Source organism: Panthera tigris, chromosome F3, assembly GCF_018350195.1.
Source record: "Panthera tigris isolate Pti1 chromosome F3, P.tigris_Pti1_mat1.1, whole genome shotgun sequence".
Lineage (NCBI taxonomy): Eukaryota > Metazoa > Chordata > Mammalia > Carnivora > Felidae > Panthera > Panthera tigris.
Window position 1 is genome coordinate 31596996 of NC_056678.1, and position 144179 is coordinate 31741174.

Genomic DNA, 144179 nt, shown 5'->3' on the forward strand with positions numbered 1-144179 from the left:
TAAACTCTAGACCTTTATACTCTGGGGAGGTTCAGAAGAGAAGCCGTGAGAGCAACTGGGTTTTATTAGGAAAGGAAAGAGGGCATCCAGCCTCCCAGGAGACAGCTTCCCAGTTTGGGCAGTAATGGGTTGGTCCGACGCGGGAGAGCGCTAACAATGAGAACCGGCCGTGTGGTCTGAAAGGCGGCTCTCGATCGGACCGCGGCACTCCTCGTGTGGTGTAAGGACAGCTGCTCCTTACCAGACCGTTCTCAGCCGCCCTCCTCCTGGGAACGGGGCTCGGCGAGGTCCCGCCGGCCTAGGGACCAGGCAGCCCCAAGGGCCGGGACCCGAGGACCAGCGGGATCGGGGACGCGGGCGGCGGCTGCCGAGCCTTCATTAGAGGGCGCTCTGGGGGCGGCTCTGCCGAAGTCTCGGCTCCCGCCGCTTCCTCCCCGCCGCCCCTCCCCGCCACCCCGGCGAACGCGGCCGGGCCCCGGGGAGCGAGTCTCAGCGCCGCGGGGACCGGGCGCGGGCCGCGCCGCAGCCGGAGCGGGGCCGGGCCCCGCCGCCGCCTCCTTCCGCCGGCCCCGCCGCCGGCCATGCATTCTTCCGGCTCCTCTGGCTCCCGCAGCCCGGGCCGGGGCCCGGCCCGCCCGAGGTAACCTCCGGCTCGGCGGGCGCAGGCCCGGGGCTGCGGCGGCGCCGGGCCCGGAACGGCGCGGAGGGGGCGGGGAAGGGGTGTCGTCGTCGTGCGGTCCGGGGAGGAGGCGGCGGCGGCGGCATGAGGGACGAGGGCGCGGTAGGCCCCGAGGAGGAGGCGGGGGCGCGGGGCATCCGCCCGCCTCCCCGGACCCGCCCCGGTGACAGGTCCGGCCCCTGAGTCCCCGCCGTCCCTCTGTCCGCAGGCAGCCGCGAGGGTTATAGGGTGCCCGCGCGCCCGCTCGCGCCGCGCCTCAGCCGCCGCCGCGTCCATGACCGCGACCCCTCGGCCGGGGACACCCGCCGCCGCCGCCGCCGCCGCCGCGCAGCACCGCGCCCCGGGCCGCCGGCCCCCGGCCCCGCTCGCCCCCGCGCTCCACCGCCTGCCGTCCGCGCCAGCCGAGGTGAGCCCGGCGCGCGAGCCGCCCTCGCCGCCGCGACCCCAACCCCAGCCGCGGAAACCGCTGCGGGCGCCCCCCGCCCCCCCCCACCCCCACCCCCTCCCGAGCGCTGCCGTCCCCTCTTCCTCCGCGCTTCTAACATCATCCCTGGCTTGCCTGCCCTCCGGTCCGGGACTTCATTCTCATCTGTGCCCCCCGTGCCTTCACCTCCTTCTGGCTTTTGCTCCCCTCCCCCTACTCCCGTCCTTCCTCCTTTCGCTGTCTTAGCCCCCACTTTCTTCCTCTCACCTCCCTGCCCTCTTTTCTAGACCCTTCTCCTTTTTTTCACCCCGAGTCAAAGGTTAAACAAAAACCCCTTTGCCGCAAATGAACATTGTTAGCGTAACTCGTTTTGCTAAGGCGAGAGACCGTTCTAAGGCACGATCGATGTGCAGGAATGGTAGTGGTTCGGGTACCCAGGTTCTCCTAGCTGGGAAAGGGGATCGGGTCCCTGCAACAGCCTCCTTTCACTCGTGTCGTCAGTTTGGAAATCCTGAGGGGGGTCTGAAGCAAGTGGGTCTGTTTTTCTTCCCCAAAGTCCAGACAGCAGACTGCAGTGAGGCGCGGTGCGGGGACGGCCACTGATTAGTTAGTGGGGATAATATTATCGTTTGCTAAATATATTATGACATACTCTGTGCCTCCGTGAACAGCTCCCTTGACCTTGTGCGGCTCCTCCTCCCTCGCTCTCTGTCCCCCTCTGGAATTTCCCGGAGAGATCACCGAGGTACTACACCGCGAAAGCTTAGACCCTCGATTTTTCTCGTGTTTTTGTGCTGGAGGCGATTTCTGTGTTAGTGACTATTTGGATGTGTATGATCCATTTTCCTTTTTAAATGAATTTTTCTTTCACCTCAGAAAGACAGGACGGACGCCCATGTGAGAATGGCTGTGACTTTGGAAGAAGCTCCGTGGCTGGGCTGGATCTTGGTGAAAGCCCTGTTGAGGTTTGCCTTCATGGTCGCCAACAACCTGGTTGCTCTTTTATCCTACCTCTGCTATGTAATTGTACTTCAGCCCCTTCGACTGCTGGACAGTAAGCGGTTCTGGTATATTGAAGGATTCATGTATAAATGGCTTTTAGGAATGGTGGCTTCTTGGGGATGGTATGCTGGATATACAGGTAAGAGTGTGAGCACTTTTGTTTAACGCGTATGAAACAATTTATAATGTTATGCCTAAGTCAGGAGCCATGATTAAATATATATTACATTTGGGGTTGAAGACGCCTTGATGCTTTGGCTATTAAAAAAATACATAGAAAACAATTCTATTGAGTTTTTTTTTTTTTTCTTCAGAATCCCAATTTAGGAACGATGATATTTTCAGATGTATAATTTCATAGTTACATCCTGATAAATTCCTTGAATAGTATGTTTTTAATGTGATTGACATTGATTCAAACTGGTCTGCCAAGGCTCACCTAGAGGAATAGGAGTGGGTTATATAGGACTTGAGGGCTTATAAAATGAGATCACATATTTAGCCCATAAACACATTAGGAATTTAGAAAAAGGACTGGGCCATATTTGTGCTAAGATAGTTTAATAAGTTTTTTCATTTAATGTAGTATTGTGTTCACATTTTGAGTCAAGCAAAACATGGCTTTCTTTCTGTGATGTATGTTTCTTTTGTTTACTAGAATCTATATTTTAATCTCATACATGTGTATTAGAATATTAAATATAAGAATTAAGTTTTATCTATGCCAAACTAATTTATGTTCTGAGTGTCTTTAAGTAGATTTATATTTCTGCCGTTAAATTGCATTTTGGGGAGCCAGATTAATGCTGTTCTGAAGTGGACTTTTAAAGAACTAAATGAGAAGTAGTGTTTATTTTTATTTTCTCTTTATAAGCCTTATGTGCTTTGAGAACTTGGGCCTCTGATGTGAAAATTCTTTGTTTATTATGTTCATTTGACTTTTTCCCCCTAAGAATTACGAAGATGAAAAAAAAAGCATTGAGGTTTCTAGCACTTGTCTTAGACATTGAGGCTGTTATCATAGGATTTTATAATTGATAGTTTCCTTAGAGATCATGCTGCAGATGCTGTGGTCAGTGGAGTCTGTAGTTCACAGCTTGGAAAAGTGAGGAGGGTATGAGGGTACTCTCGGGGTCACACAGCATGGCAGTTCCCCGTTTTAAATTCTCTGTCTCCTTCTTTCCTGCCCAGGCTGCATCTGTAGATTTTATCCATATACATAAAAAAAGGACCGACAACACATAGCTTTTATGGAGTCCAACAGACTCTTGCTAGGTCAGAGTGCTCTCAGTTGCCCCAGATGAAGTCTTTTTTCCTTTTGGCAATGCTATTTATTATTCTGCAAGACCCAAAGCTCCTGGGATAGTGTGTGCATTGCTTCCCTGTCACGGGTCTTGCTGAGATCCCGTGCCCTTTGGGTACAGTAGGTGAGCTTCTAGTCCTCTTTTAGGACCTTGTGGTAGCAGTAGTAGTGGTAGAGGGGGAAAAAATGAAGTTCTCAACTATGGTGCTGAATTCTTATCTGAAGTACTGCTGTCTTAGAATTGCTTTGTTCTGTGTAGTTTTAAGCTTCCACAAATATGATATGTGGTACTCGTGACTTTGCTCTTTGTATTGTATACTTGCTGGCCAGTTTTAAGTCAACTCATAGATTAGAGTTCTAGAAGTTCATTCTACTTAAACCCAATGAAATTAGTGAAATGTTTGTGCCCGTGTGTGTGGTTTGTTTGTGTATAAGGGTTAGCATGATGAGAAGCTGAAAAAAAATTGGCGTTGACCTTGAGATTGTAGTGAGTGCAGTGATGCTGCTTGAAGTTAAAGTGAGTTAACCTTTGGCCACAGCATGGCTGCAAGGCATTTCTGAGGATATTTTCTTGTGGTGTCTCTCCCTTGCTGACTGTGGAACTGCGCAGCTTCTTTTGCCACCTGCTTGGAAAGTGGTCCTGGCATGATCTGCATATTTTAGTCTCTCTGAAGCATCTGTTCTCTTCAGGCTACTGCATTCTAACCATTTAAATATAGAATATTTTTGTGTTTATATTTTAAATGGTTTTCCAATAGGTAGAATGCTTTGAGAGGGTTTGATCATAAGGAAACACAATCAAGAGGTCAAACAAATGTAGAAATGACTTTTGTGGAAAGCCACAGCTGGGTCTAAAGCTACATAAGCAGGGGATTGGTGAGCAGATGTACCCATGAAAGAGGTTACATTAGCCTTTGTCTGGATTATGTATTCCATTTCTTCCCTTTGTATCAAGAGGAAGGTGGGATTCAGTTTTTTCCTTTCCCTGTGCTTAAGTTTCACAGACAGAAAATTGAACGCTGCCAAAGGGATTCTGCTCGGCAGATCTAAAATGTTCATATTTCAGAATAGAAATCGCCAAACTTTGTTGAAAAACACTTCTGAGGACAACTTAAATATTAAGTAATGAAATGTTAATTGGGAAGTTGGAGATTGAATATTTGTGTATAATATCATTTTTTCAAATTGTGACATTGAGTCTAAGACAAGTGAGTTCTCTGCTGCTTTTGTTGATTATCTAACCTATGCTACCCCAAAGGTAGGTACTTGGGCGAATGCAGCTATTTAAATTTAAATTAATTAAAATGAAAAAAAAAACTTAAAATACACTTTCCCAGTCACATCAATCACCTTTCAAGTGTTCTATATTAGGTGGGTGGTGGCTACTGTATTGGAGAGCACAGACACAGAACACTTCCATCCCCAGAGAAAGTTCCATTGGATAGATCTGATAAATAGTAAGTATGGCTTTTTCCTTTTTCTTAGGAAAAATGCATTTTGTCTTTATAAAAAGAATATTTTTCTGAACATAGTTCTAACCAGATTTCTTTGGGGATGATAGGGAGGATTTGTTAAAGTCTTATAAAATTGTGTTTTAATTTTTTTTTAATTTATTTTATTTTTTTGAGAGAGAACCTCAAGCAGGCCCAACACCCAGAGTGGAGCCCGATGTGGGGCTTGGGGCTTGATCTCACGATGCTGAGACCATGACCTGAGCCGAAACCAAGATTCAGAGGCTCAATTGACTGAGCCACCCAAGTGCCCTAAAATTGTCTTTTAATTTGAGGCAAATGTCACAAAAATTACTGCTTTAAACTCAGACTTGCTTCTTGGATGGTGAATGGCAAGGCCAGTCAAAGAACTTGAATGAACATTCTTATACTTAGTTTGTGTTTTTAGAGCTGGAGTACTGCCTGTGGACCCAGAACATGGAGAAAGAGATTCTCTGGTCTTTCTGCCTGTTTGTGACTTTCCAGGGGAACACATTTCTTTTTTTTTTTTTTTTTAAGTTTATTTATTTATTTTTGAGAGAGATAGAGAATGGAGGAAGGACAGAGAGAGATGGAGAGAGAGAATCCCAAGCAGGCTCCGCGCTGTCAGTGGGAAGCCTGATGTAGGGCTCGAACTCATGAACTGTGAGATCATGACCTGAGCAGAAATCAAGAGTCAGGTGCTCAACTGACAGCCATCTAGGCACCCCCAGGAGAACACATTTGTTGAAAGAACTCTGAGGACATTGGAGTTTGTTCATCCCTAGCTTGCTACTAGGTAGTGATGTAGTTGTTACCACATTTCCTTTCATGGGAAATGCTGTACAAACATCTCATGTTGAGGAAAAGTTGTATACTGTCTTTGACCTAATATTTTGAGAGCAAACAAGAAGAGGTACTAGCTTAACTAATGATCTTCTGTATATTTTATTCAGATCTGGGATAAATCACTTCCCTCCTCCCAATTTAAGTGAAGCATGGCAAATTTCAGAGAGATTTTTTTTTTACATAAAATGTGTTTAAAATAGTTCAATTTTTGTTCACTTTATTTATTTTAAATGTTTATTTATTTATTTTTGAGAGAGAGAGAGAGTGGGGGAGGGACAGAGAAAGAGAGAGAGAAAGAATCCCAAGCAGGCTCCACACTGTCAGTGCAGAGCCCAAAGGGCTCGATCTCATGAACTATGAGATCATGAACTGAGCCAAGGTCAAGAGCCCACCTGAGCCACACAGGCACTCCCCATTCACTTATTTTAATAAATTTATTGTTCCCCATCCAAACACCTTCAAAGTCTCTTATACAAAATCATTTAAAAAATATTCATTGTAAGTGGAAGCTCCAGAATTTCTAAAATTTTTTTTTAACGTGTATTTATTTTTGAGACAGGGAGAGACAGAGCATGAATGGGGGAGGGGCAGAGAGAGGGAGACACAGAATCTGAAACAGGCTCCAGGCTCTGAGCTGTCAGCACAGAGCCCAACGCAGGGCTCGAACTCACAGACCACGAGATCATGACCTGAGCCAAAGTCGGCCACTTAACCGACTGAGCCACCCAGGTGCCCCCAGAATTTCTATATAGAATAATTGTCTTTGGGCCATAGTCTGGCGGAAGGGAGCTGGGGTGTCAGGAGGCTTGCCACCAGTTTGTTTCTGCCCAGAAAACACTCTTTTCCTCAGATTGGGTATTTGTGGCTTTAGGGAAAGCGGATGGAGATTAGGTTTAGCTTCCCCCCATTCCCCAAGTGACAGCTGGCATGACTCCATTAGTCCTTGTGGGTTATTTGATTATTTGATAGTGTTTTACCTTTTTTGCTGGGATACACATTCATTGTGTGAGAAAAACTATTAGGAATTCTATCTGACATCAAAACTCTAGAGATTAAAAATATATCTCCTAGAGCAGTATTTTTCCACCTTTGAGTCATAAGCCAATTTAGTGTGTCAGGCTGAACATTGAAAAACAGTGAAATAGAATAGAATGAAGATAAAAAGATCAGAAACGTGTATCTGTACTGGGGAGTGCTACAGGATGTATTTTTTACTATAAGCCCACTCAACATTTGAAAGGCACTGTTCTAGTGGAAAGAGCCCTGCAGTTTAGAGTTGGGAGTCACATGGCTTAATCTGGCTTTAACTTCAACATCTCTGCTCACTGGTGGGGGTGAGATCCTTACCTGCTCAGTGCCCACAGCGCTGTGAACTCTTTACAGGTAGAGCTGTGGTCTTTATAACCCTAGAGTAAAGTTTCTTGCCAGAAGTTCACAGAGTTCCCCTTAAGTATTTCTTGAATGATTCCTTTTTTCTTGCACCTCCTTCCCCTAACTTCCTGAAACCTCTGATAGCAAACACATTGCAGTCCACAAAATGTAAACCCTGAGCTGGATCATGTTTTTCACACATGTACATAAATGCATCTATATATCCATCTCTTACACTGTCACATTTGTTAATTTATTATTATTATTATTTTTTCAACGTTTTTTATTTATTTTTGGGACAGAGAGAGACAGAGCATGAACGGGGGAGGGGCAGAGAGAGAGGGAGACACAGAATCGGAAACAGGCTCCAGGCTCCGAGCCAGGATCCAGGCTCCAGGCTCCGAGCCATCAGCCCAGAGCCTGACGCGGGGCTCGAACTCACAGACCGCAAGATCGTGACCTGGCTGAAGTCGGACGCTTAACCGACTGCGCCACCCAGGCGCCCCTCACATTTGTTAATTTAACACACCTTTACTGAGCTTCTATTATATGTGGGAACAGGTGCCCTGGAGATGCTGAGATGCAAAAGACATAGTTGCTGACTTTAAGGAGTTCACAGAAGCCTTGGTGGGGAAGACAGTGCACCAACAAAGAAAACATCCTGGTATAATGCTCTAGTGGAGATTTACCATGGGATTAAAGAGGAAGGGCTCCTGATCTCATGCAGGTGGTAGGTGGTAGCAAAGAGGGAATAGGGAACTTAGGGACGGAGCTGCTTTAAATGCCTTTTTTTTTTTTCCACTAGGGAAGTACTTGTCTGTGGGGTTAACTGGATAATCAGTAATTATATCAGATTTAAAAGACTTGCATAATGTGTCAGTTTGAAATTTGTATCTTTGTGATGATCATATTAGCTAGCTAGCATTTATTGACACATTAAACCAAGCGGTGTCCTGAGCGTCTCGGCCATTTAATGCCTACAACAGTCTTACCAGGTCGGTACTTAGCAGGATGGTGTAATGATAATACCTTCCTTTTGTTATTGTTGTGGAAATTCAAACACAGAGGGTCACAGTTATTTCCCTTTAAGCACTAACTGAGTTGATGTCACTACGAGTAGAGTCATTATTGATCTTTATATAATATTCCTAGAGTCTTTTAATCTTTACTACCTGTATGTCCTTTTGTTTCTGAGGCTTGAAATCTTTTTACTAAACTACAGCTTTTAACACCCGAAAGCAATGTCATTGCTATGGATTTCTGCAGGAGGTTAAAAAAAACCTGTTGCTTCAATAGAAATATTTGTAGTATACTATAAATTTAATGAAATGGCACTTCTTTAAATCTCTACCCTTACAGAGAACGACAGTTCAATTAGGATTTTTGTTTTTGAGTGCTTGACAATAGATTGTCAACAGAGTGAAGGGTTACTGCATGATATTAGGTCCATAACATCATGGGCAGAAATCCAGGCAAGGAATTTTCAGTGCAATGTTTTGATTTTTATATGAAAAAGTAGTATTAAATGCTTTGAACTCAGCAGTCTGGCAGTACTTTAAGTTTGGAATCTAGTCTTATTTCAAAGATCATATACAATTGAGTAATTTATTTAGATAGTTCTCTTTAAAAGTATACTCATTCATGCACACATACCCAGGAACACACGAAGCAGTATTGCAGTTTGTAATGGTTAAGACCACAGATTCTTGAGTCAAAAAGAGATGGATAAAACAATTCCTGCTTTCTTTTTGTTTGTTTGGCTGGTATTTCTTTGCCCATTCTTTGTTTTCAAACTTTTAAAATTACTTTGATTTCGAAGTAGTCTAGTAATCAACATGGAGTTAGGTTTTCACTTTATGAGTAAATTTGTAAATCTCTTTGTTTTAATATGAGTTGAATCTATTTATATTTATTTGTATGTCAGATATGCTTTGTTTGGGCTCTGGCATTTTATTTTATGTTTTCTGTTGGTTTTTCTTTTTTTTTATTTGAGAGAGAGAGAGAGAGAGAGAGAGAGTGTGTGTGTGAGAGAGAGAGAGAGAGAGGAGCAGAGGAAGAGTCTTAAGCAGGCTCAATCCCATGGCCCTGGGGTCATGACCTGAGCTGAAATCAAGAGTTGGATCCTCAACTGACTGAGCCACCCAGGCGCCCCATTTCCTGTTTTATATCAATTTTAGGTCTTTCGCTGTTTGTTGCTCTTTTGTTGTTGTGGTATTTAGGAAGGTTTGTATTTTTCTCTTGTTAGTTGCTTTATATGATGTTCTTAGTTCTCTGTTGATAGTAACTCTTAGTTCTCTTCTAGGAACAAAGGCAAAATTCTGTTTAAATCTTCTCTCTTCCCCTTTCTCTTCTCCATCACCCAATCTTAGTCAATACTCAGTAGCATTTATTCACAATAGTATTTGCATTTATAATATTATGTATACCTCTAGTACTTGATTTTTGAGCTTTAAGACTATCTGTTGACTCCAGCTATTATGTTAAGGTAATCAGTAAGCTTATTATACTTCCTGCTCCCAATTTTTGTTATTTGCATTTATACATTGTCAAGGCCTATAATATTTATGTTAAATTTATCACCCTTATCTCCCTCTGTTTTAGTCTTAATTCTTCAGTTAAATACATATATAATGCTAACCCAAGGACTTTTGCAGAAATTTTTCCCATTCTTTGGTTGGCTGAAGTTCATTCACTACTGGTTTCTCAATAAGGATCATGAGAACAATGTGGGAATTATTCTTGCAACATGTTTAGAACTTCATTTTTTTGTTGCTTTATACTTGAAGGACAGCTTGGCAGGTAATAAAATCCTTGGCTCACCTTTTCCTAGAGTAATATAGTGTTATACAAATGTCTTCTGGCATTCACTGTTGCTGTGGAGGTGTGTGAAGCCAGCTTGTTTTTTTCCATTATTAATGATTTTATCTTTGTTGCCTATCTGCTCAAAGGATTCTTTCTGTCTAATATTTAGTAATTGTTCTAAGATATGCTGGTATAGTATATGCTGGCTCATCTGTGCCCTTTTAATATGTGGCTTTAAGTCTCTTATTTAGGGAAGTTTTCTTTAATTATATCTTTAAATATTTATTTAGTTTGCTTGTTTTGATTTTCTTTTTTGGCGACCTAATTTTATATTTGTTGGCTCTCCCTTTTTAATCTGTCATTTTCTCATTAATTGTTTTAAACACTTTTTAATGTGTGTAAGTTTTTAAAAAAATTTTTTAATGTCTATTTTTTGAGAGAGAGAGAGACAGAGTGTGAGCAGGGGAGGTGCAGAGAGAGAGGGAGACACAGAGTCCGAAGCAGGCTCCAGGCTCTGAGCTGTCAGCACAGAGCCCGATGCAGGGCTCGAACTCACAGACCTTGAGATCATGACCTGAGCCAAAGTTGGATGGTTAAGCGACTGAGCCACCCAGGTGCCCCTCATATGTGTGTTTCTATCTTTAATGTCTCTTACCATGTCTTCTGCACTGTCTCTCTTTGTTCTCATTTCAGTTTCTTCTTCATTTCTGTGACGGTTTTGTGTATTCTTCTGTTTCTTTCTTGAGTTCTATCAGTTCATGCTTTCACTATTCCTGTTGCCTAGACATTTCTTCCTTGAGTTCTTATATTTATGCTTTGTGATTTTCTTCATAGTGGTAGTGACTTCACTGATTTTCTTAAATTCATACAAGAATATTTAGTTATAATTTTTATCTTATATAGTGTAATATTTTTCTAGTGAGCATTCTTTGACATTTGGTACATTGTGCTGCTCATTTCTACCATTTTTCTTACGGTATCTCTAAGTGAATGCTGTGACAGTTACCTTTTTATTCCTTGTACCTTAATGCGTTGGATTCTTCACAGTCAGCTATTTGCAGGAGGTCCGGGTAGGAGGGCCAAGGTAGATTCCAGATTTCTGCCTCAGAGAAAGTCTTTTTTACATATGGCACCTGGGTGTGCTTCTCTATGTTGCCACAGGTCCTCTGCTTTTCTCCAAACCAGACTGAATTTAGGTGGCTTTTTGCCACCAACTCTGGACTTCCCACTCCTTCCTTTGCGGCTGTGAATGGAGGGACACAGCCTGAGTGTGCCAATGTAAACCCTTCTCTTTAGGGAAGTGCGTTTTTGCTGTTGTTTTTGGAGATCTGCCACAATCCTCATCACATGCCATATTCTGTCTCTGTCTCTGTCTCTGCTTTTCACTCCCATCACAGATTCTGTCTGATGTCAGTCTTGTTTGATCTCAGTCCTGATCTCATGATTTTTGGAGTTTTTATATTTCTGTTTTTTTCCTAGGTTTGCTAAAAGAGAAGTTTTGTAAAGTTTTTTTTTCTCTTTTTCCTTGTTGCTATGTGTATTTTTCAGACTCTTGTCTGTAACTCCCCATGTTCGTATCAGAAAATACAACACAAGATTTTTATTCAACTATGTGTAATTCAGATAGCTCTGTCACCATTCTGTTGTACTACTAGTTGATTATTAGAAACTGGAGACAAGTTTTACCACTTAATTTTCTTTTTTTAAAAAACGTTTATTTCTTTTAGTTATCTCTACACCCAAAGTGGGGCTCGAACTTATGACCCTGAGATCAAGAGTCACATGCCCCTCTGACCGAGCTAGCTAGGTGCTCCCCTAATTAATTTTCTTTAAGGTCTGTCTAAAATCAAGAAATAGCTTCCCTAATTTTTCCCCTCCTAGTGGTTCCCAAACTGTTTTGATTCTTGGACTACTTGTCAGTATAGGTAAGACATCCACTCTATTTCTACTTGGCTGCAGTAAAAAAAAGTCACCAAAATGAATGGAAGGAGTGAGTTACCTTTGGTAAGAATTCAGTAAGGAATATGAATGAAATGTAATATTAATACTAGTCTTTAGGGTCTGGTCTGTGGATCACCTGGAAAACTTTAAGGATGGACAAACTTTTGTATTCATGCTCCTCAAACCTCAGTAAGTATATTTAGAATATATTACATGCATTATATATATTGAGCATATGTGTAATATATATTAGTTATGTAAAGTATATTATATATTAAATCTGTTATAGTGTATTTGTAGTTTGTTATAAACTAGTTTCAAGAGTTTCTTTTCAGAGTTTACAAACTCGTGGCCATATTCTATAGCTGATGTTCTTTATTGGCCCTTTGTACTATTTCAACTTTTTTTAAATTAGTTCTCAACATTTTGAAATTAGGGAGATTTCACAGAACATAAAAAATAAAACCAAGACTTCCTTGGGAAATCGGAATTCCAGCTGTGCTGGGTCCTCATTCCTGTCTGGCAGCAGTTTGCTGGAGCTAAGTGATGGCCACCTCCTTTAGATGGGGCCTGGGATCTCTAGTGCACCCGAGATATCCCACTCCGTCCTTGTCTTCCTCTGGGCCTGCTTTGCTCATTTACATTACCTGCCTACATCCCAGAGGCATAGATGATGTTCATTTAAAACAAAACAAAATGGAACCTCAAATAACAATTACTAGTCTCTTTCTGGTAGGCATTTGATAGTTTTGCATGTATATGCCTTACAAGTGCCTATAAACTCATGAGTTCTATCATTGAAAACTGAAAGTTTGTTAGAGACCTCGGCTGTGGATTTCATGTAGCAGAGGCATGTGATGGGAACTAAAAAATGAAGTGCCATTAGTAAGAACTGTGGCCTCAAGGTTTTTCAATTCATGTACTATATTTCTAAGCTAGTGAAGTGTTTCCTACTATTTGTACACTCATTAATTAATAGAACCTTCATTTCGTCTTCTGAATATAATCGTATAAAATCTAGATTATTAAAATTCCTTCCCTTTGCTTTTCATATTTTGAAATATGAAGAACAAGGCAAGCCCAGTTGATTTCTGTATCTCTAAATTATAGTAAGATAGTTAAAAACTAGTATTGTAAAAAGCATGCATAAATTTTAGTTATGAGGTTATACTTTTTCTTAGGGTTTAATAGATCTGATAAAGTTTGCTAGCATAACACCTTTTGTAAACTTTTTTTCTACTCATTAAACTTTAAGAAACCATTGTGAATCATGTACATAAGACATGTTTTGCATATGCTGTTAATTCGAAGCTTGCATTATTTGGCACTTTAAGGGAAAAACATCTGTAAAGTTAAATACATCAAGATGTTTCTGAATCATCAGAGGACTAAACTATGATCAGTATGGATTTAGTGTTAAGAATATATAATATATATATTTAAGTTGAAGTATAATTCACATAGCATAAAATTCACTGTATTAAAATGTACAATTCAGTGCTTTTTAGTATAGTCACAAGATTGTACAACCATCAGCACTGACTAATTCCAGAACATTTCATCACCCCCAAAAGAAACCCAAGCCAGTTAGCAGTCACTCCCCATTTCCTGTTCCCTTCAAGCCCTGGCGACCATTAATCTGTGTTCTATCTTTATGGATTTGACTATTCTGGATGTTTCATATAAATGGAATTGTATAATATGTGGTCTTTTGTGCCTGGCTTCTTTCACTTAGCATAATGTTTTCAAGGTTCATCCATATTGTAACATGTCAGTACTTCATTCCTTTGTATGGCTGAATAATACTCCATTGTATGGATAGACTACATTTGTTTATACATTCATCAGTTGGTGCACATTTTAGCTATTGTGGATAATGCGATGAACATTCATGTACAAGTTTTTGTGTGAACATATGTTTTCAATTCTTTTGGACCTAGAAGTCAAATTGCTGTGTCATATGATAATTCTATGTTTAACTTTTTGAGGAACTGCCAAATTGTTTTCCATAGCAGCTGTCCCCTTGTACGTTTCCACCAGCAATGTAGAAGAGTTCCAATTTCTTCACATTTTCACTAATATTTATCATTTTCTGGGCTTTTGTTGTCCTTTTAATTTGGCCATCCTAGTGTATGTGATTATAATTTAGATTTCCATTTCTCCGATGACTAATGATGTTGAGCATTTTTTCATTTGTTCATTAGCCATTTGTGTATCTTTGGAGAAATGTCTATTCAAATCCCTTGCCCATTTTTATGTTGGGTTATTTATCTCTTACTGTCTTTTTATTGAAACTTATTGTTAAGTTTCTTTCTATATTCTGTATACTACACCATCTGTTTTTTCATTGGTTGATTATACTTTTGGTGTCGTATCTAAGAAACCATTGCCCAATTCAAGGTCATGAAGATTTACACTTAGACTACCTTTTGAGTTTAGCTTTTATATTTAGGTCTTTGATCTATTTTGAGTTAATTTTCCTATATGATGTAAGATAAGGGTCCAAACTTCATTTTTTGTTTGTGGATATCCGGTTGTCCTAGTGTTTGTTGAGTACACTGTTCCTTTCACATTGAACGATCTTGGCACCCTTGTTGAAAATCAACTGGAATTGATTGGAATCAGTATGAATTAGTATTCAGATTTGGGTTATTAAGTGACCCCTTCCTACCTCTTTATTGAGGAGATGCTTCCTAGTTATGTGTTTTACTAGTAGTTGTCTTAGAAATATGGTTATAGGGAATAACTATTTCCAGTTTGCTCTCTCAAGAAAACAGAACTTCAGTTGTATCTTGTGTGATTGATCAATCAAATATTTATTGACTGCCTGCTGCCAGTTAGTAAAGTTATTAATTTGTAAGATACTGTGCTAGAGAGTATGATCTAGATTAATTCCAACCAAAAGGATTTTGGACATAGTTTTTATTTTTTATAGATGCCTTTGGGAATACTTGAGTTTGCTATGAACTGTGTGTCCAAAATGTACCAGGTGCAAAGTTTTCTGAAAAACAGAGATCAGTATGCGCATTTTCCCTTAAGGTGATGGTTCCATTTTTTAAAGTTAAGTTAGTTCCTTGCAGAGAAGAAAATTAACTAGAAGCTAAATTTATTTTGTAGAATAAAGTATGGATTACATAGATAAAGAACAACGGTGTCATTTTCAATAAGAATTGCAGGCTGTTTTTTATGAGTGGAATAAAATTGCTTTTTGTATATGAGAGACTGAGTTGGGCAGTCATTTTATTTTTATTTTACTTTTTTTAATTGAAGTATACTTAATATACAGTGTTGTATTAGTTTCAGGTGTACAATACAATGATTCAACAAATTCTATACATTACTCAATACTCATCATGATAAGTATACTCTTGGTCCACTTTATCTATTTTACCCATCCCCCCAGGGCAGTGATTTTAAAACTGAATCATTTAAAGAAATTTTAAGCCTCAGATACTTTTATACAGATGTATTTTTAACAAATAATAGATATTGCTAAGTAAGTGTGATGTTAGAGATAGCATGATATATTAGAAAAAGTCCTTGACTTTTGAGTTAGTAGGAATTTAGTTCCTGCCACCACCACTTGCTAGTTGTGTAATTTCAAGCTACTTACTTATCTGAGCCTTAGTTTTACCACCTGTAAAAATGGAGATTATATTTATCTCATATGAAGCTTAAGTGTAACGTGAATAGCATGGTATTTGTTATTCTATAAATGATAACAGTAATAATAATATTATTATATTAATGTCTAGGAAAACAGCTGTGTTAATCTCTGGGGAAAAGCATGTCTAAATGAATAAAAGCTAACATGGGATAGTTTGAGAAATACATTTGACAACACTCAAGTGTAGTTAATAGTATAGCTCAATAAAGTTCTCTAATCAAGAAATAAAAATAATTTATCATTAGTAATTTAAGCCATAGTCCAACTGAAATATTAACTAGTGTTGATGTTTATAAGTTATGAAATCTTCAAAGCAATTTATGTTTAACAGTGTTCTGACTGCCTCCTCTGCAGGCACTGTGCTGGTGGTGGGGGAACGGTGGCAAATAAAACAGCACTGCCCCTGTTCTTCTGCAGTTGACTTTTTCTGTGGGAGACAACAGGAGTCACATGGTAACCATGTGATCACAACTGTGAAAAGGGCTGCAGAGAACAAGTGGAGGGGCTGTGGGAGTAAGGAGGGCCAGGTTGGCTGCAGCATGGAGTGAATGAGGCAGAGAGGAGCAGGGTTGGGGAATGAAGGGAAGCTGAGGAAGCCAAGTCCACTGAGGTCGTGTAGCGCGTGTTGTGGATTTTGAAATTTATCCTAAGAGGAAGCTATTCAAGGACTTTAAGTAAGGGAATGACGGAATCAGACTCACATTTGTAATTCTGCACTCTGCCTGCTTTGTGGAAATGGATTAGAGAAAGTGAGGGTGTGCAGGGGATGCCCTTGGGAAGATTCTCACTTTATCCGGGTGAGGTGACAGTAGCCTGGTCTAGGTGATGGCAGTAGAGATGGAAAGAAGTGAACCAATTGGAGAGTTTTATAGGAGGAAGATGGTCAGGAGTTTCTGAGCGATAGGACATAGAGGATGTAGTAGAAGGGCAGGTGACAGGGATGACAGGGTTTCCAGTGTGAGCTGCTGGGTAGATGCGGAATCTCAGAAGAGGCAACGTTGAGAGGAAAGATAAAAATTTGGCATGGGGTAGGATGAGAAGCACCTTAGTGGAGCTCTGCAATGTAAATGGATATACAGTCCAAAACACACAGGAGAAACCTGAGCTAGAAGGAAGAATTGGGAAATTAGCAATAGTATTTAAAGCCAGAGGCTGAAGGAGGTCACCTAGAGAGATTGTAAGTACCTGTAAGTACTGAGTGATGAGAGGCCCAGAACCAGACTGAGGAAATGCTGACATTTTGGAGGTTGGGGAGAGCGGGATGCTTGAGCCTCAAAAGGAAAGGCTAGAGAAGCCAAAGGTGTGCCTGCCCTAGGAATGTGGTGGCAGAAGTCAGCAGCGTTTCAAGGGAAGGGCTGGGTGAATGCTGCTGACAGTCTGTTTTGTAAGATCAGAGCTGATTTATTCTTTTACTGCATTTGGCAGGAGCAGCTTCTTCGAGGTGGTAGGAGTGGAAACTAGATTGTAGTGCATTGGAGGTGATGACGAATGGGAGGAGGTCTAATGGAAACATGAACGTGTGACTTACCAAAAGTCTGGCTGTCAAAGAATAGAGGGCAATAGTTGCAGGAGAGAAATTGGGTCAAGAGAAGGCTTTTCAATTTTTTTTTTTATTTTTTAAGATGGAAAAGTCTAGATTTTGAACCACTTAGAGTAGTTCATGATGAAACCATGGTCATTTACTTACACAACTCAGATGTTTAGGAAACTATTCTTAGAGGAGATTGAATGAGGGCATACTTATCAGGGTTCAATACAATTCATGGAAAGCACTTAACCGTTGGCTCTGGTGGCAGAGACAGATGGTGATGCGGCGTCTCCATAATTTGGTCCGTTCTGAGCTCTTATTACTCAGGCTGCTGTCCCTCAACCCTTCTTCATTCTCTCATTGATGTTCTTCCTCTCCCCTGTTAAATAACAAAGTTCAAGTAAATTTGGAGATCTAATTGGCCTTATTAAATAATTTGTGAGTCAGCAGCAGCCCATCTGGCAGGTAGGGAGGTGTTCCCAGGATTTGTACAAAAATGGGACGATTTTGTAGTTGGGGGGGAGGGGTGGGGCAAGAAAGTTCCTAGCAAGCTGTCTTTTTATTTTTTTTTTTTTTTAAGGCAAGGTGTCTTATGCACATTACCTCATCTTTCCTTAGGGGATAGAGAGAACCCAGAGTGCGTGACAGGCTCATTGGTGCAGACTGAAAAATTCCTGGCTGACCAGGTTAAGACTACATTTCTGGGGGAGGTTGGAACTGCAGTTAGATTACATATTAGGCACCAGTTTGAGAACTAGGTCTAAGTGACAATCATTTTGGGTCTGTGGTTGTATGTGTGTGTGTTTGAACACCCTCAAATCTGTTCTTCAGTTTTCTTGAAAATTTCTACCTACTTATGTAAACCCCTGACATCCCGAAAGAGGACTTTGGCTTCCTCCCTTTTGACCTCAAACTTTTTAGTTGGGTTTTTCTTTCTAGCTTATCTCTTGGCTCAGGCAGAAGACCCTGAGGGCAAAGCATCCCCCGAGGGGGACCGAAATTACGCCCTCAAGCAACAAGGACTGCCCTGAGCCAGCAAGACCCCCATCCACGATTGACCCCAAGAGGATGATCAATTTAACCTTCACTGCCTACCTGCACGTACCTACCCTTCTTTGCCCCACATTTGCCTTACGTAATCCTGGAAGTATTTTCGACATTTTGGAGACAGTCTTTGAGACCGTCCGCTGTTTTCCTGGTGTTGGCCTCCCTGATATAAATTCCTTTCTTGCTTCACCACCACTCGTCTCTCTGCCTTTGTGTTTTGTCACTGCCAGTTAACGGACCTGGTCTGTTTGGGATCCCCACACCAGGCGCTCTTGCACCCCTTGTGCCCTTGGCGCGCCGGCTACCGTCCCCCTCCTCTACCGTCCCCCTCCTCCACCCACCATAGCCTCCACTGTTAACTTCCTTTCTGAACCACTTTGCCATCTACTCTGTAATTGTGTTCCTCCCTGTTGGGCTGCACTGCTTCAGAGTTCTCTCAGGGTCAAGAATCCATACGCGTGTTAAGCGCTGTCTGTGGACAAATAAATGATGTGTCTTGTACATATGTGTTAATATTTTCCAAACATGTAGCTGCTGTTTTAATTAATAAATCCCTTAAAAGCATCATAGACATTTTTGTTGTTGCTTTTTGTTATGGAGATTTTCACTCAGTGGTAGAAGAACTACTGTATAGATACCTGCCATATTTTCTGACATTAATAAAGACCGTTTGTGTTTGCAACAGTTAGGATATACTGCCCCACAAATAAAACATGCCGAATTCCGCTTCAGGTTTTTCACTGTTGCTTTTCTTTTGCTGTTCTGTCTCTTTAATTTGTCAGTTTCTTAAGGGCAGGGGTTGTAGTTCTTCTTCCTTTTACCTTTCTTGGGCCAGGCTGCAGCTCTTGGGCCAAATCCAGCCCATGACTTGTTCCTTTTGTAAATCTCCAGATCCTGGTTTTTACACACCACCATTTGCAGTCAGTCTGATAGGAAACACTTTGAACCCCAATTAAGTGAAATGTTACCTCCTCCCAAGAGAGAATTCCGTGGTTCTTATTTGTTGTAGACTTGTATTGCAAAAGTTGTGTTCAATTTCATATTTTTAACTTTGTCCACCAAAAATTTGTAGAAATATGTTGGCAAACAAATTTGTTATGGAAATACCTATGTAATATACTCAATATTGCCTCTTGGCCTTAATAGCCTAAAATCTTTACTATCTGACCCTTTACAGAAAAGGTTTACTGACCCCTGCCCTATAGCAGTAGTTCCCAAATTTGTCTGCACATCTGAATTATCAGAGGAGCTTTATGTATGTGTGTTTTCCTCCATCCTGGAGATTCTGATTCAGTACATTGAGATGGAACCTGGGAACCTGTATTTTTAATAAGCTGTTTAGTTGTTTGGGAGTCACTGTTCTTTCATGCATTTTGTAGGGTTAAACTCGAAGAGCTAATGAAATGGATATTGGATTAGATGCCAGAGGACAGCTTCTTATTTTCTTACTTCAACATGTACCAACTATGGAACCATATCCAAGTAGTGACTTGTTTTGTAGGTTTTTAAAAAATTTCCAGTTCATCTGTTTATAGACAGTTTTGCTCTGTCCTCTACAGTAGTAGTTGTTTTACCTATTGGGATTCATAAGGATTGCTTTTAGAGTCTGATAAAAGTTATGGGCCCACCCCCTAGAACAGTGCACCTGTGTTAATTTCCTATGACTGCCATGGCAGGTTACTCCAGAAGCGTGTAAAACAACAGAAATTTATTCATGCATATTTCTGGAGACCAGAAGTTCACGTCAAGGTGCCAACAGGGCAGAGACTCCAGGTGACATTCCTTGCCTCTTCCAGCTTCTGGTAGCTGTAGGCATTTCTGGACTTATGGCTGCATCACTCCAGCCTCTGCCTCTGGGGTCACATTGCTGCCTCTTCTGTGTTCTGTGTGTGTCTGTAATAAGGACACTTATCATTGATTTAGGGCCATCTGGATAACCCAGAATAAGTTCCTCTCAAGATCCTTTATTCACAGGTTCCAGGGATTTGATGTGGATGTCTTGTGGGGTGGAGGGTGGGCATTTTTGGATTTACCATAGCACCTTTGCACATGCTCACAGTTTTACAGTTTCAAAGGGTTCACGACTCTGAGGTCCATGTATGGACTCCATGGACTCCAGGTTTAAACTCTTTGCTCAGTGAGAAGCACCTTACACCTACAGTGTATTCTAGTTATTAGTCCCTATTCTCTCCTCTTATGTCATATTATTTTTTTTTAATTTAAGTTTATTTATTTATTTTGAGATACAGAGATAGCATGAGTAGAGGAGGGGCAGAGACAGAGGAGAAGAGCGGGAGAAGCCCAAGCAGGCTCCACGCTGCCAGTGTGGAGCCCAACGTGGGGCTTGAACTCACAAACTGTGAGATCATGACCTGAGCCAAAATCAAGAGTCAGACACTTAACCAACTGAGCCACCCAGGCGCCCCTCTCCTCTTATATCATGTTCTTATATTCAGCATGCTATTACCACTGAATCTTGAAATGGTGTTGTTTTCTTCTCATGACCTTAGATTCTTTAGGGTTTGCTTTTTGAGCTGGTTTCTCTGCTTCCTTTAGGAACTCTTTATCTTCTGATAAGACTTACTATTTTAAAAGAAAAGCCAAGTTTTTCCCGAGCCTTTCTACTGAATTCTGTATCAAGGAGGCTAACTTCTGTGCAAACCATATGTAACTGATTATGCCTCCAGTGAGAAGAGAAACTTACCTGGAGTACGATGTGCCAGGCCTTCTAGCAAGTGCTCTCACGTGGCTTAATTAAATACTGAAACCCATCCTCAGAGGGAGGTCATATCAGTCCTACTAAATAAGTGAGGAAATAAAGACTGGTGGAAGTTAAGTAACTCGTTCATTGTGGGTGACGGAGCTAGCAAGGGACAGAGCTGGTCTGTGAATGAAGGTCTTCTGCCCATGCTGCTTTCACTATACCATGAAAACATAGCATACCTCCCTTTTAGTTGAATGCTTAGTAATCTGCGTAGACAGGGGCTATCTATGCTTTGGTGTCAGGAACCAGCAGACCTGGATTTCAGTCAGGTTTACAGTGCTTACTTATCGTATTACCTTGTACAATATCTTCTCTGATCCCTAGCTTTAAGTAAGACCGATACCTGGCTTGTGTGCCTTATGGGGCTGCTCTAACAACTGACAGACTATGAATGAAAGTTCCTCAAAATCAGAAAATCTTACTAATATGCAGTATAATTAATTAGTTTCTCATTTGATTATACTTTTAGTAGTTTCTTCTTTTACTATCCTAGATTTCAAAGTTTGGGAATATGGTCAAGCCTCCAACCAGAGGCTACATTAGTTCCAAGGCTGAATTTGTTTGCTTAAGACCTCTTGGGTGCTTGGCTGGTGTGAGTGCTTACATTTGCTTTCTTCTCTTTCATTTTTAGGGGAATCCCCACTTTTGTCTAGTTCAGCTGCACTTAGGATATCTACATGTGTGATGAGTTTCTGAGCAGTTCTCTCTCCTAGGTTAGTTTTTAACTCCTCTCATTGCCTCTTTGCCATGGGTTTGGGTGGTGGCCTGGGACTATGCTCTGGAGACTCTTCCCTTTTCTCTACCCGCCCCCCCCCCCAATTTCTTGACACCTTCATTCATCCGGAGATAGTTTCTTATCCAAAGCTAAAATCCCGTCTCTCTTACTTCTCACTAATTATAGGCTCCTTCTATCTTTGCCCTTGTCTTCCAAGATATAAAGATACTACAGACATTCCGTCCTAAAAAATACCCCCATTTAACAAACACCTTCGTTCCTTTCCTCCATCCCACATATGGCCAGTTTCTTTTCCCTGCTGGCTTTCTGTGGTTTATAAGATAATGTTCAAAAACTTGGTGCTTTAATAACCTGGCTCAGGCCTGCTGCTCAGCCTTATCTTTTGGTGAGCCTTTCTTTTATTCTTCCAGTTACAGTGCAGAATGTCCTTTTTCTATCAAGAGCCCGTCCCTTTGTTTGGATTCCATTCCTTCTTGCTTGCTCAGGAAACTTCCTTTAGTGTTAAGGTCCTCTTTCTTCACCTTTCACAAAAACTCTCAAATTTCCAATTATACTTAAAAAGTTGTAGAATATGGTAATCTGGGTTCACATTCCCAGAGATGGGAGTGGGGCATGTGCTGTCTATTTTAACACAGTCCCATTGCTTAGGGGCACCAGGGTGGCTCAGTCAGTTAAACGTCTGACTTCCTCTGTCTTCGGCTCAAGTCATGATTGTGAGGTTCCTAGGCTCGACCCCCATGTCGGGCTTTGTGCTGACAGCTCAGAGCCTGGAGCCTGCTTTGAATTCTGTGTCTCCCTCTCTCTCTGTTCCTCCCCACCTCGTGCTCTGTCTCTGTCTCTATCTCTCTCTCAAAAATAATAAAAATTAACATTAAAAATTTTTTTTTTAAAAAGTGCATCTGTTATCTGACCTCAGATTTACAGATATAACCTTATTTTTCATTCTTTAAAGTACCAGCTATCTATCCCAGAAGGTGTCTACCTAGGTTGTGTTCCCATGTGTCTTTGGTATCTCTTCCCTTTGTGTGTTAGCTCACAGTGATTTCTCCTCCTCCTGCCACCTGTGGTACATATTTTCATAGATAATGCATTATTCCCCAGTGTGTCTTTTATTCTCAATAAGTGAGCAAACTTCTTGAGGGCAGGAATCATGTTACATCAATTGGAAAGTTTGCTTATGTTTTATATTGAAGAAAATGTATCTTTTAAAAAACTAAAATACAGCTTATTGAGATGCTGGTGAGTGGGATGATGGTATGACACGAGGGCACATGAGAGGTGAAATGACCAGGAATAGCAGATTCATGGCTCTGGTCGCAAGCTTACACAAGGGCTTACTTCTGTGGACTGGAAAGGCAGGCAGAATTGCCTATACCATTTAGTATGTTCTCTGTTTCGGTCTTTCTCACTTCTCTTTTCCCTCACCTTGTACTTCTTCTCTCTCTCTCTCTCTCTCTCTCTTTTATTTTTGCTAAGCTCAGATAGTTGGGTAGTATGATTCCTCCCACTGTATTCATGAGTTAATTTCTTCATGATGGAACCCCAGTTTACCTTTATGTCTCCCACAGTGGTAAAACCCTATTTCTCTATGAAAAGAATAAAACTAGTTGAATGAATGAATACAGGAAACAGTGCTTTGGGGGATAGTGAGCAGGAGGTGATGTAAATTAATTATACTTACCATCTGTATGTTTTTCTTTGCAACTAATTTGGTCAGGCAAGAAGCAGCCTAAGAGTTCTGTTTCTTGTACTCGATTTAAAATACCTGTGAGGGGAGAGATTTGGGTCCAGCTATCTCTAAATTCCTTCCTAGTTCTAAGCTTTCTAAAATCAACCCCCTACCATTTTTGAAAAAAAAAAATTTAATGTTTATTTGTTTTTGAGAGAGAGGGAAAGAACATGAGCGGAGGAGGGGCAGAGAGAGAGGGAGACACAGATCCGAAGCTGAAGTTGAACACTTAACCAACTGAGCCACCCAGTGCCCCTAAGACCCCCACCATTTTTAATGGTCTGATTCTAAAACTATTTAAAGCTCTAGTAGCAAAGCAAAAAAGTACCTATACTGCACACTTATTTCCTGGCAATTTGGTGTAATCTTTAGAAGTTAGAATTTCCCTTCTTCTAATTACTCATTTCAGGAATCTGAGGCAGATATTACTGAATTCTGTTGCTTAAACTGTCCCAGAGGAATCAAATTAAACTAACTTTGATTTAAGTTCTGATCTCTGATTTAGTATAGTGTTAATTGTATTTACTATAGGTAAATGAAAGACGCTATTTAAAAGGTTGAGAAAATAGGGGCGCCTGGGTGGCTCATTCAGTTAAGCGTCCAACTCTTGATTCCACCTCAGGTTGTGGTCTCACAGTTCATGAGTTAGAGACCCACATGGGGCTCTGTGCTGACAACATGGAGCCATCTTGGGATTCTCTCTCTCCCTCTCTCTTCCCCTCCCTTTCTCTTCCTCTCTCTCTCTCTCTCTCTCTCTCTCTCTCTCAAAAATAAATAAAATCTTAAAAATGTCAAAAACTATAAAAGGTTGAGAAAACAAAACTGAGCAAACTGAGGATTCTGCATAGAGTGAAATACTTTTATTAGAACATACTAGAAAAAAAAAAAAACTTAAGATGTAAGTCTTGCTACTTTGACTCTCAGTGATTTAACAAAATAAATTTGGACCAGGCTGCTTTGGGGGAGAGGTTGTTAGTGTATGTGACATAATGAACATTAAAGAAACAAATAAGAGTGCAATGTATTAGTAAAAACTTTCATTATTACTTTGTTCTTGGGGAGCAGGGGAACTCTCTTAATTACAAAAGTAATAAGTCAAATGCTGAAAATTTGGAGAAACAGAACAATATAAAAAATAAAGGAGAAAAAAACAGAACAAAAGTCATTCGTAAGTTTGCCATGCTGCAGTAATCACTATCCTTGGTAATCACAGTCTCCCCCTACCTCTAGACCCCCAACAAACTCAGATATGTTCTCCTTCACTCTAATTTTGTCTTTTTGAGAGTGTCATATAAATGGAACATTTTGAGATGGGCCTCTTCTCTCAGCATCCTTGTGAAAGCCATCCAAATTGTTGCATGTATCATTAGAATGTTCTTGTTTGTTGCTGAGTAATATTCCATTGAATGGATGTACCACAGCTTATATCCATTCAGCTATCAAGGACATTTGGGCTGTTTCCAGTTTTTAACGATTATGAAAAATGGCAGTATTAATGTTCATGTTCAAGTTTCTGTATTACATAAGTTGCCTTTCTCTAGGGTAGGAGTAAACAAACTATGCCCCATGTGCCAAAATTTCCTGTTGCTTATTTTTACATGGCCCTATGAGCTAAGAATGGCTTTTACATTTGTGAAGGTTTGTAAAAACCAACAACAAAAGAAGAATATAAAACAGAGACCCTATGTGGCCTACAAAGCTTAAAACACTTAATGGCTGGCCCTTTACAGAAGAAGTTTGCTGGCCCCCGCTCTGGGGTAAATACCCATATTCCTGGGTCATGTGGTAAGTGTCTTTTCAACTTTATGAGAAACTGCCAAACTGTTTCCAGAATGGCTATACCATTCTGTATTCCCAACAGCGGTATCTATAAGTTCCAGGGTTTGTTTGTTTGTTTGTTTTATCCTTGCCAAAACTCAGTATTAACAGTGTTTTTAATTGTGGTCATTCTAATCAATGTTTAAGGTTGCTCATCATGGTTTTAATTTGTATTTCCCTAATGATTAATGGTGTTAAACATCTTTTCATATGGTTGTTTGCCAATCTTATATCCTGTTTGGTGAAGCGTCTGACTTTTTTGCCTAGTTTTTAATTGGGTGGTTTGTTATCTTACTGTTGAGTTTTCAAAGTTCTTTATATATTCTGGATACAAAGATACCAATCCTTTGTTGGCTATGTGATTGTCTATATTTTCTCCCCGTCTTTTCATCCCCTTACCAGTATCTTTTGCCTAGCAAAAGGTTTAAGTTTTGATGAAGTCCAATTTACTGGTTTTTTTCTTTTATGAATTGTGCTTTTCATGTTATGTCCAAGAACACTTTGCCTAGACCCGGATGATGGATGTTCTCCTAAGTGTTCTTCTAGAGGTTTTGTAGTTCTGAGTTTTACATTTAGCTCTCTGATCTGTTTTGAATTATTTGTTGTATAAGGTATGGGTTGAGGTTTCATACTTTTGTAACTTTGTTTGTTGATAAGACTATTTGTTTCTCCATGGGATCGACATTACACCATTGTCAGAAATCACTTAGCCATATTTGTGTGTTCTATTTCTAGATTCTCTTTTCTGTTCTGTTGATCTATGTGTCTGTCCCTTCACCAGTACCACACCATCTTGATTACTGCAGCTTAATAGTGAGTTTTAAAATTGGGTAGTATGATTCCTCCAAGTTTATTCTTCTTTTTCAAATTTATTTTGGCTATTCTAGTTTGTTGGCCTTTCTTTATAATAAAATTTATAAATCAGTAAATCTAATTGTATCTGAAAAAATTCTTACTGGGACTTTGATTAGAATTACATTATATTTGTAGATTAATTTGTGGGAGAATTGGCTTTTTACTGTGTTGAATCTTTCAGTCCACAAACGTGATATTCATTTCATTTTGGTCTTCTTTGATTTCTTTCATCAATGTTTTATAGTTTTTAGCATATATATCCATTTATATGTTTTAATTTATATCTAAGTATATTTTTGCACTATTATAAATGGGATTTAAATATTTTTTTATTTCCTCTTGTTCATTTCAAGTATAAAAAAGATTGATATTTTGTGTGTTGACTTTGTATCCTGGAACTTTATTTTTTTTAAGTTTATTTATTTTGAGAGAGATTGAGAGAGAGCACAAGTGGGGTAGGGGCAGAGAAGGAGAGAATCCCATACCTGTTCCATGTTGTCAGTGTGGAGCCCAATATGGGGATTGATCTCACAAACTATGACCTGAGCCAAGATCACTTAATCAACTGAGCCACTCAGGAGCCCCATCGTGCAACTTTATTAAACTCTAATTAATAATGAAAGCTTTTTTTAGATTAGTTGGGATATTCTACATAGAGTCATGCCATTGTGAATATGAACAGTTTTATCTCCCTTTCCAACCTGTAGGACTTTTTTTTTCTTGCATTATTGAATTGGCTAGGCCTTCTGGAATACTGTGAAGTAAGAAAAAGGAGTTTGATATCCTTGCCCCGCTCTGAATCTTATGGATAAAACATTAGCATATAATTACTACTAAATATTATGTTAGCCTTGGGTTTTGGGTAGAAACACTTTATTACATTGAGGAAATTCCTTTCTATTCTTAATTTACTAAGCATTTTTATTATGAATGGATAGTGAAATTTGTTAAATGCTTTTTGTGCATCAATTCATATGTGTCTTAGTCCATTCAGGCTGCTATACAAAATATCATAGTCTGGGTGGTTTATAAACAACAGACATTTATTGCTCACGGTTCTAGAGAGTGGCAAGTCCAGGATCAAGGTGCCATCATTTTCTGGTGAGAGCTCTCTCTGTGCCCTTCTCACTGTGCCCTCACATGGTGGAATGGGCTGGAGAACTCTGTGGGATCTCTTTTATAAGGACACTAATCCTATTCATGAAGGCCACACCCTTGTGACCTAATTACCTCCCAAAGACCCCACTATTAGCATCACCTTTGGGGGTTAGGATTTCAACAAAAGAATTTTAGGGAGACACAACCATTCAGACCATTCAGACCAGAGCAATATGATCAGCAATAAGGTTTTTCTTATTTAGACTGTTAACCTGGTGGATTGCATTCATTGATTTCTGATACTGAACCAATCTTGCATTCCTGTGATAAATCTTACTTGGTTGTGGTGTATACTGTTGGATTCCACTTACTAATATTTGTTGAGGATTTTAATGTATATTAGTCTATAGTCTTGTGTTTTTCTGGTTTTGGTATCAGGGTAATGGTGGTCTCATAAAATAAACTTGAATGTGTTCTGTTTTCTGGAAGAGATTTTTTAGAATTGGTGTTCTTAAATGTTTAGTAGAATATGCCAGTGATAACCATTTGAGCCAGAAGAATTATTTTTTGGAAGGTTCTTGCCTGTGTAAATCAATTTCTTTCATAGAGATAGACTTTCAGATTATTTACTTAATCTTCAATGAATTTGTCAGTTTGTGGTTTTCAAGGAATTGGCTCATTTCACTCAAAAATGTCAAATTTGTGTTTGCAAAGTTGCTCATAATATACCCTTAATTTTTTAAAGTCTTTGTGGTATGTGTAATGATGACCTGTCTATCATTCCTGACGTTGATAATTTGGGGAGTTTTTGGTTAGTTTTGCTAGAGGTTTATAAAACTGCGTTTACTTTCTTAAAGAGCTCCATTTGATTTTATTGATTTTCTCTATTTTTTTTGTTTTCTATTTTATTGATTTCATCGGTTTCTGCTCTTTTGATTCTTTGGTACTCTGTTATCCACTTAGGACTTATTTATATCCAAAAAAGATTTTCGATTTCTGTATGAGTTTATTCACTGACTGACTCAAAGAACATATTAAAAAGTCATGTCTTCTAAATTTGTGCATGTGTTTTTTAGCCTGGCTTATCGCAGTATAATTTGCAGTAAATAAATTACAGTAAAATTTACCTTTTGTAGTTTATAGTCTGTGAGGTTTTTTTTAAATGTTAAGTAACCTTCCTTCCTCAAATTGATTCTGTTTTGTGAGTCAGTATAATGGCTTTAGGATCACTGTTTTTAAGGAATTTGTGGTGGATTCTTATTGTTTCTATTTTCTTTTTGAGATGTGAACTATCCTGATCAATACTAGTCTATAACTTTTTAGGGGAGGTTTATTGTTAAGTTAGAAAGAGAAAGAGAGAGAGAGAGCAAGTGTGTGTATGTGGTGGGCGGTAGGTGATGATCTTTGACTTTCATTTTTAACAAGAATTTTAAAAATTCAGTTACAACTAGAGAAGTTTCTTCCAGATTTTATTCAGTTGTCCTTCATTCCCTTTGGAAATAGTGGACCTGACCCAGTTCTTTTTTGAGAATACATTTCATAGAACAGTGTGTTAAAATATTTTTGTTCTTTCAGTCAAGTACAGTGTAAGAACTGGCAGGCATCCATAGCTTCTATTCTTTAACATGCACATAATTCTATTCCTTGGTTAAGATATTGACTCCATTATTATACTTACTTTTTCTGGTATAGCAAGGTTTGAACTGAGGAACATAGCTACTTCATATATAATAAATTATTTGTCTCTACAAACATTTTTACTTTGATTTTGTTAGTCACATGACTTTCTAACAGTGATCTTTGAAGTATATAGTGGTATGGTAAAAGTATGGTAAAAGAATACCATAAATATTGGAAATTAAATATGTTTGGGTTTTTTGGAGTTTTTTATTTTAGAGAAAGAGAGAGAGCGTGAGTGGGCGGGGGTGAGAGAGAATCTTAAGCAGGCCCCACACTTATCACAGAACCCAATGCAGGACTCAATCCCACGACCCTGGGATCATGACCCAAACTAAAATCAAGAGTAGGACGGTAGGGGCACCTGGGTGTCTCAGTCAGTTGGGCATCCGACTTCAGCTCAGGTCATGATCTCACAGTTAGTGCCCAAATCGGGCTCTGTGCTGACAGCTCAGAGCCTGGAGCTTGTTGTGGATTCTGTGTCTCCCTCTCTCTCTGTCCCTCCCCCACTCACGCGCGCTCTCTCTCTCTCTCTCTCTCTCTCTCTCTCTCAAAATAAGTAAACATTAAAAGAAAAAGAGTGGGACCCTCAACCAACTGAGTCACCCAGGTGCCCTAGAAATTAAATTTATTGAATGAAATTTAGATTTTATAAAATTCAGGATGACTTTGTTACTATATCAGGATCATTTTTTAATAAAAAAGTTGTTTGAGCTACCTTTACTTATTTGATTTAATATCCCATGTGGGTCTTAATAAGTTGACATTTAGTTTGAAAAGAAATTTTGGCCAAGTTGTGGCTGTAAGATAAAACATATATTAGATTAACTCTTAATGATTATACCCTGAAAGGATTGTAGAAACTAACATTGAGAGCCATTTATAATGCATAACATAAGATGCATAACATTAGATGTCTGTTGAAATGTTCTAGATGTTTAAAGTACAGCGCCATTTTTTCCCTATATATGATAAGAAAAAAAAAAGCTATAACTTGGGGGGAATAGAATGGAAAAGAGAGAAAAGGGATGGGGAGAGCTGAGGCGGCTGAGGTATATTAGTTTCAAGGGGCTGCTATCATATAACAAAGTAGTACAAGCTGGATGGCTTCAAACAAAAGAAATTGATTCTCTCATGGTTCTTGTTGGTTTGAAGTTCTAAAATCAAGATGTCGGCATGGTTGTGCTCTCTCTGAAGGCTCTAGGTGAGGATCCTTCCTTGCTTCTTGCTGCTTCTAGTAGTTGTCCTCAGTCCTTATGTTGTAGATCTGTCACTCCAGTCTCAACCTCTGTTGTCACGTGGCATTCTCCCTGTGTATATCTCTGTCCACATTTCCTTCTTCTTAAAGGACACCCGTCATACTGGATTTAGGTTGAGGGCCCATTTACAGATATAGGATGTATATAAACTGGGAGGGAGGGGACGCTATTCAACCCAGTTCAAAGGGTTCTAAATTCAATTTAAATTTTGAGATAAGCCAACACACTAGATTTATCTGCCTTATACAAAGCAAACAGGTAAGATACATTTTACGTAAAAATTTTTTATTTGCAATTATATTCACTTACATGCTTTCCCATTGTGTAGGCTCAGGCCTAGGTATCTAGCATTTTCCCTTCATGTGATAGAAATTACATTAAAGGAATATTTTGTTATGAAACCTCTGTTTATATAGATGTGGAGCCAGAACACTTTCCACATTACCTCTTAATAGCTCAATATTTATAGAACCAAGCTAGACTTTTTTTTTGAACTCTTTAACTACTATTAGAATAATAATTTTGGGGTGCCTGGGCAGCTCAGTCAGTGAGGCATCTGACTTCAGCTCAGGAGGTCATGATCTCACAGTACATGAATTTGTCAGCTCAGAGGGTCATGATCTCACAGTCCAGGAGTTCGAGCCCTGCATCAGGCTCTGTGCTGACAGCTCAGAGCCTAAAGCCTGCTTCAGATTCTGTGTCTCCCTCTCTCTCTGCCCCTCCCCTGCTCATGGTCTCTCTCTCTCTGTCTCTTTCTCTGTCTCTATCTCAAAAATAAATTAAAAAACATTTTAGAAAATTTAAAAAAAGAATAATACTTTTATTCTTTTTATTTTATATCCACGACATCTAACAGCTCCTGGTGCTGATTTATTGAATGAATAATGCATTAATGAAAGAATGGAGTGTGTGTGTGTGTGTGTGTGTGTGTGTGTGTGCGCGCGCGCCTGTCTGTCTGTCTGTCTGTCTCTATGTTGAAGGGTTGTCAGCAAAGGCATGATAGAATGAATTTTCCTTTTTAAAACCCAACTGGTGGGGCGCCTGGGTGGCTCAGTCGGTTAAGCGTCCGATTTCAGCTCAGGTCACGATCTCGCGGTCCGTGAGTTCGAGCCCCGCGTCAGGCTCTGGGTTGATGGCTCAGAGCCTGGAGCCTGCTTCCGATTCTGTGTCTCCCTCTCTCTCTGCCCCTCCCCTGTTCATGCTCTGTCTCTCTCTGTCTCAAAAATAAATAAAAACGTTAAAAAAAAAATTAAAAAAAAAAAAACAAAAAAACCCAACTGGTGGCATCCTTGACACACTGGTCTGAATTTCGTTGTTATTACTTTTAGTATATCATTTCATATTGGTATACAGATGCTGTGATTCATAATATTCCTTTGCATAGATATATAATAATTTACGCTCCCTTTTTAATTTTAATTGTGAAAGATACAGAACATGAAATTTACCATCTTAACCATTTTTAAGTATATACTTTGGCATTGTTAAGTATACTCACATTATTGTGTAGTCAATCTCCAGAACTTTTTTATCTTGCAAAACTGAAACTCTACTATTGAACAACACCATTCCATTTCCCCCTCCTGGAAACCATCATTTTTTTCAATTTCTATGAATTTGAGTTAGTCTCTCTTTTGAATCGTTATCCTCTTTGCTCTTACAAACAAGGCTGCAGTAACTAGCTTTGCATATGTGTCATTCTGCACATAAATAAGTATATCTGCAAGATGAATTCCTAGAAGTAGAATTTCTGGGTAAAAAGATTTTTGCATTTCTCAGTTTTGATATATATTGCCAAATTGACTTCCCAAACTGTTGTACCAATTCAGACTCCCCACAGCAATGTACGATAGAGCAGCTGTTTAAATGTGTTTCAGTAGTTAGCGTGTCAGCTGAGCTGACTTGGGAACTTGGGAAAGGAAAGGCCGCTCGGTAAGAAAGTTGGTGCTACTGCATTTTTCAAGGGGCTGGGCTCTCTCCCAGTATTCTGTCTCTATTCTTTAAGAATTATTTGATGTACTTTAGTGTAGTTTTATCCTGCATTCACTTAAAAATTTTTAAATAAAAAATTTTCCCACATAGTATATAGGCTATTTGAGTGTTGGTAATAAAATAGATTTGAATCTGATAGAATGATTAGAATACCTCACTTTGCAAGGAGGTCCTACAGCTTAATACTCTGTGTTTAGCTCGGCTGAAAATTTCCTTAATACAAAATTCGAAGGTCTTTAAAATCAATGAATAGATGGGTTTTAACAGAAAGGAAAATCAACAGACCGCTTTTCTGAAATGCATTCTTTTTTAAAAATTTTTTTATTTTGTATGAGAGACAGAATGAGTGGCGGAGGGGCAGAGAGACAAGAGACAGAGAGAGAGAGAGAAAGAGAATCCCAAGCAGGCTGTGTGCTGTGCTGTCGATGCAGGCCTCGATCCCACGATCCTAGGATCTGAGCCAAAATCAAGAGTTGGCCCCTTTGCCAACCAAGCCACCCATGTGCCCCTCAGACGAACTCTTACGAGGAGCTCCACTATGTTGGGGTGACAATGAAGGGTGACTGGAGAAGGAAGAAGGCTGGGGGAGGCAGAGCCAGTGGGCTCCACATCTCCTCAAGCCCAGTTCATCCAGAATTATTACACACGGGTGGCTTGAGTTCTTTACTTTTAGCAGTGTGTGAGGTTAGTGAGTACTAATGTGTAACCAGCCTCTCGTAATTCATGTCAGACATTTGAGGAGCCCTAGAAGCTTTGTCTCGTAGAATCCTGATGTGTGAAACTGATGCTCAATTATATTATTTCTCTGAAGTAAATTTACTGTAAAATGAGGCATATTAAAGCAGTTTCCTGCATGGAGATACCACTGTTTTCCTCAGAGTGTATGTACAGGTTTTAGTACAATGACTTTTCATCTGGAGATTTTAAACATTAGTTTTCTTATATTCAAATGAAACTATTTGCATATATTTGTGATGTTTTCACATTTTATTATAAAGTAGAAATACACTTTATTATGCAGTATATTTGAAGGGTTCTGGAGACCTTCTCCCAATCATGATCACCATCAGTGGTTTGGAATTCATTCCCTCAGACTTTTTTTAACATATAAAATAATATTTAAATTTTATTCCTTCTTTAAAAAGGTGGAATCATGCTATATATACTGTTTTGTGATTTGCTTTACTTGATAACAGGTCCTTTCTGGGTTAGTGCATAGAGATACATTCTGCTCTTTAAGTGGACATATACTCTTCTATTATATCATAATTTTGTTATCCGTTCCCCTGTTGGTAAACATTGGAGTTCCAATAAGTATCCCTTATGCATGTATCTTTACCTATTTGGACAAATGTTTCTGCAGGATAAATTCTAAGAAGTAGAACTTATATATCAAAGGATGACCATTTTACATCTTAATGGGTATTTTGGTGCTCTATAAAATGTTACATCAATATATCAACATCCTGATATTTATAGGAAATAAACTTAGTTCAGACTTTAAGAAGTTTTAGCGAGGTGATGTGTCATCATTGATGTACACCAGTTGTTCTAATATAAGGTTTTTAGTAATGTAAAACCTTTAAAGTGACAGCTTTTTTATTCTTACAGTGATGGAATGGGGGGATGATATTAAAGCGGTTTCCAAAGATGAAGCAGTAATGTTGGTGAATCATCAGGCAACAGGAGATGTATGCACTCTGATGATGTGCCTCCAAGACAAAGGACTGGTAAGCCATCCTGAACACAGAGGTGGACGGGAGAAGGGGGAGGTTAACAAAGAATCAATTCAAGTATCTTACTAGGGTTTGGAACATAAACTTTAATATGTATACTTTTTCTGAAAATTGAGAAAATTTTAAAAAGAAAAATATATACAATTCTAAGTAATTCTGACTATAATTAGAATTCTAATCTAAAAAAAAAAAAAAGAATTCTAATCTATAATTCAAAATATTATTCTAACTCCAGGACAGGAATTTGGAGACTTTCAAAAAAGTAGCTGGAAAATAATGTGAATGAGCTGGGTTTTTTTAAAAATAATTGAGGTAAAAGCAGAGTTAATATGGTTCAAATCGGGGACTGTCTTGAGGTGAAGTGGTGGATCACTGGTTTGAGAAATACACAAAAAGCAGTAGTGTTTAAGAGAGAGGTCCGTGAATTAAATGATCTTGGGGATCTTTAGCCAGAAGGAAAAAAGGTAAATATTTTGGATTTCCTTTACAAAGGAAATTGAACAGAAAGATACTACACCCATTTTATTAAGTGTTACTAGGCTGTGTGAACTGTTTTACAGTTTACATGACTTATATTAATAAGTCAAGATAAAATATATCCATCAACTGGGTGGGTTTAAAATAAATTCAGTCTTTAGCATTAAAAGAATTATCACCTTAGAAGTTGAAGAGGTTGTGTTACTAGAAAACCAAATAAATGGAAAGTGTATAAATTAATGGAGTTAATATTCATCCTAATAGTAAAGAAGCAAATCAAAGAACTTTATTAAGTGCTTCATGTTCATTATCAGTGACTGCAAGGATAGAACACCATCCTGTAAGACACTATCCTCATAAAGGAGTGAACAGTCCAACAGAGGAAAGTGTAGCAAAGTGAAGAGTATTCAGTGGAGAGGGTGCTCCCCATGATAGGCATAGAAGACTTTGTAGAGGGGCAAGGACATAAGCGTGGCCTAGTTAGAGTGGTGAAGCAGGGGCCTTCTTCCTTAGTGAAATACTCTTGGCCAGAACACCAAGGCAAGACTAAGCCTGGTGTGTTTAGGTCCTAGAGATTTTGACTCAGTAGGTCAGGGAGGGGTCATAAAATGAGGTGAGAGTAAAGGAAAATATGTTTGATGACTGCCGAATCTTTTCTTGTTTATCTGAAAAGCAGAAACATAATCTCACTGGAATGTGGAATAAATTCAATCCTTTCTTGAACTGTTAAAAGAATGTTGCTGTATAAATATATTTGCATTTATAATAATATTTATTACTTGTGATATTAAAATTTTGTAAAAACTAGATTATTTGGTCTTGTATGAAAGAGAATCCCCAATTAACAGACATTTTTAATCTTATTGATAGGATCATTACACTCACAGTGATTATTCTGAAGGCTTACAGTGTCCTTGATTGGTTTTTGAATTTCAAAGAATGATTACAGTGTGGTCAGTATAAATACGCCTAACTTTAGTGCTCTAACCCCAGTTTGGCATGGATGATAACTGTATTAACTAGAATATTAGATAACCTGAAATTCACCAATTGTGTGAACAAAAGAAAATTTAGTTTGTTTGTTTCCTTTTATAAAAAGATTTCTGTTAGTTTGTCTTAGGTTCATTTTTCTGTCCAGATTATGATCTGATATTAGTGAGTAGATATTAGTACAATCTTGAGGAATTTTTTTTTATCTTCTTTCATAAAGGGTAATAGAGAAATATAAAGCTGGAAGCATTATAATCTCTCCCTCCTGCGCCTATCAAGTATAAGACAATATTAATTTTCATTTACCAGTAAGAATGTTTGCTTGACTTATTGAATATTCCATGGGTATATTCAAAGAAAGAAGGCTAATGCTAAATTGTGGCCCAGTTTTAAAAAATATTAGTTTAATTGTGATGTGAGTGTAAACAGCTTTTAGAATTCAGGAATCTTCTTGTAACACCCGTTAGTGTTACTCAGCGGGCGTCCTGTTGGCATTTTGGTCGGACTGTTGTGTTGTGTTCTGAACTGTCCTGGCTATTGCTGGATGTTTTCCATACCTGGCTACTACCCACTAAGTGCCGGTAGCATGTGCTAGTCAATGTGACAGCCAAAATTGGCCTTAGAAATTTCTAAAAGGGAGAACCATTGACTTGACTATAATTTCAGAAGGATATAAAGAACAGAGTCCTTCATGTAAGCCTCTCTAGATCTTTTGATATGTAGAAAATCTGTGCTTCCGGATAAAGAATAATTGATATGGGCCAATTTTGTTTCTTGAAGATACCTAAGAAATTTCTCAGTGACAGCCTATGAAACGTTGACAAGAGTTGCTTCAGGCAGCTGGTATTTACTGAGCTTCTTTTGAGGAATATGAAACAAAGGATTAATTGTATTTTCTAAATGTGCTGGTACCTTTTAAATAAGTACCTGTGACTTGAGGCATGTTCTTTTATGGCAATTGATGATAAAACTAAAAACTTTTTTTATTTGTCAAAAGAACTTTATTAGACATGTAATAAACATTTGCTGACTTGTAACATTTCCCCTAAAATAAGTTAGGACTTGGGGCACCCGGGTGGCTCAGTTGGTTGGGAGTCTGACTCTTGATTTCGGCTCAGGTCATGATCTCACGGTTAGTGAGTTCAAGCCCTGCGTCAGGCTCTGCGCTGATGCTGCGGAACCTGCTTGGGATTCTCTCTCTGCCCTTCCCCACTTGTGTGTGCATGCACTCTCTCTCAAATAAATAAACTTTAAAAAATAAATAAAATAAGTTAGGACAGAATTATCCATACAAATCTTAGAAGATAGCTTGGCTATCTTATTGAACTGATTTGTTTTAGGTGACCTTCTAACTGAAGAGGCAAATCCACTGTAAGTACAAGGTTAAGTTATATACATTAAATACATTAAAGCTAGAACAAGTAAAGCTCATTCCTTTAGTGTTGGTATTTTAAACCCAGAAATTAATAAATTGCCACTAAACTTCATACTGTGTATAAAGCTCAAGTATTTTATAGGTTGAAGTCACTTGCTTTCTGTTTTGTTCCTTGGGGCACTTTTCAACAGATTCCATTTAGTTCAGATTTCAGTTTATTTAAACAAGTAGTCATCATTACAAAACAAGACTGAAAAGTGAGATGTTGGTGATCATTTTATTCTGTATTAGTTGACTTGGGGAATCAGTACTTCACTGGGCATGTATCTTTATTTTGTAAAGTGATTTAACATAGTAGTGTGAATGAAGTATGAGTTGTGTAATTGACCTATTTAGTGATGCTGAAAAATTATGCTGGAAGCTTTAATGTTACATTCTTTGTCAGCTTTTTTAGTGTTTTTGTAAAAGCAGCAATGGTATTGATGCTTACTTTTTTCCTAATATTTAAGTTCATATAATTTGGTGTTTAGAGGTGAAGTTTACATATGTTATTCCCATAGAAACCAAAGTAGAGCTCTGTTGCACTCTTGATTGAGGTTGTAGCTTTTAATTAATTCCTTTAAGGATTATAACCAGGAATGCTATTTCCTCAGCAGGGAAGAACAATTAACCAGTTTATTAATTAGACCCCTGTTTATAGTTACTTATAATTTTGAAATTTGTTTGAAATAAAGTCTCACTCTTAATATGAATATTAATTCTTATCAGCAAGGGATACTATTTCTGTGTTTAAGAACTGAGGTGCTGTAAATTTTTTTAATTTATTCATTTATTTTAAGAGAGAGAGAGAGTGAGAGAGAGAAAGCAAGTGAGCATGGGGAAGGGGCAGAGAGAGAGAGAATCCCAAGCAGGCTCCACAGTGTGGAACCCCACACAGGGCTTGAGCCCACGAACTACAAGGTCTTGACCTGTGCCGAAAACAAGATTAGGATGTTCAAATGACTGAGCCACCCAGGGGCCCCAGTTCTGTAAATATGTTTTTGCTGGGGAAGAGGATAGCCTTGCATAAAGTAACAAATATTCTTCTTAATGTAATAGAATGTTAAATCATTCTATTAAATGAAATTTTAAATGTTCGTGTATTTTGGACATTTTTGTACTTTTATAAAATTTTATAATTTTATATTTATATGTAAAATACATTTATATATTTATAATTTATAACTTTTAATATTTTAGCTATTAAAACCCCATTTTATTTTATTTTATTATTTTTTTAATATGAAATTTATTGTCAAATTGGTTTCCATACTAAAGTCCCATTTTATAAAGCTTTAGTGCTTATTAAACTTACTGCCCTCATTTGGTAACATTAGCCATTTTATTGTTTCCAAATAATTTTACAAGTTCTGTAAGAATTACCAGAGACTTTGCTTAGGGAGAGCAAATTTGGAATGGTTAAGTCCAAATTTAAGAAGTTAATTCAGGAATTCCTGGGTGGCTCATTTGGGTGTCTGACTCTTGATTTCAGCTCAGGTCATGATCCCAGGGTCATGGGAGCCCTGTATGTCCTCCACACTGACTGTGGAGCCTGCTTAAGATTCTCTCTCTCCCTCTGCCCCCTTCCCCGCTCACTCTCTCTCTCTCTAAAAGAAAAGAAAAGGGGCGCCTGGGTGGCTCAGCCAGTTGGACGACTGTCTTCAGCTTTGGTCATGATCTCATGGTCTGTGGGTTTGAGCTCCGCGTTGGGCTCTGTGCTGACAGCTCAGAGCCTAAAGCCTGCTTCAGATTCTGTGTCTCCCTCTCTCTCTTCTCCTCCCCTGCTTGTGTCCTGTCTATCAAAAATAAATAAACGTTAAAAATAATAATAATAATAGAAAAGAAAAAAAATTTTATTTGTTGCACAATAACATACTTGGGATTTCAGGACTTGGAATCAATACCAGTAATTGTTCATAGAGACTTTGTGCTTTAATTGTAGAAATAAACACTAGATTTAAGATATTTAGGTTAATTAAGAGTGTGGTTGGATAATTATATTTAAAAATTAGAGACCTGGCTAGACTATAGCAGGTTGCTTCTGTTTAACGTATAATTATTTCTTGCTTTTATATATTTTAGGTTGTTGCTCAAATGATGTGGTTGATGGACCATATTTTTAAGTATACAAACTTTGGAATTGTTTCTCTGATTCATGGAGACTTCTTTATAAGACAGGTAAGTAATGAGTATTCTTTTTTAACAGTGATAGCCTGATTAACCTGACAATTTATTATAAACATGGGCATAACAAGACCAATTATAATAGATAGAGCCAGTTACACTGTCTTAGGGAGCTCTTCCTCCAAATCTTTGTTCTCTGAAACATTTATTTCAATCTGAATTTGAGTATGCTCAAGCAGTGAAATGGTGACATTGCAAATACTTTAGTCTCTATCCTCCTCCTCCTATCTAAACAGTGCAATGCTTAGTAACGATTTATCAAGCACCCACCACATTCCCAGCTCTTCTGCTTCTTAGCCATGTGAATCAGGCAAGTTATTTAAATTTCCAGTTTCCTCATTTTTCAGATGAGAATAATAGGTACTCCCCTCATTGGGTGGGTGTGGGGGTTAAATTAAGTATACACTCAGAACAGTGCCTGCCCCCTTCGTTGTCATTTTCATCACAATTACCCCTATCATCATCTGTATTTTCACTATTATTTTTATTTACAAGTCATTGTTCTATGATATAGAAGGTATCTAAATTACCAGTAGGTAGGTAGGGTAGGTAGGTAGGTAGGTAGGTAGGTAGACAGGTAGACAGGTAGATAGATAGATAGATAGATAGATAGATAGATAGATAGATAGATTGATAAATAGATAGATAAATATATATATTTTGGTGACTCGTAGTAGGAAAAGTGAATCCATCAGCTTTTTATGAATATGGAAAATATTTACTTATTTATGTTTTTGAATCCAGAAAAACTGTAGAGTAGAAGATGATATTTGGCACAAATGTAAAGAATGAATATGGGTTTGTTAGGGAAAGGTAGATTGAGAGTGGGTCCGAAGCATTAGGGATAGTTCACTGTATGAGAAAGAATCCTACCTTCTTATCCAGTCAGCACTACATGATAGTATCTCCCTGTATGCTAAGGATCACACGCTTTATTTTCTCAAAAACTGAAATACGATATGCAGGAGTTTTTATGTATGGTAATGCTTCACTGTTCTGGTATTTATATATTTAGCAGCTTCAGCCTTGCACATAATAATTACTTAATGAATAACTGATGAATCTGATTAAGCCTCATATGAGAACCACAAATTCTGGAAACCTTCTGGAGACCACAAAGCTGGAAGTATGTAGAAAAACTTCTAAGCTCTGTGAATGTAGGTGTGAGAAAACACATATACTTTACCCCAGACAATTTTATGTACAGAACATTTTTGTTTTTCATATGCTGTGCAATTATCTGGTTTCTTCTGGAAACACTCTTGGTGCTTCTGAGCAGAGAGATGAATAAAAGCACACGCTGGAGCCTCTCTGCAATTTCCCCTCCTACCTCTGTCTTCTCACTCTTCACCCATCAGCCACACTGGCCTTGGAACTGTTCTTTGAACATGCAGAGCTCCTTCCCATCTCAGGGCCTTTGTCCTGTTTGCTCTTGTCACCTAGAAGACTCTGCTTCTCCTCTCCACTTGACTGGGGCCCTCGCATTACTAGCTCCTTGCTCCAGTTTCGCCTCCTTGGGGCTGCTGACCCTGACCTTGTCGGCCTTCTCTATCCTCTTACTCTTTTTATTCCTAACACATCACCAACTGAGTTTACACTTTGTAGTTCTCTGTCGTTTCCATTTGAGTCAGTTCCGTGAGGGTCTCTCGTTACCTCTCTATCTCCAGTGTGTGGGACAGTACAGTGCCTGCTGAGCAGTAGGGGCTCTGTAAATAGTCACTGATCTGATGAATGAGTGAACTCTCAGGAGCAAGTAGAGCAGTGTTTTTCTTTTGGAGTGCTAATGTAATATAAGTGCTAATCACTTGATTTTACCACTGTGGTCAGAAGGGGAGGAAGGAGGGGGGACATCACGATACTTTAGAAACTGTTGTTTCTATTTAATTTTATGGCATCTTAATTTCCAATGTATATCTACTTGTTCTATATGTATCTGCCTTCATAGGGAAAATCACATCGTGACCAGCAGCTTCTTCTTCTCAAAAAGCACCTAGAAAATAACTATAGGAGCAGAGATCGAAAATGGATTGTTTTGTTTCCAGAAGGGGGCTTCCTCAGGAAGAGGCGAGAAACAAGTCAAGCATTTGCCAAGAAAAATAACTTGCCATTTCTTACACATGTCACTCTGCCAAGGATCGGGGCAACAAACATTATTTTGAGTGCACTTGTAGCACGACAGGAAAATGGAAGTCCATCAGAAGGAGATGCTAAAGAATTAGGTATGATGGTTTTTAGCATTTTTTTCTTTTGTTGGAACTCAGGGATTATCTGGAGTTCCAGAAGATAACATTATTGTTCTTTTTTATAATTTTTATCAAATAGAAATAATACTCAAGGAGAAGATGAAAATTTAATGTTTTAATGTTTCTATTTACAGAGTTCATGCTTATAATCATTTATTCACATAACCCAGAAATGCGTAAAGTCAAAGGTGTCTTTCCTTACACTGCTTACCCATGCTTCTAGTCATTCCCACTTCTGCAGTAAACATCCATATAAATATCTTTACATATCTGTGGAAGTCTGTAGTATAGATTCCTAGAATGGAATTGCTAGGTTAAAGGTACAGGAATAGAAATGACTGATTTGAAAACCTAATGATAGATACGCAAATGGAAATAGTAATAATGTATATTTCGTTCATTTATCAAATGTAGAAAGTTTTGAGGGTTTGTTTTTAAGAATATGAACTTAATGCAGTTTCACAAGGTTTATGAAGAGCCTTCAAATGACTCCCATCATTCCACTACAAATAATACTTATCAAAAGGAAATAATCTGAAATACCGGCCAAAGGGTTTATCCCAGCATTATTTTTATATATTTATTTTTAATTTTTAATTTTTTCTCAGCATTATTTTTAATAGCAAAAAATTGGAAATAGAGGGGAGAACAGAGAAGTAATATCAAATATCCATCCAACACAATATAACCACACGGCCATTACAAATGATGTCTACAGAGGGGTTTTATGGCTTTGGAAAAGGCTCATGCTGTATCATGTTAATGGAGTGCGAGGGACATACAACTCTAGTGAAAACTGTTATGAGCTCAAATGTGTCAAATGTAGGAGATGAGCTCAAGGAGAGATTCCAGATGTTATCAGTGATTGCTTCTCAGAGCTATAACTTTATGGATGATTTTCCCCCATTTCTTAATACTTTTCTGAAATTAAAAAAAAAAATTAAGGTTTATTTATTTTTGAGAGAGAGAGAGAGCAGGGGAGGGGCAGAGAGAGAGAGTGGGACAGAGGATCTGAAGCTGGTTCCGTGCTGATGGTGGAGAGTCCAACTCAGGAACCCTGAGATCATGATCTGAGCCGAAGTCTGACGCTCACCCGACTGAGCCACCCAGGCACCCCCTGAATTTTTTTTATAATGAGTATGTATTACTTTTATGGCCAGGAAAATGCAAACCACACTCAAAGATGCAACTGTCTTGGAGATAGCCTGGTGCATTGTGAAGGTTTGCAGAAGGTATTTGTGCCAGTAACACGAAGACTGTTTTGAACTAGTTTATCTGAGATACTGTGAAATTTGGTGACAAATGATAAATTAAAAAACTGAAAGAAACTCACCAGGCCTGTTTCCTCAGTAGTGTTTTACTATTTAAAAAATATATTCTTCAGATAAAATAAAAATAGAAATGATTGACCCTCAGAAATATGTGTTTTTAAATGAGGGTTAGGACCAGACATAGAGATAATGCCTGTAAGATTGCACTGAGTTTTCCATTCATGTGTTTTTTTAAGCAGCTGCTTGGCAGTCAGCTCTCTTAATCTTTCATCATCTATTAAAAAGACAAATTGAAATAATCTTTTAATAGAAAAGGAAAGTTCAGAATAGCTTCAGACAGCCGCTGTGGCAATGTCAGCCAAGCCAAGGCTTGAAGGCAAAGGTCTTCCAAATAGAATTAGTTGCACTAATAAAGACTGCTGTTTTGCAATAGTTTTATCCAGTCAATAATACCCTGTGGTGTCTAGATCTCAAAGGTAGGGGCAATTGTCATATTGATCACACAATAGTGAAGAAATTTTTTTTCTTTTGGAGAGAAACAATTTCTTTTTAGAACCAAAGCAAAGTAGTTTATAATTTATCTTACCTTAGTTAAAATTTTTATTCTAGATGTTTAGGAAAAATAAATTCTAGAAAGTTATATACCCTAAAACTAGTTTTACTTGTATTTTACCATTTTCTTCTCTATGTTTTGGTATTTTGTGTCTTATTTTCTTTAGTATTCATATTCACTGTTTAGTGTTTTGTTCCATATAAACACAAAACAGGCCTTTGTATCTGTTTTAATATGTGATCCATACACATATCAAAATTAAGTTGTGTCTGATTAAGGGTTAGTATTTTTTTGTTTATTGTGTGATTTAATATATATTAAACTGAACTCTGATGATTTTTCCCAACCATTTTGTTATAAAACTTTTTAAGCATTCACAAAAGCTGAATGTTGTCGTTAATATCCACTAGCTGAGTGCTTGCTTTGGCAGCACATATACCACTAGCTGGCCAAATAGATTCTGTAATTAACATTTTGCTATATTTACTTTATCCTGTCTTCTTCTACCTTTCTATCCATCCATTAGTCCATCTTCTTTTTTTTAATGCACTCAAAGTAAGTTACAGACATCAGTATATACTTTACTCCTAATCATTTCAGCATGTACATCATTGGTAACTTGTTAAAATGTGTTTCCTTACATAAATACTCTGTTCCTTTACCAATAGGTTACTTAAACATTATTATTATTTTACCTAATTTTTGTTTAAACCCTTTTTTTGATATTTTATTTTTTGAAAAAGTGGGAGGGAGAGCATGAGCATGGAAGGGGCAGAAAAGAGAGGGAGAGAGAGAATCCCAGTCAGGCCCCATGCTCAGCGTGGAGCCCAACGTGGGCCTTGATCTCATGACCATGAGATTATAACCTGACCTGAAATCAAGAATTGGATTCTCAACCAACTGAGCCACCCAGGTGCCCTTTCTTTTCTTTCTTTTCTTTTTTTTAAACCTATTTTTATGGGTATTTTTCCCCTTCAGAATATTATCAAAAAAAATTTTTTAACTCAAAGGTCAGCTTTTAGCTATTTGATATACACAAGTAAAATATCATTAATTCTTAATGCACATTTAGTCTTATGTTTAAGTTTTATTTTTTTAGAGATCTCTTAAATACTTCAAACAAAGGACAGACTATCACACAAGTCTGGCTATCTGTACTCTCTGGGAAGATTCATCTCTCAATTCTTGCTCTAACTCCATGTGGGGAATAAAAGCAGCATGCAGAGGACCAAAGTGAACAGAACTTTCTTACTGCCTCTCACAATAGCAGTTACCTGTTGTACCTACCAAAGGGTGGACAGCTTTATTGCTTTATTTGTATAGAACTCCTGCTAAAATGGGAGGAGTTTGTGTTAAATAAAAACAGCAACTGACAATCGTGTGACACTAAAATGCTTGATTTGGGACCTTATTCCAGTATTTATTAATTTTTTTTTTTTACTTTTACTTTTTATTTTATTTTTTTTTTTTACTTTTGTGGTGTGATACCTTAGCTTCTGACTTTTTGATAGGCCAGTTCTTATGACTGATAAAATATAAATTAGACTTTGATAGTAAGTAATTGTATTGAATGCTTGAATGGTGCATGTCCAATAAATAATAGTGCTCTGTTGTTTGTTAATTTGTTTGAGATTCAGCCATTTTATAATATATTAGGAAATGCTTGGTTTCATCCTAAATGAAGATGATACACTAAATGATACATCCTTATATCATATAAAACAGTAACAACCAAAGTTCATCTGTTTTCTTAAAGCAAAAGATACATCAGTATGCTTTACTTATACTATATTATTTGCTGTAAATAATGTAAAAATTGATCTAATTTTAAGTGTTTTTGTTTTGTTTTGTCCTCAGAGAGCAAGTCAAAAGGCCTCCAGTGGATAATAGATACAACTATAGCTTATCCCAAAGCTGAACCCATAGATATTCAAACCTGGATCCTTGGATACAGGAAACCAACAGTCACACATGTACATTACAGGTACGAGTTTTGTGTTAGTACTCAGCATATATCCAACTTAAAGTATTATCTCAAGCAGTGTTTTAAAATTAAATTTTTAATCAATAGTGAAAATAGTTGGCTCAAAATCATTCTTATGCTGAATTTTTAATATGAAAATATCATTTGAAGTAGTTATTTTCACTGAGTGATAAAAGTCTCTCAAAATGGTATTCTAGAGGCACTATGATTACTTGATGGCCTGACACTCTGAGCAAGGGTGATTAAGGGCAAACATCAAACATAAATATATACTCATTTGGGCAAAGCAGATTTGTATGAATAGAAATGAAATTTGTTTTTATGTCATTAAATCACATAAGATTTTCCAAATGATTAAATTGAGAATTTAGCTGAAACTTATACTTTAAAATTTTTAGTATTTTAATATTTAACATTTTAACATGTTCATTTGCATAAACAACAGCAAAAACATTTATTGAATATTGCAGCTTCTTGAGATTTTTAAAAGTAGATTGCTTTTTAAAAAAGAGTATCATGCAAATATGTGTAGGTATTTATATCAAAGCATGATGCTGATGAGGCTTGGATAGATTTGACCGCTTTATAAGCCATTTATCTTTACTGTATTTCCTGGCCAAAGATCTCACTCAACCCATGGCAGCTAAGTTACAAACTGAGCAGTTGGTCCACTGAAAGATCACAATTGCCACAAAAGCCCTCAATTCAAGCGGAAAACTACTCAAATTACATACTCACTGCAGGTAGATAGGTACATGTTTTCATATAGATAAACCATCATAGTTTTACACATAGAAGTACAAATTTGGAATAATTTGAAACTAAAATTTTAAAACTTAAAATTAAATGTTACAATTTGCGTTTTTGGTGTGTAAGAGAGGACTATAAAATTACAGTTGAGTCCACTGTGTGACTTAACGTTGCCAAATTATGAAGTTCATGTGTAAGATAAGAAGTAATTCTTGAGAACTGTACTGACTATATTTCACATGTGTTGTCCATTTTACTTACAGAGCACTTACTATATATAAGGCAGTGTGCCAGGCCCTGAAAGAATTTCTCCAGGAACGGTTTTATTTTCATATAGAAGAGGCTTATCTAGCCTTCAATAAACTTTTAAATTGTAATCTATAAATGAAGCTCAATTCTGATGCCCAAGCAAAAATACATGACTGTTGGGTGTATGTTCTGGACATGTGTAGATTGTATTTGAGTCAGATATATGTAGATCTTCCTAGCACATCATACCCAAAAGGAACTGAGACAAGGAAGAAAACATTAATTACAGAGGCATTCTATTATAGTTCACCCTGCTTTCTTTTTTAACCAATAAGTAGAAAACAGTTTTATTTTATGGATTAAAAAATGAATGGAATAATAAGGGATCTTAGAAATTCAAGAAATGTCAATTTTTAGCAAAATTATTTTACCAGAAGTAAGTGCAAGGTCCTGAAATTCACTTGAAGCAGGAGTTCTTAACTGTGGGTCTCATGGATGAACCTGAGAATTTTTCTTTTTTGCCTTCAAAATCAGATGTTGTTTTAATTTTTTGTATTTATTTATTTTGAGAGAGAGAGACAGTTAGATCAAGTGAGGGGGGAGGGGCAGAGAGAGGGGGAGAGAGAGAATTCCAAGCAGGCTCCACACTGTCAGCACAGAGCCTGACGCAGGGCTCAAACTCGAACTGTGAGTTCATGACCTAAGCTGAAACCAAAAGTGGGACACCCAACCAATTGAGTCACCCAGGCGCCCTAGATGTTGTTTTAATTAAAAAAAAAAATTTTGAGTATACTTGACAGACATACAGTGTTACGTTAGCTCCCGGTATATACCACGGTGATCCAGCTTCTCTCTACATTATCCTCACCACAAGTGCAGCTACCATCTGACCTCAGAGAATTTTGAATTTTTCAACTCCTTCTCTATACAAAATGTTCAAGATGTGTGCAGTTTTCTGCAGAGAAGCTTCACAGATTTCAATCTAGTCTCAATATAGATTACGGGTTTAAAAAAAGATTAATGACCCCTGATTTAGAGATCAAAACCAAATAGTAAATAGAAGAGGTGGGATGGTTAGTTTGATACAGAAAAATACTTCTGTTGATAAAAGTGAAGCTTCTCAGAAGTATATTTGACTATAGAAATTTTATTACCGACATAGAAATAATAAAGAAAATTCTAAAATATTAGATTAGCAGAGATGAAATCATGATACAGAACCATATCCTGAAATAGTAATTACAATACACATCATGCCCAGTTATTTATTTACACACACACACACACACACACACACACACACACACACACACACCCTAGGAGTCTCGTGACAGGTAAAGAGATATACTGTTGGTTTGTTTTTTTTTTTATGTTTATTTATATTTGAGAGAGAGAGAGAGAGAGACAGTATGTGAGCTGGGGAGGGGCAGAGAGAAATGGAGACAAAATCTGGAGCAGGCTTTGAGCTATCAGCACATGACCACACTGTCAACACAGAGCCAGACATGGGGCTAAAACTCACAAACTGTGAGATCATGACCTGAGCCAAAGTCAGACGCTTAACCAACCGAGCCACCCAGACACCCTGAGAGATACACTGTTCTTTACAGAAATTTAATAAAAAAAATTTACTGTCTAACCAGTGTTAGGAAAAGGGAAGGACTTAAGTTCAGATGGGAAAGAGAGGGGAAGTGAAAGGGGCAAGAAAGAGTGAGGTGTCTTGGCATCAGGATAGTTTTGAGATTTGCAAGAAGCTTGTGAGAAGGGATGTGGGCCATGTCTGTGGCAGCTGCCAGGGACAAATCTCTATCACCCACGGGTTGACTAGGTCTCCGCCTGTATTGTTCAAGGCCATTTGGACACCCTGGGAGATAAGGAAAGAAAGATTGGCTTTTTGTTTTGGTTGGGGTTTTGGGGGGGAGTTGTCCCCCCCGCCTCCAGTTTTCTCAATTCTAAAATAAACTGTTTATTGTTTATCATGGAGTTTTCCTGGCGGGAATAACACCATAGAAATTAAAATAAATTTAAACAAACATGGTACTCCTTACTCATTTTTTTTTTTCCTGTTCTCAGAAAGATTGGTTTTTGTTCCAACACTCCAGTTGTTTGGTTATATTTTACAAGTTTTAAACAAGGATGAGATGTTTCCAGCTAGAATAAGAGACTTAAAATGCGACATTGGAAATCACGTATATACAAATGTGAATAATGTAAATAACTGAAGTTAAATCTTTCTCTTTTACTGTGGGGTGGTTGGCAAGAAAAACTAAACAGCGCTGACTACTTAAAGCAGGGAACAGGTGCCTAGAGAGATGGAAAAGGTGCTCAGGAAACTGTATAGGCAGATTTTAAAATTATTAGTTAATGTACTTTTTCCCTGAAATTTAGCATAATTTTTCCAGAACTTTTCTATTAAGCCATATGTACAAGCCAATTTTGTTTCGTATCATTTAGAAAGTATTTATTTTCTTCCTAGCTCCAGCTGACTTTTTCTTTTAATAAAGCACCACATCAGTCTTAGAGAATTTAATTGAAATGATTACTTGAGATTATGGTGTAGCTGGGCAAGTTGGTACCGTTGCTAGTTTTTTTCAGTGTGATCTAGGGTATACATGTGAGAGTCAAAAATAATTATTCCATTCTGCTCAGCATTTATCAGATGCCACTTAGAGTATTGAGTGTATTTTAATTGCTCTATTTTAAAAGAAATAATACGGCTGGTAGAAAGTTATGAAAATACCTAATACTGTATATATAAATCCTACAACACGACTACCACTTAAAAGACCATTTTAGATCAAATCAAAGCAAATTTGGGGTTGGTAATAATTAAATGAAACATAATTCCAAGAGAAACTACCAGTTGAAAATATAAATAGGTTAAGGAAAACTTTAACCATCAGTAACCGCTAAGTCTGTAATAAGTTTCTGTATTTATGAAGTACTTTTACCACATTTTAGGTATATTTCATGGAGGACAGCAACTGTCCTTTCCCGTGTGATACATCTGTGCCTCTGGGTGACTGGGGTAGTCTTAGAACACTGTAACATTCCTGACCATCAGAATTTACTTGTCATCATTGATTGTCATCACTTAGTTAACATTAATCAGTAGTTGGGCCACTTTTTATTTCTTTGATACATTTCTTTTCTTGGAAATTATTATCAAGGCTGCCAGGTAAATTCTGCTGCCTCTTCTATACCTCATTGGAATATACAGGTGTAGGGAGATTTCTGAGCAAAAAAAGGCATTTTGGGGGTCGCATGGCTGGTTCAGTCAGAGGGGCACTTGACTCCATCTCAGGGTCATGAGTTTGAGCCCCACGTTGATTTAGAGATTACTTAAGTAAATAAAACTTTTTTTTTTTTTAACGTTTATTTATTTTTGAGACAGAGAGAGACAGAGCATGAGCAGGGGAGGGGCGGAGAGAGAGGGAGACACAGAATCTGAAACAGGCTCCAGGCTCTGAGCGGTCAGCACAGAGCCCGACGCGGGGCTTGAGCTCACTGACCGCGAGATCATGAGCTGAGCCAAAGTTGGCCACTTAACCGACTGAGCCACGCAGGCACCCCAAAACTTTTTTTAAAAAAGGCATTTTCTCCTTCAGAGTGATTCCAGTCATAATGTATTAGTAAAACCAAATACTTAGAAAACATTTAGTCTTTATTTAAATAAGAAAAGACTATCTAGATTACCAGAATGTACGGCAGAACATTCTTCTAGGTTTTAAGTTTCTGTATTGATGCTTAGGAAAAAGCATAAGAGTGCAATAGCTTATTTTAAATGTTCTGAAATAAACTATTTTTTTCCCAAGAGCAGTTTTCTACATTGTCCATTCACTTCTTCTTGGGTTTATATGTAAACTTTTAGGATTTCTGGAAGAGACAAACCCTAAACATGTATGTTACTATATGTTATAAAATACTTTCCTAAAATACCACATAAATGAGAAAGTAAAATTTGTGACATGGTTATATGTTAGATCCCATCTTACAAATAGTGTTGTTATCTGTCAGAAGTCAAACTTTTAAGGCAAATGTTTGGAGCTAATTCCTTAGAAAATTTGCAGTAAGTGGTAACTAATTACCCAGACCATTTTGCTAATTAAACCCAATGCACACGTAGCTCCTCAGGCAAACCATCGTAGGACCTTACTGGCTAGAGGTTGCCCCAGCTTCAGTGAGTGCATTGTTTAAGCACCAAATGATATACTGATTAAAAAGTTTTTTAAAAACCATAAAGCACCTTACAAATGCAAAGTGCCATTATTAAGGTATATAACGTGTATGGACTATTGTCAAATCCAGTGTTAGTAAATTAGTGTTCCTTCCCCATCTAAGCCACTTATTATTTTAAGAGAAAAGAGGTCCTTTCTTATTCCTTACTTTCCACTATTATGTATTATTTAACCAGGGGAATATTTTTTATTAGTATGCATACAACCACATTATTGATCTTTTTCAAAAGTAATGCTTGTTTTAAAAAAGGAACTAAGGCTTAATTATGAGAAACATTTGAGGGAACATTTTTTCCTCCCACTTTCCCTTTTATGTTATTACTGTCACACTGGAAGACAGCTTATTCCTATTAAAGAAGTAATTGGCACAGTGTGCTGCCGTTAAGAACTTAATAGGAAAATTAAACATGATTAGATTTTAACTACAGGGATTGAATGTTTATAAGGATAAAAGCAAAAGTAATCTATATCCTTAATATAAATGTCTTCACTCCAAAAATAAGACATTGAGTTAGAGAAAATGATCCTCTTGTGCAGAAGTAGTTTATATTTTTATTTTAAAAATTTTAAAAGGTGTTGCTTTCACGTCTTATTTGATTGGAATTTTGGTTACTTTGGAGAAGACATCCAATTAAGGACTTTGAGCAGGAACTTACTTTTGGTTTTGGAGGGAGGGAATTCATTCAGAAAATGATTATTTGACTAATTAATATTTTTTAAGAAAATATGTTCACTAGGGGTGCCTGGCTGGTTCAGTCAGTAGAGCCTGCAACTCTTGATCTCAGGGTTGTGAGTTCAAGCTCCACACTGTGTGTAAAGATTACTTAAAAACAAAATCTTGCCATTATTTCCCTTTCCAGTTCCATACCCCTTCTCTCCCACTATCAAAGCCACTACCATAATTTGTGTGTAACCTTCCTGTCCTAATGTTATTACACAGAGACATTTATAACATATAATGTTCTGTATGTTATTAAAAATGTATACAATCATATGTAGTTTATCATTTTACAACATGTATTTTTTCCGCTCTGTATTATTTCCTAGATCTTTTTGTTTTTACATTTATGGTTCCCTTTCATTTATTTGAACTGTTAACACGCTATTCTGTTCCCATGATATGATTGTCACACATCATCTATTCATTCTCCTACTGTTGGATACTTGTTTCTTCAGTATTTTTGCTACTATAATAAACAATGTTGAATGAACATTTTTATACCTCTTTCACTAAGCATGTACTTGTGAGAGTTAAAGTAGGGTGTGTCTCCGCCCAGCGGTAGAAGTGCCAGATCATAGGGTATGCACATTTTTACCTTTATTGCGTAGAGTCAAATAGCTCTCAAAGTGGTGACATCAGATTACAATCTCATTAGCAGTATAAAGATCACCTCTTCCAGTATATATGTCAAAGTCATCACCTTTAACTTTTTCAAGTGTGATACACTTGAAATGTTATATATTATTTAGCCCTCAGGTTTCATACGTATGAAATACGTATATAATCCTGCAATCTGATAGTACAATCCACTGCCATGAAACAAAGATTAGGGTGAAGCTAACATCTTTAAGCATTCAATCGCTGTTAGAAATCTTACTGGTTTGCTCATGGCTGTCTGTCTTCCACATCTAGAACTGAACCCCCGTGAGAGCAGATACTTCATCTGTCTTGTTTCACAATTCCCAGAGCAATGCTGGCATACAGTAGAAATGCAATACTTATGAATGTACGAAGGCTAAAGTTTATGCTGTCTAGACATGCACTGTCCAGTTATAGCAGCCACTAGCCACATGTGACTGTTGAGCCCCTAAAATGTGGCTAGTCTGATTTGAGATGTTTTTTAAGTGTAAAATACACACTGAATTTCAACAACTAGGAGGAAAAAGGAATCTGAAATATCTCATTAATGATTTTTGTTGATGACATGTTGAAATGATAATATTTTAGATTGGGAGGGTTAAAGGAGTACATTTCTCTAATGCTGTTAGATGCCTTCTGTTACGTACTTTGTAAAACATTAAAATTATTTTCAGAAATAAAAGTTTGCAACTATGGGAAATATTTCATAGAGGGAAGATGCTGTTCCAGCATGCTCCCATAAAATTCCCTTTTTATATTTCCCTTTAATATTTGTTTTTATGTATGTTTTTAATGTAGCTGTAGCTGTAATAGGCATAAAAGTTATTTGTATGCTACTTTTTCATAGAGCATTTTAATGAACATTGTACCCATACTTCCTATGTACTAGGTGTTACGATTATAAATTTTGTAAGTATTTTAAACTATTGTTATAAAGTCTTTACATTTTTAGTGCCTTTCCAAAATCCTACATAGTATATACATTTAATGACCCATTTCCCTATTAGTCATAGACTTGTCAGATTTTATTCTTGACTTTTAATGCCATGCTGAATATATTAGTACTTACATATAGCTCCCTCCACCCCATGTTTTAGATTCCTTTTATAGTAGATATTTTTAACCTGTTATTTCTGATGTTAGCTTGGAGAGTATTATTAAAGTTACATCTGAATGGGGAAAGTGATTGTCAGAGAGATGAGGGAAAAGTGTATGAGAAAAATTACCGACATACAAAAACAGTATATTATTTTGGTAATTTTATGCATAAACCTAATATATTTGTGATTCTGGTTTTCCTTTCTGTTTTTTTTCCTTACTTCCTAAAACAACAAAATTTAAAAATCACAAGTTTTTGTAAGTTTTAGAGGCTATAATTTCAGAAATAGTTTTTCTCTCTAAAACTTTTCTTATGGAAAATATCAAACCTATAAATTCAGCCCAGGTGCCTATCCTGCTCTTATGGGGAATGTTGTTTTCCCTATGCTATTTTCCAGAACCCGCTGGAATATTTTGAAGCAAGTCTCAAATATCCTATCATTTCATTTGTAAATATTTCATTACATATTCTCTAAAATATGAGTTCTTTTGTAAAAAAAAAATTACATAGTATCATACCTAAAAGTGTTAATAACAGTTCCTTAATACCATCAGATATCTAGACAATTGTCAATTTTTCTGAATTATCTCATAAGTGATTTTTTATTATTTATTTATTTATTTATTTATTTCAACGTTTATTTATTTTTGAGACAGAGAGAGAGACAAAGGATGAACAGGGGAGGGTCAGAGAGAGAGGGAGACACAGAACCTGAAACAGGGTCCGGGCTCTTGAGTTGTCAGCACAGAGCCCGACACGGGCTCGAACTCACAGACTGTGAGATCATGACCCGAGCTGAAGTCGGATGCTGAACTGACTGAGCCACCCAGGCGCCCCTCATAAGTGATTTTTTAAAAACAGTTTGGATTCAATTAGATTATAATTGGTCAATATATCTCTTATGTTTCTTTTTATTTACTGATTTCCCCCTCTCTTTCTTTTTTCTTGTCCTTGTAGTTTATTTTTGAGGGTACCAGATTATTTGCCCTGCAGGCTGGCTACAATTTTTATTTTGCTGATTGTATCCTGTGTATTTCTCTGTCCCTTCTGTTTCCTGTTAATTGGGGGGTAGGGACTAAAACTTCATCAGATTGAAGTTTGAATTTGCTTGATAAGAAATGCTTCATAAATAATGATTCTTACTTCCATCAGGATGCATAAAATGTCTGGTTGTCAGAAATGATTTTTGAATGCTTTTATTAGCTAAAAAACTTCAAAAAAAATACATCCAATGCTTTCAGGAAAAAATGATACTTCCTCATTCCATCCCTTTAACCCCGTGATGTTAGGAACTTCAATTTAGAATTGGGGCCTCTTCTGGCATGTAACACATAACAAGTATCAATTTTGCCTAAAATACCCTCCTAGTGATCTTATATGAAGGTTCATAGCCTTATATTATTTCATGAACCATTAAAAAGGGTTTTTCCCTGTGTCCCAAACTATAAAGGTGTTGGAAATGTTCTAAACTTAATTGAACAATGAACTATATATCATCCACTGGGATGACTGGTAGTTGTTTTAGTCAGGATTTCTTCAGGGAAATAGAACCAAGAGGATATACAGAGTGATCTGTAAGATGAGGTTCAATTTAGGAATGGCTTTCATGATTGTGGAGGCAGAGCAGTCCCATAATCTGTTGTCTGCAAGCTGAAGAACCACCAAAGCAAGTGGAAAATTCTGTCTGAGTCCCGAGGTCTGCGAAAGGGAGGGCAGGAGAGGCTGATGGTGTAAGTACCTATCTGAGTCTGAAAGCCCAAGAAGCAGGGCCACTAATGTCTCTAAGTCGGGAAAAGACAGCTAAGCTCAAGCAGAGAGAGCAGACTCACCCTTCTTCCACTTTGTTCTATTCATACCTTCAATGGATTGTGTGATGCCCATCTGCATTGATGGGGGCATCAATCAAATCTTCTTTACTAAATCTACTGATTCAAATGTTAATCTCTTCTAGGCACACCCAGAAATAATGTTTACCAGCTATCTGGGCATTCCTTATCCTGGTCAAGTTGACATGTAAAGTTAACCATCACAAAAGTCTACATAGAAAACCCAAGAGACTTGAGTTGACCATCTATTTATAGAGTTCAGTAATCTTCATATAAAATCACTACAGAAAAATCATTGGTATCCCTTATCTTGGCAATAAATAGGAAATACAATTTTTTAAAAACATACTCTTCCCAGAAGCAAGACTATAAAGTACCTAGCAATAAAACTTAACGAAAAAATGTATAATGTTTATTTTTTATGAAGAAAAAATATAAAACTTCATTGAAGAACATAAAAGACCTGAATAAATGGAAAGAGAGACTGTGCTCATAGAGGGGAAGACTCAAAATTACAAAGATGTTAGTTCTCCCAAATTAATCAATAAATTTAACATAATTACAGTTACAAGAGGGTTTTTCTGGAAACTTGACAAGATTGTTCTAAAGTTCATTTGAGAGAGCAGAGATAACGGAACATAGCTAAGGTAGTTCGAAGACGAAAGAAACAGAGGAATACTTCCTACCAGATGTCAGGGTTTAATGTAATTATGAGGGCAGGGCCAGATCAATGGAAAGATTTAAAAATCCAGACTTATTTTGGGACTTCTATATGATTTAGTAAGTATCACTTATCAGAGGAACATGAACAGACTATTCAACAAATGAAGTGGTTTGAGACCATTGGTTTTATATCACATATAGTGACCTACCATAGAGTTGCTATTCAACTGTGGACAGACAACGCCTCTGGTGGGGAGGGATCTTTTTTCTCATTATAGTATTTGAAGTTTTTTTTTACAACGTGAATGTATTAATTCTTCAATTTAAAACCTAATCAAAAAAAGAAATTGCCTGTAGAATTTAGGATTTTGGTCTAATAGTCCTTTGCATAATTTCAACAAACGCATTTTCATCAGGTAGTTATAAGTATTTAATAAGTTCACATGTAAAATAAATATCATTTGGAGCACTTGGGTGGCTCAGTCAGTTAAGCATCCAACTTCGGCTCAGGTCATGATCTCACAGTTTGTGAATTTGAGCCCTGCTTTGGCTTTTGTGTCTCTTTTTCTGTGTTTCCCCCGCTCACACTCTGTCTCTCCCTCTCTCTCTCAAAAATAAATAAACATTTAAATAAGTTAAAATATATATATATAATTTAATAGATGCTAAATAGATTTTACCCCTTTAAATCCGGCATATTGAAATACTCAAATTGTATAGTCTAGATTTTCATATTCTAGTGCTTTATCCATAATTTAAAAGTGAACTTTAAGAGGCTTAAATTTCTATAATATATTTTTGGTGTAAAAGTTGGAAGAAAGTAGGATAAAATTAATATGGTGAAAATCAGTCATTTAACATAATGGGGACCAAATTCCAGGTCACCTTTTCCCAGTAACTGTAAGTCTAAAGTAGTTCACACCTAAGTGATACACACTTAGGTACTAATGATGCACCCTTAGAGGTTTACCACCCTCTGCCCCAGCCCCCAAATTACCCATCTGGGAGTGAGGTGATAAGAGTGCCTCTTGAGCTAAAATTAGGCTTTCTTTTTTCCTAGCAGAAGGACATAGTGTCTTGTCTTTAGTTTTTCTTTTTTTTTTTTTTTTTTTACATTTTTTCTTAATGTTTATTTATATTTGAGAGAGAGACAGAGTGCGATCTGGGGAGGGGCAGAAAGAGGGGGAGACACAGAATCTGAAGCAGGCTCTAGGCTTCAGACTCCACAGAGCCTGACGCGGGGCTCCAACTCAAAAACTGTGAGATCATAACCTGAGAAGAAGTCAGACGCTTAACCAACTAAGCCACCCAGGCGCCCCTGTCTTTACTTTTTTTTATGCTAGGGTTTTCTCTATCCTTGCTTAAAATTATTGTTCATTTCACCCCTACTTCTGCTGTGTCTAATAATTCTCTTCTTCTTCCTGTCTGCTTTTCTTCTCACCTCTTGTTTTCTGTTGCTTTGTCTCTGTATCCTAGCCTCTCCCTGGAAAAGCATGGACATTTTTGTCTTCAGTCACTATTCAGAACTTCTAGTTGGCAAATGGAAAGTTACACATTAAATTCAGTCTTCAAGTTTTTAGTTCTGCTTGGCTGTTTTTATTAATGTTCACCACCCACAAGTCCATTCTTTTCTGTACCCACAGGTTTCCCCTCCCCCCTTTCCTTTAAGAAAAGAAAACATCTTAGTTTGGCAGCATTTAGGATGCCGGAGGCATTGGTCTTAATTGAATTTTGACTGAATTGTGTGTTGAATTCTGTATTTCTGTAATGAGGTTGAAATTTGAAAGAGGTGAACCATCATTTCAAGTGAGATAAAATCTTCATCCTCTACTTAGAAGATAGACTTAATTTCTTCGCAAATATTGATAAAAAGTTATACATGGAAGAAATTTTGTACTGTTGACATAGTTGAGATCAAAAACCAAAACCTATAAATCTAATTTACTAAGTTATTTTCAGTATGTGAATCTGGACATAATATGATTTGGAGAACTAGGATGAGATTTGGAAATGAAGAGCCCTCTCCCCACCTCCCTGGCCTCTTTAGGATCAAGCACAGTGACTGCCACTGGTATTCAGAAACTATTTTTGTTTTCTAACGGTTAATTTAGTGTTGTTAGAAATATTATATTCCGAAAATAAAAAAAAATTCTTAGCATTTAATTTTTGATTGAATAATGGTTAAGCATAACTCTCACTGAAGATCACTATCTTTTAGTTACTTGAAGTCAGTTGAATCTGAGAAGTGGCAGGGCTAGCTAGGTCTTTTTGTCTAACCACTCATTTAATGCAGGATCACACACACACACACACACACACACACACACACACACACAGTGACAAATTGCTTAAATATAGACTTCTCCAGGATCCTGTTTTTAGCCCTCTTTTGTCTGTGGAGGTTGAGTTCATAGTAGAGTAAATAGAAACAGCCCCTCTAGAGTCTTACTGCTAGTTCTCAGCCCTTCTACCAAGTTCCAGACCCTCATTTCACTCTCCTTACTGGGATAACAAGTTGTTGTTTCTGCAAGCCTGGTATTTCTAACACTGAACTCACTTTCCTTCACACAAACTTGTTTCTCCTGGATGTCTAAGTGGGATTTATGCTGATATCATTCTGCCCTCACCCAGAATGAAAATTTTGAATTTCTTTGACCCTTCTAGTTTTTAATTTAATTCTGCATCTCAAATTCAGCTACCAATTCCTATGAAGGAAACCTCTGTGATGTTTCTATTTTTTTTTTTTTTAATCTAAATACCACAGACTAGTTCAGGCCTCATTACCTTTTACTTGGAGTGTATTTTCTTGTTAAATATTCCCTTTATTGATATTGGTTCCATCTTCAGTCTGTTTTACTTATTTTACTGCTATATTCCTCTTCCTACAGCATGATACCTTCTTTTTCCTTTTTCCTTTTTATTTTTGTTTTGTTATAAACATTAGTGGGACAATTGGCATGATTTGAATGAAGTTTGTAGATTTTAGATTAGATAATAATATTGTATCAGTGTTAATCTGATTTTGATCATTCCATTATGGTTATGTAAGAGACTGCCCTTGTATTTAGAAAATACACATGGAAGTATTTAGGGGACACTAATTTACTCTCAAAAGTTGAAAACTCATATGTATATGTGTCAGAAAGATATATATAGAGAGAAGGAATGTTAACATAAAGCAAATGTGGGAAATACTGATATTTGGGGAATCTGAATGAAGCATATATGTGAATTCTTTGTACTATTTTTACAAATTTTTTTGTGAAATTATTTCAAGATTAAAAGTTTTAAAAAGTCGGGGCACCTGGGTGGCTCAGTCGGTTAAGCATCCAACTCTTGGTTTCGGCTCAGGTCATGATCTCACGGTTTATGAGATTGAGCCCTGCATTGGGCTCTGTGCTGACAGCGTGGAGCCTGCGTGGGATTCCCTCTCTCTCTCTCTCTCTCTCTCTCTCTGGCCCTCCCTCCCCTCTTTATTTCAAAATAAATAAGCTTAAAAAAAAAGTTTTAAAAAGTCATTAGAGAGACAGGGAGAATTCTCTGTGCCTTCCCCTCAATTTTTCTGTGAACCTTAAACTGCTCTTAAAAAAAATAGCCTTAACAGTAAATTTTTAAGTTATTAGACTCATGGAAAGTGTAATAGTGTGATTCTCTTAAGCAAATATACCAGTGTCGTGTTTTGCTTACTTGATAGTTCAGTTCACTCAGCAAGCATTTATTAAGCATCTTACTGTGTCTCAAAAGATACAACGTGAATAAAGATATAAATAAATTTGAGTTCTAAACAATGCCACTTCATTGTTTATACCTTCACGTGGCATGTTGGTTTGCTATAGTTTTGATTATTACAAGGAGCAGGGCTCAAGGAGAAGGGGTCCCAGGCTGAATTTTTCCTGACTATGAAAGGAAGCAGTGGCCCATGTGCTATTTGCCTTCTCTCCTTCTACGTAAACGTTAAAGTCACTTGAAATTCTCTCCTATATGACCCTACATTTGCTGCCTTAGAGCCTTGGTTTATCCATGTATTAAAGTGGGTATAAGTTTATATCTGAGTTACTAAATTCTGTTTTCAGATAACTGAGGGTTTTTTTTTTAACGTTGCTAGTGGATTCAGGGGGAAGCTATAAATATTACATTTTAGCATGTTGAGGGTGAAGGCTTGAGCAGCTTACCTCAGGACAGTGGCTCAAAGCAAAACTTCTGGAACTTGAATGCTGGGAGATACTCTGATATGTTCAATTTGGCAGTTGCCTGTTCTTGTCCATAAATCTGCTTTTGGTGACAAGCAGTTTCTGCATTTCTGAGTTATTCTTATCACACCCGTCCTGGTGGGTGTCACTTAACTACACCCGTGGTACTGATGGCTGTCTACACATGGCACCTCGTAAGTTTTATAGTGGCAGATTACTTTCATTTTAAGTCAGTTCAGCAAGCTCGAGTTCCCACAAAGGATTGGGCACTGATTTACGCACCAGGTATGCAACGATGAGGACAGCACAGTCTAATAGAGGCCATAGACACATGAGAAAATACATAGAATGTAAACTAATAAGCATAGTTACAAGGGACAGAGTTGGCACTGAGAAGGAATTATTAACTGTGTAGGAGAAGAGGAGGAAGAAGCTGAAGGGGAAGAGGACAAAGGGGAAGAGAGCCAAATCCTTCTTCCATAGTAGGAAGTCAGTGAATAAATTTGAAGTTGGATAATCTAGAAATAGTGGTAGCAGCATGTTTATAAGCAAGATGGAGGTAAATGGCAAAAGAAAATTGAAAAGGGCTGTATCTGAGAAACAGGTATCTCAGTAGGGAAAAAATAGGCCTATTATTTTTCATGTGAACCTTGGAGTACTCTGACTCTTGAAAACTATATGCATATTGTTACTTTGTTAACAACTAAAAAAATTTTTTTAAATCCTAATTGCTTTTTTAGGCCAACTGAAGTGAGGCCATTTCCACGTATCCTGTGCCATAAGTAGACAACACACCCCCTTCCTTTAAAGTCACACAGAAGTTCTTTAAATTCCTTACACAACATTGACCATATTCTGGCAGTAGAGTATTTGTTTACTTTTCCCTCTGCTAGATTATTAGGTTTTTGAAAGCAGGAACTGTGCATCTCAAAATCTTCCTCAGTGTTTATTAGCTCCCTTACTTGGAGTTGGCATAACTGAATCGAGGGTTTAGCCATGTTGTTTGTTAGCTAGCTCCCACTTTGGATTCTCGGTACCATGAAAATTCAAATGTTCTAACAAATGTATAGAGGTGCCAGCTGCTAAGCATTATTTATATCTTTTTTTGCAAGTGTAATTTGTCTAGTGCTCTTAAATCTGATTCAATGGATTTTGGTAAAATACTCTATTTAAGAGCACGTTCTGGGGGCGCTTGGGTGGCTTGGTTGGTTAAGCATCGCACTCTTGGTTTCAGCTCAGGTCATGATCTCACGGGTTTGTGAGTTCGAGCCCCACATTGGGCTCAGCACTGGGCATGGAGCCTGCTTGGGATTCTATTTCTCCCCCTCTGCCCTCTGCCCCAATTGTGTGCTCATTCTTTCCCTCAAAATAAATAAATAAACTTTTTTTTTTTTTTAAGAGCACATTCTGGATTACTGATGATTAGAATTTTTGTTTCTTGAAAATTAGAAGCTAGTTTCTAATTTGGATAGCTACTGGTATTGGAAAGATTTATTTCTGTTATTTCTTTATTTATTTATTTCCCACAAGAACTCCTTTTATTTGATTCCAAGAGGACTGGTATTGAGTGCATTTGATACTTTGCCATATTAGGGGATTAGTTGTTTTAATATTTTAATCCCACGGTGATCAAACAGAGTAATAAAAGTAGATTGCTCTTGAGGGAGCATTTGGTCTGCCCTTCTGGCTGTCTCCTCAGGCCTAGAGAATGTCCAAGCTGTTCTAGGCAGATGGTAGGGAAGGTTTTCTGTTAAAACACAGCCCCATTTCCACACTCACCCCCACTTAAAGCAATATATACTTCACCAGCGTCACCAAGTTCTTTCAAGAGTCCAGTTGGTAAATCCAAACTCCTCTGTTTAATTCAGCCATATTTTTAGTCACTTTTCTCCTTATAAGGTGGGGCTTTAAAATTTTTTTAAAATGTTTATTTTTTGAGAGAGAGACAGAAAGGGCACATGAGTGGGGGAAGAGCAGAGAGAGGGAGACAGGATCCGAAGCAGGCTCCACACTGATAGCAGAGAGCCCGATGTGGGGCTTGAACTCACAAACTGTGAGATCATGGCCTGAGCTGAAGTGGGATGCTTAACCAACTGAGCCACCCAGGTGCCCCTAAAGATGTTTTAAATACTATTTCAAGATATTCTTTAGCCCTATGGCTCTTGCTAAGTTTTCCTTAGGTTGATTAGGCCTGATTTTATATTTACAGAAATAGTATACTTTTATAAGTCAAAAAGTAATGCAAATAATTCCCCAAACCATTTGGCTGCTATTCAGTGTGGTAGAAGTGAGTAGTTTAAAGGGTGTTGCTTATATTGCAAAACTGTGTTAAGATAGTATTAAATTATCTAAAAGTAAAAAGTCAGTAATTTGTAATGCCATTCAGTTAAAAAATAAAACCCAGTTTTTAACTTTAAGTTTTTAATTTTAAAACATTCCTGGAGTTTCCGGATGAAGTTAACCAACTTTCCTAAAAATCCAAATATTCAAGGATATCTAATTTGGAGGAAACAGATGATTACATTTTCCTGAACGGTTAAATTCCCCGCGTGGCCCTGGGCACACCTTCCTTGTACCTGGAACTGTGCTGGCTGGAGTTGTGAGGCTTTCTTCTGCCTGGACTCTGCCCCATACATACATAGCTCAGGGCTCATCCAGAGACTTGAAGTTGTGACTCCCCGCTCTAAATTTTAAGCCTCCCTGTGTGGCACTAACTGGGAATTTCCCTCAGGTAAAAAGCTGGAAGAAATGGAAAACTCGCCCAGTACCGTTCCTGCCTTGCCCGTGTTGACTCTCCTCCAATATCTGCCTGTCTTTAGTCACTCTCCAGTGCTCTCTACTAATTACTTTTGGTGTTCTGTCCAGAATGTATAACTGGAACCTGTGAACTCCTCGGCCATTATAAGAGGCAGAACTCATCTCTTGTCTCATTTTAGTGGATATTACAAGTCACAGGGAGAGTTAGAGCTAACTCTCAGATTTTAAGAGGTGAAAGTATAGATTTTGCTCTTGAGTATGCCCCCGTTCACTTTTTTGGCCTTTTAAGTAGTACTGTGTTGTGCCAAAGTTACTATAAACATTGGCACTGAAGTCAAATGGCAGTACTTAGTAAAAAGATGATTACCTGTATAATTCAGAATATTTTTATTAAGATTAATATTGAAATGAAAACACAAGAGCTCTGTATACTTAAAGAGAACTCCTAGATGGATCCCCAAGAATATGTCCCCAAATTTGCATATCCCGGTTGTGAAACATTGCTGGCTATCCTCCAAAGCAGAGCCTCTGACTTTTGCTATTCTCCAGTTTAAAAATCTTTCCATGAGAGGCATTCTCATAAATTGCTGGTGGGAATATAAATTGATATAATCTTTATGAAGACAATTTGGCCACATTTTTCAAAATTACTAATACATTTAGCCATGACTTAGCAATTTCATTTTGGAATTTTACCCTGTAGATGCACTTGTACACATAAGAATGGACATTTGCATAATGTTCTTCATTGCCACATTGTTTAGAATAACAACAGATGATGGGGTGCCTGGGTGGCTCAGTTGGTTAAGGGTGTGAATTTAGCTCAGGTCATGATCTCATGGTTCTGAGTTGAACCCTGTATGGGGCTCTCTGCTGTTAGATTGGAGCCCTCTGTTTCCCTCTCTACCTGTCTCTCCCCAACTTGTGCTCAGGCACCCGTGTGTGTCTCTCTCTAAAAAATAAATAAATGTTAAAAAATAAGAATAACAAAAGATGAGACTCTGTCTATTATTAGGAAATAATTAATGTTTACTGTGTATTAAGAGACTACAGTTAAATTAGAAAATAATTTCAACAACAAAATATTTTTAACAGAAATGATAAGGAAAATATAAAAATTTATAGGATATAGCATAATCTGTGTCAAGAGGAAAATTTATAGCCTTAAAAACCTTCTGTTAGAAAAGAAAAAAACCTGAAAATCAGCGATCTAAATGTCTATCTCGGAAAGTTAGAAAAAGAAAAGCAAATTAAATACAAAGATAGTGGAAATCAGGGAATAATAATATAGGAGAATTTCTTGAAATCAAAAACATACAGTAGAAAGAATAACACTAAAAAAATTTTTTTTAAGCACTATAAAATTGACTCCTGGCAAGGCTGATCAAGAAAAAAAGAAGGCCCATATTGCCAATATCAGGAATGAAAAAGTGGACATTACTACAGATTCTATAGTCACTAAAAGGACAAAAAAGGACATTAAGTATAATTCTTCCAGAGCATAGAAAAGGGGATACTTCTGGGCTTGTTTTATGAAACCAATATAACTCTGATATCAAAACCTGAACCAAGGATATTATAAGAAAGGAAAATTTACAGGCAAATTTCTTCCATGATTATAAATCCAAGACTAACCCAGCAATATATAAAAAACATATCAGATTGCATACCAAGAACATATATTCCACAAATGAAAGTTTTGTTTAACATTCAAAACTGGTCAAAAAAAAAATTCAAAAAACAATTTAATTCATCACATTAACAGAATAAAGGAAGAAATTATAAAAACATGTCAATAGATGGAAACAATTGATGAAGTGTTAACTGTCATTCATGATAACAAAGAAAACACTTTTAGCAAACTGGAAATAGAAGGGGATTTCTTTAATCTTACTAATGGTATCTACAAAAAAATCTTCAGTAAATGTCACACTTAATGGTAAACTATTGAATGTTTCCCCCATGAAAGATGAGAAATGAGAGGTGCCTGTGTGGCTCAATCGGGTAAGCATCTGACTTCAGCTCAGGTCATGATCTTACCGTTTGTGAGTTTGAGACCCACATCAGGCTCTGTGCTGACAGCTCGGAATCTGTGACTCTTTTCTCTGTTCCCTTCCCACTCATGCTCTGTCTCAGTCTCTCAAAAAATAAACGTTAAAAAAGGTTTTTTTTAAAAGAAAGAGGAGAAATGAATGACAAGGGAACTCGTTATTACCAGCTCCAGTCAGTGTTGTCAGTATTGACTAGAGTATTACCAGCTCTAGTGACAAGAAAAAGGAATCAACAGTGTAAATATAGAAAAGGTAAAAAAAAAAAAAAAAAAAAAAAAGTCATTATTTGTGTTAATTCCTCTTCCTACCTGCAAATTAAGGTTGTAAGTTTGCTTGGTGGATGTAGACCTTCAGTCCTCATAATATAAATGGCTGTTTCATACAATAGGTACCTAAAGAGACTTCTCAGACAAGGCAAGAGGCTAGGAAAAGCTACTTCACAAACTGACTTAAAAAAATCTCCCTTTCAAACCCACTTTAAGTAGAGATAGTGGCTTGAGACAGGGGAGTTTGGCCTTTTGCAGCCAAGGACAAAGATGTAGCAGATGAGACAATGTGAATTTAGCATTGTATGGTGAACACTGCCAACATTTTTCCATAGAAATATGTTTGCCTAGTGGCTAAATTCTGTAGGATTCCATGTCCACTGCAGGTTGGTCAGTCTATCAGAACAGCCTGAGGAGCTTGTACAGCCTATGTAACTTTCCCCCATAGGGATCTGCATTCTTAGTTAAAATGGGGAGAAGAAGGGACGCCTGGGTGGCTCAGTCGGTTAGGCTTCTGACTTCGGCTCAGGTCACGATCTCACAGTTTGCGAGTTCAAGCCCTGCGTCGAACTCTGTGCTGACAGCTCGGAGCGGGGAGCCTGCTTCAGATTCTGTGTGTATGTCTCTCTCTGCCTCTCCCCTGCTCGTTCTCTGTCTGTCTGTCTCTCTCAAAAATAAATAAATCTTAGAGAAAGTTTTTTTTTTTAATGGGGAGAGGAAGAGAGGAGACATTAAAATTCTTGGAATATTATTTCTACTTTGAGAATTTCTTATAATTCAAAGAGTAGAGAGTTACCCTTTGAAGAAATGGAAAGACAAACTTGTTTAAATAGCCAAGAGACTGACCCCTCATTTGAAATTTTATCTCCATGTCTCTGCTCCTCTGAGTATTCATTTCATTATTGATATTAAAAGACTCTTTAGAATCTCTGTCAGGAATTCACCTCTGTAATACTTGGTAACAACATTTATCTTTTTACATGACTGGCTTGAGGCTGACTTCATATTGCCTCACTGGTATAGAAACACACACGCACATACTGTATGTATAGAGTATTACGCTGTGTGAAAAATGTGTAGAGTATTACACGTATGAAAATAGTCATGGAGGGGTGCCTGGGTAGCTTGGTTGGTTAAGTGTCCAACTCTTGGTTTCAGCTCAGGTCATGATTTTCCTGTTCGTGGGATTGGGCCCTGCATTGGGCTCTGCACTGGCAGCATGGAGCCTGCTTAGGATTCTCTCTCTCTCCCCCTCTCTCTGCCCCTGCCCTACTCGTGCTATTTCTATCTCCCTCAAAACAAATAAACTTTAAAAAAGAAAAGAAAAGAAAATAGTCACGAACTGTCAAACTCTTATAGCAACTTTGGGTCCAGTTTAATCACTGCAACGTTTGCTGAAGCCAGAGAGCTGGAAAACACAGCTACTTGCCATGAGTGGTTCGGCCTTTAATGACCCCACCACCATCAGTACCAATACCAAGTTATGCCACTCCCCTGTGCCCAGTAGTGCGCATGTGTAACAACTTTGTAAGGTACATAATACTGTTAACCCCATTTTACAGATGGAGGGACCAGATCGTACAGAGGTTAGACAATTTTCTTGCCAGGTCACATAGCTGGCAAGTGCTGTTGAGCCAGAATTCTGCCCCCGGCCATCTATCCCAGAGTCTATACCCTTAGTCACTATGCCACACCACCTTCTGGGATTATTTTAATTGGGCCCAAAGAACAAAGATTCTCCAAATATTAAAAACAAACAAAACAAAACAAAATAAAAGCTGTACCGTTTGTGGAAGGGGATCTCGGCCCCGAAGTCTCAGTCTCTTACTTTAGTGAGGCATATGACAACATGAGAGTGCAGAAGTAAAAATTTTAATTTGAAAGAGATCTTTCAATTACTCAGCAGTATAAGCACTGAAAGGGCTAAGAAATACAAGCCTATGGGATGATTTTATGTGGCATAAGTATTTCAAGTATTTTTTCCTCTTTAAAAGTTATCACGTTCTTTAATGCTTCTTTTTGTTCAAAGCAAAAGAAATGCTTTGAAATGTTCTTTCAAAGCAAAAGAAGATCTAATTCTGGTAGGGGATTTTATAGTAGCAAGCTGAAACTTGAAGTTTCTGGACCTCAGAATCTCCTACCCCATTAAAATATTTAATAGACCAAAACCCTTCTATATGACTGCTTTAGAGCAATGTAGTACTATCCTTGGAGGAACAGAAAGGTGACTAAGGTTGGGAAAGTTATTTTCTGTGTAAATAAAACTATATTTTGGCTTTGTAAGTAAAATTTTTAATCAAGACTGTGATTTCCTGAAACTGATTTTTTTTTTTTAAGTTTATTTATTTTGAGAGAGACAGAGACAGCATGAGTCAGGGAGGGGCAGAGAGAAGGAGAGAGAGAGAATCCCAAGCACAGAGACAGCACAGAGCCTGACTTGGGGCTTGAACCCATGAGCTGAGAGATCATGAGCCAAAATCAAGAGTCAGACGCTTAACTGACTGAGCCACCCAGGCACCCTGCACTGCCTGTTTTTTAAATAAAATTTTATTTGATCATAACTATACCCCTATACCCATTTATTTCTATATTGCCTAAGGCAACGTTCACACTACAAAGCAGAGTTGAATAGTTGCAACAGGTACCATATAGCCTGCAAAGTCCAAATATTTTCTATCTGGCCGTTTAAGGAAAAGTTTGCGGGGGCACCTGGATGGTTCAGTCAGTTTAAGAGCCTGACTCTTGGTTTCGGCTCAGGTCATGATCATGGTTTGAGTTCAAGCCCTGCATTGGTCTCTGTGCTGACAGTGCAGAGCCTGCTTGGGATTCTCTCTTTCTCCTTCTCTCTCTGCCCCTCCTTCACTTGTGCACACATGCGCATGCTCTCTATCTCTGTCAAAATAAATAAACTTAAAAAAAAAAAAAAGAAAAAGTTTGCAGACCTGACCTAGAGAATTGACAGACAAGAGCTGATGGCTGAATTAGTTACATATTCAGAGAAAAAAATATGATTGCTCAATTCAGGGAGAACAAAAATTGAGCAGGAAAGGAATAGTAGCCTTGATTTACTACAGAGCTTAGCTTTGAATATATGTACCTGATTATAACCATGTAAACGTCTAATACTGTGCTAATTAAAATTACTGCACATTGCACTGGGAAGATGGGAAGGACATGAATGTGTGGTGGAAAAAGAAAGGAGCTTGATCCTCATCTTCCATAGGGGAGGTCAGTAGATAGGCCCTCAAACTGAAGAAACATGGTGATAAATATCAAGATGATTGGTTAAAAGAGGTAAAAATCAATTCCTCTGGGGAGAGAGAAACAAAGGGCAGAGGGACAGGGACTGCTATTTTTCATACAAACAAACTTTTTGCAGACTTTTAAAACTGGGTGCCTTTATGCTTTTGATTTAAAAAAATAAAATAAAATAAAGAGGGGCCCCTGTGTGGCTCGTTGGTTCACTGTCTGACTCTTGGTCTCAGCTCAGGTCATCATCCAGGGTCATGGGATCCAGCCCTGTGTGGGCTCTGTGCTGAGCCTGTAGCCTGCTTGAGATTCTCTCTCTCTCTCTCTCTCTCTCTCTCTCTCTCTCTCTCTCCCTCTCTCCCTCCCTCCCTCCCCCTCCCCCCCCCACCCCACTTGCATGTGTACACATGCACGCTCTCTCTCAATAAATAAAATTTGAAGAAATTTAAAAGAAGAACCCCCTACCAAGAAACAGCAAAACAAAACAAAACAAAAACTTTTCAGAGTCAGCAAATGTATAGTATTTACCCAGCTACCCTTTTCGATCCCCCATCCAGCAGCTATGGGTCACTAGTCATCCCAGTCTGTTTCCTGTTGAGGTGGGACGCATTCACAGAATCTTCACATTTGTGCTCCAGTAAGAGGTGGCCCCTTTCAGGACACCAATATCTGTGCTCTGATTAGTAAAAAGGCACCAATTTAGGCAGATTCTGTCTGGTTCACAGACATCTCCTCCCAAAGAACATGGCCAAGATGCATTATTCAGCATTCGGCCTAGCATCCGACTGCTCTAAATGTGTCCTAAAGTAGCTACACTTGAAAACTTCATCTGTTCTGAATACCGTTTCTTCTTAAACCCACAGAGGAAGACAGGCATTTCTCAATAATTATTTATAGATACTGCATAACTTATTAATATTTTTTCATCTTCTGGTGCTGGACCTAACATATGATAGGCTAGTGAATGAATGAATGAATGAATGAACTCTGTTGTGTAATCAACAAAATTTTAAAAACCAAGATGATCTGAGAAGCGGCAAAAACAAAGGCCATTCCATAACTTTCTTCAGCTTTTCAGTGACCAAATCTAAGTTGTGTTTCTGAATGATTTCGATTCCTGAATTAAAGTAGTTTTTGCTTTTTTTCTAACTCTTCATAGGATCTTTCCAATTAAAGATGTACCCCTGGAGACTGATGGCCTCTCTGATTGGCTCTATCAACGTTTTATTGAAAAAGAGGAACTCTTATCACATTTTTATGAAACAGGTACAGAGTATCCTATTACATAGGTTTCTGAAGTTAGTGGTAGTTCCAAAGATGTACTTTGGGGGAGATAACCATTTTTTCCATTCTTCAGATACCCTAAAGGAATCAAAGGATTTCTACAGTTAAGAATTTCAGCTTAGAATATTCATAAGAACAATGTTAGTGTTAAATGTATTCAGGCTTTTACTTCATCAGGCAATATGCAAGATCAAATGATGAGTAAACTATATAAATGGAACTAATGCAGGAAGGTACCAGTATGCAAAAGACTATATACATATACAGTTACACGGCTGTTTTATGAAATAGCAAATAACATTTATGATTTGGCATTGTACTTACTTGATTGTTTAAATAATGCCATCATCTTGCAGTCGTTTGAGATCGTTTTGAACTGCATTTTTATGCGTGGCTATTCTTTTCTTTACATATTAGAGATAAATCTTACTTTTTAAGTTTTATACTTATACTTTTCTTATACTCAACCTTACACTTTTATCCTTGGGAGAAAAACGTCAATTTATCGTAAGGTCCCTTATCTGTACTTAATATTCTCTACCTTCTGTGAAAACTACAATGCGGTGAAAGGAAGGGAGGGGAAGGGAGGAGGAGAGAGGGAGGAAGAAAGGAAGTTAGGAAAGAAGAAAATTGGTAGAATGCTCGGCATTACCAAAGTGCTTTCACAAATAACTAAGTATATTGTACACTTAATTTCTACAACTTACAATAAGAAGAGGATAAAAAAGGAAGAGAAGGTTGTTTTAAGTTTTTTTGATGGCTATGAGATTTTAGATGAACAGAAAGTGCTATATTCTTCCCACTTAGATTTTTTTGGTTCAGAATTAATGTTCCTCTTAAATCAGACTGTCAAAGTCCTGATGGTGGGCAAAAGCTGATACTGTTAATTACCATTAATGCCTTTGTTTTTGTGTTTAGGGTTTTTTTTCACTTTACCCACAACAGGATTCCTTCCTGATCCTAACATTCCGACTCTGGGGCTGTGGACTAGTACATATTCTATGACAGGGGTTGGACGCTGTGCATGTCTTTAGAATTCTTAGTAAGACCCATTGAACAAGACATCCTTCTGCACCACGTACAATCTTTGGTCTTACTCTCAAAGTTTCTTTAAAGATAAAACAGGATAGATGTGTAAGAAGGCACAAGGTGATTAAGAGAAGAGAGTATCTCTTCTTTTTCAATCTTTATGTCTTGCTTTATGATATTTAGGCAAAATTACAGCAACAATAATGGAAGTCTTTTTTTTAAGAAAGCTATTTGTATAATAGACCTTGCAACTTGGAAGTGTTCTCTGTAAATTGCTTGTGAGAAGCAAATCCCCACATGAATCAGCTTACCCAAAGGGATTATCAGCAAGGACAAAGACTATTTGAAATGCTGAAGTGTTATCAAGATGACCTTAGGTACTATTGCTCCGAAGTAGTCTAGCCTTCCCTTCCAGAAAAGAATTTAAAGACATCTGTTTACTTTGTTTCTTTTTATATTATTAAGATATATTTCATAAATAATATTGCCTTTTGAAAATAATATGTGATTTACCGCCGCTTTTTGCAAACATTTAACTTGTAAATAGAGGAATTAGTGTAAGTTATGTTATTTCAGAAAATATTTAATATCAACTTGATACATCCTGTGTCCTGGCTGCCATGGAAATCTGTAGGGTTCCAGTGGAAACAAGGCAGGCAGAGTGCCTGCTCTCATGCAGTTTATATTCCAGAAGGAGACAGACAGTAAACAAGTCTGTAGCAAAAAGAAAAGATAGATCTGGATCATTACAGATCATGGAAAGTGCCGAGAAGGAAATAAACGTAGAGATGAGCGTGATGTCCTTGGGGCGGGGGAGGGAGATGGATGGTGTTTTTTCTGATATTGGAAGAATGCAGTTAAACCTGCTATTCACAGAGATGAGGAGAAGCATCTCAAGTGGGGAAAATAAATGCAAATGTTCAGAGGCAGGAAAGGGGTCAGCAGTTTGAAAATTGTTATTTCAAATGAGATCTCTCTTCAGGAACAAAGGGAAGTCGAAGAATGCTTTAAAAAACCCAACAACAGAAATTCTAGTTAAACTAATATTCAGCTTTTGTTCGGGAGACCTACCACCACAGTAAAACAAATTAATATTTCTATCTTGTCTTTTAGGGGCTTTTCCACCTCCCAAGGGCCAGAAGGAAGCTGTTTCCAGGGAGATGACCCTCAGCAATATGTGGATATTTCTCATACAGTCTTTTGCATTTTTGTCAGGCTATATGTGGTATAAGATCATTCAGTATTTTTACCATTGCCTGTTTTAGGAATTGACTGGGACTTGTCAAGGTCACCAGAGGAGTTCAGACTTTCATAAGTGTGCATTATTTTACATGTGCAAATCAGAATATAAAAAAAAAAAAAAGCAAAGGAAATTCAATGGATGGATTAATATTTATCCCCCTTCGGGATATTTTAAAACTCTACTAAAATGAGGATCAGTAATATAATGACCTGCTAATATGTTTTAAGGACTTTTCATGTTTTCAAAAGATACACTCTACCACACACTTAAGCGAACATCCCACTCGGAGAAGAGGAAATCATAAAACCATCCTAGAAGACTATCTGAGAGAAATGCTGTTGCCACTAGATGTACTTGGTAATCTAGTTCAAGCTCAGAAAGTTGTGTCCGTTCCTCTTAGCTCGTAGTGTCTGTTAGGGCAGTGCTGCAGAGCACCGTCATTTCCACCGACCCTAGCCGTGTCCCTAGGAGCCTCGAGGCAGGGGAGCCTTTGGCACCCTCTGAAGAACTGTTCCCCAGGGGTTTGCAGTGGCACTCCAGTGTCAGGCATTCTCATGGGGGGAAAGCCGTGTCCACTGGACACATTCTGGTACTAGAATGTGTTTCTAAAAAAGGCTAGCTCAGTCTAATATCGTGTTTACATTGCTAGTGCTTTCCCTTGTATGAGGGGGTCACTTGATTTCTCTTTTTGTACAGAAGGCATATCATAGATTGATAATTGTCTTTTACAAAATGCACTTTTATCGGATGCATATATAGCAGAGGATTAGTAATATAGCCTGAAAGCAAACGTAAGCCTAATCCGTGAGTGGAATTCTCGAGAGGCTGTGTTGTCTCTGCGCGTGTACCTGGACCCTGATGCTCGGCAGAGGCTTCTGTCCAGCTCCGAGGCTTTTGTCTCCCGTTTTGGGGTATTAGCACCAAGTTTGCTCAGGGGCAGCTGAAACCAACGTTGTAAAGCATTTAAATGATCCGTTTGAGGTGAAATAGGGGTTCGATCAGAAAAATAGGAGCTAGAGCCAGACACGGGCTCAAAATGGTGACAAGCTGTCACACAGCACCCCTGAACCCATACTCTGTCGTCACGTGACGTTGCTGCCTGTGTCAGGGTGGTGTGACCAGGATTCAGACCAGCACAAAAGGCTTCCCCTGTCTCTTCCAGTTGCTTTCAAGGAGAATAAAGTCAAGTGTCTATTTCTAGAGAAGATGTTTTTCCTACTATGTTCATGTGATTTATACCTCATAGTAGAACCAGACTCTTCCCACAAAGTGCTGGGACTGCATCGGCTCTTCCCGTGCATTCCCAGTGTTGAGACAGAGCGTGTGTTTTAGTTTGGGACTGTAGGACTATTAAGATCTGAGTAAGTCAGTGGTAGTTTTCTGTGATATGAGCATTGTAGATTCCCGTGTTGTCGCTAATCATTCAAATGGCAATTTTGAGAAGTAGGCCAGAAAATAAAAATAAAGGCTAAAGTTTTCTATTTTTAAATAAACCAAAAAAGGAAACTGAAAAGATGTGAATTTTCTCCCAGTTATGTGGGAAGGTAAAGCAACACCAAATAGAAGTCCACAGCAGCTTCGTCTTTAGGTTAATTCCGTGCATATATGAAAGAGAATAATGTGTTAATGAAATACCTCGTTGCATATTATGCCACTACTGGTAAAATGCAGAAGACGGTGTTAATGTGTTTGCTTCGGTAGTGCTTGTGATCAGATGCGATTTTTTTTTTTTTGAAGTCCAGGCATTTTATTGTGTGCTTTACAGTGACAGTGAGTAGGTGAAATCAATCTCAATTAAGAGGCATGGATGACAATAGGAAGCCAAAGAGAAGCTTAATGATGCTTCTGTTTGAGGCCCAGCAAACACTGCTAGATTACAGGATGAATTGAAATTGTTCATTTGAGAGATTAGTCAGCCATCTGGGGGATAAGTTGCTCACTGTCAGGGATGGCATGCACAGTCCTAGCTAAACAGACCTTTTCCTCATTGCTAAAGCAAGCCACAGGTAGGAGTGGCCAGTTCTCCTACCAAAAAAAAAAAAAAAAAAAAAAAAAAAGAGAGAGAGAGAGAAATGCATACGTGCATACATAGATGCGATTTAGAGCCACTGTCGCCATCACTGTGCTCCAAAGGAACGTGATACTGTTAATATACTGTACACATTAAACCAACTATTCTATAAGATGCTTTACTTTTCAAGCGCAGAGTCATTTCAACAGACTCTAGAGTGACAAATACCAATAGATACATGAGTTCATTTTTGAAAATAGACCTGTGGGTTGTAAATAGATCCGTATTTACAACGGATCAATCCCTCTTTGATTGCTTATCAATGTGTTCTCTTTCTTCTGTTTGCAAAATACGTTCATTTGAGAGCATCGATAGTGCTCTCCTTACCAGTAACTGGAGTTCTCCTGCTCGCCCTAGGGAATGCGAAGAGAGAATCAGTGTTCTTATATGGCAAATCAGGGAAGCGGCAATACGCCACTGTACAGAACTGAATAAAAATTCCCAATTTGTACTTTCTGCGCAAAGTGAGATGAAAGGTTTAGAGACTGTATGTTTTGTTAAGGGGGGAAAAATTAAACTGTGCCAGTTTTATACCAGTAGCTTGTAGAATCTCAGCACTTCTTGATCTCAGTTGATCTGCCTAGATTCCCGTGGCAGAGAAGGTTGAGAACTCCCTACTGGATCCTGGTCTCAACAAGTCACAGCAGTGGAGCCCCTGCTTGGCCATGGGCCAAGAGCAGGTGCAGTGAATACAGAAGTGACCACACTGGCAGTTCACTCTTAACTTCAGAAACCATTATTGGTGTGAAATGTACAGATACGATGGAGAAAGCTATGCACCAGTGGAAGGTAAAGAAAAACTATAGAATGGAAAATGATGTTTTGGGGTGGGCAAATAAGTTGAGAATCTAGATTTTTTAAAGATAGCTCTGAGTTCAGATCTGTCATAGTATTAAGTAGTTTTTAATATTACAATCAACTGTTAATTTCCCACTATAAAGGAACTAGGGGTTACTGGATAATTAATCCAATAATATGTCATAGTTAGCCAAAAATCTAGTGTGTATTTACGAGTTTGAGTTTTTTTCTCATCAAACTTTTTTTTTTTCTTCTGGGGATGCTTGTTGATGAAAAAAAAAAAGATTTCAGTTGTTTATTAGTTTCTCTCATTTATGTATTTTTGACTGTTAATGAGTAGCGAAAAGATTTGGGAAGACCGCTGCAAAAAGAGGGAACACAAAAGCCTAAGTAATCCATGGGCTAGAAAAGGAATCCCTGAATAATCAGGAGTTGGCAGTATTGCGATTATACTCAAGCCTTTTATGAAAATGAAATGTTAAATCACCCAATGTAAACCTCACATCATCCTAGTGTTAATATCGTTCACATTGATGTTAAGAATGCCTCTTCATTCTTTGCTCATGTTATTCACTTCTTGTGGATTTGTCTTTAGTAATGTTTTTGACAATCACTTCCCTAAAGACTCTTCTGAACTAGCAGGACCTGGTTATAATCATAGAAAGTAGTCTTTAATCATGGACAGTCTTATTGGATTCTTTTTATATTTAAGAAAATTTTATTTGCGCTGCTGAATAGGAAGAGTTCGTCATTTTCTTCATTACACAGGACTTCACTCCAGAGTTACCATTACGAGCGGGTCCCCTTGGGTCCATAAAGATGAATAAAAATGGTTAGTCTCATTTTTTGCCATGGAGTGTGCTGTGAGCCTTACGTCTGTTAATGTGAAAGGCAAAGTCAAAAGCGGCACTGGGCAGCTGGTATACTGGTTTATTTTATGAGGGGGTGGAGTCTAATACGTTTGGGACCAAAACCACCTAAATTGGACATTTCTAGATCACAAAGGGGCCGGGTGTCCTCTGGAGCGGTCACTGGTTGGTGCTTTATTGCAATCATTTTGCATTGATCCTCAACAATCCCAGGAACCGGACCCTGGGAATAAGCTGAGGGTGCTGAACTGTTGGGGAGGGTGACTGTAGCCATATGGAAGAAAAATATTGGTTTTTCTGCAGAATTTCCATTTGAGGATTTTTACATTTAATACTTTTTAGAACAGTGGAAAGAGTGAAAATTTTTTAAGTGTATTCTAGTTGCAAAGTGTGCACACATATTTCAAATGGCTTTATTTTTATTGTGTAGAACTGTTGAACACATGACTGAGGCACAAGTTCTTTCCACGGGAGGAGTCTGCATTTTACAGTAACTTCTGTGGTGACTGGGTAATGACACAGTTGTACATTGACCTGCCATTGTTACATTAAGTGCTTTCATTTTCATCACAGTTATTGCAAAGTCGTATTTATTTTATACAGGTGGATTTTAGTTTTCCTGATGCCATATGTTTACTTCTGCTTGTTGACCTGTTTTTCTTTCTTCATGTATCTGCATGTTGTAATGTATTATAAGAATGAATGTAAAGGCTGTGGCAACTGTAATTAATTTTTGTAAAGGGCTGGTCACACGTGGATCTGGGTTATGAATGCATACGGGATTATTTTAGTAACCAGATCACCTTTTCAGAAATTTAGATGTGAACACCAAAAGAAACATTTTCTCGACAACAACAACAACAACAAAAATGAATAGCTGGTTCTATTTTTTTTTAACCTAGAAAAATAAAGTTGATTTTTTTCAAGTAAAGTGCTTTTACTTCTTAGTGGTGGGGATGGGGTGTTTGTGTGTTTCTGGAGATTCTTTGGCATTAACATCTGTGGACATGTACTTAGAGCACATCATGGCAGCTGGATGCTGAGGGCAAACCGAAAAACCAAATGAAAAACGGTGTACTTCCTTCTTTGGTTTTAACCTGTTTCCTCCACTCCTTCCCCATTTTTCCCCATGGTATGGTGGAGATACTGGTATATTGTTGGTATCTTGGTAACTGTTCACCAGTCCGCTCTCCTGGAAAAAAAAAAAATGATGCATGCAAAGTGTACATACATTTGCTATAAATTTTCCTGATAGCAAGGACATAGAACACAATTAACAGATAATAATAAAATATACGTTATTGTCAGCTCCATATGGCCAAGTGATTCTCCCAGGATGCTTTAACTGATTTTGCCGAACTCTTGTAGCCTACCTATGGTTTGAAAAATGGAATAACATCTTAACTCACCTACTTCTCAAATTGATTGTCACTCAATCTGATATGTGATCTGTGAAACTATTTCTTACCCTTGTACAAATTTCACTGGTTAGGTGAACCACTTTGAGCTCCAGCACCAATTATAGGCTTATATAATTTTAATAACAGCTGTTTAACAACTGCTGGCAAAACACTAAAATGTAACAATCGGCTGTAGCGGCAGGAGCCGGCAGGAGCTGTCTCCAGCATACCACTGGCCTGTCTTTTCGGTTTAACTGTTAGTATTGAATAAACTCCTCACAGTTAAGCTACTCACTACTCTAAGGAAATTCCTATCACTGACCCTTGCAGGGGCTTTAAAAGGTGGAGAAGCATTAACATCAGTCCTACAGAGCATGCTTTTGATTGGAAGAATTTGACAAATGCAAACTTTTTCCTGAAGTGCATGGGAAGCTTGCATTTTTCTAAAGCTGGTTCTATGCTTTCCGGTCTCAAAGCTAAGTAGGTCGATAGAAGTCTCTCTTAGATTTTGTTTTGAGCCTTCAAAACCTTTATTGTTCAGGTATTTGTTTGTAGAATATGTTTGATCCCACTGAAAACAATTTAAATGTATTAAAAATATACGATCTACCAAATAAGTTAAAACGTTGCAGTTCAGTCTACCTCTTCTTCTGTTTGGATTCAGGCTGCTGTTTTGAGTTGAGGTTGCATTTTTTCCCCCTAGAAGTTGCTTCTGTCCAAGACGAAGAACAAATTGGGGGCAGAAGACTGAAAGCAGATTTGAAGCACTCAGAGATTGCTGACCAGCCCTATTTCTCATGAGTTGGGGGGGGGGGGGGCGGTGGAGGGGAAGAAGCCATTGTTTTAAATTTCCACTTAATATGAAAATGTTTGTTTTTAAAATGTTTCTTCCTGCTGGAAAAAATGTATTTTTAAAAGGAAAAACATCCTCTTTTGGCTATAAGAAAAAGTCAGCTGTATGAGCAGGTGTGACCGTATCATAACATGCTGATATATAAATCAATAAATTTTTACCTCTCAGGACTTGTATAACCTTCTTATTAACTCCTAGAGGCATGAGAAACATGAAGTATCAATAATCCAGATCACATGTAAACAACACACACATGGAAGGGAGGAGGGTTGGCTAGCCACTAGAAGTGAGACAGGTTCTTTTAATAATCAAAAAAATACTCTTAATTAGGTATGATCAAACCCATTTTGCAAAGGAAGAGATTGGAACAATGTTTTTTGCTAGGCAACATGAGCGTATCACAAAGCTCATTTCTGAGTGTTCCCCTGGAAGGTTTCTGGTGCCTCCCCTCGGAGTACTTTCTGACTTTTAGGGGTGAGATTCGCTCTAGAGATGGTGGTAAAGCTCTCACCATTTATTTACCGTGGCCGAGAGAGAACCCTGGGCCGTCCTCACAATTATAGCTGTTGTCTTCATGGTGTCATTGAGAAATCATGGGGCTGAGAGGCCTCCCCAAATTATCAATTGTGACATCTTCAGGCCTGTGTTTCATTTTTCATGCAAAACTGCCTGACAAGGGTCTTGTCTTCCGTTTTTTACCAGTTAACACTGTATCCGGATCAGGGCCCCTAGAAGTGGAGAAATCAGAAGAGCTAGAGTACTAGGAAGAGGAACTCAGGAGTGATAGAAGACAGGGAGTGCAAAGGCTGCTCTCTAAACAAGGTACACACACCACTGACCCACGAGGACCCCAGGGGGTACTCCAACACGGCAGTGTTCGGGAAATCCATTCCTGTAAGATCTCTGTCCTAAGACTGCGTCCTCAGGGTTCACCTGTGAAGGGTCCCACTTGCCATTTCAGACACTCTGCCCTCTTGGCAGAAGAAAAGCCTGCCTCTGAGCCATTAGGCATCTCCAGGATGCTAAACAAAGAGACAATTCAAAATATTGGTGACAAGGAGCCTCTTTTAATCAAGGCATCTAGAGCCCACAATAGGGCTTTTATCTTTCCTTCGAATGTACACATTTCAGTTAGGACAAAGGATGGCATTGGAAATGAGGCATCTGGGCCTGTCTGTGTTGGATGTATTGAACTCTGACATGTTTAGTGTGGGACAGTGGGAGCAATGGTACCTTGGGGCTCCAAAAATCACAAAAAGTAGAAGCCAACCAAGACTTCCTTTGGCTTAGATCCAGTACTGGCAAAATGTCACTTTGGTTAAAGTGAGTCACAGGGCCAATGTTAATAAACATTTTTTTAATGTTTATTTATATTTGAAAGAGAGAGAGACAAAGTGCAAGTGGGGGAGGGGCAGGGAGAGAGGGAGACACAGAATCCGAAGCAGGCTCCAGGCTCTGAGCTGTCAGCACAGAGCCCGACGTGGGGCTTGAACTCACAAGCCGAGAGATCATGACCTGAGCCAAAGTCAGATGACTAACCAACTGAGCCACCCAGGCACCCCAAAGTGAGTCACAGGGCCAATCCAGATTCAATGTGGGAGAGTCTACTAAAGGGTCTAAATACCAGGAGTCATGGCTCATTGGGAGCCATCTTTGAAGTCCAGCTATCGCAGTAAACAATTCCTCAGCTATTGGAATAAAGACCACTAGCTGGGTCTAGAATTCTCACACTTTAACAAGTTTGCCCATAATTTCAATAGTTGGAAGGTTTTTGAATTTCTGAGTACTTTAAGAGGATTAGATACGTTGGTCCATCACTCATTCATGTAAATCACATTAATCAAAAGGACACATATCCAAAGAATGGAGGTTTTGTTAGGAAGTAACCTTTATATTATTTTCAGCGTTGATTGATGCATAACTCATTGGCCCTTAGCATTTCAGAGCTAGCAGGAACTTTAGACATCACCTTGTTTTTTTGAGCGGATTTCATTCTGGTGCAATTGGGTCCCTTGCATCAAATGGCTACTTAACAGAATCACGGGGACTAAAACCAGGTTTCCATTCAAAATCCCCCCAAACAGCAGATTGCCTCTGTTTGGGTTTTTGTTTTGAGTAAATAAGAGTTAAATCTAAAGGATTAAGTACACTTCTTTTTTTTTTTTTTTTAATTTTTTAACGTTTATTTATTATTGAGACACAGAGAGAGCAGAGCATGAGCATGGGAGGGGCAGAGAGAGCAGGAGGCACAGAATCTGAAGCAGGTTCCAGGCTCTGAGCTGTCAGCACAGAGCCCAACACGGGGCTCGAACCCACGAACCGCGAGATCATGACCTGAGCCAAAGTCGGATACTTAACCGACTGAGCCACCCAGGCGCCCCTAAGTACACTTCTTAAAGGGGTAATAGATTCAAAAGCTTCTGTAATTTCCTTTTCCTCAATTTTAAACATAATAGTTCCCAAGTCCTAGATTATTTTTTATAACTGTTCCCTCAGCTGTTGCAGAGATACAATTAGCCACTAAAAAAATCTGAAATCCATGCTTCTTATCTTTTTGGAGGTGGAAATGAAATGTATTTTGTTTTTATCTCTGCCCTGTACAGTAGAAGATAAAGAAAATGCCTGACTTTAGACTGAAGTAGGGACAGATTTCAATCTCATAACAAGTTTCTTTCATTTCTGAAATCCGGGTATGACACCGGCAGCAGGTAATACACTCAGGGCCACCACTGCCTCTAGTGCCCAAATGTCCCTCCATCGTGGCAGCCGCTGGGTTCCAGGGCCTGTCCAAGAAGAGCCCACAGAAGGGCAGCAACACCCAGGACTCAGCCCATGAGCTTAAATCGTAACGCCTTTGATATGTTTCTTATCCTCTAAACCTCACTCTCCTCGTGTGTTAAATGGGAAACTTTCAAAGAGTTCTTTTCAGTATTACATGAGATCTTTTCCGTGAAGCACATTGTGTCAAATGCTCAGTAAAGGAGGCTGTTTTATCTCACCCCAATTGGGTTTAACAGAGTATGGAAATTATGCCTGTGGGCCACATGACCTGTTTTGGCTCCTAAGAATTTTATCACTATCACATAGGCTGTAATGCCTGCCATCCCGTTTTCTGAGCCCTAGGTCACTTGGGTTTCCACGATAAACTGAAACGCAGTCAACATGGCCAAGCTCCTAACCTCACCTAGTCAGACTATATACCTCATTATTTAAGGCTCCCGACAGCCACAAAGAGCTTTGAGGTCGGAGAGCCAATTAGGAAGGTAAGGAGAGTAGGGCATAAAGAGGAAATACGATCTGCTCGACAGAAGACATTACATAGTCTTCGTAGAGACCTATTTTTTGCTTCTGAGACATGATGTCACTTGTGGTGAAGACCTTGAACTAATTATCAAAAGGGAAGAAAATATAATTTCTAGTAGTTGGAAGCTATCCACCAGCCCATAGCTGTCTATGTATATTTCATATGATCCTAAAATAGAAAGGCCTGTGCTGAAGGCATTCTGACGATTCAGGAAACCACAGTAATTTTGAAAATGTTTTCCTTTCTAGTTGCAGAAGACTCTGAAGTTTATATCTTGATAATTGACATTTTATCCTCCAGTCCTAAGTGCCATGTACTCAATCCTTAGGGATTTGGGTGCCAGCAGACAGTGGGCAGATTAGAATCAGTGCTGTTTTTGGTTATTGAGGTATTATGGTAGACGAGAGAGGTTCCTCTATGTGGAACTGGGACAGGTACACAACAGAGGATCCTCTATGTGGAACCGGGATGGCAGGCATGGGTCTGAGGGCTAGCTCCGCTGCGGGTGGGGGTGGGAGGTGATAAGAAGGTGATGTTTCAAAGCCTGATCTTTCTCTAAGAGCCCCAGCCTGATGCCCATCAGGCTGTCCAGCCCACCATCCAAGAACTTCTTCAGGGTATCAACCCCAGGAAGCAGTAATTCCATGAGAGAGAGAGAGGATGATGGGCAAAGGTGCGATTACAGAACAGATCTCCTAGAGGAGATTTGGAAATACTTAGAAGCCATTGTCCGGTGAGAAGCTTGGCATGAACAATGACTCATAGAGATGCACCTGTGCCCGCCCAGGCATGACAGGGCTCAGAGCAGTCCTAGGCTGGCCTATACTGAAGGTAAGCTGGCTTTGGTTTCCTAAAGGGTTACTTAAAAACGCAACGGATTGAATGAGTTAACAAATGTGGAATTTATGAATCAGTTTCTCCTTGAGGGCAGAGAAATGGAATAGTTGATTGCTCAGCCTTCAGACACTGTTCCATGTAAGATCAGGCATAGTAATGGGAATAAACTGGAGTTATGTTTGAATGATGGGAAAACCTGGTGTGTCAGGAGGAGCACTGACTCAGACTGACTTACTCATTATTGAAAGAGGAAGGAAAGGGATGACAAGAGGACTACCTTACCAGCCCCACTGGTAGTGACCTAACCATGGGAGTAGATTCTAACACAGAGAAACCAGTCCTGGCAGAATGCCCCATGGGTTTCCCATTTGGAAGGCATTCATGGTTGGGTTGGGGTGGTGAGGAGTGGGAGTGTTGGGTGTAGAACATAGGTACAAAGAGTCTGAAAACTACAGACAAGAAGGAAATGAACAGACAAGACTTTCTTTTTTTTTTTTTTTTTTTCCAGAAGCTTGGGAAATAGGAAAGTGGTAAATCTACTGAGCAAGTGAGAAGCAACAAGTGTATCCTTCCAGGAGCCCCTGTAACACCCTGTCACAGACATCTGGTAGGACAGGTGTGTGCTAGCTGCCAGGTCCTCATGGTGAGGCTTTCTCTACCTGAGCTGCTCCTCCTGTGGGGTCTGGTCAACACTTGTACCTTACCGGGAAGACGGCAAGCCGAGGACACCCCTTCCTGCCCACTCAGGCCCCGGGTACTGGGGACCTCCACTCTCAGACAATTCCTTGCCCTACCCATCCCCTCTAGTGGCTGCCCTCCAAATGGGAAGGCACTGCTGAAGTGCTCTGGATCTCTTCATTCAACATACTTCCACAATCAGCGGTGGGACAAAACCACATGGGTCTAGAAGCTTCCATCTCATTCCTTGCCTGGCACTTTTTAAAGTGTGTGTTCTACCTTGTGTGATTGACTCTTTGGCTGTTTGAGGTCGTTGTGTTTTTGTTTTGTGTTTAAATTTCTGCGTTATTTTTTGGGGCAATAAGGGAGGGAGATTCTGTGATCCTGTTTTATCCGTCTTTAAACAAAAGTCAAATACATTTAAAACAAGATTCAGTTCCTCAAAAGGCTGCTTAACTCATGCCATTCTTATGACTGTTATTCAAAGCACAGCACATGTGAAAAAAAGATATTACAATATATTACCTATGGCTCAGGTGAAAAATAATTTTAGTACAAAAATAATTAAGGTGTTCTTCTTTCTCTTTCGATAGGCTGAAAGACTTCCTAAATGAAGTGAGATTTCAATCACTGATAGAAGGAAGGGGGGAGGCTGAGTGGGGGCAGCCAGGGCTGCTAATCTGGAAATTATCATTTCCTCAATTTCTCTTCCTTAGAAAATGCCTGTCACACAGTGGGTTGGTGACAACCCAGTGAGATAGTCCTTGTGAAAGGGTTCAGAGAACTTTAAACACTCCACAGAATGAGGAGCAGTTACAATTAGATTCAACAATGAAACGGATCCTTTCTTGTTGCTGAAAGAATTCACAAAGAAGCTGGGTGAGCCTGTGCCAGGGGTGGGTGGAAGAACCCAACTCTGGGTGAGGGTTGGACCAGCTGGTCCCTGTGGCCTTCCCCACCATGAGCCATTGTCAGTCACAAGGACTCTGATAAAAGTTCCACTGTGCCTGCATCTTCCGCTGCCCTCAGAGGAGACAAGAAGCCATGAACTCAGTTTGGCCAGAAGACAGGGTTTATTTTGCTCTCATCACTCACAGAGACCTCTCCCCAAGATCTGAGCCACCAGGCGGGACCAGCTACATAGTTTGTAGAACTCCAGGGCAAAATGAAAATGTAGAGCCCCTGGTTCAAAAAGTTTAAGAATTTCAAGATGGCAACTGCAGAGCATTAAAACAGGTGCAGCCTGAAGTCAGCCCCGCCAAGAGGACCACCAAGGAGGAAATGAGGAATGGGGAGGAGCCAGGCCCCTGGGGGTCCTCAGTGTCCCAGCTCTGTTCCTCCTCCCAAGCCACTGCACAAGGGGCTTTTATGGAAGAGGAGATAAGAGCAGCAAACACAAATACCATTTCTAGTGTGCCAGGCAATACTCTAAGTACTTTATACACACCTCGGGTAGCTAACTTTCCCAACAACCTTATGAGGTTTCTTTTACAGATATGTAAATGAGATGATACATAGAGTTTAGGTGACTTACCCAAGATCACATCGCTGAAGGTGGCAGAGCCAGGATTCAGATGCAGGGTGTCTGGCCTCAGAGTCTTGTCCTCTTAGCCACTGTGATTTACTCTTTTTCTTTTCTTTTTTTTTTTAAAGTTTATTTATTTTGTGAGACAGAGAGAGAGAGAAAGAGAGCCAGCAGGGGAGAGGCAGAGAGGGGGAGAGAGAGAATCCCAAGCAGGCTCCACGCTGTCAACACAGAGCCTGATGTGGGGCTTGAACTCATGAACTGTGAGATCATGACCTGAGCCCAAGTCAAGAGTTGGATGCTTAACCAACTGAGCCATCCAGGAGCCCCTGATTTACTCTTTTTCCAGGGGCTTCTGTATAATTGCTCAGAGAAGGGAACAGTGGCAGAGGGAACAGGTACCAGAATGTAAATGGATCACCAGGTGGTAGCCTCTTCTTTATTGCCCTTAGTAAGACCACACCAACCCACCTACAAGGGGGCAAGGCTGCTGGGAGATACAACAGGCCGGGTAGGCAGAAATGATCATGTACCTTGTCCAAGTGACATGTGTCTTAGTTTGGTTCACTCTAAAGCAAACCCTGAGGTAAGGACTTGGGTGCAGATGATTTATTTGGGAGATGATTCCCAGAATAAGTCGGGGATCAGACAGCATTTAGAGGAAAGAAAAAGGAACAAGGAAATGTGAATATGGGAGCATTGTTGCTGCTGCCATTGTAGGCAACAAGAGCTCAGTTCTGCAGGAAGCCAGGCATTCACCCACCACCTCCTGTCCCCCTTTGATTAGGGGCTGCCCCTGTGGCCATTAACTTCCCCAAATTTCTGCGCTGTCCCTGAAGTGGGTGGGAGAGACTTTCCTGGCCCTGGAGAAGCCCCAAGGCCAAAAGCAAAAAGATTCAGGGAGTGTGCTTGAGCTGGGATGTGCCCAAGGTGAGTGTGAGTCCCATCACAAGGGCAGCTGAAGACAGTGGGCCAAGGGAATGTAGGGAGGAACACCCAACACGTCTGTCCAGGAACCACCAGATTTCACTAGCCGCCGGCTCTCAATGGAGAATGGGAGCAGGGGGTGGCAAGAATATATGTGGGCAAAATGTCATTTCCATTGTGGATCTCTATGTCTGCTCACTGGCTGCTGTTGTTCATTCTTTGAGTGACCTGCTTCCTCAGCTCCAGAGCACAGGAGATGGGATAGCAGGCTAGGGCCAGTCAGCTGTTGTTTACTGAGTGTGCTTACTAAATGGGCTGCCAAAGGGGTGAGGGACAGGGAAGGACCCAGGCTCTGTCACCCCACAGCAGCATGTTGACACTCCCTGGAGGGCATCATAGAGATTGACTGTGGCTATGATGCAGGGCTCCAGGGGAGTGGCTAATCCCTGCAGGCGTTGGGACAGGAGCCACAAAGCCCAGGGAACGACTCCAGTAAAGCTTCCCCACTGGCCTGAGAACTCTGGAGATTTCGCCACCCTGCTCTCAATCCACTCCTGCATATAGACTCTCTGGGGCTCCACCTGGCTGCTGGCCTGAGGCTGGCCTGGGCTCAGCCGGCCTGCTCTGAGCCTCTTACCACCCCCTCCCTTCCTACCCTAAGACCCTCTTCACTTGGGCACATTTGCTTTGACACCACTTTCTAAGCCCTAGCTGCCTTCTGCATTGTTCTGAGAAACTAGTTGACATTTTGACCAGCCCAGAACCTGGGAGCTGAGGGGTAGGTTTACGATGTTAGCCTGCAAGGGGACAGAATCCAGGCCTGGGAAATAGAAATCTCAGGGGAAGGTAACAGCTCAGCTTCTTTCTAGCCAGCGAGGTCACATTTCCTCAGTTTACACATGTACAACACTAATCAGCCTTGCCACATCCACCTCACAGGGTCACTGAGATACCAGATGGAATGTCTGTGAGCAAAATTTTCAAACCAACAGAGTCTTATGTAAATGTAACTTGTAATAACCATTGTTTGCTGCCCTGTGCCTGACATCCCATTAGACCGAATTCCTCTGCTCTCTTCCTGGCACACACAGGGGCCTTTGTTATTTGGAACTTGGGAGCTTGGCAAATTCCTGCTTGTCTGGAATCCAAACAGGCCAGTTGTGAGTTGTCTTGGGGTGTTGTGCCCTGGAGGAGCCGCTCGGTCAGGGGCCAGAGCCAGGAATTCCCCCTCCAGACCCAACTGCTAGGAGCTCCATGGCCTTAGGCAAGCGCCTTGATTTTCTAGAGCCCTGTGTGATTCATCTGACAAAGGGGGTTATTGCCCCGGTCTGGCCTGTCTGCCTCCTGGGCTCTCAAGAGGGTCAAGATGGATTACAGGGGTCTAGGCAAGGGTGTGCGAAATGCTCCTGTGCTGTGTAAATGCTGGGGATTGTTCCTGGAAAAAGGGCTTTCTGACTTGATTCCACAGCACGCATCCACCCATCAGGCCTAGTGTGAACTTAGAGGCACAGTCAAGATCTTGAAATGTTTTCCAGATCATCCAAGAAAGTCAGTGCAGGAAGAGAAAGACTCCGCTTTCTTAGTAGCTAGAAGTACAGGTAATTGTCACCATTATGGGGGTGGGGTTGTTGTATGAAACTATTGTGGGTCAGGAGGGAAGGGAGTGGACTTTGAGTCCCAGAAAAGGAGGACAAAAATGGCAAAGACGTCTTTGGAGGGACAGCAGGAACTAGAAAGAGTAAGGCAAGGTCTAATATGCAGAGCCTAGAATGAGGCAGTGAGAGACGGGGCAGAAGCTGCAGGAGGGGCTCCCTGACCTGCACGCTGGCTAAACCCCAATTTTTCTTGTGTGTCAGAGAGGCCCTTCTCCCGACCCCATGGACGAACCATGATTGGTTTAGAATCTTAATCTATACCACTAGTCTGCTTATTAGTGTGACCCGGTGCTGGCCGATAGAATCTGAGGGGGAGTCCACTGGGGGCTTCTGGGAAAGATTGTCCTCCTTGATAAAAACAGAGAGAGAGACAAGGGAGGCTGTTCCCTCTTCCCCATCTACGAGGCCCCTCCAGAGCCTGTCCTGTCCCACCTGGCAGTACCTGAGTTGGGTAATAGCCAGTTCCCATTTCTCACCAGCTCCCCCCATGGCCCACACCTTCCTGCCCCAGCTGTTGGCGTGAGAGGCTGAGGTCTACAGCACCTGCAGCTCCCAGTGAGAAGAAACCCAAGAGCCATGGAGCTGCTGCATCTTGGGATTCCCTCCAGGCTGCTTGACATGGGAGACAAGGCATATCTTCACAGTTGAAGCCACTTTATAATCTACTGCTCCACTGGCAAGGGAACCAGGGTTAAAATAACACTGGTAATACGTGCCATTGAAAGGAACATTACAGTTCATGCAGCACTTTATATGTACGGATGTTACTCAATCTTCACAAAAGACAAGAGGGTAAGTGAACAATAAATGAGGAAGCTTTGGCCAGGGGGCATAAATGACCCCCAAGGTCACAGAGCTAATTGCTGGTAGGCCTGATAGCATAAGTCAGAGCTGCTGACTCCTGCCCCAGGACCCGTCCCGTTCCGCCCGGAAGAGACCAAAACTGAAGCTAAACACAGGGACATACAGATGTCCCCGGGGCTAAGATGAAAGGTCAGACTGCAGCCTTACTGTCACCTTCCTGAAGAGTCTTGGGGGAGAATAAGAGGGAGCCTGATCATCAACTGTCTGTGAGCCATTAGGTTGGGGGACTGAGCCCAGGGTGGAACCAGACAGTACAGGAGAGGGGGAGGTGGGCACATGGGAGCAGCCTGTTTCTCCACCCCCAGGAAGCTCCTGGATGGAAGGAAGGAAAGATGACAAAGTGTAAAGCAAGGATTGGCAGTCTTCCCGAAGCACGAGGCCAACTGGCTTCCCAAGCGGGCAGGCACGTGTGGATCCAGCCCGGAAGAGACAGGTCATGGCGATTGGACCAGAGAGAGGAGTGTCGGGAGCAGGGCAGGCTCCGTCTGAGAAGCTTTCCAGAGAAGGTGAGTTCTGCACAGAGAAAGGGGCCACAGAGGGCACCTGGGTGTTTCTGACTTCGGCTCAAGTCATCACCTCACAGTTGGTGAGTTCGAACCCCACATCTGGTGAGCTTGAGCCCTGCTTCATGTGAGCACAAGCCCCGCTTCTCTCTCTCTCTTTCTCTCTGTCTCTCTGTCTCTCTCTCCCTCTCTCTCTCTCTCTCTCAAAATAAATAAATAAATAAATAGGAGCCAAAGAGGCTCTGGGAGGGTTGGGAAGGGCTGCTCTATATGCTTCCCTGACACTGGTGTGAACTGGCTGTGGGCCCTTAGCTGGGGGGTACACAGAGGACCCCTTCCCTGTCATTTAACCCTCAATAAAGAGATCCCAGGGGTAAACTCAGACTCTTCACATGATCAAATGTGAAATGTGTTGCAAGAAGTGATACTTATCACAAAGTACCCAAGTATGGACATTATTTACTTAAAAAAAATCAAAATAGGTAACAAAAAGCATTTTATGCACACACACACACACACACACACACACAGTGCAGATTTCAGTTCCATATCATAGATGACCAGACAAAGTAGAGACCTAGACATAGAGAGGGAAACTGAAAAGAGGGGTTACAAGGATAGAGGAAAAGCATGTGAACATTGAAAGTTGATGAGGAAAACACCCTTGTTTCAGAGGGCTTCACCAAGGCATTAGAACTTTTTCTTTTTTCAGTTGTCCATGTGTTTATAGTTGCCTATGTTGATGGCAGGAGGTGAGCTTCATTTATTTCTTTGTGTTTTCATTAATCAACAAACATTTACCCTGTGTCTAAGTGTATTGGACACTATCCATACAGCCGGGGTTAGAAATGAAACACAGGACTCATGCTCTGAGGCATTCACAGAGCATATGTGCACGGCCGAGGGTCAGAGCGGGACGGCACACAGTTATAATGCAGTGGGATAATGGTGAGGAGAGGCGTGAGTGCCATGGAAGCAGAGAGAACCAGGTCTAGCCGAGGCTGGGAAGGGGCTTAGAAGCCTCCTTCCTTGGTCTATATTAGCAGGAACCCGCCCCACCCCCCAGAGCATTCCTGGCAAGAACAGACCCAGGACTGAACTAAGGCAGTGTCACAGAAAGGAAAGGATTGGCGAATGGGGAGAGGGTCCAGGAAGCACTTGGTTGAGGGAGATGACCTCAAGTTGCCCCCAGATTTCTGGCTCATGAAACTAGAGGAATGGGGGTGTCATTGACTGAAATAGAGAAGAAGGGAAAAGAACAGGTCTATGGGCAAAAGAGTTTTTTCTTCTCAAATAAAAAATCTGATCATACAAATATCTGACATAACATTTTCCAAAGAGTCTCCCTAGCTTTTAGGATAATATTTAAACTCTGTTGTTTAGCACATATGGCCCTCCCAATTCTTTCTTCTCTAGGCTTCTTTCTTGTCACTCCCTTAAGTCCTTCCTTAGATACAGCTATATAAAACTCTTAGTTATTCCAAGACACATTCCATGGCTGTTGTATAGTTTTGTACATGTGATTCTCTCTGGCTAGAAAGTACTCTGTTATGAACATCTGTTGTTTGTGTTCTCGGTACCCTCTCCTTTGGGTTACCTCTCCTGACTCATTCCATGTGGCCCTGTTGGAGCTGCCAATCACAGCATCCCGCCCCCTGGTGGCAAGAGTGGGTAGGGAAGCCGGGTCTGGTCAAGCAGAGTATCCCACACCTCTGTGATTGGCCTAGGATTGGCACGTGACCCAAGTTGGGCCAATCAGAGCCCTCCTCTGGGATTTTATATATATAATATAAAAAAAAATATATATATATATACACATACATACACACACACACACATATATATATATATATATATATATATATATATATATATATGCTGGGGCTAACCAACTGAGTTGATAAAAGCCTGGAACTTCCTGTGGCCAACTGACCCCTGAAACATGAAAGAAGCTGAACTGATTACGAGAGAATGAGTTCAACCCAGAGGAAGAAAGAACAGACCCGATGCAAGGACAGCAGCAAGTCTGAATGCTGTGTGAGTTCTGAGGCCAGCTTCACTCAGGTGTCCCTGGTTTGCTTAAATCTGTCCTGTCACTTAAAAGTGAAAGACTCCTATAGCCCAAATCCCAATTTCTGCTACCCACTTCCCACACATCCTTCAAAATTCAGTTCCAACCCAATTCCCCCAGAAAGTCTCCCCTGACCAGTTGCTCCTCCCCTCCTGGTTTGATGCACTTCCCTTGGGTTCCCATAACATTCTGGGCATATTTCAGTAGTATCCCTTAGCAATTAGATATGTTATCCTTGGTTCATATTTCTGCTTACTGTCAAATCGTAAGCTCCTTGGCCCTAATTGTATTCATATCATACCTCAGTTCCTGGCACAGAGAAGATATTAAAAAAAACTTTCGATGAGCAAATAACAAGTTCAGAACTTGTCTGTGGAACATTCAGGTGCCGGGGGGTGGGGGCTTTGGGTATGTTAGTCATGGGGAGAGAGGGTGCTTCTGTGGAACAGGTGTAGGAGGCCAGTGGGTTGTGGGCAGTGAACAGTGAGGAACGCCCTTGGTCTGTCTCCAGTGGCTTATCCAAAGAGGGAAGGAGAGTAATAGGGTGACTGGAAAGGACAAGGGGGGATTTATTTGAAGATTCCAAAGTTCTAAGTGTGTTTATATGTTGAGGGAGTGAGGCCAGGGAAGACAGGGGTGAGGATGCAGGGGAACCAAGACATGGAACCAGGGTAGAGGATGGGCGTGAGCACAGGTAGAAGGACAAAGAACAAGAATGCCCAGCAGACACTCAGTTTACATTCAGGAGCCCCACAGGCTAGTGAGGTTGGGCCGAACACTTTTTCCTAAGACTCCCAGAACATTCGGCTGCCTTTCTCTCAATTACCCTCCACCTCCCAGCAAGTAGAAGGCCATTGCTGAGCTTGAGTGGTGTTATCAGGTCACTGGCCTCCAGCTGGGTCCAGACCTCCCAGGTGCTGGCCAGAGTTCAGAGTAATCCTCGCCATTGTTCCTTTTGTTGTTGTTATTGGACCCAGGAGATCAGATTCCCAGGATAGTGTTCACTGACTTTGTCCGAGGCCATGTGATCCTGTCAAGGGAGGAGCATGGATGTAAATTATTGAGGAAATCTTAGGTTCTCAACAACTCCCTAGTGAGTCAAATATGCCAAGAAACCCAAGAGGACTCTGCCTTTGGGGTGTTCACAGCTGGGATTGTGCAGGTGATCACTTCCCCGGCCTGTGGCCTCTGAGCCTGCCAGAGATTGAAACTTGAAGTCTGGAGGCTCATTAGAGCCCTCCAGCAGCCAGGATTTCCCAGATGATCTGGAGGGGAGAGACTGCAACAGCCCACAGATAGAAACCCAACTGAGAAACTACATTCATTTGGGGCCTTTGGGGGGGATATGCAGGTGAGGAGAAAGCAGTCCCTGTTCCCCCTGGAGGAGCCCAGGGAGCCATGGTCTTTGCTCAAGAGAGAGAGGCTCAGCCTCACTGTGGAAGGCATGATCCCTGCCCTTGGAAGTTCCTGACCAGACAGAGGTCACCCAGGGGTGTGTGCTCACACACACACATACACACACACACACACACACACACACACACACACACACTGTGACTGTAATGACAGCAACTGGAACAAGATACAGACAGGGTGTAAGCACTGTGCTGGAGGCTGGAACTAGCCAGATCACTGCAGACGGGTAGCCCAGAGGAGGGGATTATCTGGAGTTGCCCCCTTCCCAGAGGCCACCCCCTGCCATCTGGTGCAGAGCTGTGCCAGGCAGGGTCCAAGCTAGTTGGATGCTTGCTGGTTCCGGCTGCTGAGTATCAGACACCGTGGTTGTTCACAGGGGGGCAATGCTGGAAGGATCTTGCTGGCTTGTTGCCTTAAGTCCCAGACTACTCTCTGCAAAAGAAGAAGGGAAGGTGGGGAAGAGATCAATGTTCAGTCTTTCCAAGTTTTCCTTGGCTTTGGTTATCAGCAGACAGCCCATCTGTTTGCTCAGGGCTCTCACTTCCCTACCCTTGAATACCTGTTATCACACTTGCTGTGTTTCTGGGCTCTCAAAGATGGCTGAGCCTGTGTGTGTGTGTGTGTGTGTGTGTGTGTGTGTTCTTGTATACCTCATGCATCTCTATGCCCGGCCTTCCAAGTGCACACCTGCATATCTCCATGTAGATGTGACCACATGTGATAATTCCCGTATTTGCCTAAGTTGCCCCTGTGTACACATGAATGTGTCCAGTTGTGTGTGCTGGGGCGGGGGATCCTCATTGCAGACACCAAGCATTCATCTACTAGGTTTTAATGTCCAGCAACATGATAACATCAATACAGCAGGCTGGACATTGAGCTGAGTCTCACCATTTCCCTGGGTTTGTCCAGAACTGATACATGTAACTTAATGTCTCAAACTCCCCTTCTTCCTTCTCAGCTCGCCCTGAGTCCCTGAAGAACTCTTGTATGTTATACCCAAGACTTACCCAGAAGGGTAGAGGATGGCTGATCTTTGGAGCTTCCACTAACTCTCCGATCATTTATCCACTTGCCCCTCAAACGATCCATGAGCTTCTGCCAGACCAGACCCTGTGTTAAGGGCCAGGGATACAGAAATGAATAAGACAGAGTCGCTGTTTTCATGAAATGCACATTCTTGTCAGGGAGGAAGGCCTGGACACAACTAATTATGTTCAAAGGCAGACTCTGATAAGACCATGGGACTACAGAGAAAGAAGACACTAACATCCCTGAGGAACCTGGGATGGTTTCAATGAGGTGGCACTTAGCTAGGACTGGAGTAGAATTTTGACAAGAGAATGTACAGAAGAGCATTGCATGCAGAACAACGGTATGATCAGAGATCTGGAAGTGAGAAGGCCCACAGAATGTCTACTTTCAAACCCTTCTGCAGGGCTAGCACGATGCATGACTCTGGGGAGTACCCGTCACATAGAATTCAGTGTGAAGGGTGCCCCCTAAAATCTGGTCCTGCCCTTCTTCTCTGCATTCTTATAAGTCTGTGTCCCCAGGCTTTGCTCATGTTACATCTAACCAATTCCAAATAGGAGCAAATGACTAAGGTGAGGTTAAAAGAACACGGGGTAGGAGGGGGGCCACTGATGATGTTGTGAGCGAGGCTCATGAGAGTCCCGTGGAAAGCCAGCCCAATCTGTAAAGATAAAGTCAGAATGGGCTGTTGAGAGTGATTGCAAAGTCTTTCTCTGAATCATTTGTTCAACAAACATTCATCTGATGTGGTCTCTGGGAGGAGACAGGCACAGAAGAGAAGTCTCCTTATTTGTTCATGATGATTTAGGTTAGTGTTTCTTTAAGCGTTTTCCTAAGAACAATAAATAATCCAGAGAGATTCTGAGCTCAAATAAGAGTTACTGGAATCAAACACATTTAGAAAATATGTGTAAACAAAGCAAACAAGTCTCTCCACTATAATATTTATCAGGGCTTGTAAAATCTTATGCTCTGCAAATCTCCACGAGTGGGATAGGCCCAGCAAAACTTCCCAACGTTATTCAAACTATAAACCCCATATGTTCCCACAGAACTGTTAAGGTTGATTAAAACCTTCCTGGGGAAACCCAAGATTGGGAACAGTAGCTCTAGGAGTCCTCGGGATAATGGCAAACCAGGGGAAAGGGATTCATGAATTCTCGGGCAAATAGTGTGGCAAGGACATGCATCATCCATCTCACTCCATCCAGGAAGACTTCCTAGAGGATGTGTGGTCTCAGGGACCATTGAGAGAAGAAAGGGCAATCTCAAGGGACCACAGTTTAACCCCTGTCATATGGAAACAAACGTACTCGGGGGGGAATATCCATGCAGTGAAATGCTATGGACTTAAGTATCTGTTAGAACATGCTTTGAGGAAGGGATAAGGAGGAAGGGAGAGGCCCAGGTCTTACCTCCTCACAAGTCACACCCAGCCTGATGGAGCAAGCATAGAACCTGCCTTCTGGGAACTCCTAGCCTGATGGAGGGATGCAGGAAATGATGGTTCCCAAGACACTGGACATCAGGCAGCAAGGGTCACTGACACTTGAGAGGTGGAAACAAACAAAGAAAGCCCTACAACTGCCTCCGTGTACTGCCTTGAGAGGATTTCTAAGACATGACGCAGGGAAGGGAAGCCGAGGTGGACCCCAGCAGATTTTGTGAGTGAGGAGAAGGAGCTGCAAGTCTGGGGAGACCCAGGCAGCTACAGTACGCACAAGAGAGTACCCAGGAGGAGAGAGCTGCGTGGAGAGAGGACCCTAGGAATCTCCAAGTTTTAAGCAGAGCACTGACTCACATATGTGTGTGGGGAAACTAGCCCCAACTTTCCAACTGGGGGAAAGAATCACCCAACAGATGTAGGGAAGAGTACCCAAAGCTCACACAGAGCTGGGAACACTCCCTATTCCCACCAGTAAGACTAGAAAAATTAATAACTTATGGATAGAGTACTCAGAAGGATCTTACTTCAGTAGTGGAAAATAATTAGCCTTAGACTAAATACTGCTCTCATCCTGCCTAACAAATCTTAAAGGCATGAAAGGATAAAATTGCTGCATCCTGGAACAAATTCAACAATATTTATCATAATATGAAAGTATTTAGTACCCAGAAAAGTAAAATTTACAATGTCTAGCATTCAATAAAAAATTACTAGGCAGGCAAAGAAACAGGAAAATACAGCTCATAACGAGGAGAAAAAATAATCACTGAAACTGGCCCAGAACCTACAATTAGGGTGACAAGTGTCCTGGTTTGCCTGGGACTATCCTAGTTTTAGCACCGAAAGTGGTGCAGCCCAGGAAACCCCTCAGTCCCAGGAAAACTGGGACGATTGGTCACACTACACCCAATTAACATCATATATAATAGTAAACGACTGAATGTGTTCTCCCTAAGGTCAGGTGCACATCAGAATGTCCACTCTTAACATGTTTATTGTGCTGGAGATTCCAGCCACCACATAAGGCAAAGAAAAGAAATCCCTACTGGAAAGGAAAAGTAAAACTGTCTTTGTTTCCAGATAATATGAAGAAAATCTGATTGACTCTACAAAAAAGCCATGAAACTAATATGTGAGTTAGTAAGATTGCAAAATACAGGTAAATATCCTCAAATCAATTGTTTTTCTATATTCTAGCAATGTACAATCAAAGTTGAAATTAAAATACTGATACCCATTTTAATAGAATCAAAAAATATGAAAAAAGGATAAACATGGCAATCGATATGAAAGATATGTGCATTGAAAACTCCAAAACACTGATGAGAGAAATTAAACAAGGTCTAAATAAATGAAGAAACAGAACTTATTTAGAGGTTGGAAGACACAATATTTGTTAAGATGTTAATTCTCCTCAGATAGATTCAGTACAATCTCAAAAAAATCCCAATAGTCATTTTGGTAGAATGCTGATTCTAAAATTCATGTGGAAATACAAAGGAACTAGAATAGCCAAAACAACTTTGAAAAAGATCAAATTTGGAGGACTAACACTACTTGATTTCACGACTTACTGTAAAGCTGTAGTAACCAATAGACCCACTCGTAGATGCATGTAGTAGGCTGACCTCTATCCCACTCCCTCAAAGTGTATGTCCACCTGGAACCTATGTTGTGATTTTATTTGGAAAAAGAGTCTGGGAAGATGTAATTAAGTTAAAGATCTTAAGATGAGAACATTCTGGATTTAGGATACGTCCTAAATCCAATGACAGGTATCCTTATAAGAAGAGGGGAAGACCCTGGGTTGCCTGGGTGGCTCAGTCGGTTAAGTGTCTCTTGATCTCAGCTTAGGTCTTGATCTCACAGTGTGAGTTTGAGCCTTGCATTGGGCTATGAACTGAGTGTGAAACCTACTTCAAAAAAAAAAAACAAAAGAAAAGAGGGGAAGATCCTGAGAGATCCCCAGGTGAAGCCCGGGTAAAGACAGAGGCAGAGATTGGAGTAATGCGGCCACAAACCAAGAAATGTGTGAGCCACCAGAAGTTGGAAGAGATAAGAAAGAATTCTCGACTAAAGCCTCTGGAGGGAGTGCTGCCTGCCAACCCTTTGATTTCAGACTTTGGGCCTCCAGAACTGTGAGAGAATACATTTCTGTTGTTTTAAGCCACAAAGTTTGTGGTATTTTGTTAGGCAGTCTTAGGAAACAAATGTATAACTTTTTTTCTACAAAAGTGCAAAGGTAATTCAGTAGAAAAAAAATTAGTCTTTTCAACAAATGGTGCTGGAACAGTTGGATATACATATGCAAATAAATAAACTTGGATTCGTGCCTTTCAGCATATATGAAAATTAACTCAAAATGGATCATAAACCTAAATGTAAAACCAAATCTGTAAACTGGAAGAACTCATAAGACAAAACCTTTGTGACCTTCTGTTGAGCAAATATTTCTTTTTTTTTTTAATGTTTATTTATTTTTGAGAGAGAGAGAGAGAGAGAGAGAGAGAGAGAGAGAGAGGGCACAAGCAGGGGAGGGGTAGAGAGAGAAGGAGACACAGAATCCGAAGCAGGCTCCAGGCTCCTAGCTGTCAGCACAGAGCCCGACGCAGGGCTTGAACCCACCAACCGCTAGATCATGACCTGAGTCAAAGTCCGACGCTCAACCGACTGAGCCACTCAGGCGACCCTAAGCAAAGATTTCTTAGACATGATGCCAACACATGACCCACAAAAACTGATAAATTAGACTTCGTAGAAATCTCGTGCTCTTCATAAGACCCTGTTCCGAGAATGAAAAGGCAAGTCACAGACCAGGGTGCATACACCTAATGAAGGACTCGTGCATAGTTATATTTTTTTAAAACTCTCAAAACTCGATAATTCAAAAACAACCCAATTTTAAAAATCAGCAAAGATTCAAATAGACATGCCACCAGAGAAGGTACACAGATGGCGAACAGGCACATGAAGAGATGCTCCACATCATTAGTTAGGGAAATGCAGATCAAAACCACAAGATACTACTAAACATGTGTAAGAATGGATGAAATGAAAGGCCTTCCATATCAAACGCTGGCAAGAACGCAGAGCCACTGGAACCCCCCTGCACTGCCGGTGGGAACATCAAACGGAACCACCACTCTGGCAAACAGTGAGGCAAGTTCTTAAATAAACATGCATTGATCATGTGACTCAGATAGTCCACAGCTAGCTATTTACCCAGAAGAACTGAAGGCATATGTCCACACAAAGACTTGTACACAAACGCCCACCCACACTTGAATGGATAATCAAATCACAGAATTAAAAAGAAATGAACAGGTGATACATGGGACAACGGATGACTCTCAAAGTAATTGTGCCGAGGGAAAGAATCTGGACCAAAGAAGGACAAAGTGAACCCTTCCGTTTGTATAAAATTCTATAAAATGAAATGAATGTGTAGTGACAAAAAGCAGACCAGTGGTTGCCTGGGAGGGGTACAGGGGTGCGGAGGGGAGGGAGGATGGATATGTATCTCCCGGTAATGGTTTCATGGGTGTTTGCATATGGCAAAATGTCTCAAAGTGCACAATTGAAATATGTGTGGGGCGTTGTATGTCAGTTAAACCTCAGTAAAGCTAGAGAACAGAAACGAAGAAAACCCAGTATCTCCAGCATTCCCAGCATTAGTGCTGCAGCCACTGCCAGTGATGGAGGGCGGAGGGAAGGGGAGGCTGAGGCCTCACTCCCAGGGGCCATGCTAGCTCACCCCCATCCACACACACACACACACACACACACCCCAAGGACGGGATGCAATGACCCGGAGGCTGCCTGTCCTGACTTCTCAGCCCCTCCATCAGGCAACTGTCCTCGCAGGCCTGAGGTCTGGCCTGAGGGTAAAGTTAGGGGGAGAATGAGGTCATTTAGAGTTCTTGGAGCGAGATCCCTAGAGAGTGAGTACAAACATCAGAAAACATTTGGTCCAACAGATGCTGTAAAAGCCCTTGGAGTAATCCCTTTTTTTGCTTCATTAGTTTGCTTCCCATCTGCAGCTGGATCTTTCCACAGGAACTGGGGTGGGGGTAGGGAGGGGCTCTGCTCAATTGCTGTCTGCAGTCGTGGAGGGAGTTCAATGAGGAGGAGAGAGTCCAGGACCCAGGCTTCACTGTGGTGACACCCCAATTACAGAGGACAATTCTTCCCAGATTTTCAAGGGTGTGATTTTTTCCTTTAAATACAGTTGACTTTTACATGTAACAACATTTTTTTTTCATGACTACGTTTTATAAAATTGCTCTGAGGGTCTACTCAACTGGAAGGTAAGAGAGTTTGCAACCATATTCCCAGAAATCCTGCTGAAGGACTCAGAGGTGGTTTCTTCTGTTAAGGCATTCAGAAATCTCCCCTGCCCTCAACCAATCTGGTTTATGCCAAAACAGTTCAGCTCACCCTTTTGCGAAGTCAAAGACTCAGAAATTCTAGCCTGCTGTATATAAATGACCACAAATTCAAAGTGATCATAATTGCATAATTGGCAGACTTCAGGAGCACGGTTGGGACCCAGGTGTTCGGGTCAGCAAGCCTCAAGGAATTCTTCCAGCTCGGAGGGCAGATTCCCAAGGTCCCGGAATAGACTCCCCTACCCCCACACCTCCCCACCCTTGCCTGTCACCCCTGTCCCCTTTCTCTGAAAAATAGATCTACGATCTACACCTCCCCACCCTGCTCAACATGAAACACTAGAAATAGTTGACACGGGGCACTCAGGTGGCCAGTCACTGATGCGAACCCTTTGCACACATCATCCAGCTAAGCCTTACAACAACCTCTGAGATGAGTAGCATGATTATTCCTGTTTTACAAATAAGTAAACTGAGGCAAAGACAGGCGAGGGTACAGAGTTTCCAGGTCTTTTATTTTAAAAAATTTTAAATTGTGGTAAATTACATATAACACGAAATTTACCTTCTTAGCCATTTTTAAGTGTACAGTTCATTAGTGTCCAATATAGCTTCTGCATCCAACCTCCAAAACTCTCTTCATCTTGCAAAACTGAAACTCTGTCTCCATTAGACAATAGCTCACTTCCCCCTCTGCCCAGCCCCAGGCAACTAGCATTCTACTTTCTGCCTCTATGAATTTGACAACTCCGGGTACTTCGTATAAGTGGAATGAGGGAGCATTTGTCCTTCCGTGACAGACTTCTTTCACTTAGTATAATGTCTTCAAGTGTCATCCGTGTTATACCAGGTTATCAGAATTTTCATTTCCTTTCAGTTTTGCAAGATTAGTCCTGGGGCTGGGTGGTGGTGATTTGCACAATATGAATGTATTTAATATCACTGAACTGTATGCTTTAAAATGGTTAAAATGAGGGGCGCCTGGGTGGCTCAGTTGGTTAAGGTCCAACTTCGGCTCCGGTCATGACCTCGCGGTTCAGGAGTTCGAGCCCCCTGGGTCGGGATCTGTGCCGACAGCTCAGAGCCGGGAGCCCGCTTCAGATTCTGTCTCCCTCGCTCTCTGCCCCTCCCCCGCTCATGCTCTGTCTCTTACTTTCTCTCAAAAATAAAAATAAACATTAAAAAATTAATATTAAAAAAATTATATGGTTAAAATGATAAATGTATGTTTTACCACAATGAAAACGACGACAAAGACAGGTGAGATTTGCCCAAGGCACACAGTAAGTGGCAGTCCAAACCCAGGTGGGCGAGCTCCTGTGTCCATGATCTTTTACAACCTGCTGTATACTTTCTCTCAGAAGAGAAATCACACAGACAAAGCCTGAGGCCCCGAGTCTTTCTAGGACAACACAAGATGCGTGCATCGCTGTAGATTCAGGTTCAGGGTTTGTCACCAGCAGCAATGGGCAGTCCGCACAGGGCTCAGAGGGGGAGACAGAGTTAGATGCTGGAGCGATGGGGTCAGACAGAAGACAAAATACAGAAGACCAGAGTCCTAGTGTTTGGGGGGGATTTATAGGCCCACAACTGACGGCTTAGGGGCCACAGAATAACCTGAGACTGGGATAGGCTGGGGAGACAGGGTGTCAGAAGGGTGCGTGAAGGTGGATGTGCCAAGAAGCCACATTCAGTGACGGGCCTGGGTGGGACTCACAGAAGGAAGGGCACCGGCTTCCCTTGCCTCTTCCTTTACCTCTGAGGAGCAGAGAAGAAGGGGGAGAGAAAGGTTCCCCCTCAAGTGGCCTCTGATCCTCTTTCTTGGGAAGGGAACAGGAATCGTGCGCAGGGACAGGGAAGGGAGAGGATCAAGAGACTGAGTGGGCACAATGGTCAACTCAGCACAGACCCCCCCCATCCCTTTTCATGTGTCTTAGCCATGACTGTGTCCTGACTTGGGGGGTTAATTTTCTTCCCTACATTTCATCCCTCTTAGAGATAAGAAGGGAGAAAGACTCAGAAATTCTAGCCTGCTGTATATAAATGACCACAAATTCAAAATAATCAGAGTCTACATAATTGGCAGACTTCAGGAGCACGGGTGGGAGCACATTTTAAATGTCTTTTTCACAAATAAGATGTGAAATGTCTTTTTCACAAATAATTTTAGATGGTTTTTAAGAATCTGGATAATAAAAGAGACATATAAACGATAAAAATAAGGATGATCAGAGGAAAATTCATATCTGAATGTAAGGTTGGCAGGAATATATAACCTTTTATTTTCTCTCTCTGATTTGTCCCTGGACAGGCATAGCTCTTCCTGGAGTGTTAGTGCTCTCACCCCACCTTGGGAGCCCCAGAGGGGAAGCCAGGAGAGCCACCCAGGGGAAGATTGCTGGTTATCTATGCAGGGGTTGGGGTGGATCACAGAAGCCATCGCAGAGGAAAATCTAAGTCAAGAGCAGCACAGGAAGCTGTCACTTGTGCAGACACGACCAAGGCCCTCTGACCTCAGGGGAGACCACTACCTCCCAACCTCTACAGGGTCTCATCCTAGCAGCCATAGGCTTCAAGCTGGGCTATGTATGGTTCTTCTTCTGGGACAGGATGACCCTGACATGTTGGCCCCACAACTGAATTACCTCCCAGGGAATCTTTGGAAAGAGCTGAGGAAAAGCAGCAGTCCTCCGATGAAGTGTGTGGGCCCTACCTCGGTTCCTGGGCAAGAAGAGGCTGGCCTGTCTCCAGCCTGGTTGTACCATGTGATCAGGCCTAGGGGTCTTAATGCCATGTTCCCCCCCACCCCCCACCCCCACCAGCATCACTCAGTTAAAACTTCCTGGTGGAGGAGTGGGGCGGGACAGGAAATGCACTTTCTGGGCCTGAGCTCAGTGTGTGTGCAAGTTTCCCTTGGCCATCCTGAACTGCTTAGGGCAGTGGTCCCCAGCCGTGTTGAAGCTGTTTCAAGCACTGAGATTTGTTACAATTTTGAACAACCTCCTAGTCTCTGTGTCCCAAATACAGGTGCTCAAAGGGATGACCTAATCCAGAAGTCAATGAGGCAACCAGAAAACTGAGACCATTCTCCTGCCTTCCCTGGTCCTTGTGGCCCTGGAGTGCCCGGGCTCCTAGGCTATCTTTCCAGCCCCATCCCCTCACACACAGACCTATTTATCACCCTGCTCCCCCTCTCAGCACCTTCTCCTACCCAAAATGCCACCAGCCTTCCTCCCTTAGATCTTGCAGGGGCACCCGATTTACATTGTCTAGTGGTGCAATGATAGTGTGCATATGTAACCTTATCTTTAGCCATACTTCCTGAAACAAGTTGAGGCCCAGATTCCTGAAAACTCTTGGCCTATTAACCCCCAGAGCTATAAGGCCCTGAGCGAGGCAGCCTCACCGGTTCTGCTGGGCAGCAGAGAGCACCCAGCCAGCCAGGCTGCGATTTTGCAAGGGAGCTTGGGTCACACTGAAGTTTTTGAACAATCTCCTCAAGCTCTGAAGTGTTGGGTAGGAAGGCCTGTTCTCCATAAGCAGATAGGAGAATAATAATTATAACAAAAGAGTAACTAGCTAGCGTTTCCTGTATTTGTAGTGAATCCCAGGCACTTACATGCATTATCTAACATACTATTGACAACTTTAGAAGTTGGTGATAGAAGTTAGGTGCTTTTTTTAATGCCCTTATTAAACATAAGAGAACACAACCTCAGTAAGCAGAAGGCCGGTTCTCAAACTGGACCATATTTGTCCCCAGAGCCATGCTTGTACTCAATACCAGTGTTTCTCAACTTCCGGGAGCATCAGCACCTGCGGGGGAACCCCACCCCAGAGTTCCTGATTCCGTAGATCTGCAGTGGAGCCTGAATTTCCATCTCTCAAAAGGTCCCAGGTGCCCCTGGCGATCCCAGGAGGCACCTCTTCAGTTGCACTGCTCTGTGCTACCCTTGTGACACCCCCCCCCCAACTCCCTGCAGAGACCAACTGAGTCTCTCACAATCCTCTGGTGTTGTCACCTGGTGGTATTTATCTAGAAAATATCCAGACCCTGCAGATGTCACATGTCCATGCCACAGGGGCCAGACAGTCCATCGGTCCCCAAAAATGGCGCTGCAGAGGGGGCAGGCACAAACTAAGGTCCCCCTCTGTGCTCAAGATGCACAACTTCTTGTGGCCAGCAAAACACTTACCAGCATGACAAGTCTATTCATACATATCTCAGCCATCTTTGCCCCCACATGGAAGGAGACGGGGTCAGGAGTCAGGACCCCCAGCTGACCACTCTCAGACACTTCGTTTCTGTCACGTAGCACCTAGCACATCACATCATTGACACTGACTTCAGTGTTGTGTGATTGGTGCCCTGGCCTCATACTGTAACAAAAGTGCCCTGTGGCCAGGTGACTTTTTCTTTTTTTTTTCAATTTTAAGATTTTGCATGTCTTGTTTTTTTCTTTTAATGTTTGTTTTTGACAGAGAGACAGAGAGACAGACAGAGAGAGAGAGAGAGCACAAGCAGGGGAGGGACAGAGAGAGAGGAAAACAGAGGATCCAAAGCGGGCTCTACATAGTCAGCACAGAGCTGGGTGCAGGGCTCGAACTCACCAACTGTGAGATCATGACATGAGCTGAAGTTGGTTCCTCAACGAACTGAGCCACGCAGGCATCCTGCACAGGCCTCTCGTCTGCCTCGTGTCCCACTGTGTGCCCAGTATCTAGAACCACTGGTGGCTGGCTCACAGAATGTGGACCAGAAAAATGAATTGAATGACCAAATAAACAAATGGATAGCAGGACGAGCAAATGAATAAGTGAACGAGCAGATGCAGAGAAGAGTCATGGACAGGCTGTGGAGTGGGAATGAGCAAAAGCCACGACTGGCACGGAAGCTGAAATGTCAACTGGCCAAATAGATAAGTCAGACGAGAAAGCTGTTGTAGGACTCTCGGCTTCCCCCTCTCCCTTCTTGAAAGAGGTCACCTTTTCCCAGGTACGGAAGGCATAGCCTGATGTGTTCCTGCCCCCACAGTAATCTGAACAGACGTGTATCAATCTGCTGGGGCTGCCATTACAAATTTCACAAACCTGGTGGCTTCCTCAAGAAACTGTCCCACAGCTCTGGGGACCAGAAGTCCAAGATCCGGGCGTCGGGGGGGGGGGGGTAAGTTCCTCCTTTATGTCTATGAGGAAACAGGCTCGGAGTGAAAGGCCAGTGAGAAGATTTGCTGAGGAGGAGCTCAAAAGTGCCCGGCCCTGGTCAGTGGATGCAAGATCACACCTGGGGATTCTTTTGCAGCTGCACCTGTTTCCTGGGCTTGGTAGAGAAGGTCTGAGGGCCGAGCGCTCGAGGGAACCGGAGGCTGCCTCCTGAGCCCGGCTGCCCCGGCACCCTGGGCGAGAGCCAAGTTGGCCACAGGGTTCATGTAGAATTGCAGACCTCCCTTTCTGGTTGTTCCCGTCCTGGGTGCGAATTCCCCACCCCCACCACCTCTTGTGTGGCACGGGAAGAAAGGACTGGGTGGGGTCAGCTGAGCAGCAGCTTCTGGGCCTTTCCGCCTGCCTTAGGTGCCCTCGCTCCAGCCTCTTCTTCGTGTCTGCAGACGCGCTCCCTGCACTGGGCGTGGGGAGCCGGGCACACGTCTAACTCCTTCTGTGTCCTAATTTCCTTTTTCACTTGAGCAGCCTCAGTAAACGTAGTTTTAACGCTTTTACCAACACTCCTAATGAAGGTGGCCACCAACAATCACATAAAACAAACCATTTAGTGGCAAACTCCTTTTGATCCCTGGCCCCATTCCTGATTTAGTCATGGTAGGCAGAATTGGGCCAATTTGGGATTCACGGAATCCAAAGTCATGAAAATAGACTCCCCCCCTCCCCACACACCCTGCCCTCCGCAGCTGGTGCCCTGTGACCCTCTGCTCACCTCACTCTGCCCGGGACGACGCCCTCTCCACGCCACACTCCCGAGCCTCCTGTCATTTCCCTGCTGCTGTGACTCCAGATCTCTGTCTCTCCTCCCCACATGGTCTGTCCACTGCACAAAGGAATCTCCAAATGGAGGGCCTGACCTCCTCCTCCACAGGCCTCCCCCTTCCCTCCTGCTGACCTCCACCCCAGTGATCATTCGCCAGGCGGCGCGTCCAGGAACCTGGGCGTCTGCCTCAACTCCTCCCTCTCATTTATTTTTTTTTAATTTAATGTTTATTCATTTTTGAGAGAGAGAGAGAGAGAGACAGAGCACGAGCAGGGGAGGGGCAGAGAGAGAGGGAGACACAGAATCTGAAGCAGGCTTCGTGCTGTCAGCACAGAGCCCCACACAGGGCTTGAACCCATCAACTGCGAGATCATGACCTGGGCCAAAGTCAGGCGCTTAACTGACTGAGCCACCCGGGCGCCCCTCTCCCCTCCCATTTATTGCCCACATTCCAGTCACGGTGTCCCAGTCGTTCTGCCTTCTAAACGTGATCGGATGGTGTCCTCTCCTCTGTGTTGCTATTGCCTTGGTTTAGAGGCCTTCAAATGCCCCGGACCCCACAGTAACCTCTTATTTGGACGCTCTGCCTCCTGGCCTAAAACCTTCCTCCAACCCTGAGGTGGTCTATGTCAGTGCACATCTGATGATGCTCCCCATCCTCCTGTTGAGAACACTTCAGTGGCTCCCTGTCACTGTCAGGATGGAGCACGACCTTCCAAGATTCAAGAACTTTTAAGGCCTGGTTGAGCCTCTTGCTACATAGCATCTTTACACACACCCAGGGCTGCCCCTCTGTTCTCCACACCTAGAACACTACCATCCACCCAGGCCTCAGATCCCTGGCTAACTCCTACTTGACCTTCAAAACCCAACTCAAGGGCAAATCAGGCCCTGAGGCATGTTTAGGAACATGTCTGTCCCCAGAAAGCAAAAGTTTTGCCGTTACTCTTTCAGTCATGGGGTCAAGGTTTTCATATCCGGACACTCTGTACCTAAGCATCCAAGGGTTTGAGCTCTTCAGAGGCTAGTCTCTTACCGTCTTCTCTTGTCTCCCACCTCCACCCCCCAAAATAGAGCATGCTGGCGCATGCAGGTGAGGGGCCAGGCACCCCTGTCATCCTTCAGTGCCTTCTGGAGGGAAGAAAAGACCCCCTCAGATGGTGACAGGCAGGATGGCAGAGAAAGGGCAGGGCTGAGTGGCTATTAATGGTTCTGGCCCCTGGATGCCCCTCGGAAACCCCTGGGGAACTTCCCCAGATCATAGAAACCTGGCCTCTCACCAGAGACCCTGATGCAGGACACCCGAGGTGTGGCCTTGGCATCTTTGTTTTGAAAAATGAAGCCCCATAAGGGTTCTGATCAATGCTCAAGTTGAGAACCAGAGGATATTGTGATCAGATATGAGGCATCACAGATACCTCCCCGCTATTCATACATAGTTAAGGCACCAGCATTTTGACTCATTTATCTTCTTCCATATTTAAGTTAGAGCAGATGTGAGGCCGGTGCTCTTAACTGTTGATCTCCCCTATACTGTCCGGGAGAAAAGGCTGGTGGTGCTTCCCTGCAGGCCTCCTGGCCCCACTGGAGGCCTCCCTGAGAGCTGTCCCGGACCGCCTTCTTGCCACTGGGAGTTTCAAATTGGTCGAGTGCCTTACCAGCCTCCCCAAAGCCTGGGCCCAGTTCTAATCGGGGCTCCCACGGAAGTGTGCCTCAAAAGCAGAAAAGGCTCAAGAATGCTTACAAAGTAACGAGATGTTATACATCGATTTCAGTGTAGAAGAAGCACTGAGGGAAGGTAGATTAAACTCATGGTCACCATGAAGTAGGGTGGATGGAGCAGGAAAGGCTGAGCTCTGAGTCAGAGAGGGAAGGGACAGGGACGAGAGGAGGGTCCGAGGCCAGAGTGAGGGGAAGGGCTCCCGTTGCAACCCCAGCTTCTGTTAGCATCGATTTCACGCGTTGTCAGTTCATCTCAGTCCATCTCAGACCATCAAAAATCACGGGTGTGTGCTGGTGTATTTGTACCAAATGCCTGCATCTAATTCTTATAGGCCACTTCCCCTCCCACCAATGGCAGGTGACGTGGGCCTGCATATAAGTTGCCCTGGCTTCCCTGCCCAGGGGGCTTCTGGAGAATATCATGCCATCAGTGGTCTAATGGCTGCAGCCATTACTGGTTGATCTGGTCCTGTCTCCACTGTGCCATGTGCCCTGTGATTTGGGCAGGAAGGGGGTCAGTGTCTCCCTGTCCCTGCTCATCCCATTCCCCTCACAGGGACAATTGAGGCATGAGGGTCCTGAGGGCTCCCTGGAGACCCAGGACTTTGCCATTATTTAACAGAGCCTGGGAAGGCTTTGGGGCTGTTCCACAAAGTCTCTTACTACAGAGGCTGCAGACAGTATTTTGGGGGAGGCAGTCATACTCTGGCCTATGCGTTTTGATTCCTAGAACTCAGAGTATGTGGGTTTGGAAAAGGTACCCTTTAGGGTGGGGTATGGAAAGACTTCTTTATTCCCAAATATGTTAAATTAATGCAGCTTTATTTCTCTTCTTTAGTGTTTATTCATTTATTTTGAGAGAGAGAGAGAGAGAGTAGGGGAGGGGCAGAGAGAGAGGGAGAGAGAGAGAACTACTGGTAATTGAAAGCATCAAGATGTTGCCAAATGAGATGAGCTAGAAATCCACGTTCAGTAAAAGAGAACAATTCTCAGTTCACAGACCTTAGAGATCAGATTGACGTGTTTTTTTTTTAAATAAAAGTTTTATTTTTGAAGAATATTCAATTTATAGAAATTGAATTCCCATATACCTTACACCTGGTTTCCCCTACTGTTAACATCTTACATTTGGTTTTTCTGTCACAACAAATGAATGAATATTGTTACTTTATTACCTGAAGTCCATACTTAATACTGATTCCTGCAGGGTTGGGTTTTTTTGTTTTTTGGTTTTTTGGTTTTTTTTTTTCTCCACCTTAATGTCCTTTTCCTGTTCCAGGATCTTATCCGGGATGCTACATGACATTAAGTTGTCATTGTCATGGCTCCTTAGGGTCCTCTAGACTGGCAGTTAGACATGCCTTGTTTTTGATGCCCTTGACTAGACACCTTTTTTCACAAAAGAAGAAACAGACCTAGGAGGTTGCAGAGCCACTGAAGGGAATTCTAGAACCCTCTTCTCCATAATCTTCTTGCTCTGATGGTGTGCACCAACCCCCTCCCTTGCCATTAGCACAGAGGTAAAATTCTGCCATGCACTGAAATGGTCTAGTTTTTCCTTAATGTGTCACTGTGAGGAGTCACTGGGTCTTACTGCACACCTTGGATTCTGCAGGCATCCTAGGTTCCCTGACGTGCTTCCGTGCCACCCTTTCCTGCCTGGCTACCTGCTCCTGTCAACCTCCAGCCCAGGCCAGGGCCCCCCAAAGCACACTGCCAGACCTCACATATCATGGATGGCTGGGTGCTGGGAGCAGAGAGGAAATTGTAGAAGAGGGGGGCTGCCTTCAGCTGGGGTCCCTAAGCAATTGGGGGATGTTGAACTGTCTGGTCCCTGTCCAGGCCTCAGGTGCCCAGGGCGGCCCTTCTCATTTCTCACAGGGAGTCCCATGCAGGCTCCCCACTGGGGCAGGGCTTGCTGCAGTCCAGTTGTTCAGGTTTTGTCTGGCTTCCCTTCTGTGGTGAGGCTGTTGAGGAGGCTACAGCTTTTCGATTTGTAGAAACGACCTTCGTCCCCAGCTGCACCCTGACCTCTCTGTGCACAAACGTACCTGTGCAAAAATGCCTACCCGTGGTGTGTGGCCGTCCAGTGTAACAGCACCCCCACTGAGCCGGGCTCGTGCTAACCCCTGACCTGTTCCCCCTGGAGGCCCTTGTTCTGACCAGACTCCTTCCAGGAATCATACAGTTACTGAGTGGTCGGGGGAGGCGTGCGGGGCTTTCTCAGAGATTAGTGAGTCAGACCTCCAAGAATCTGTAGGGTGAGTGGACACATTTCTGCCTTGTCTTCTGCAGATGAGAACTGGTATGGTGGTCTGGGGTCTTCGGCTTAACCATTCTGAGCCTCGGTTTTCTTTACTGAAAAATGGGAATAAACCAACATTTCAAATATGGGTGTGTGGTTGAAGAATGAAGAAGAGTGAGTAGCCCAGTGCGTGGCATGGATGAGTGGCCTTTATCTTCCCTGGCTCCAGGGGCCACCATCAGTCATGCCAGGTGTAACTGTGGCCTCGGTTTGCCAGATACTCCAGGACTGCCCTTCACTGCTGCCCAGGGTGGAGGGTAGTATGAGGGTGGCAACGTGATGATGCGGCAGCCTGGCACGGGCCTGAAGAGTGATACGTTGACAGTCATCAAAACCTCCTCAAATGAAGGCTTCTCTTTGTGCACCACAAAATTGCTCCAGAAAAACAAAAGTGCAAGGAATACCTTTCAAATTAAACCATGTCTTAAGAACACTCTAGAAGACTGGCATTTAAAATAATCAGTAGCAAGTACTTTTACATGGTGGTGAGTGGTTTGTGTCACAAATAATCCCCTTCCCTAAATTACCTGTGTGGCAAATGCTGATTTCATGTGTTGGGTTCTCTAAAAGCAGGGATCTAACGAAGAACGTTGTGCCTTGGGTTCAAAGTATGTATTTGGGAGAAAGATGTGTATGTCATTTCTCTTAACGTCCAACAAACCAAGAACTCTGGAAGACTATACAGGAGTCTGAAGTTCACCAGAGGCCAGGCAGCAGATCTCCCCCGAGGGTTTCCAGATGTTTCCTGAAAACTAAGAAAGGAAGAGTGAGGTCTCTGCAACGTGTCTCAGGCCGAAGGGAGGCCAGTTCTGGAAACTTGAGGCCTGTGAGGGAGGGAATTAACTCTGAAGTGCCACAGACCAGGGCCTCTCCTCTCCTCAGCTTCCCTCAGCTGCCTCTCTGCACTGGACAGTGAGGGGGAAAGAGAGGAAACAAGAAAGAAAGAAGGTAAGCACAGCAGAAGAAGGGTGGCAGGCACCTGGGAGCTCTTTACATCTGCTCATCATTGGGGAAGTGGATTTAACCACCTTGAAAACAGCTGTGCCTCACCCTTGCTCCCCTTGTCTTGAATGTCCTTGAATGCAACGTTGAGAACCCTCCCAGGGCAGGATGCCACCTGGGGCGGGCAAAGCAAGAGCCAGGGGAAGGAGCCAGGCCATCTGGGGCAGTGTTTGCCATCTGTAATGCTGTCCAGGGCAGGCAGGTTGGAGGTTGTATTAATGCCTGTCATGGAGCCTCGGCAGTCAGCAGAAAGTCTAATGTGGTGTTTCCCTCCGAGGCTCCACACGGCGAGAGAATTCTACTATAAACCATAACAGCCATCACATCTATGGCAGGTCAGACAACACGACTGTTATTTCATCCAACCTTCAGTGAAACCCTGTGAGGGAAGCATTAATGTCCCCCTTTCTACAGGGGAGATGCTTGGGGCTCAGGAACTGTCCACAGTGTCATCCAACTTGTGTGTGCAGGGCCACACGCCAGCCTCAGGTCTATGTGATTCGGGAGCAGGAGCACAAGAGCCCTGCTTTTCCCTCACAGACTCTTGCCATGTCACAGTGTTGTGGTAGGTGAGCTCTCTGGGGTCCGGCACTCTCGCTGTGCCTGTCACTCAGTAAATGTTGCTGGTGCAAGTAAAGAATGAAGAGAAGGGATGTTGAGGAAGCTAATGCAGACATAGCTACTTAATAAAAACTGTCACCTGGGGTCAAACCAAGAGTTAATAAACAGACCAGGGTTCTGGCTCTTTTCCGGAGATAGAGATAGAGTCATACCACGTAAAGCTGGAAAGGTCATTTAAGGTCATTAAGGTCACTCTCGATTTGTAGGGCCCAGAGAGATGGAACAGATTCCCTAGGTCACACAGCTCAGAAAAACAGAATGGGGCTCCTAGACGTCAAAACCCACTGCTTTTATACTTTCATTCTGCTGCCCCCTGAAGGAAAAAGTGGGAACGTTCTCTAGAAGCTACTCCAGTCCCTTAGAAACACATTATGGCCTCAGCATCTGTGATTAGTTTTAATGTTCTTCTTTACCAATTGACATTCCCAATGTTCTTAGAGATAACAGGTATCCTGAATTGACAACTATCATGAAAAATCATGTAAAATTTGTGAATGTCTCTCTGTCTGAAAGTGTACCCTTATATCGAACACAAGTCAGCCTTGGGTACACTGTCCCTCTTTAAAATGTGGTAGAGATCAGAATTCAACACTATTTGATTTCAAAGATAAATTTCTTCTCATCCTATTCTTCCTTCAGTTGCTCCACATCAAATCCAAAGCTGTCTCTTAGGCTGCATCTTGCCCTTCTGTTTCCATCAAATGGTGTGTTGGTCTTAGGGCCAGCCTCCATAGCACCTCATTCTTTCTCCCGGAACATGGTTATCTACTCAGCACATGCCATATCATGCACATTTTTTAAGAAACATATTTTAGCTTCCAATGGCTGGCTATAAACAAAGAATCTCTCTTTTTCTTTCTAGAAATCTTTATTGAGCACTTTAAAGAACTTCCATAATCCCTAACTTCAGATTGCTCCTCGGAATTGTGGAAATGAAACACACAAAGCTTTTTGTCTGCAGTTTGAAATGTTCAATATGCAAATCTCAGAGTTTCCCCGTAAGGGCAGGTTTCTGCAGGTGGACTGGTGTGGAGGTACTAACTGCTCAGTTTATTATGCAGTGATTTACAGCCCTCTAGTGGGTCTTTAATGTAACAATTAAAGGGAAGCTGAGGGCATTGAGGTATGGCTTTGTTCTTTTGTTTGTTCCTTCCCTCGTTCATTCATTCATTCACTCATTCATTCATTCATTCAATGTACAAATGCCAACTGAGTGTCTACTTATGTTCTGGGCACGTTTTGTTGATACTGCAGTGAACCAAATAAACAACAACAAAATCATATGCCTTAGTCACTTAAGACAAAGAAGATGGCGAGTAGAACAAATCTGGGGCAAAGATCAGGAGCTTGATTTTGAACATGTTAGGTTGGAGATACCCATTAGTCTCCCAACTAGCTTCTTTTCAAAATTTGTTGGTGCCTTTGGGAACAATGTAGGGCACTGGTGAGGAGAAAACACGGACATAGGGCAGATAATCTCTTTATTTGGGATTTTACCACGTTTGAATTAAAATGGACAACATGAAAAAGTCTGTGAAGACAGTGAATTAGACCTTGGGTGTGAGAGAGAAGTTCAAGCCTTGGCCCCATTCTCACGGAACTGCTCAGCTCTTAGTAATCTCAGCTTTTAGTAATCTCAGCTCTTAGTAATCTCAGTTTCTGTCTCGATTCTTTGTTTTCTTCATTCTGACCACAGTTTGTAATGGTTGAATTTCTCCGCACATGATGTACACAAGTGTATGTACCTCCTTCACCTCCAGAACTGCATGTGAGTCCTCCTCACTGGGGTATCTCTATCACCCGGCAGGGTCTCAATTTATATTTGCTGAAGGATGAGTTGTGTTGTAATAGGTCAGATAAGATAGATATACATGAGAAGCTAGTGATCTAGGCTAGTATCTGGCATATTCTAAATGAGTAAAAAGCATAGTTAATTCCTCTTTTAGGAGACCACAGTGGGTTGGAGGCAGTCAGGGAAGAAACTGGGAGTGAGCTGAGTCTTAAAAAAAATGAATGGTGGAAAACGAAGGAAGGAGAGAGGAAGTGATGGGGGAAGGGATGTTTCTTGTAAAGGGTTCCTGAACGACCTCCATATGCTCCTCTGCCTCCACGGTCTCTGCTCTAGTGGCTAGTGGTCTCTGCTGCATTGTCCTGCCCCTGACTGGATTACCTGGGCGATCTCCATGGGAAGGACAGTGTTGCAGAGACCCGCCCACACCTGCTTTCCACCTGTCCACCCTCCCCTGTCTCTTCTTTAATGACCACCTAGCATATAGATGCCTATCATTATGCCTGGCACGTAGTAAGTGCTCAACAAATATAAATATTTTTTTCAATGAACATATGTGTCTAGAGGCCCCTCTCCATAATTTTGGGATGGATTTTCCCCAATATTCTCTGCCATCGGGCTGGGGCACTTGAAACATGAGCACTTTAGGGCTCACATCAAATCCTTGAATGATTATTAATAAGCTACTTTCTCATACTTTCATTTAACACAGATTTGTTGCATGCCTCCGGGATTTATGTTGGCTGCAAGGAGCTTAGAGCTGAACTACCATGAGACCCATGTAAACAAATAATGATAAAGTAAGTGTTGACTTATGTACAAAGTGGTCTGTGAACACTGTAGATGGAGAAATTGCTTGTTTTAGCACATTAGAAGAGGCTTCCTGGAAAATAGGAAAGAAAGCTGGCATTGAATATCGAAAGACAAGTTGTGTCCTCTAGACAGACATGGGGTGGTGGAGTGGTTAAGGGAGTAGGTTGGATGGTATTCCAGGCACATGGTATAATAGGTTCAAAGGTGATCGTGGGTGGCGGTGGTAGTTGAGAAAGTATGCCAGGTTTGGGGAATTGGGGCAAAGCATGAGAGTAGAAGCGTGGCCAGAGAGAAGGTATAGGACTGGATTTGGGGCAGGCCAGCCAAAGAGCCCCATGGATGTCAATCTTTTTTTTTTTTTTTTTTTTTTTTTTAATTTTTTTTTAACATTTATTTTATTTTTGAGACAGAAAGAGACAGCATGAATGGGGGAGGGTCAGAGAGAGGGAGACACAGAATCCGAAACAGGCTCCAGGCTCTGGGCTCTGGGCTGTCAGCACAGAGCCCGACGCGGGGCTTGAACTCACAGACCGCGAGATCATGACCTGAGCCGAAGTCGGCCGCTTAACCGACTGAGCCACCCAGGCGCCCCGATGTCAATCTTTAAGAGGTACTAAAGTAAAAAATACAATGCCAATTAACTCAGCCACTTGTAGCTCCTTACATAACTTTTGAAACCTAAATTGGCCTTATTCCCTGAAGTAAGACAGTGTTCTTGAATGTTACTTTAAAAATTCTTCTGGCTGGCAATTCCAATTATGCTATATTCAGTGCATGTAATAAATTCCTTATTGTTAATATAAAGAGGTTTGTAATTCTTATTAATAGAAAAGCAAGTTCCTTTCAATTTCATGCTGAACAGATATTTAAAGAAAATTGACCTATTTATGCACTGCCAGATTATTAGCTTTCTGGTAATGGGCTCCATCCAGGGCTGACCCCCTCTCCCAGGTAGAAATGGGACTGTTGCATCTGACTGGGTGAGCTGGGTGCCCAGAAGAGGCTATGTCTAATGAAGTATTGTCAATTAATTGTTTGACACCCCCAGATAACCTATTTGGTAGCTTTTACTAATAAAAGAAATTTTCATAGGAGTCTTTTTTTTAATGTTTTATTTTTATTTTTGAGAGAGAGAGAGGGAGAGAGAGAGACAGTGTGTGTGAACGGAGAAAGGGCAGAGAGAGAGAGAGAGAGAGAGAGAGAGAGAGAGAGTTGTAGAATCCAAAGCAGGCTCCAGGCTGTCAGCACAGAACCTGACACTGGAGTTTAAACCCACAAACCCTGAGATCATGACCTGAGCCAAACTCAGATGCTTCACCCACTGAGCCGCCCATGGGCCCCTTTTGTAGGAGTCTTAAAGGTAAACTCAACTAGCTCTGCCTCAGAGCCACCATATTCTCCTGGGTATTTCAGGACTTCCGTATTCTATATTGAGGTTTTGCACACATCCTGAGGTTTTGCACACACCCTGTACTTGTTAAACAGGACTCTAAATTTGGTGTTCAAAAAGGTAGTCTCTCTAATGATGGTTACACCCTAAAGTCATGTGTAAGCTTTAAATCATCTCTATGAGTATCCACTGTTTTTAAATTGATTCTTCTCTTCCCGACCGTTAGGCCTAAAAGAGATAATCTAACTTTTCTGTGCTTTCCTTTCCTCATGGGAAACAACACGAATTCCTGCATTATAGGTTTGTGTTGAGGAATGAACGAGACAACACACGCATAGTGGCTGGCACAGTCCCCAACCATAGCCTGCCCCGGTTCGCGCACCCTTCGGAGTGGTTCTGTACTTTTCATTTCGGTTCCCAGCTCCCACGAAGTCTTCCGTGTGACCCCGCCTAGGCTCAGGGTTCAGGAACCTAAGAGAAGGGCATGTGCACAGAAGAGTGGGTAGTGTGAGGGGTCAGGGTGCAAAGATCAGAAGGGAGCTGGTGGCAGCAGCGTGCAAAGAAGTCCAAGAAGACGTCTCTGGACTTCGATTACTTGGGCGAGCTCCGCTGGAAGGACAGAGGTGCGGAGATCCGCCCACACCCGCTTTCCACCCCTGCCCGCCTTCGGTTTAGCTCCGCCCCTTTTTCCCTAGAAGGGGGATAGCGGCGGACGCTGACACCGAGGCGGACAACGGTTGCCTAGCGAAACGCTTTTCCCAAGATGCCTAGGTTGTTGTGTTCTTTTAGCCAATCAGAGAGGCGAAGCGGCCTCACCGTGGGCCAATAGGCTGCCAGGCCGGGGCCCGCGTCGGTTAAACCGGGCTGGAGACTGGAGTGGCCAGATAGGTAGTGTGGCTAGGACAGGTCTCCGAGTCGGCGGAGAGATCTGCGGGAGACCAGCGGGAAACGTCCGGGGGGCCCGGCCATGCCAAGTCGGGCGGAGGACTACGAGGTGCTGTACACCATTGGCGCGGGCTCCTACGGCCGCTGCCAGAAGATCCGGAGGAAGAGCGACGGCAAGGTGAGCGCGGGCAGCCTCCCTGTTTCCGCCCCTGCTGCGGTCGCACCCGCCCGCGGCGAGCGCCCTTGGCCCCCGGGTGGCGGGAGAGCGAGAGGCCTGGGGCTGTGGGTCTCCAGGGCGGGGTGCCTGGAAGAGTCCATCTCTTCCAGGTCTGTGTCTGTCCTGGCTCGCTCAAGGGCTGGGACCCTGCGTATTTTGAGATGTATCTATGTATCTCTACTTTTTTCTTTCTCTTCCCTGTCCCTCTTTCCTGCTTTGACTTGCTAAGGGCCTCCCTTTAGTGACAGGTGGCTGAGTCTTGAGTTCTATTCAGAGAAGAGTATCCCTCTCGGACGTGGGAAAGAGGCAGGACCCCCAGAACCTGGAGCTTTTTGTCTTGCAGTCAGAGCTCACTTAAAATATCCATTACTTGGATTATTGGATTGTTATTTTCCAGTGTGTGTAGGTAGACCTTATACAGGAGGAAACAATGGAGAGGAAACTGCCTGGCTGCTGACGGAAGGATCTTTACTAAGGGCTCTCACCCTGGAAAACTTTGACCGGTTGGACAGTGGGAATGGTCAGGGACTTTGCCTCTGCTCCAGCTTTGACCCAAGTACCTTTTGCTACCGTGCCACAAAGCAACTGAGGGTAGGGGGTTGGAGGAGGCCTAATGTGACTCCACCTCTCTCCCATGGCATCATTTACCCCTTGAAAACTAGGGGAAGATTATGGAAATGAACTCGGGTTTCTTAAGTTCATTGAACTAAATTAGATGGTAATGACAGTGGTGATCTATTTAATAGAGAAGTAACTTAAAAAAATTTTTTTTAATGTTTATTTATTATTGAGGGACAGAGACAGTGCACTAGCCGGGGAGGAGCAGAGAATGAGGGAGACACAGAATCCGAAGCAGGCTCCAGGCTCTGAGCTGTCAGCACAGAGCCCGATGCACAGCTCAAACTCATGAACCGTGAGATCATGACCTGAGCCAAAGTCAGACACTTAACCGACTGAACCATCCAGGCGCCCCTGAGAGAAGTAACTTTTAAAAGTTTAAAATTTTGGAACGTTCATTCTTTGTCTTTGAGTATGTAATGAGTTCATTCATATCTTGGAAATTCTTACTTCAGATACTAGTTTGGAAAGAACTTGACTATGGCTCCATGACAGAAGCTGAGAAACAGATGCTTGTTTCTGAAGTGAATTTACTCCGTGAACTGAAACATCCGAACATTGTCCGTTACTATGATCGAATTATTGACCGAACCAACACCACACTGTACATTGTAATGGAATATTGCGAAGGAGGGGACCTGGCTAGCGTAATTACAAAGGGAACCAAGGAAAGGTAAATTCATCTTTTATTTTATTTTATTATTTTTTTTAATGTTTTATTTATTTTGGAGACAGAGAGAGACAGAGAGAGACAGAGCAATGAACGGGGGATGGTCAGAGAGAGAGGGAGACACAGAATCCGAAGCAGGCTCCAGGCTCTGAGCTGTCAGCACAGAGCCCGACGCAGGGCTCGAACCCACGGACCGTGAGATCATGACCTGAGCCGAAGTCGGATGCTTAACCGACTGAGCCACCCAGGCGCCCCGGTAAATTCATCTTTTAAATGTAAGCTGAAAATGGGCCAAGTTTCATTTCTGTTAAGCATCCTAGTTTAGGATTGGGGATGAAGTAGTTAGTTATGTGGAAGACTGTTCTTGTATTTGTTCTGTGAGTCCACAGCACTTTAGAATCAACACCCATACCTTATCTTGAAAATAATTTATTTCCCTAGTTGTACACTCTGAAAACTAGATACTTCACATTATCCCATCTTTTTAGTGTTCTTATTCAGAAGTCATATGCTGTGTAACTGCTTTGGTTTCAGACAATACTTAGATGAAGAATTTGTTCTTCGAGTGATGACTCAGTTGACGTTGGCCCTAAAGGAATGTCACAGACGAAGCGACAGTGGTCATACCGTGCTGCATCGGGATCTGAAACCAGCCAATGTTTTCCTGGATGGCAAGCAAAACGTTAAGCTTGGAGACTTTGGGCTAGCTAGAATATTAAACCATGATACGAGTTTTGCAAAAACATTTGTTGGCACACCGTATTATATGTCTCCTGTGAGTATTTCAGAACTTAGATACTTTTTAAACATCCTAACGCTAAGCATTCAGTGGAGGGAAATTGAGGGTTTTGTTTATTTGTTTGCTTAGTAATACACAATAGTGAGGAATGAATACTGTTCATTTGGAATTTATATTTTTTCCAAATGGACCACCAGACTCTTAAACTCCTCCATATCAACAATTAAAGTGAAGCTTTTATTGAATGGCTACCATGTGCCAAGTTCTGGGATTACGAAGATGAGATAGGTTTTGTCTCTGTTCTCAAAAGCAACATGGGCCCTGTATAACACCTTGGACTCATTTAGAGTGTTTGTTCAAGACGCAGAGCCCTGGGCCCCAAACCCAGATCCAGTGGATCCGGATCCATCTGGATCTCTGGGTGTCTGGAACAGTTCTTGCACTCTGCGCTTTTGTTTTCCCTTCCACTTTTCATTTTGAACATTGCCTTTCAGTAGACTCTCTAGGTGATTCTTGTGTATGGAGATTCAGGGCTTACTTCAGATAATGTGTTTTTACAGTGTTAGTTTCTTGTACTTGTGTTTTTGTTGTTGTTGTTGCCTTTTCCTACAGTGGAGCTGCAGCGGACCCACTTTACTTATCTGTTCTCTCTGTTGCTAGATATTTTGTTTCCAGAATTTCTTACCATTCTAAGGAGCACTGCTCTGCACATCTTTGAATGCATTATTCATTCTTCCTTTTTGGTTATTTCCTTGGCATGTAGCTCTCAGAAGGGTATGAACTAGGTCAAAGGGTATGAACTGTTTATGACTCTAGATATTACCTGATGGCTGTTAAAAGCTTGAAGCACTGGGGCGCCTGGGTGGCTCAGTCGGTTAAGCGTCCGACTTCAGCTCAGGTCACGATCTCGCGGTCCGTGAGTTCGAGCCCCGTGTCGGGCTCTGGGCTGATGGCTCGGAGCCTGGAGCCTGCTTCCAATTCTGTGTCTCCCTCTCTCTCTGCCCCTCCCCTGTTCATGCTCTGTCTCTCTGTCTCAAAAATAAATAAACATTAAAAAAAAAATTTTAAAAAATATTAAAAAAAAATAAAAGCTTGAAGCAGTAAGTGCTATCACTAATGTGTTGTTTTTGACTAAGATTAGACATTGCCAGAACAGTGTCGTTTTTGCACTGGATCAGATTCTAAATAGAAAGCCTTTAACAAAAAGGAAAATTACCCAAAAGTGGTTCTTGGAAAATTTGAAACCTGTGTAATTCTTTTGTTCCTTTTCCCTCTTGCCCTTGTAATTAGATCGGTTCAGCCTTCCCTAAGGCATTGATTGTCAGGAAGTGGTATCAGACTCACCTGTTGGAGTTTAGAACACCAAGAAGCTTCCTGAAGGTTTTGGTACTAGTTCTGTGCCCATTGTTGACAATAAGAACTATGGTAGACTAATACTGTAAGTGTGGAAGAAAGGAAAATACTTAAAATAGGAAATGAGAATACTAGTTAATACTGTGATTTATACTGTGGACTAAGAGAAAAATACATAAATGGATAATTCAATTAGCCATTTATGTCTATATACATTTACATGTGCACCAGATGTATGTTTTGGTTATTCTGAAATTTTCTCTGGGTTTTTATTTCATTTTATTTTATTTTTTGCTCTGGTTCTTTCAAAATGGAGTTGCTACATTATGCATGCCTTGAGGGTAGAGGTCTCATATTCACCTTTGAATTATCAGCACCTGCTCTATTGTAACACAATAACATTTGTGAGTGAAATGAATGTGAAAGTGAAATGAATGTGAGTGAAATGAAGTGAATGAATTATATGCGATAAAGTATATTAGGATAAGATCGTTGCCTTTTTTCCATTATAAATTTGAAGATAAAATATAAAGTACCATCTTTTTTACTGTGGTATAAGATCTGACATAAACTGGATCTGTCTTTTGAATCTGATATTTTTGTACAGATAGAAAATGTTTTCCTTTTTTTTCCTTTTTTCTTCTCCAGGGCAATATTACCAAATGTTAAGGTTCCATTTTTGTTTCAGGTTATTTTGTAAGTTTTAAAACAAAATAAACTTTTCACTCCTACACTTTTACCCTTTTTTCCCCCTTTAGGAGCAGATGAATCTCATGTCCTACAATGAGAAATCGGACATCTGGTCGCTGGGTTGTTTGCTGTATGAATTGTGTGCATTAATGTAAGTGTGAGGAAAACAGCCTTCTGGTCTGAAGTTTATACTTACAGAGGTTTGTCTCCTTTCACTGGGTTCAGCTTTTTGAGCATCCATGCGTATTTGAGCCTGAAAGAATCATATGTTGGGTTAAAATTAACATAGATGGACGGGTTAAAAAAATTATTTGCAAATTAATAATATAACCCCTGAGGTTGGTTCATGCTTTTAACCTGGAAAGATGGTTCCCTTGCTAGACTGATACTTAGCTCAAGGGAGAGCACATCGTCCAGGCTTGTGGAAGAAATGAAACAAAAATCCAGGGGAGAGGCCTGGGAATCTGGAGAACTAAAAACAGCTCCCATTCTTTGCCATTTTTTTTCTTTGCCTCCTCTTTGTTTCCTCCTAAACTATTCTGTAGAGCAGTGGTTCTCAGCCAGGGAGCAGGAAACAGTTTTGTCTTCCAGGGGACATTTGACAACATCTGGAGGCATTTTCGGGTGTCACAGCTAGGGAGAGCTCCGGCATCTCGTGAATAGAGGCCAGCAATGCTACAAAACATACCACATGCACAGGACAGCCTCCCTAACAAACATCATGTGACCCTGAATGTCAGTAATGCCAAGGGTGGGCAGCTTAGCTAGGGATGACAATCCCAGAAGAAACATGAACACAAACTGCAGCTTAAACTGTGCTTTTGATTTGGCTCCTATTATATATTTTCATTTCTACATTAAAAAAAATTTTCCCCAGGCCTCCGTTTACAGCTTTCAACCAGAAAGAACTAGCTGGGAAGATTAGAGAAGGCAAATTCAGGCGAATTCCATATCGTTACTCTGATGAATTGAATGACATTATTACAAGGATGTTAAATTTAAAGGTAAAGAGTGTAAGATTACATTGTCTACTTCTGTCTCTCAATTTCTCTCTTGAAGCAGTGTGACTGAAGAAGCATTAGCTATAGTTCCTCAGCTAAATCTACTCTGTTAAGGGAAGTGAAAACATGTAAATTTGGCAAGTTGTACATCCTTGCCGGCCTACCTTCTGTGCTTTCTTCATGCCTCCTCCCTCTCTCTGCCACACTAACAGATGGTGGCTAGCAAAACAGGATTGCAGAAAAGCTCCAAATCCTCAGTTCCCTTGCCTACCTCAAAGCGGCAGGTGGTAAGGGAAGGGGCCACAAATCAAACTTCATTACCCAGCCTCTCGCTCCAGCCAAGAGATTAGAGACCAGAGATGGAGTGGGGGAGGGGAAATAAATAAAGAGATTGTGTGGAAAAGACCTGGTCCTGGGATGGGGAGGAAGATGTCCTAGGGTCAGGTTGATGTGAGAGTAGGAGTTAAATGCTGTGGAATTACAAAGAAGGAAAATGGTGAAATAAATAGGACTGAAGGTTGGTAAGGGAGGGTCTTCCTTAAAGTAGTTTTGAGATACAAGGGCAGCACTTGCCCTAAAGCAGCCCTGGCATGCCACCAAGCACCAGCTCAGCGATTGAAAGGTTAAGGGGGAACAAAGGTTAGTTAACATCTACATTACCTTGTGGACCCAGAACCTCATGGGTTAAAGCCACTAGTGAACTTCACCTTTCTAGGTGTTTAAGACCCATCCATAAAGCCCCTTCTTTTGTCTTAGAAATGTATGCTGTTTTTAACGTACCTGCGCTTTTCAGATGAGTATTCTGTTATGAAATCTGACTGCAACACTGAACATTGTTCCCCCCAGGATTACCATCGACCTTCTGTTGAAGAAATTCTTGAGAATCCTTTGATAGCAGACTTAGTTGCAGAAGAGCAAAGAAGAAATCCTGAGAGAAGAGGGCGGCGGTTGGAACCGGAGAAGTTACAGGAGTCCAGCCCTGTCTCGGGAGAGCTGAAACTAAAGGAAATACAGTTACAGGAGCGGGAGCGAGCCCTCAAAGCACGAGAAGAAAGGCTGGAGCGTAAGTCTGAATGGGGGCAAAGCAAGGGAGCGCCACAGAGGGCTGTTCTGATGTGTGTGAAATCTCTCTGAACAGAGTATTTGATACGTCGATGTTCTATCAGAGCATTCTGATAAATCCTTGAGACACCGAAATACGTATTGGAAAATAGTAAATGAAGCTTGCCGGCACTTCCCCGTTGAGCCTCTTTCTTTCAGATCGAGTGCTCTTATAGTGTCGGTCACTAACTGTGATGACCCTGACACAGTAGCCATTATATGTTACTGTGGAGCTACTTTTTCTTTCTCTTCTTTAATATATTTATACCCTACATTGTTTCCATCGGAAAAGAGGGTTTAAGCATTTGCTGCCTTCCATAATAAAAACCATCGCTTCTAACTTCTGATATGGCTGGCCCAGTACAGCCCAGATGTAAAACTCTATTGCATGTGGGACTAGATATGTTTGGGCAATTCATTAAAGCATGTGGGTAAAGATGTTCTAGGTCTGTAAGTCTTAGTCTTGAGTAGTAACTGATTAGGTACTAATTAGTTTTTGATGCCGAAAGTCTGTCTACTTCACCAAAGTAAGACCTGCTACCCAGGATGTAGATTAAGCAAAGTAGCAACAGCAGCGAGGCTCTTCATGTTAATGTCAAGGGCCAGGAGATGGAGTCATGACCGTCTCCCGTCACCCTCACGGCTCACTTGATTTTGCTTCTGTGGCTTTATGCACATGCAGCCGAGAGATACCGTTCTATTTAAATGAACGTACAAGGCATCCCATACATGCATTCATGTTTTTACTTCCTGATGATAATTGTTTAGTGCTGTGAGCTCTGCTTTCTGGAGGAGTATAACCTGCGCTTACCCAGAAACCTTTTTTTGATGCTTTTGTCAAAAGAATTTGTAAAACAAAACTTTCATTAAAACCTTTCCCAATGTTTTGTGGTTTCATAGAGCAACTGAAGTCTGAACTTTCTGAATTCTGGGCCATGAATTAAAAAAATAGCCTTTGTTACTGATCTAAAGAAGTACCTCCTGAGTTGTGGTTTATTTCTGCTTCTATTTGGGTGCTCTCATTGACCCAGAAGAAGGAGGGTTTGTTCTGTGAGGCTAGGCAAAGCCCGGAAAGTGGACTATTGCCTGTTTTCAGTGCAGAGCAGAGATGGCTTTCGTTGTTTATTTTCCCAAATGAGTTCCTCTCAGACAACATGACCAAAAGTTGATGCTGACCTTGTATTTGTGCTTAAACCAGTCCTTACGAGAAAACCTAAGACAACACACAACATACTAAAATGTTGAATCAAAACCTAGCAATAGGTTGACCAGGTTTATGGTACGGAACCTTTTGCACTGCTGGTCAGGCGTGCTAGGCTGCGTGATGAGGAAAAGTGGTAGGCTTACCAAATGTGAACCGTCTTAAACCCATAGCCACTTGTTAATATCTTTCTTGTTCCATTGCCTTTTTAAAGAGAAGGAACGTGAGCTTTGTGTCCGTGAGAGACTGGCAGAGGACAAGCTGGCCAGGGCAGAGAGTCTGTTGAAGAATTACAGCCTGCTGAAGGAGCAGAAGTTGCTGTGTCTGGCGGGGGGTCCAGGTATGAGAATTCGCTCCGCAAACAGAAGCTGCCACCACAGATGAAGAAATGGCACCGGTGTCGCTGCCGTGGGGCTTTGATAGCCCTTTTAATTTACGAAGTCTTGTATTTTAAGATGGAGTTCATTGAATATATGCATCTTAATAGAAATAATTTTGTTACAGCAACGATTTACTTAATGGGTTCATAGACTTGAGGCAGTGAGCCATAATGATTTCATCTTCAATTTTATTTACCTCATGAAACTACATGTTTAGTTTTTTTCCTACTTAGGTTTTAAAGCTAGGACACTTAAAAAAATGTGCATTTCAGATTTTTCTTTTGGTATATTACCAAAATTACTATACATTTCTCTTCATTTTCAAGCAAAAATCCTAGCATTTTACGCTTGCCACATGAGCAGATAATATGTGCCACATCTTTCATAGAAAGTATGGCTTAGAGGCACCTAGGTGGCTCAGTTGGTTAAGCATTGACTCTTGATTTTGGCTCAGGTCATGATCTCATAGTTTGGGAGTTTGAGCCCCACGTCAGGCTCTAACTGACAGCGTGGAGCCTGCTTGGGATCCTCTCTCCCTCTCTCTCTCTCTCTCTCCCTGTCCCCACCCCCCCACCGCTTCTCCCCCATTTGTGCTCTCCTTCTTTCCCACTCTCTCAAAATTAAAAAAAAAAAAAAAAAAAGTATAGCTTAAAAGGTGTGATAAACTAACTGTAGAATAGGCCATCACTTTTGGGTCTTTGCTAAGACCCCTGCAAATTGAAACATGTATTTGGGGCACCTGGATGGCTCGGTGGGTTAAGCGTATAACTCTTGATTCTGGCTCAGGTCATGATCTCACAGTTTGTGAGATTGAGCCCCATGTTGGGCTCTGCGCTGACAACGCAGAGCCTCCTTGGGATTCCCTCTCTCTGCCCCTCCTCCTCTCGCTCTTTGTCTAAAAATAAATAAATAAATGAACATTAAAAAAATTGAAACCTGTATTTGTGAAAATTCAGTTGGTTGATATCTACCTATGCTCTTTGTGTTTCCCTTGTTATTCAGAGTAGACGGTTTGTAGACAGTCAGCCTTCCCAGGGCCCTGCCTTCGTGGGCCCTGGCCTGTCGCTGTGCTCCAGTGAGAAGTGGTTGGTGGGTATATCAGCGAGCCAGTCTAATGGGCCTTCTCCATTTCACAGAAACCCTACGTCTTATTTACCCTACTTTTTAAAAAAAAATTTTTTTTTAAATGTTTTTATTTATTTTTGAGACAGAGACAGAACATGAGCAGGGGAGGGGCAGACACAGAATCCGAAGCAGGCTCCAGGGTCTGAGCTGTCAGCACAGAGCCCGACTTGGGGCTTGAACTCACAGACCGTGAGATCATGACCTGAGCCGAAGTCGGACGCTTAACCGACGAGGCCACCCAGGCACCCCATACCCTACTCTTTAAGATTATGGAAAGTGCAAAGCGTTAAACCTCTTTTCTCTAAATTTCTATGTGACATAAATTATTTTTTTTAAGTGTTTTGTTGGTTTTAAAAATTGAGTATCTGAATTTTCCAGTGAAACTTAGGCAGAGTTCTTATGGCTCCCTCCTACCATGTAGGACAGAGTTTGTGAGGGCTGTCATTTCCACCTGGAATAAATTGAGAGAGAGTCTTGTTACTTCAGTGAGCATGATAGCATTTTGTAAATGGAACAGACAAAACTAAGTGAGTTTGATGGTTATAATAATATTATAGTGGTGAGTGATGGAAGTAAATGAAACAAGAATTATATAAAATTTAGGCTTCATCTCTTTTGAAATAACTTCTTTTTTCTCACTATTGCTACCTATTATTTCAGTATTTTTATAATATTTATTCCAGCTTTTCTCTTTATGCCCCGCCCCCCCCCCCCCCCCCCAAGACAAAGTAGGCTGAAATTGTAATCAATGTGGTAGAGTGAAGAGAAGTGTTCATCTGGGTGAGTTTCATGCATCAAACCTGTTGTCCAGAGTTACGGAAGGCCCTGCTGGGTCGTCTCCTCCAGGGAAGGACTTGATTTACATCTTGCCCTGAGAGTCTGAACAAAGGCAGAAGAGAGCTCAAGCAGGATGATGCATTTCAGTGCAGGATGTATAAATAGTCGGGATCCACCTTGTTGCACATCTTGGCGAATACTTACATTACAGTGAGCTTTAGGAATCAAGTGTCCCCTTGGGGCTAGGAGGTACTTTATGGCTCTGAGCACTGAAAGCACCAAAAGCACCGAGCCTATCAGAGTCATAAAATAAACAAAGCAGGAGGAAGCGGTGCCCTGGGCACTCAGGATGTCTGGAAGTATCCTCTCCCCACCCTCGGGCTAGAAAATTCCTGTGGAGGAAGATGTAAAGCATCAAACTCATCACAGTAAGCAGCAGCCTCTCTTTAAAAGCTCTTGGTCTATTTAATGAAATGCTAACTTTGGGAAATACTAATTCTTTTTCTAAACACTTCTTTCTTATAGAACTATCCCATCAATAGGATTTACAGTGTAAATGGTTGGCTTGTGAATGTATAGGTATTGGTGACAATAAGGGTGGATATCTTTCAAACAGCGAAGTTAAGTGTAAAAGCAATCAGGTTTGCTTTGCAGCAGGAACACTATGAAATAGGAGGTCCCAGGGGCGCCTGGGTGGCTCGGTAGGTTAATCGTCCGACTTCGGGTCAGGTCACGATCTCACGGTCTGTGAGTTCCAGCCCCGCATCGGGCTCTGTGCTGACCACTCAGAGCCTGGAGCCTGTTTCAGATTCTGTGTCTCCCTCTCTCTCTGCCCCTCCCCTGTTCATGCTCTGTCTCTCTCTGTCTCAAAAATAAATAAACGTTAAAAAAAAAAAATTAAAAAAAAAAAAAGAAATAGGAGGTGCCAGGACAACTGGAAGGTAGCATTTCTCTGTGCACCCAGCCCCTACCCCAGGGCCTTCCCATTTGTTCCACCTAGAACATCTTCCTCCAGAGAGCCACCTGGCTTCTTCCTTGTCTCTGCTCAAAAGTCCCCTTACTCTGCAGCTTTGATCCCCCAGCACTTCTGTCTCCCTTTCCAGTGTTACTTTTCCCCCACATATCACCTCAGATACTCCTCACACGTGCTAGTTTACTTGTTTGTGGTCCGTCTCCCCCTACCGGAATGGGGCCTTTAGTCCACGATGGCCTGTACAGTGAGCTCAGTAAATATTTGAACGTATTTCCTTTAAACGAACACAAAGAAAAAATAAGAAGATTCTGGAATTCAAAACTGCAAGTCGCCACCCCCAGATAGTTCTGTCAGTAGCCAATAGTGTAGCCACCTCACGCAAATGTTTTTCATGTAAAAGCTACAATTCACATATTTATCTCTTCCATGCTGACTTTGCTCAGGTCCCTTTTGAAACCAGTTTCTGGTCGTTCAGCTGCTTTGAAAAGAGTGTTCTTGAATGTTTAACCCAAACTATAGGTGCCATCTGTAAGAAAGACCTTCTGCTTCTTACTTTTCTGGAAGTTATGTGTTCTAGGTAGAATGGCACTTGTTTTCAAGGGTAGAAATAAATCACATTGATTTCCAAATTTTTGGTTGTGGCCCATAATCCCCAATGCATTTAACCTTAAGAGTTGATTGTTAAGAGGATAAAACATGTTCCTTGGCACATTTCAGGATTATTTTTCAATGCTGTGGGTTAAAAGGTTGATTGATTTCTGCCAGCATCATGCCCCTCACCCCCTATCTCAGAGAAAATAACACAGGTCCCCAGATTTCAAATATGAACTGAATAAATATTTTGGGGAGCACCTACCTGGGTGGCTCAGTCGGTGAAGCAGCCAACTCTTGATGTCGGCTCAGGTCACGATTCACGGTTCCTGAGTTCGAGCCCCGTGTCAGGCTCTGCACTGACTGTGTGGAGCCTGCTTGGGATTCTCTGTCTCTGCCCCTCCCCACTCATGCTGGTGCATTTTCTCTCTCTCTCTCCCTGAAAAATAAGTAAAACATCCAAAAAAGAGAAAAAAAGAATAAATGTGTTTGAGAAGTCGGCTAAGTAAGGAGAGGCTGAACTTACTCTTTTTTTTTTCTTTCTAAAGAACTTTTTGATCTTCCATCCTCGATAATTAAGAAGAAAGTTCATTTCAGTGGGGAAAGTAAAGAGAATGTCAAGAGGAGTGAGAATTCTGAGAGTCTGCTCCCCTCCAAATCCAAGTGCAAAGACCTGAAGAAAAGGCTTCATGCTGCTCAGCTCCGCGCTCAAGCGTTGTCAGATATTGAAAAAAATTACCAGCTGAAAAGCAGGCAGATTCTGGGCATGCGCTAGCCTCTAGCCTCGCAGAGAGACACAGAGCTGTGTCCGTATTGAACATTGCCTGCCCTCGAAAGACTGATACTCAACTGCTGTAGCTTTGCTCACCTGGTTCCGTGAGCCGTGCCATTTTGTACAGTGAGCCAGGCCTTGCTGGTTCTTCTGCAACCATTGTACAAAATGCCCACACCTTTCATTTCTCCTCTCTTTTTTTTTTTTTTTAAAGAACACTTCATAGCAAGAATGACATTTTCTTCGTGGGTTGGGCTTTTAATCCCGGGTGTGATTACTACTGGAACGGGAAGCGTTACATTCTAAATGTTGGGAGAAAATAACGTCAGGGAAAAAAAAGTACTTAGGGGTAGCTTTGAACTACTGAGTGTTGTGCTTGCGATAGTCGTGCCTAGATTCAAGGTTGTACGTGTTTCTGAGCTTAGAACACCTAATTGGATACAGATCGGTCGCTACTGCTGGGACATCTTGCTTGTAAGTATCCCGTTGGTCTGCAGTGCCCATCTGTCACCTTTGGTGAAGTTCTTCACGGTGATGTCTGAAGTCTTCCTTTTTATCCTATTTGAGAGTGTATGAGCTGGCTGTCATTCACCTACCTGGGACTCACTAAATAAAAGAATTCTTTAGTTTTCCTATATTTATGTTTCTTGCATTTGTTGACCTCTTAGTTGAGGGAGTCTGTGTATTTATGATTCACAGGCATTGGCAGAAGAGGAGAGAACATCAGTCTCACGCTCACCGGGTTTTGCTCTCTGATGGTCTTTTACTCCCCATTTCATCAGTCTGTCTAAGCCGGCAGTCCTTAAGGAGGGGTGATTCCGCTGCCCCCCGCGGGGGACATTTGGCAGTGTTTGGAGACTGATCATGGGGGGGGCGGGGACTGCCTGCATGTAATGGGACTACGATGCACAGGACAGTGCCGTCACAAGATGTCAGTAGTGCACGCTTGAGAAATCTGATCTAGGCTAAAACTTGTTGAAACATACCCCACCCTGGAAGGAAACTTATTTTAGTTTTGACGGATCTTTTTTTTTTTTTTTTTAACGTGTCTGACTTCTAATATGAATTAGCAGTGTTTGCTGTGCCTGCCACATTTTGCATGTGATGTTTTCCTAGCGATGCTATTCTTTCCGGCTTAATGAAATAAGACCGAATTATGAAGGGTTAATAATAAATGGGAAGAAACCGCTCCTGTATTGTTGGCTATTTTATTGCAGGTTTATCACACAGTTGATAATGCAGTGCCATCAAAGACAAATGATATTATCGAAACAATCAGAAACTGATATCCATGACTTTGTGGTATCCCCACAGATCAATCCCAGCAGGACCACTTTGATAAACATGTTAAGTATAATTTGTAGGGCCCAGTGCGAAATAGAAATGTAGGGCTCTTTGTTCAAAAAGCAGGAAACAACTACCATTAAAAGTACAGGAAAAGACTTGTCCTCTCTTCCAAGGTCTCTGTCTCTCTGTTTATTGTGTTATTTGCTACTTAATGTTTTAAGTAAAGAAAAAATTTTAAACTATTGTGAATTTTCATACTCCTCTTTTATATTGTGCCATGGCAGTTTTAAATGCAAATAGCACATTCTGCATATGTGTGGAATCACTGACCTGTAATTTGTATTCTGTGGCTCATCCAGGAGGGTGCCCCAAGCTGAGCATAGGAGACACAGATCCCTGTCACTGACATCTGGGGACCCCTGGCCGGTGCTTGCCAAGTTCTTTGTCCCTCCAGCCTCTGGACCTACCTACAGTCCAGCCAGGCATCTCCCCCTCAGGCCACTGCCCCAGCATATGGCAGACAGGTCACTCCCAAGGATCTTTGCACCTCCAAGCTGGGATTTTCTTTGTACCTGCATAAGGGTTCCTGGATCGCCCCTGTCAAGGCCTCCAGCCGGTTGCCCACCAGCCATGCCTTGGGGTGCCAGCCCAGGAAGAGAGAAAGGCATGGGGGGCAGCTGGTGCCATACTCTGCCCTGAGATGCCTCAGGGCACAGACCCCCAATCCTGACCTTTTCCTTGCCCGTGTGCACACCCTTTCTGGGAGCCGAGTGTGGCAGTGGTCATGGGGCACAGGCAGGAAGGGGAAGCCAGATGGGGCCTGGTGCACCAAGGGGCGGGGGAGCTGGAAGCGGGAGGCAGGACCTTGCATGAACTGAGGCTCTGAGCCCCCACATATGTGCTATTGTCCCATCAGACCCAACTTACAAAACATCCATTCAAAGACGCAGTTATTAAGCGCTGCAAGCACAGAGCTTCAAACCCCAGGTGCCGGGCCCTTCTGCAAACCGGGTCGTGCTACATGTGGGGCCTGTGTGTCTGCACTGGTCACACTCATGAAAACAGCCCTTTCTTCAGGAAACTCCTTTCCTACCTGAGGAAAGAAAAATCGTCTTTCCATTTTGAAATCAGTGACTAGTTTTCCCCTCCTCAGACTCCACCTTCATCTGCTTTCCTTCCTTCAGTCAATAATTGTGGGGCACCTGCCATGAGCCGGCACTGTTTAAGGTGCTGGAGATACAGCAATGAAGAAATACTGAAGTCCTTGCCCTCGTGGAGATTCCTTTCAAGGAAAGGGGGAGGCTGTGGTAGGTTAGGGTTTAGGGGGAGCTGGAGGAGAAAAGGAAAGGTGAGGTTTGAGGGAGGTGGGGGGAGAAGGCAAGGACACCTGGGGGTGGGGGTGGAGAGGGGAGCACAAGAGGGAGCTGCAACAGGACAGAACTTGAAAATAGGGGGACACTCGGAAATTAAGCACAGATGTTTTAACCGGCTGATGTGTCCCCGCTCCCTCTCTAAAGCTAATAAAACCTTGCTTCCTGTTCACCTCTACAGCTGGGAACATCTAAGGGTATTTGGGCGATGATGGTAGATTAGAAGGGGCATCTCTGGTGGCAGGGAGCGGGGAGTCCTCCCAAGTGATGTTTCGCCAGCATCTCTTTCTAAGACCCTTCCAAGATATTTTGCTGGACACCAATCCCATACTCACCATTACAGACTTTACATACTTAAGTGATAAATTTTACCAAGCCCAGCCTGCTCAACACGCTTTGGAAAAAAGGGTCATTGGATTGGAGGGAGATTAAGTAGTAGTTCTGAGATAGAACCACAAGGTGGCGCCATGGTCCTGTTAGACCAGAAGTCCCAGCCTTTGCAATTGGTTGTTACTGAGAGATTACCCGGCAGGCGCTGGTTAAATGTTTTATTCCTATCGTTGCGTCCAGTCCTCACAACACCACATGAGAAATAGGCACCATGAGCGTCACACTTCACATGAGGAAACTGAAGCTCAGAGATCACAGCGGGGAAGAGCCACAGCTAGTTTCTGAACTTGTTTTTGACTCCAAAGTTCATGCTCTTGACTATAATCCTCCACTGCCTGCCTGCACAAGACAGCAAAAAGTTAGTTTTGTTCCCAAACCATCTAATTTCCCATGATGATGGGTGGATGGTCGTAATCCGTGGCTTTCCCCAAGTCATTTTCATGACCGAGGAAGGGTGGGAGTGGAGCTGGTCTGGTTAGGGTCCAGTGGGCTTCCAGATCTGTGCGCTTAGGACAGATGGGTTAGTGTTGGGGGAGGGAGGCTGAGATGTGGTTTTCAAGTGACCCCAGTAGAACCCCAGGCCAAATGGCTTTAGACGAGTTGCCTTACCCCCTTCCCCCAGCAACTTCCATTCTCACCTTATGGCTCTCTATTGCCTCAAAAACGCAGCCTAGATGCCCCAGTACACTTGCACTGCCCAGCTTCCTCTGCAGAACCACTGCATTCAGGACTGTCCTCCCCTTAGGTGTTTTATGTTTCCCAGTGACCCTCCTCCTTCCAGGACAAAGCTCATCCCTCTAGGCAAGCTGGTTCCCTCAAAGACTTGAGGTAAGTCTGCCCCCTGCAACGAACTGAGGGCGAATGTAAAAGGTGACACAAGGCAGCTGTTTAAACACGAATGAGGACATAAGAGACTCTTAAAAACTGAGAACAAACTGAGGGTTGATGGGGGATGGGGGGAGGGGAGGGTGGGTGATGGGTATTGAAGAGGGCACCTTTTGGGATGAGCACTGGGTGTTGTATGGAAACCAATTTGACAATAAATTTCATATATTAAAAAAAAAGTGATTAAATAAAATAAAATAAAAACGAATGAGAACTCGTAAGTCCCAACAAGAGGGAATTATTGCTCATTGTGACTAGGTGGCTGAATGAACGCAGCCCTCCCACACTGACGTGGGTGCTGATGACCAGCTCACAGAGTCTGGGTGTGTGAGGCCAGCCTTCCCCCAAACCCTGGCTCACTTTGCCCCTCCCCCACCCGCATGGAGGAGCCCAGGGCAGCTGCCTCATTGCCTCCTACATCTAAAAGGTTGGGTTCCACGGCACATTCAGAGGGACCGGTAGGGGCAGCCTTGCTTATCTCCTGGAGGCTCCCTCCTGCATGTCTCCTGCCACAACCACAGCAACTCTGCTTGAGCTGCTAAAACCCCAGACATCCAAGGCTGCCCATCTCTTGACCCCCTACGACCACCCAGCCAGGAAGCAAATATCCCCTCCTCCTACCCGCTCAGACTTTCTCTGAAGCAACACACTGGCCCTTTTGATGCAATGAGGTGTTCCGTAATCCTAGTTGCACATTCATAGGAAATGCTCACTGTGACTGACTTTATTCTTTACGTTGAAAAAAAAAAAATCAGTCTTCCCTTAAATTATGAAGTGATAACATCAGTGTAAAAATTCTCACAGTATGAAAGTCTGTGTAAGCAGTAAATTTAAGCAGTAAAAACTCCATCACCCCAAACCTTACTTTCTCTCCAGAAGTAGCTGTTAACAATTTGGTGTTTGGTGTTTCCTTCTAGACCTCCTGTGTGTGTGTGTGTGTGTGTGTGGCATTGAGGTGGAACGTCTCTGTGTATGAGGGTCTGTGGTGTGTGTGTATGTCTACAGGTATGTATCTGAATATGTGTATTTTTTTTTAATTTGTCATTTTAGTCATTTTTTGGAAGTGTATCCATTTATTTTGAGAGAGAGAAAGAGAGAGAGTGCATGTGTGAGCAGGGGAGGGGCAGAGAGAGAGGGAGAGAGAGAGAGAGAGAGTCCCAAGCGAGCTCCGCACTGTCAGTGCAGGGCCCGATGAGGGGCTTGAACTCACGAACCTGTGAGATCATAACACCTGAGCCGCAATCAAGAGTCGGATGCTCGACCGTTTAAGCCACCCAGGCAACCTGAATACGTGTTTTTAAAACACACAAATTGGGGGGCGTCTGGGTGGCTCAGTCGGTTAAGCGTCCGACTTCAGCTCAGGTCACTATCTCGTGGTCCGTGAGTTTGAGCCCCGCGTCGGGCTCTGGGCTGATGGCTCAGAGCCTGGAGCCCGCTTCCGATTCTGTGTCTCCCTCTCTCTCTGCCCCTCCCCCATTCATGCTCTGTCTCTCCCTGTCTCAAAAATAAATAAACGTTAAAAAAAAATTATAAAACACACAAATTGGATCTTAATACACATACTGCTTTTCCGTTTGTTTTTTTTCAATTAAAAATCATTTTTTCTTGTTGGCACATATAAATTCTCGTCGTTCTTAAATAGCTGCCTCGTGTCACCTTCTGCATTCGTCTCAAATTCGCCCTAGGAGGGCAGGCTTACTTTGAGTCTTTGAGGGCACCAGCTTGCCTGGAGTGCCTGCAGTGTGGGGGACACAGCCCCTGCCTCAAACTGAGGGCCCTGTGGGCGGGGCAGGCACACGCCATGGAACACATACACTCCCACAAAGCCACGCGCCTGCTCCACGCACAGGATCACTGGCCGCAGCTCTGCCCTCAAGAACCTTCATGGTCAATTAACTGGGGAAATAGTGGATGTGGCACGAACAGCATGGGCCGCTGGGCAAATCCCCATAATGCCTGGTGGAGAGTTCTAGGGCCCAGTACAAATCTAGCACTCATCTCTCGTCTGCTCCCTCTCTGCACAGTGTTGGCCCACCTGCCACGTGCACAGAGAACTATGTCCAAGAGCTTCCTGCTGGGGGCCAAACTCTGAACACAGAGAGCCAAGACACCTGACGTAGGCAGTCAGCCCTGCCCTGCCTTCCGCTTGTGTCTTGATCCTTTCCGAGCTTCAGTTTTCCCATCTGGAGGAAAGAGTCTGTGATTCTGGTGAAGACGAGGCGGGGCAGGTTGTGGTCAGGTACGTAGAGCTGTAGCTGCCTGTGAATCTCTTCCTCCTGGCTTCAGAAAGGATTTAAAGTGGCTTATGAGAAAAGATGGGTTTTAATATAATGCAGGTATTAAAAGTAAGGAGGAAGAATGGAGGCAGGAATGAGTCACACATGAGGGTCGTACATAACTACACACTTCCCGTTGTTGGGCCACAAATTTGACTTCCAGCTTCCCAGCAGCCAAAGCAAAAAGGGGGAAGTGCTTAGTTACCCCTCTAGGCCCCTAGGATAAAGGCAGGTGTCTGCTCGCCCAGGAGGTGTGGAACGCTACGGTGAGAGCAGCTCTGCTTTCCACCCTTACAAAGAGGACACTATGGTGCAAGGGGCACCCCCCCCAAGTGACATGTCTGCAGCACATGCAACACCAAGGCCCGAGTGCTGTCTCCCTCCCTCTGCATAGACTGCTGGCATCTCCCACGCACAAGTCAGCAAGAGCTATTGGAACTGGGAGAGTCGTTTTGGAAATACACCGGTGTGTTTTTCTCTTCACAGTTCTGTATCTTTGCCTCTTTATTTTCCCCACCCCTGCTTCTGAGGAACATACCTTGCAGAGGATGAGGATCGTTATAGTAAGTACACTGAGAGACAAGAAGAAGTCACCATTCAGCTTGTGACGTCCAAGGCACGGAGGCAAGATTTCTAAGCCCGCAGCATCTGAACGTTGGACTTTGGCAAGACAGAACAGGATTTCCTAAATTTGCTGAGGTCCCAGGAATATCAAGACCCAGGGTGAGAGGACCAGATTATAGAGCCTGACATCAGGCAAGGACAGAAAAGCACCCAGAATGTGACATGAGCAGTTCTGCTCCTCACACTTTGATGTGCATGTGAATCACCTGGGCATCTTGTTAAGACGCAGCTTCCCATTCGGTAGGTCCAGGGCGGGGCTTGTAAATCTACAGTTCTAGCAAGCTCCCAGGTGATACTGATGCTGCTGTCCATGGACCACTCTCTAGTAGCCCAGGTGAGAGGGACAGCAGGGCTTCAGTGGGAAGAGCCCCCTCCTTCCTGGGCCAGGGAATTATGGGACAAAGAAGGGCCAACATCTGAGACATGAGTGGTCAGTCTCATGTGCACCGGCCTTCCTGCTCCAGGATGAAGTCCCTGAGTGAGAGGAGGCATGCTGAATAGACTGAGGGCAAAGGCAAAAGCAGAGGGTCCTTTGTGCCCCAGTCCCCACTTAGAACTCTGGTAGTGGAACTAGTTGGAGGCTAGGGGGAGCCATGCTCGCTTTTGGGGGAGGCGGAGGGCCACCTAAAACAGAGAGCCGTGCGAGGGTCAGCTAAAGATCCGTCCCCCCTACTACCCTCAGCAATGGCATGAGGACCAGTCGTCACATTGCTAGGGAACTGGGAAGGGTGAAATTTTGAACTTTGAATTCACTGAATATTCATCCAAACCAGTCAATCAATTAGCCTGTTGAATGTTTCTCTCTCTCCCCTACCAATATTGCAGCCTACCTACTGATATTGCAACAATATTAGATTCCTTGCATGAAACAGAAGCCACAGTTTTGCGCATGTGGGCAGAGCACGTGCATGTGTTATTGTAGCAGGCGAAACAAAGATAATCTGTAATGCTGTGCGCTAAATAACCCGTATGGCCATTTACGGGAGCACATACACCGGCAGCTTCCTAGCAGGACCAGCAGAGACACAGAGACACAGGGCTGAGTCTGCAAAACTGGAGAGGGGTGAGGGTTCCATTGGAGGCATCCTGGGAAGGTGAATTTTGAGCAGAAGTCAGAAGGAGAGGAGACCCCGAATTGGCAGAGAGGGGGCAGAGGAAGGCTGTGAGAAGGTTTAAACAAACCATGGCAGAAGGCCTTGTTCATTTGTCCAAGAGTCTTTTCTTAAATTCCTCTTGTATGCCAGCCACTGAGCCAGGAACTGGGAAGTCAGAAAGGCATCCATGCCTCATATGGCTTATTGTGCCCTCTGCCCCAGAGTCTCAGATATGGATGTGGGTGGATGCAAGACTGACGTAGCATATCCCTTCCCCCATTCAGATTTATCCTGGGAAGAAGGGAGCAGCCGTTCATTTATATTTAGAAAGACTTTCCCCAGGTGACATGCCCCCACCCCTACCACACACACACACACACACACACACACACACAGGCTGGTATGTCTACAGCATGAAGTCAGGTGGCATCAGCTGCTGGGAGCAGGAAGACAACTCAGAAGACCTTTAAAATCTCTTGTAAGGGATTTGGATTTATTATTACATTTTGTAGAATGTTTTCTGCGGCAGATTCACTTTCATGGGAGTATAGCCCCTCATGCTATAGTGAGGACCCCTGGAGGTCAGAGAGGAGGGCCAGCCTGTGGTCACACAGAGCCAGGACTCACTGGGACCCTGTCAGTCTGTCCTGCTCTCAGTCACTCTGTGCAAGGCTTCGCTAAGGCTCCTGGCTGTTCTCCTCCAGTATGCAGGAAAGGATTAATTATTAATTTTTATAACAACCCAGAAACTGATATCTGTGAACCACGAGCCCCGACGCTCTTTTCCAACATCCAGCCACTTAATCATGGGTTTAGCTGGGTCAGCATAACAGTCTAGTAACCTCAGAAGAAGAAATCCGCGAAGGCCTTTATCAGCCTTTCCTGAGGGCGAAGGCGAAGGCCAAGTTCATGGAGGGGGAGGGGGGGCAGTGGTGGCATAGGAGCCGATAATGCTCTCTAAGAAACCAAGATGGCTTCACCACGAGTCAGAGCTGGGACTCATCATATTCCCTTTCCTGGAATTAATGGTCTCTTACCTTTGCGTTACTGAGCTGCACATTTCAAAGTACTTTCACAAACACCACCTCTGTTGACCCGTGAATGATGCTATCACTGGATTGGGCAGATATTTTTGTCCCGGAGAAAATAAAGATTCAGACAGAGAAGTGACTCACCTAGGGTCACACAGACTCGAGGACTTCTGTCCGTGGCACCGCCCGCCTGGAGGAGTCTGTAGCTGGACCATCATTTTAAGGCCGTTTCTGTCCTCAGGAGTGTTTGGAGCTGTCCCTGAATCCTCTGGAAGTGTTAGCAGCATTGAGGGCATTTTCTGTACGTCCATAGTTTTTTTTCACCAGACACCGACCCCAAACAGTGCGAGTCACTGCTTTCAAGTAAGCAGCCAAAGCCCCTCTGTACCCTAGCCTGTAGCTGTCCCCACCTGAAAAGGCCCGCTCTTGCTGAGTTCTGGGGTTTGCTAGACAGGTTCATGGCCAGGAGCCGAGCCAGTCTGGGGACTTTGCTGCCCTCAGGTGTTTGCTGTCCTTGAATGTGAGGCTGTCCAGGCAACAGACACGAGGCCCAGAGATCTGTATGCAAAAGATCCCACTTACAACAGCAATGCCAAGGAGTAAAGTGTACAGGAAATGCACGGTACTCACAAAAATTTTACTAAACTACTCTAAGGGGCATTAATTACATGGTAAAACATCACATTGAGAACTCAACACTGCAAAATGCCATTTTCCCAAATTGGTAACCTTGATGCAATTCTAATAAAAATATCTGGGGTTTGTTTTTATAAAATCTGACACAAGGCATTTGCGTGGAACAATTCAGCTAGAAGAATAAATGTATGAGTAGAGTCATAAAATCTCTGGGAAGAAAAGAACAGAGTAGGTCTGCACTCCCAGATATTAAAATGCATTATTGCATACCTGAAATTAATGTAACACTGCATGTAAAGTATACTGAAATTAAAATTAAAAATTTAATCAAAAAAGAAATAAAATACATTAGAAAGCTTCAGTGATAAGAGCAGGGAGGAACGGGGGCACCTGGGTGGCTCTATAGGTTGAACGTCCAACTCTTGATTTCACCTCAGGTCATGAACTTGCAGTTTTGTGGGTTTGGGCCCTGTGCTAACAGCGTGAAGCCTGCTTGGGATTCTCTCTCTGTCCCTCCCTCACTTGCGCTGTCTCTGCCTCTCTCAAAAATAAACAAACTTAGGGGCGCCTGGGTGGCTCAGTAGATTGAGCGTCCGACTTTGGCTCAGGTCATGATCTTGAGGTTCGTGGGTTCAAGCCTCACATCGGGCTCTGTGCTGACAGAGCCTGGAGCCTGCTTCAGATTCTGTGTCTCCCTCTCTCTCTGTCCCTCCCCTGCTCATGCTGTCTCTCTCTGTCTCAAAAATAAACACTAAAAAAAAAAAAAAATTAAAAATAAATAAATAAGTAAACTTAAAAAACAAAACAAAACAGGGAGGAATGGAACAAGGACAGGAAGCTCAACAGAAAAGTAGAGGAAGCCCAGGAACAGACCCCGTGTCTAAAGGAAAACCAGTAGGTGTAGAGACACATGAAGTGGGGGAAACATGAAGTTGTTTCGTAAATGATGTTAGAATACCATGGGAAAAGAAAACTAGATCCCTACCTCATCCCCATGTACCAAGGTAAATCCAAAATCTGCTTCTTTATAACGAGGAAATAAAGTTCTTGCCTTGTAGCATAATGAGGGGTCACATGAGGTAATGAGTGTAAAGTTCTTAGCTTTGTGTGTGACTCATAGTACCTACCTGACAACTATTAGCTAGTATTCCTATTGGTGTTATGATGAATCCAGATGGGGTGTAATCCCAACGTATGATGACAAAATCATAGCATTACTGAAAGTTCAAGCAAATACCTGATCTCGAGGTGGGAATGTTTTCTGTGGAAGCAGGGGGAGAAGCCAGCAAAGGTGGGGTATGCCAAGAGCCTTAGAATGTTCTTACCCTGACCCAGAAGTTTCACTTAGGGGAGGTTTATTCCAAGTATGTTCTCAGATTAATGTGCAAAGGTGGTTATGAAACATTTTTTTATAAGAACAAAAAATAGGAACAACCTAAATGTCAAAAAGGGAATGGTTAAAGAAAGACAAAACACCTTTCTGTTGAACCATATCATGGTCTGCTATGTGGCGATTAAAAATTAAAAATCGGGGCACCTGGGTGGCTTGGTGGGTTAAGCATCGGACTTTTGATTTGGGCTCAGGTCATGATCTTGTGGTTTGTGAGATTGAGCCCTGTTGGGTTCTGTGCTAATAGCATGGAGCCTGCTTGGGATTCTCTCTTTCCCTCTCTTTATGCCCCTCCCCTGCTCGTTCTCTCTCTCTCTCTCTCTCTCAAAAATAAATAAACATTAAAAAATGTAAATCATCTCAATAAACATTAATTTACTGATTTGGGGAAATGCTTAGACTAGAATGCTAACCATGACGCAAAGTAGTATATATAGTACGATATCTCCAACACCAAAATAGGCACTAAAATGGTGATCTCTTGGTGGTGGGAATTACTTGAGGTTTTTTTTCTTTATTTTTTGTAAATTCATTATATCAAACCTGCTTCTTTTATGATTCTACCAAATTTCACAGGGGTTTTTAACATCTATTTTACAATTTTAAAATAAGTTGGCATTGCCAGATAGTTCGTGCTTTTAAAAGTTATTTTCTATCCTTGCCTCTCAAACTGGGGTACGTTTGGGGTTTCTGCTAATTGGTCATGACAAGAATGTGTTCACAACTTACTCGAAAAATCTTTCTCTAGTTGTTACTTTTTTTTTTTTTTTAAGATTTTAAGTAATCTCTACATCCAACGTGGGACTCGAACTCGTAACCCTGAGATCGAGAGTTGCACACTCCACCGACTGAGCCAGCCAAGCACCTCTAGTCATTACTTTTATAGTAAAACAAATGCAAACAAATTATGGGAGAAATACAAAATGCTTATAATTTCTCTTTTGAGCTGGAGCAGGAGACCACATAGGGCTGATGCCCAGGTGGCAGCCAATTAGAGCAGGTCCCGTCCATGACCTCTGTCTTGGGAGAGTTCGTCTTCTTTCAGAGATGGCTGCTGTGGAGAGGCATGAGGGGAGCCCACTGGAAGGCCATGCGCTAAAGTAGTTTGCCCCTGCCCCGGCCTGAGGTGGCCAACTGTGTGCCGGGCTTCCTTGAGAGTTCAAAGTCTCAGGTGTCACCAGTCCCCAGAGCCAAAGATTTCCCTCAGGTGGAGACTCGCTTCCCAGAAGCCTCCAAAACAAACAGTGATAAGCAAATGAGACGCGAGAAGCAGGCCGGCGGCCAGCTTGGGGCTGGATGCCAGGCTTGGGGTGGTGTGAGCCCAGGAGAGACCAAGGGCTCTCACCACATCGGCCTGTTGGGGCAGCTCCTCCCAAGCTATCCATGCTCCCTTCGGCAGCTGTCCCCTCTGGGCACGAGGAGGCACAGGAGTTGAGAGCACAGCCTGTCCAGGTGGAAGCTGGCTGAGACCGGGGGCAGGCGGGACTAGCAGGAATCCTGGGAGGCTGGCACATTCTGGGCAGGAGAGAAGCTGGGCTCACATTATGTGCCCACATAATGCCAAGGCCTTGAGCAATGACTGTGGGGGCATCTCACCAGGATAGCCTCTCAGGCTGCCTGAGGGTGCTGGGGAATGGACACCCGGGTGCCAAGCCTTGGCATAAACCATGCTTTCTGGGTCACTGCGTCCACGGACTTCAGCCTCCGCCCAGGAGAGCAAGCTCACAGATCAGGTGCATGTGCAGCAGTGAAATTCCCACAAGCACATCTCTGCTTGCACTGCGGGCTGCAGACCTTACCCTGGTTTGGTTTAAGAGGGGCCTGGACTGAGAGAGTGAGGACAGCCTTGCAGCCCAGGGGACAGTGTGGTAGGGAGGCCACAGGGCAACTAGCATTTATGGAGCCTGTACTCTCCATCAGACCCCGGGGTGGCTGTATGCATCAGGTAGCTCATCACAATTACTGGATTATCCCATTTTACAGATGAGGAAACTGAGGCTCAGATACGCCCAGTGGAGACAGAGGAAAGTCACACCGCTAGTGAATTGCTAGCTGGAGGTGGAGGGATTCACACAGAGAAATCTGTGAGTTTCCTGAGCCAGGCTGTCTCCACTGTCCTGGGCTCTAGTCATTATGGAACCCCAGCCTCCTGCCCTGAGCTGTCACTGCAGCACTCCAGGCCTCTTCTGAGGACACAGGGCCCTGGGTACCCCCTGCCCACCATCCTCGATCAAGTCCCAGGGACCCTGCTGAGCATCCTCTCTATGGGGAAAGCTGTCACTCCCCTCTCTGGCTGAGGAGTGGAAGGCGGATTCCCGCCTCCACCTCCAACACAGGCTCACAGCCCCCGCTTCCCTGGGGTGCTTTCCCTCTGGGAAAGAAGACGAGCAATCGCCAAAATAGCAAGGATGAGCTTACGAAAGTTCTAGAACTCAACTGAGCTCTCATCCCTCTGCCCTGCTTGGTGGTCCCTGACTCCCTCTGCAAAGGTAAGTAAAAACCCAGGTGATCCTCAACTCGGCTTTTACTTTTGAGACTTGTGTTGATGAAGGGCCGGCCCTGTTCTGCCCCAGTGCTCTCCCTGGCTCTCTGGTCACCAGAGCTGGTGAAGGCAGAAGGAGGCCTCTCCCTTTGCATCTCTGGGATTTCTGATTCCATCCTCTCCCCCTACCTCCCATCCCCCACCCCCTACCCCACAGAGGCCAAAACCGGGGCCTTTTTTCTTTTAGCGCTAACTTCTGACTTGCAGAGAAAGGAGGTCAGTTTGTGGTGTTCTTAGCATTCCTGTTTCCCAGGCAGTCACAGCACAGAGCCTTACCTGGGCGTCTGGGAGGGGCTGAAGCCAGCTGACTTCTGGCGTGTGGACCTCGCATGCCCTGCAATGCTTGTAGGCCTGAGCTCACCTCTGCCTTGTCAGAAGGGAGGTGAGTGAAGCCCCACAGGTCCAACTTATAGGGCCCCCGAGGGGGCAGGTTGTCCCCCACAGGGTACCTCATGAGGTCTCCATCGTCTGGCTATACAGGTTCCCCATGGAGACTGGCTCCACGCATCTGGTCTTCCAAAGGCAGGAAAGTCACCTAGGTTGTTCCGATTCTTAGCCTTTTGTCGTAGTGTGAACAATTCCCCAATCTTCCTTGACCCTGGAGGTGGGGGCTGTCCCCAGAGCCACCTGCACACCCATACCATGAAAACATAGAAGATCGGAGTCAGCTGTTTTACTTTTTCCAAGCCAAATCAAAGATTTGAAATAATATGTATGTCTTCACCCAGCGAGGGGCAGTATGGTTAGCGTCGAGCTGGTCAGCAGTGGGTGGTTAGCGAATGCTGCTGAACCACACAGATCTCAGCCACAAGCTGGGCGAGGTCAGGCAGGGTGAGAGCTGGGAGCTTCCATTTCCTCGCTTGGAGAAGTGGGATGGGAATCTCTATTTCACAGAGTTGTTAAATAAATAGACAGACAACATTACGCCATTCCTGGAACACAGACAACACTGAATTCACGTTCGCTGTGATTATACTTTAGAATCGCAAAGCTTTGGGGGCCTCAGTCATTCACTGAACAACAGTCATGAATGCTCAGAAGACCCATGGACCAGGCCAGGTGCAGGCACCAGGGAGCTGGTGGTGGCAAGACCTTGCCCTCACTCAGGGAGTCCAGTGGGCAGGCACTCAATAAATATTTGTCGAACAAGTTGCAAAAATAGATGTGTGATGAGTTTATAATGGGAGCAAGGTGACATGTGGGCAGGCTCGGGGGTCTCTCCCAGCCCAGACCTCCCTATGGAGGTGATGCTGAAATAGAGCCTCAAGGGTAAGAAAGATTTGGCCAGGTCCTTCTGAGCAACTTTGCGTACTCCTCAAGAGCTTAGTTGGGCTAGATCAGTACTCTTGGTTAGGACGGTAAACCATTTCAAGCGTCCAAGGTTCAAGTGCAGATCAGGCCCCAAGATTACTTTTCTAGGTCTGGCGAACTTCCATTCTCTCCAGTAACTTTTAGTGGAAAGAAGCCTCAGGGCAGTGCTCTCCCTCCCTTCTCACTCCTCCCCCCTCTGCCGTGTTCTGCCCCTCATTGGGGAATAAATACCAGCAATCCTGATACAGTCAGGACCAGACAGGCATTACCTCTGGCAGGCTTGCTTTACACAGAGCTCCCGGTACTCACATGTTTAAAGTATCGCGTGCAGACTTAAAAGCTAGCAGTGATCAGAGGTATATAACTCTGGAGCCAAGAGCTACATTTGTTGAGCAAGATGTCATGTAAAGCTTGTAACAGCGCTATGAGGGAGGTATGACCAGCCCAACTTAAAGCAGAGAAAAGTTAAGTGATTCGCCTAAATCCTCATGGTTAGCAAATGCTAAGGCTGAGATTTGAATCACACATCTGACTCCATGACTCTTGGACTTCACCCTTGAGCTGTTGTCTAGTGTTGGCCTAAGAAATTTCCTTCCCTCACCTCTGAGTTCATACCTCACCCCGACCCTTCAAGCCCTTATCACTATGGGGACACTTTCCCTCGGGGACAACTCTCAGACTCATGGAGTCTCGTCGTACTGATGGGTCAGGATTGCCCCCAAGGGAGACCATACAGGCTTCTCTTGTGAGAAACACTGAGGACCAGCAGATGTCTCTGCTCTGGGGCTCCAGACCGCTGGTAAGTCATAGCCAGGGCTGGGGCAGCAGAAACCAGCCTGAAAGAAGCATCCAAAACAGTGTCCAGAAGCATATTAAGTGCTAGGTCAGATGGGCCACTTTCTGGGTGCTGAAAACAGCACTGAAGTAAGTATGGGGCCAATTAACCCAGATTTCTGCATATACCTTTTCTCATAATCGTGATGTGAAAGTTGGTCCAGCTTATGCCCAAGAAGTCAAAGTTACCTTGGTGGAGTAAAATGCATATTTGTCCCAGGCCTCCTGATCTGTATTGAGATTTTCTCACTGCCGCCTGGTGCAATGTTCCTTAGATCACCACCCCCAAGACTGACAGTCACCCGAAGTGGGCAGTACCACAGGGAGGTGCGTCTTACTGGTAATAATTTATCATCTGAATTCATGACGCTCTCAGGGATCTCCCGCAGTGTTGGTCATGTGCTGCATCAGCTGAGGGAAGGCTACGCTGCTGTAGCAAAGACATCCAATAGTGACGCAGGACAGGGGTCAGCAAACTTTTTCTCTAAAGGGTCAAAGAGCAGGGCGCCTGGGTGGCTCAGTCAGCTGAGCGTTTGACTCTTGATTTAGGCTCAGGTCACGATCTCACGGCTCGCAGGTTGGAGCACTGACAGTGCAGAGCCTGCTTGAGATTCCCACTTTCCCTCTCTCTCTCTCTCTCTCTCTCTGCCCTTCTCCTGTGTGCATGCACTCTCTTTCTCTCAAGATAACTGAATAAATATTAAAGTCTCAAAGAGTCAATGTTTTAGGTGTTGTGGATCGTACAGTCTCTGTTGCAACTACTCAACTCTCCCATCGCAAGGTGAAAGCAGCCCCTGGACAATATGCAAATAAATGAGCATGGCTGTGTCCCAATAAAACTTTATTTATAAAAACAGGCAGTGAACTACAATTTGCCCGCTTGTACTGCACTTTAAAAATGATGGAAAATTTTTTCTGTTGCATGAAACAATGGCGATGTGAGTGGTCCTAGTTTTTAGGGCAATGATGTAGAGACCCAGATTCCTTCCTTTGAGTTTTTTTGCCATCCCCCAGAAACTGTCCTCCTCTGCATAGTTGAAGCTGTGGGACAAAGTAAAACAAAAACAAAAACAAAAACAAAAACAAAAACAAACACAAAAAACATGGAAGAGGCAGGCCTGCTCCCTTGAGGCTTTGGTCTGGATGTAAAACAAGACCTTCTGTTCACATTCCACTGACCAGTACTTAGCCCTGAGCCACACATGACAGCAAAGGACGCTGGGAAATGTAGTCTGGTCACATGTCCAGGAAAAAGGGAGAATGAATGTTGGAAGATGGTCAACAGTCTCTGTCACACCCACCAGCCTCCATTTTCCCTTCCCTTTCTGTGTCCACCCTTTCAGATGACCCCACTCACCTCCTCCCTCCCCGACAGTCCCTCCCTCATTTGGTTCAGGGGAAGTGGACTCTGCCCCTACCGCGGAGGCTGACCCCACTGGTCTGAAGATAACCCCAAGCCTTTTGTCACAGTGACTGGATCGGGAACCAGGCCTAAGACAGTCAGTGCAGCGCATTTTTCTTGGCCACAGTCTTAGGACTCAGAGAATGTGAGCTTAAAGAGAGGGCTGATTTGTTAGAGGCATCTGAAAAAGAAGCATCCTTTCCTTTAAAAGAGTGCCCCTCTCTTTAGAGTGGTGGGACTCCTGAGGCCACTGTAGCTCATTTTTTTGTAAGTGTGATAAAATACACCTAACATAAAATTTAACATCTGAACCACTTTTTTGTATACAGCTCAGTGACGTTAAGTACATTCACGCTGTAGCACATCTGTCACCACCGTCCATCTCCAGAGCTTTTATCTTCCCAAGCTGAAACTCTATGCCCATTAAACAACCCCTCCCCCACCCCCCACCCCCCACCCCCCCAACCCTAGCCCTTAACAACCACCACTCTATTTTTTATCCCTGAATTTTCCTACTGTGGAATCATGCAGTATTTGTCCTTTTGTGACTGGATTGTTTCGCTCATAACGTCTCCAAGACTCATCTGCGTTATAGCACGTGTCAGAATTTCCTTCTTTTATAAGGCTGAATA

At 42.1% G+C, this 144179-nt stretch overlaps 2 protein-coding genes and 1 long non-coding RNA gene across 8 annotated transcripts; all 3 read left to right on the forward strand.

The window, feature by feature from the left end:
* The first annotated feature begins 1033 nt into the window (after positions 1 to 1033).
* On the forward strand, positions 1034 to 75200 carry LPGAT1 (lysophosphatidylglycerol acyltransferase 1). Of its 5 annotated transcripts, none has more exons than XM_042976564.1 (8): positions 1034 to 1085; positions 1980 to 2244; positions 33622 to 33740; positions 38710 to 38805; positions 40757 to 41030; positions 44736 to 44862; positions 68720 to 68826; positions 70987 to 75200. In XM_042976564.1, exons 2-8 carry the CDS (start codon positions 2007 to 2009, stop codon positions 71136 to 71138), a joined length of 1113 nt encoding a protein of 370 aa, XP_042832498.1. In that variant the 5' UTR covers positions 1034 to 1085; positions 1980 to 2006; the 3' UTR covers positions 71139 to 75200. The 5 variants fall into 5 exon arrangements, with proteins under 5 accessions (XP_042832498.1, XP_042832501.1, XP_007096223.1 ...); XM_007096161.3 differs by lacking the exon at positions 1034 to 1085 and adding an exon at positions 1763 to 1848; XM_042976567.1 differs by lacking the exons at positions 68720 to 68826; positions 70987 to 75200 and adding an exon at positions 45876 to 46434.
* A 1922-nt stretch (positions 75201 to 77122) lies between these two features.
* On the forward strand, positions 77123 to 91942 carry LOC122235859. Of its 2 annotated transcripts, XR_006213950.1 has the most exons (4): positions 77123 to 77929; positions 85914 to 86825; positions 87203 to 87403; positions 91849 to 91942. It is a non-coding gene; the product is annotated as an uncharacterized LOC122235859 (long non-coding RNA). The 2 variants fall into 2 exon arrangements; XR_006213949.1 differs by lacking the exon at positions 77123 to 77929 and having other exon boundaries at positions 83735 to 86825.
* Positions 91943 to 114227: 22285 nt separating this feature from the next.
* Positions 114228 to 127112, forward strand: NEK2 (NIMA related kinase 2). The gene is made up of 8 exons (XM_007096160.3): positions 114228 to 114445; positions 115558 to 115775; positions 116307 to 116547; positions 118623 to 118705; positions 119432 to 119558; positions 120402 to 120618; positions 122072 to 122197; positions 126252 to 127112. Exons 1-8 carry the CDS (start codon positions 114350 to 114352, stop codon positions 126476 to 126478), a joined length of 1335 nt encoding a protein of 444 aa, XP_007096222.1. The 5' UTR covers positions 114228 to 114349; the 3' UTR covers positions 126479 to 127112.
* The last annotated feature ends 17067 nt before the right edge of the window (positions 127113 to 144179 follow it).

What these genes read in the sequence shown, in the direction of transcription:
- NEK2 (XM_007096160.3), top strand. Translation starts at nt 114,350, where the DNA reads ATGCCAAGTCGGGCGGAGGACTACGAGGTGCTGTACACCATTGGCGCG. An exon ending in CACCGTATTATATGTCTCCT is followed by an intron (nt 116,548 to 118,622) that starts GTGAGTATTTCA and finishes TTCCCCCTTTAG; the next exon opens with GAGCAGATGAATCTCATGTC. An exon ending in TATGAATTGTGTGCATTAAT is followed by an intron (nt 118,706 to 119,431) that starts GTAAGTGTGAGG and finishes AATTTTCCCCAG; the next exon opens with GCCTCCGTTTACAGCTTTCA.
- LPGAT1 (XM_042976564.1), top strand. Translation starts at nt 2,007, where the DNA reads ATGGCTGTGACTTTGGAAGAAGCTCCGTGGCTGGGCTGGATCTTGGTG. An exon ending in GCCTCCAAGACAAAGGACTG is followed by an intron (nt 33,741 to 38,709) that starts GTAAGCCATCCT and finishes TATATATTTTAG; the next exon opens with GTTGTTGCTCAAATGATGTG. An exon ending in GAGACTTCTTTATAAGACAG is followed by an intron (nt 38,806 to 40,756) that starts GTAAGTAATGAG and finishes CTGCCTTCATAG; the next exon opens with GGAAAATCACATCGTGACCA.